Raw genomic sequence first — 144,179 nt, 5'->3', positions numbered from 1 at the left:
AGTCATGTCCAGTTTGCAGAATTTTGCTGTGTATTTCCCAAGTGACCTTCTGTAGGAAGTGCAGTAGTTGTGAGGTTACTGGAGGATGAGTGGGTATACCAGTATGTCTTACTTCCTTCTTTTTAAATGTTTACAGTAATTTTAGTCCTGGAAATTATGTCTTCAATTTTGATGTTGTCAACCAGCACATGACACAGAAACTCTGCTTTGTATGTCAACCATTACCATCGGATTCCCATCTGGAGACCTACGTACCTGTGGATCTTGGGTACAGCCCAGATCCATCATATCTGATCCAGAGTGATCAAGGAAGTGAAAAGTGGAATTAAGTGAGTTGGATTATTGACCAGTGGGATTAAGTGAGTGGGATTAACTGAACTGAGCAGGGAGGTATGAGGTATCTATGAGGATGCATTACGTTTTACAACTCCAGTAAATTCAATTACATTTTAAGTCAAATAAGTAAGTTGATCATACTGCAGTATGTCCCCTGAAACAAAAATGTTCTTCCTCCAAAAGTGAAACAACTGCTCACCAAAACCGCAGCTGATCACTGTTGTAGGAACAACACCTGACAAAAGCCATGATGGTTTTTCACTCATTTCTTTTTAGTTTGGTTCCTGTAAACTGTTTTGGTGTTTTGGAGGAAATTATCCATTTTTCTCACCCAACATATTTGTGTCTCTTTCACAGCAGTTCCCATCAGCTTACTCATTACTTACGTCATTAAATCCCAAAACTCAACATCACAATCATGTTAAAACACACAAGCGCTTCTATCTAACAGAGGCTTCAATGACTAAAATAAATGATTTTATGAGATTATGCATTAAAGATCTAATATGTGCATAAGCACAAACCTGTTCTGCCCTTATTACAGTACATCAGAACACATCTTAACCAGTTCCTAAGCCTTCCAGCAACAACGATCCTTTCACCTAGTTTTAGTAAACACTTCATTGTGTCCTCTGTAGCAATCAGCCTTTATTTTATGTAAACGTCTGTAGCGTTGGAAACTTCCTCAGACTGTTTTAGGTTTTCCTATGTAACTGGGCGGTGGAGTGAGGGCACGGTGGTGTGGTGGGCCGTGTGCACTCACACCCATCTACACTTTCCACTGCCAGCTCAAGAGGAAGTCAGGAAACTATACACTTCCTGTGACAGGAACCACACGGTCAGCCCACATATCTGTCGTCACATTACATTCAAACAAGCACCCCCAGACACACACACACACACACACACACACTTATTCAGAGCCATTCTCCGTTGTAAAATTTACACTCATGTAAGTGTATGTCTCCTTGTCTCTTCAGAAGTGCACTGTTTTCACCCTACGTACATGCAAACACACACCTGTATGCAGATGCACACACACCCTCTGATCACACACCCTCTGATCACACACACAGACTCCACAGCGATTCTCGTGCTTACATATGCCTTGCCATCTCCATCACACATGACACAAGGATAAATATTTGGACCTATGTTCAACTGTTCAATGTTTCAGTAATTTTTGCACAACTTGATGTTGCCTATCAAGAATCGTAACATCAAAATTCACAACAGGTGTTTGATCCATGAATCGATCAATACATTTCCTGGTTCAGTTAGAATTGGTACTTAAACAGTCCAAATCATCATGTTCACATTTTGACACCGTGAGACCAAGACGACACCTAACAATTGATCAACAGCACCTCGCAATTGTGAGGCTTCAAACAGGATGTACACAGACACAAGTGGCCACTGAGCTTAGAACGTCAGCAGGTTGCAACACAGATAGAGTCACAGAAAGGCGTACAAGGGGTCGTCTTTTGGTCACATCCCACACTGATGACCGCTGCATTGTGAACAGTGCCCTGTGGAACTAGATGATCAATGCCACAGAACTCCAGGCACATTAAGGGAGAGGCACCCAAGTGTCATGTCAGACCATTCAGAACCATTTACGTCAGAGTGGGCGGCGTGTTAGATGACCTGACCACACCACCAGGCACAGGCACGGGCCAGGGAGCATTTATGCTGGACGAGAGACCAGTTGACCTCAGCTCTGTTCACTGATGAAAGTCAATTCACGCTGAGCAGAAATGATGGCTGCCAACAATGTTGGAGACCTCAAGGGGAGAGTTATGATGTTGGAGACCTCAAGGGGAGAGTTATGATGTTGGAGACGTCAAGGGGAGTGTTATGATGTTGGAGACGTCAAGGGGAGCGTTATGATGTTTGAGACGTCAAGGGGAGTGTTATGATGTTGGAGACGTCAAGGGGAGCGTTATGATGTTGGAGACGTCAAGGGGAGCGTTATGATGTTGGAGATGTCAAGGGGAGTGTTATGATGTTAGAGATGTCAAGGGGAGTGTTATGATGTTAGAGATGTCAAGGGGAGTGTTATGATGTTGGAGACGTTAAGGGGAGCATTATGATGTTGGAGATGTCAAGGGGAGTGTTATGATGTTGGAGATGTCAAGGGGAGAGTTATGATGTTGGAGACGTCAAGGGGAGTGTTATGATGTTGGAGATGTCAATGGGAGTGTTATGATGTTGGAGACGTCAAGGGGAGCGTTATGATGTTGGAGATGTCAAGGGGAGTGTTATGATGTTGGAGAAGTCAAGGGGAGTGTTATGATGTTGGAGACGTCAAGGGGAGTGTTATGATGTTGGAGAAGTCAAGGGGAGTGTTATGATGTTGGAGACGTCAAGGGGAGAGTTATGATGTTGGAGACGTCACGGGGAGTGTTATGATGTTGGAGATGTCAAGGGGAGCGATATGCATCAGCCATTGTTGTCGCCAGATGCCTTTGGTGGTGTTGGTGGTGTTACAGTGTGGGCAGGTGTGTCTAGTCAATACAGAACTGCCCTACACTTTGTGAGTGGTACAGTGACGAGCCCACACTACTTAAATAACATCAGTGATCCAGTCATTGTGCCTCTGCATGAATCACAGACAGGGGTTCCTCAGATGGATTGGCCTGCACTTTCTCCACACCTGAATCCCATAGAAAACCTACAGGATCAGCTGAGTCACTGTGTAGAGGCTTGTAACTCTGAACCCCAGAACCTCAGTGACCTGAGGGCCCTTCAAGAAGAGTGGGACGCCGTGTCTCAGCAGACCATAAGACGACTTGTGAACAGCATGATACGCTGTTGTAAAGATGTAATTGATACTCATGGGCACATAACAAGCTATTGAGACATTGACATTTTTTGTTGAGTTATACCTGCCACTGCTTTTTGTTTCAGTAAATTGTTTGAGATGAGGAAATCACTTAAATGCCCTACTTTCATGACATAAAATTACTGTAGTCTGAACTTTTTGAATTTTCCATAAATGTAACCTTAAAGTCAAATATATATCACGTGTGGGTGGACCTAATACATAATAAAGCATAATACTGCAGTGTGAGTTAGGTAACAGATTAGCACATGAGTGTGAGAACGTCACGAGCCCCCAGAATGATGAAATAAGAGACAGGATGTGCCGAGGAAGAGGAAGCCTGCTGCGTTAGCCCACTCAACACTTCAAAGTGATGGGGGGGTCTGTTGGTCGGGCTGGGGGAGGTGGGGCTCCATTACAGTGCAACATTCACCAGAACTGATCAAAACCCCCCCCCCCCCACCACCACCACTCTCGGTTTCCAGACGGATATGGTGTGTGTTCGCAGCCCACCATCAGTGCATTTAATGCTAGAAAAAGCCAGGACACAGTTTCAGGACACGAGTTCAGGTCTGTCACTTCCTCACGGAGATTCTGCAGCAGACACCCATAGCTGAAGGTCATTCATGTGCTACTCAGAAGTTAATAATAATTCCTTTGTCACCCCTCATCTAACTTTTATAGGTGCTCAATACTAATATCGGTCATGTCAGGCCAATCATACCAACAGGGCACGCTCCGAGCTCAGTAGCAGAGAGTGGGGTCAACAGACAAACATAATGAGGGCAGCTGTGTTTGTTGTAGTGCGTATTTGTTTTGTATGAAAGCCAAAGTTGCCCAACTGGTTTTAGCTGTCAGAGCATTATTGAGTAGAATGTGAATGAATTAGAACCGACTTTATGCATAACCGAACCAATACACGATCATCGTCTGGGCTGCTGGTTTCCAGTGTAAAGTGGTCAGGCAGAGTGTGAAGGATTTTTTTGTAGTAATAGTGCAGTAGTGTGGGCAGTAGTGTGAGAGTGTGAGCAGGGTGTAGGCAGTAGTGTGAGAGCATGACTGAAAGGCGGTGTGGGAGGGAGCCAGGGCCTGCTTAAGAGAAACGACAGGAGAGGAAGAGCAAGCATCTCTCCAGCTGAGGAAGAGAATGAGCACAATACAAGATTCCTTTTTTCATGCCTATGGGGGAAATGGGGGCATTACAACAGTAGCTGCACCACAGAACACACACAGATGAAGACTGAAAACAGGAGGAATAAAGTCCAAGTGACCCCCCCCATCCACTGCACATGTGACACACACACAGACACGCACACACACAAACCCAATCCACTGCACACGTATATGTATATATATAGTATATATAGTATAATTACTGTTACATAAAAATACATACTACATTATTGAACTAGTCTAAAAATAAACAAAAAAATTTTTTATTCCACAACAGTAATTCCCATCATTATATCAGACTTTACCGGCACTAATATGCTGACATTTTAACATTTTCTCTATGACTAAGATTTTAAATACTCATGTCATGGTCAAATGGAAAACATTTCACTTGAGACTGAGTTTCACCAAATGACTTAATATTTCCTTAATATTGTAGTCACGCTGTGCACTCCTGCAATTGTGCAACAAGTGTGTTGCTATAGGCATGAGCCCCAAACCTCCATCACAGGGGTTGTGTATGGTAAACACGCATGTGTGGCTGATGCACCCTGAACACACACCTCATGGGCTCTCCCAAACACGACACCTGCACTGCTACATCACCATCACCAAACACGCCGTCACCGCCCGCGACGTCACTTCATGGCACCATGGTTCCGGTGAGTCTCCACGCTCAGCTGCAGCTCTGGGTGTGGACGTGTCCCGGTTCTCACTCTCCTGCTACACCAGTGAAACACAACACGGCTCCTCACACGCGGTAATGAATGGGTGTCACAGGGACAGAGTGAAGTCTAGTAAAATGAGACACAGGGACAGAGTGAAGTCTAGTGAGATGAGACACAGGGACATTGCGAAGTCTAGTGAGATGAGACACAGAGACACTGCGAAGTCTAGTGAGATGAAACACAGGGACACAGTAAAGTCTAGTGAGATGAGACACAGGGACATTGCGAATTCTAGTGAGATGATATACAAGGACACAGTGAAGTCTAGTGAGATGAGACACAGGGACACAATGAAGTCTAGTAAAATGAGACACAGGAACACAGTGAAGTCCAGTGAGATGAGACACAGGGACACAGTGAAGTCTAGTAAAATGAGACACAGGGACACAGTGAATTCTAGTGTGAAGAGACATAGGGACACAGTAAAGTCTAGTGAGATGAGACACAGGGACACAGTGAAGTCTAGTGAGATGAGATACTGACACACTAAAGTCTAGTGCAGGGGTTCTTAACCTTTTTCACTGTGCGACCCCCCTTTTAGGCTCCGGTAAATTTCGCGACCCCCCCCCCCCCCCCCCCCCCCCCCCCGTTTACGTTCTAAACACTCCACAGCTTTTGATTGCAAACTCGAATGCTTCGTCTGCAAATGGCGTAGCAACTTGGAGGGCCTGAGACTTTCCTTGGCTAGCACTTCGCCACAAACAAGACACCAGGGTTGCCAACTCTCACGCATTGAGCCTGAGACACACGAATTTGACTATTTTCACACGCTCTCACGCCACACATCCGATTTCTCACGGCGAAAAAAAACTAGTTTATTTACCTCTGATCCATATCTATGATTCAATGAGTTACTAGTTCGCTCTGGCACCAATCACCGGTGATCGATCGATCGCGATATAACACTTAATTTGTGTCCATTGTACACCCGCCCGGTAACAATTTACACTCGCCACCCCCTCCAGGTTCAAATCTCACTCCAAGCGATCTTGAAAAGTTGGCAACCCTGAACACACTGCGGTCGTGCATCCCCTCCTTCGCTTGTCTGCGTAAATCCATATTCTAAGTACTTTTCATATTTTCTCACTTTCTTCGTTTTTTTCTGTTCTGAAGTTCCTGGAAGTGGGCGTTTTGCATCCCCACTTTCAGTTCGACGTTCTACAAAACGCTCCATGTTAATCCAGCCTGGACGAGCGGAGCCACAATGAGGCAGTTTGATTCAATAAACTTTACTGAATCAACCTGCCTCATTCTGAGTCTTGATTCAGGTTCGCGCATGCACGTTGTGGCTACGCTTGTCCAGGCTGAGTAAAGAACAACAAAATTTAGCTCCGAACCTGATTCGTCGCACATTTAACTCAGAAAACACCTTATTTTGTGTCACATTCGCGACCCCCCTTGGAAGTACGTCGCGACCCCCAGGGGGGTCGCGACCCCCAGGTTAAGAACCCCTGGTCTAGTGAGATAAGACAAAGGGACATGGTGAAGTCATGAAATGATGGTGTTCTCCAGTACGCAACCCCTCTGCCGCAGGTAGAAATGTCTCACTAAAACCTCCCAAGGACTCGCTGTCTTGACAGAGTTAAGCTCAACAAAGAAACACCTGGGTGAGGATTAGTAGCGAGCTAAACTGAACAACACACAGATTCTCAAATTACTGCAAGTGGAATGTGCCTGCATGCTCCCCGGTGATGCCACAAAATCTGCTGAGTCATGCTGACAGAGACACTTAGGAAGGAACTTACACTGGACATCCAACAGATGCAGCTGTGGACAGACTCATCCAGCATGATTTCATGGATGTAGAGATGGGAACAGATGGAATCCAGGACATAACATCCATCCACTTGTCTGACTTCAGAAAACATATGATTACACGTTTGGCGAAACTCTAATCCAGTTAGCAGAACCTTTCTCCAGCTACATAACCAGGCTTATGGAGCCAAGGTCCACCCTTCTGTGCCCACAGCCCAAAAATGTGGCCCAAAGATTACAACTGATCAGAATGAAATGGAATGGAGACACACCTGCTGTATGTGCTGAAGACTCTCCTGTACCAGAAATTAATTTAGAAGAAGCTTCAAATACTGTGTTGACACCCACAAAAAAGTTTTTAAAAAGCTGAGAAATTATACATAGTGGCAGTGCTGAGTGAGCGATAAACGGAAGCCATGACATATTCTCAAACATGCTCAGTACACCAGTGTTGAAACTAAAGCCAGATTGGCTGAGAACACAGAGGCCTCTACAAGAGGAACTCCTCATCTCGCTGCCAGAACTTGAAGCTGGTGGTATCACTGGGTTAGGGGCCGTCAGTAACGTGGGCATGTACAGGAACCAAAACATCCCTTGACTCATCTCCTAGCACAGCAGCAAGATACAGCAGCTGTGCCACCACTGCGCGGAATTGTCTTTCGAGAGGTGTGAAGTGAGAGGTGAGAAGTGTGAAGATGAAGTACAGAAGAAGTATAGATAGCTCTGCAAAGAGGTCATAGAGGAAAGTCTCACACAATCCAGTCTGAGCAGGATTTCAGAGCTGCTTTATAGCTTGCATTGCAATGTCAGCTAAAGAACAGATCGAATTTCTCTTTAACCCACGTGGGGTTCAGCACTTTGATGGAGATCACGAGAGAGAGATTAGGTGAATCTCACAGCTCTCAGAGCGTCACCGAGGAGGTCCTGGGGATACAAGTATTCAGAGCCACTTGTGTTCTGTGATGTGGCTGACCCTGACCTTGACCATAACCTTAACCTTGACCTTGACCCTATTCTACTTAACCTTCTGTTAACGGGGAGATCCAAACCAGATTGTCCTCCCATAGTGCACATAATGCACCCGTGAAACCTGGAGGCACAGTTGAGAGCAAGCAGATCACAGTCAAGAGTTAACAGATCACAGTCAAGTGTTAGCAGATCACAGTCAAGAGTTAACAGATCACAGTCAAGTGTTAGCAGATCACAGTCAAGAGTTAGCAGATCACAGTCAAGAGTTAACAGATCACAGTCAAGTGTTAGCAGATCACAGTCAAGTGTTAGCAGATCACAGTCAAGAGTTAACAGATCACAGTCAAGTGTTAGCAGATCACAGTCAAGTGTTAGCAGATCACAGTCAAGAGTTAACAGATCACAGTCAAGTGTTAGCAGATCACAGTCAAGTGTTAGCAGATCTCAGTCAAGTGTTAGCAGATCAGATTATTATTATTATTCTAATTATTCTAATTATTATTATTATTATTATTATTATTATTATTATTAATAGTCGTAGTAGTAGTAGTAGTAGGCCTAGTAGTTTTTTTTTATATTTTTATATATATATATTTTTTTTAAATAATTTTATATTATTAATGTGCAGTCAAAGCATGACGTTTTCCATTTTGTGTATTTCATGGTATTTTAATACTTTCATTACACGATGCTTAAACGTATGTTAAGGGATGTACGTGGGTTCCATATGAAGGCAGAATGTTAAAGTAAATTAAAGTAAATTCATTTTAACAGAAGTTCAGTTTAGAAGATAACATGATTCTCTGGATAACCCACCGTCTTCATCCTCATCTTCAGTAAACTCATTAAAAGGCTGTGGTGACGTGTTCTTTGAGACCGTGACCTCAGATTACAGATTGCTGTAGATTAGCCTCTCCTGTCTGCTTATTTAATCCTCCCGTAATCGCCCATTCACAGCTCACAGTAGCTGTTTGTTTAATTTACTAACCGGAAACGGGTCTCGCCGTGCAGGTCTGTTTTGTCGCGAGAACAAACGCGCTTTGTGGCACTACCGTTTGTACGTGCAGAGAGCATGTTTTGTAAACTCGGAGGTATGATTTCAGCAGTAGTGATGGTCTTGTGCATTTGTTCATCTCATGAACAATCAAGGGTCTCTTTGCATGGTTTGTGTCTACAGGGCGTTGTCGAAGAGATTACGTAAAACGAATATAGTAAAAAAATGTATTTTTTTCTTACGTTTTTAGTTTTTGTTCAAATGCCCAACGCCCTTTTATATCTATTGCTGCCCACATACGTCTGCACCTGCATGGAAAAATACTGTAAATGCAATGAGCCCTCCCGCTCACACACACACACACACACACACACAAAACACAAGCATGATCCATATATGTTTACACGTGTGTGTCATGGCATCAAACACAGTGACTCATTTGTGATTCAGTGGAAGTAGCTTTCATATTCGCTTCTCTGTGCACGGAGGTGTAGTAGAAAAGCCACCGAGACACAATGCGTGTGTGTGTGTGTGTCTGAGAGAGTACATGGGGCAGTTGCTGTGTTTCTGCAACACACGTCACACAATCCAAAAACACGGGGGTAACCCAGCCACCACGTGCCTAAGGGAATAGGAGGGCTTGCGCGTCAAAATCCAAATATGGTATACCGGTCTGAGGTGAATGACCATATATGGAGTTTCCGTGTATGACGTTTGTTATTCGAGTGGAAAAAAGAAAGGAGGCGGAGCTGTGACGTGTGGGCCGCGATACAAAAGCGCTCGCCCTCCCCTCCTCTACAGAGAAGCACATCTGGTAACAATAAGGAAGTTTGAAATTGATGTTTTATTTACAGTTAAATAAAAACGTAAGGTCAAAGATAGTATATGTGAAGACGTAATTTGAAATACAACATTAGAGTGGATTTTTTTCTGTTGTCTTAATTATTTAAAAAGAAAAGAGCAAGAAAAAAAACATTTTAAAAAAAGACCTGCTTTAAAAACGCGTTGACAGTTTTGTTGTCAAACTGTGTGGAGATTTTAAAAAATCTACAAGCCTTTGGTATTCGTTAAAAATAAATACAATTAATACAATTACATCACTTGAAGGTGATGGGGATTGTTGACCTTCTAGAGATCACAGGTAGCGAATTGGTTCAGATTTTTCGGACTCCTCCGCCAGAGTTCTTCGCCTCGAAGGGATGCGTCGTCTTGGACTGCAGACCCTTCCTCGGCTTCTCCAGGGTGCACATTCGTGATTCCCACAACGTGAACTGGAACTCCATGCTACGGCGAAGGTCTAAGAGCTCCGTGGTGAGTTTGGAGTGGCTGCTGGCGGACAAGTCGCTCCTGGGCCGCCTGCGAAACGGGGAATTCTCGCCTGTAGTGGTACTGGATGAGAAGAGTCAATCGGTGGGCGAGTTAAAAAGCGAGAGTCTGGCCAGTCTTCTCATCAGCGCGCTGCAGTCAGAGGTCCAGACGGTCACTACGCAGATTTGTTTCTTACAAGGTAAGATATTTTACAAACTATATTATTAAACTGTTTTGACACGTGATTAAGCATAGGCTATATTTCATTCTAAATAATTCTAAAACGCACTATATTTAATTACATAAATATTTAAGCAAACTAGGCTTAATGGTCTCCTAAATACACAAATTTAAATGTATTGATTTATGTAGTTATAATTAGAATGGAATTTGTTATTTCTGTTATTCTAGCTCATTCTCGAATACCTAAATCTCTGAAATCATTTATCAGTGTAATATTTTTACATTGCGATATCTTATTCAATTAACTTTTCCTTTTAGGTGGATTTGATGGCTTTATAGCGGCCTATCCTGAGCTTTGTGTCAACTCATCGGTCGTGTGTGGTCTCGGCGATCCGGAGCCGGTGATGTCCGGCAGAACGACACCCCTCTATGATCAGGTAAGCTTGTGCAGATGGACTGAAGCGATGTAGCTTTGTGAACTGAACAGAAAGAAAATCAGAGGAGATTATTTTGAATAAAGAAGGAGAGAGAATTTTGACATGCGTATTGGACAATCTTAGATCAACTTCCTAATTAATACGCAGTTTAATTTAATACGCAAAACACTGACGAAAATTTGACTTAAAAAAACGTGTCTTAAAAAAAACTTTCAAATCTAACCAAACGATATCTAACCAAATGCAATCATTAATGTTCCGTAGCAATCTTGGAAAACTAGGCTATTATAAGAAATAGGCTAGTAAAAAAATAAATAAACTGCGAAAAATATCATTGTTAATTAAGGAAACGCCGAATCATAGATATGTAGAAAAAATAATAATAAAAATTCAAATCCTTGACCTTGGTCCGCGTGCGTGTGCAGGGCGGCCCGGTGGAGATCCTTCCGTTCCTGTTTTTGGGCAGCGCGCATCACTCCTCGCGCAGAGAGACGCTCGCGCGCTGCGGCATCACGGCGGTGCTGAACGTGTCCTCGTCCTGCCCCAACCTCTTCGAGGAGGAGCTGCGCTACATGACGCTGAGGGTGGAAGACAGTCTGGCCGCGGACATCCGCGTGCTCTTCCCCGAAGCTATCCAGTTCATTGGTGAGTATCACGACGCCGTTATGTTAGTAACTTTCGTGGAACGGTGATCTTTGTTTTGCTTGTGTTTGCGCAAGAAACGACCAAACGAAGTGTTTTCTTCTCTCCGCCCCGTTTTCAGACTCCGTGAAGGGCAGCGGCGGGCGCGTTCTGGTGCACTGCCAGGCCGGCATCTCTCGATCTGCCACCATCTGCTTGGCGTACCTCATCCATGCCCAGCGTGTGCGGCTGGACGAGGCTTTCGACTTTGTAAAGCGCCGGCGACAGGTCATCTCTCCGAACCTCGCCTTCATGGGTCAGCTGCTCCAGTTCGAGACCGACGTCCTGTGCTCCTACACCGTTGTGGGCCCAGACGACGCAGCGTCCTGTTTCCGTAGCTGCACTCCCAGGATAGACTCCTTTAATAGCCCGTCCCCCAGAAGCCTCACTGGACCTTAGAGGTGGAGGTCTGTCCCTTCATTTCAGCCCCGAATGCCATACCATGCAGACGTCCTAACAGCAATGACCACAATGTCTCCTGGAGCTGTGGCCGTGATTCAATGAGCGAAGCTTGTTTTCGAACTCATCTGAGCTGGATCTAACCTGTAGATCCCGTCCCGATCACAGCATGCCTTTCAAAGACGGGCCTCTTCTGGTTAATGTCCTGAGAGGTCTCCGAATTCACACTGGGACTCAGGCAGAAACACTCTTACACAATGAACGCGACGATGTGTGATGTAACATGGTTCATCTGGTTTACAATGTCAGAGGGCCCTGACAACCACCTACACATGACACTCAGCAGATCTGTGACTGAACGGTGTCACTGTACCATCTTCACAACATAAATGTTCAAAATGTGTTGCTCCAGTAATAAAGAGCAGACGTCTGGCTTCAGGCCCCAAAAGTCTTAAGAATTAAGTGGAATTGAAGCAGCGAGTTGTGAGTCTCGTAACCCTCGCATAGCCACATGTGAAAGGAGGCAGCGGGGCCCTTAGGCTGGCGAGACCCTGTGTCCTTACGCAAGAATAGTGGAAAACAAACTGCCTGATATTGTTTAATTTCTATAGTTACTGGTGCTATTTATAAACAGGGGAGAAGCTAAGTGGTCAGAGCTGGGACGTGGATGTGGAGAAGCGTAATATTTCATGTTTCCGGTCATTCCCTTTATCTTCAGGACTCCCCCAAGTATGATCGTGTCTTTGGCAATAAGCTTCGGTCGTAATGGCTGAACGTGCTCCGGTCGGCTTGTTTGGTCGCATTGCTTGGTTGGTTTGCCGTGATGCAGATCTCGAGGTTCACCACACTCAGGGAGGGGTCAAAGGGCAAAGATCAGACCTGTCCAACTGTGATCTCCAGCTACTAACGAGAGCAGGTATACCGCACTAATGTGTGTAAAGCAATATGAAGTGTCCAATCCGTGTTAGTGATGCCACAAGAATTTCAATGGCTACTTATGTTTTACGGTTCTTCCCAATCACTCATTCAGAACATGGAGGAGAAGAAAGGGAGAAGTGATTTTTTTAGTAAATATTTATATTTATCCATTGAGCAGTGCACTTTATTGTAAATATTTTTTCAATATCATGTGACAAAGCAATTGTTAAATTATATTGTTAAAAGTACCTCCAAATGTCTATTAAATAAATGTGACATACTATATGGCATTGTGTGTTTGTTACTCACCATTTGACCAAACTGATTACATTTCACATTATCGTTCTCATTTTCAATTATTGCTTTGCACTTATATGATCATATAGTTCAATGAAATGACTTCTAAATTTTTTTATGAAATAATGTTTTGTCTTTGGAACTCATTTGCCCTAAATGATTGTAGGTTTTGACATTGGCAAAACGAAAAAGAGAAGTTGGTTGACCACTCATAACAAAGAGAATAGCGCCCTCTGTCGACCACAGGAGAATAATAGAAGAAACGGCCACGGAGTGGCAGCATTTGACTGTGAAATGGTGATCAGTCACAGTTCAAAAGTTAATACTAAGCAGGCTAAAATAATTCTTCTTCTCTTCTTTCGGCAATTCCCGTTTAGGGGTCGCCACAGCGGATCAAACTCCTCCATCTGGCCCTGTCCTGAGTGTCCTCCACTGACACACCAGCCACTCTCATATCCTCTACAACTGCATCCATAAACCTCCTCATAGGTCTACATCTCCTCCTCTTACCTGGGATTTCCATCCTCAAGACCCTCCTACCAATATACCTCTCCTCCCTCCTCTGTACATGTCCAAACCATCTCAATCTCGCTTCTCTAACTTTATCTTCAAAACATGCTAACTGTGCTGATCCTCTAATAAACTCATTTCTGATCCTATCCTTCCTCGTCACTCCAAATGAGAATCTCAACATCTTCATCTCAGACACCTCCATCTCCCTCACCTGTCTCTTTGTCAGTGCCACTGTCTCCAGTCCATACAACATAGCAGGTCTCACTATTGTCCTATAGATCTTTCCTTTCATTCTAGCCGACATCCTTCTATCACAGATCACCCCAGACACTTTATGCCATCCACACCACCCTGCCTGCACTCTCTTATTTACCTCTCTTTCACTTCCTCCATTACTCTGTACCCTCGACCTAAGTAGGTAAACAGGCTAAAATAATAATTACCATACGTGTTTCATCCTGAAACCATTGTTACAGATGGCAGAGGCGGTATCTGCAGACAGCATCTGCTGCTTTTCTTAGACAGAGTTACTAAACATTACATTTACATCACATTTACTGCGAGCTGTACAGGACGTCCTTTCTTCACTGGACACCGTCTTTTTTTCTTTTTTTTAAATTAATTAATTAATTAATTAATTATAACAAATGAACAATTAATAAATATGAAAACAAGCAAAGTCCACATAATCATAACTTCATTGTTTAATAATATTAGTCGACACCTAGCACCTGCTCCCCCCAGCCGCCCCCGCGCGCTCTGCAAACCTCGTTACTGTTTCTCTGTGGTGGAAAAAAGACAACATCTTGGGGAAAAAGACATCTCCCCGTAAAGATGTAAAAAAAAAGGGCAGAAGTCCTCTGGTGCCCAAGGAGAAAAGAAGAGGAAGAGGTGGCAAAAAACAGAGGTAATATAATATGGTAAATTAACACTATACTGTATGTTGTACAATAAAAGTTCTCTTCAGAAAAATAGTTACTAGCTAGCAAGTGATAGCGTCAGTTACCCCCTTCACTCAACTCATTAAAGAAATCTGAAAAGACCTCATAACCCCCCATTTTCACTCATTACAGACTCTACAATAAGCAGAAACCTCAGAGGTCAGTAGTGTAATCGCCTTCTATCGTCTCGTTTGTATTTTTTGGTATTTGGCAAAAGCTCCAAGTAAAATGATAACTGAGTCGGGACTTTTCTAGCACCTGCTGAACTGTTATTGAAGGGTGCTTAGTTTTAATATGAGAATGCAAGTTTGATGTGTTTCCATCTTTTGCGACGAATTGTTGTAAGCAGATCTTACACACTGACTCACATAGGTTTACTGGCTCTCATTTTTATTTTAAACAAATCCAACATGCTGTAGTTGTGGTGTTTTTCTTTGAAACCAGCTCGCTTGACTCACAACTAATTAGTGATGTGTCGTTCGCGAACGATCCGGCTCTAAGAGCCGGCTCTTTGAAGTGAACGATTGGAACCGGCTCCACAATGGGAGCCGTTTTAGGATCCTATTTGGGAGCCGCTTTTTCCTTCAGTATTGCGCTTGTGCTCTGCAAGTGCCACAGTGCCACAGTTTTTTTCCAACATCGTTTTTATTTGTCCTTCGGTGCCTCGGTGTCTCTCCCTCTCCTAGCGCGTATTGCTCTGTTTCTGCCAGAGGTAGAGCATACTTGGCGCGTCGCGACCAGCGCGAGGGTCCGTGCGCCGAAAATGACGCAATCGCGGTGGCTCCGCCCCTGCGTGAGGACCCCCGTGCGAAGCGAGGTCGTGCACCTCTTCAGCGCAAAGAAGTTATGTATGCCGGGTTCATACACCTTTACAAGGTGGAATTCAAGCACTTGTACGTCACTTGCCATTTTCAATATTTCCCAGCACCTTAAACTTAAATATTTATACATATACTCGAAATTATTCGAAATAATTCGCTTTTTTATCACATCGATTCAGTCAGACATCTATTTGTTGTGAAACAAAATACAGTTACATTTTCAAGTACTTTAGCCTACTTTAGCACTTTTCAAACCTGGAGCACAATGCAACATTAATTTTCGTCAGGTAAAATCCTGTTTTTCCCTGTTTTTTAGGGGTGTTTCTTTATACTACCACCCATATCGTTTCGGACAACACTGCAAAGAACTTCTCCACTGCCCGCATGTCAAGCGTGTGCTCCACACATCTGACCAATCACACGCAGCTTTCAGTTAATAATGTGGTGGGAAAACACTGAAAAAAAAAGTCTCCACTTTTTTTGTGGAAACGGCAGGCAATTGACCAAGCTGTATCGCGTTCTATTTTGTGATAATTTAATAATTGGTTATAATAAAACTTTTATTTATAAAGCATTGTTATGCAGCATTTTTACTTAACAATGTCAATAATGAAACAAAATGTTATAAAATTAGGTTTAAGCTATTAATTAATTAATAATGTAAAAATATATATGGGGAGCCGTTTGGGAGCCGAAAGAGCCGGCTCTCCACAGTAAGAAGAGCCATTAGAGCCGCATCTCAAAATAGAGCCGAAAATCCCATCACTACAACTAATCATCATTGTGGCTTTTCCCCCTCTATATTAGTGAACGCCACCACTCCATAACCAATCAGTGAGCTCCAACTGATAACCCCGCCCACTGATCTTTTTACCGTTTTTTGCAGCAGCTAAGTCACAAAAAGTGGTCGTTATAGCACAATTTCTGAAACAACTAACCCATGTAGCCTATCTATTGACCAGGTGCGCTAAACCTTAAGCACATTCTCTGCCTTACACTCTAAAACACACTTTTTGCAAAACTTTAAACATAGTTTTTCACAAAAGACACAACATTCAAAACTGAAAACCATGTGTTTCATTTAGAAAACACTGCCACACAACTGCTACACTCACCTACCAAAATTCATACCCAGTTCTCACACGTTACAACACTTCTAGCTAATTTTTAGACATCAAAGCCTAATTCCTTTAAAGAGGCCACAAGTTGCAAATCTTGGTGTGCACATCACTGGAGTTCAATATTGCATAGAAGTGATGATGAAGAGTACGAGAATGAGGAAGAGGATGAGCAACCATAACGGATGAGATCAGTCACTGTGGTTGACCATGTGGTCAAGCATGCGTTGGGTTTTCTGGAGGCAAAGGGTCCAATCTCATCTGTGCTGCTACACTGTAGCATCATCCAGACAATTCAAAAAGAGAATAGATAAGTAGACCTATACTCTATATATACTACATCATGTACTACACTACCCCTTGGTGGGTGGCTATCCACCTCAGAACAGAAAGAGACCATCATCAATATGGTCAGAGCAAACAACTGCATATGTTTCCGACAACTACAACAGCACATCATTACTGACAACATCAACATCAACAACATCTATTCAGTGAGTCTATCCGGACTGGGCCAGTGACAGTGTGAAACAACTGAGCTATGAATTTGCCACTCATCATCATGGCACTCTTGGTCCCTACAACACTGTGCACATCATCACCTTATTCAACACACAGCACAACATACTCATTCTCCATCACCAGGGGGATGAACCAGAACTGTCCAGGTTTGTTGACGTCTGGGACAACATAAGTTTGTGCTCACGTACAAACTGGTTCACTGAACAGCCACGATTTGTTGTGCTTCACCTCTACCAAACTCTCCATTACTGTTGAGTTCTGTTTGGCATGGAGGTGGTCACCAACCCCACCAGTGCAAATACATTCAGCAGGTGATGGAGGAAGCTTGAGGTTATTTTGTCTCTTTTTTCTTTTTTGTTGTTCATGTGTTTACAGTAGGCTATATATAGTATGTGTTGCTGTATTGTTCATGCAAAACCAAAAAAACCTTCCCCTTGTAATGGCATTTTACTCTATGGTGTAAATGTACTGAATATGCAGAAATAACCTCAATATTTGTCAATATTCATGCATATGTGAGACCTCTGACAGACTGTCACAGCAGACTACAAACTAAACACTCAAACACATGGTAGTAGTGTTTTCCATTTGTCACTTCTGTGTGTAGTCACATATATGAAAGGCTAATCATCTGATATTGTGTGTAGCATTTAGATGCAAAAATATGGTTTTGGCAAGAGTTGCAAGAGTTTTGAAGTGTGTGCATTTTTCCAAAAGTGTGAGATGTTTTGCCTGTTGTGTGTAGCATTGGTTGCTGTGTGTTAAGTTTCAAATTGGGTCTTAGCGTCTGCAAAACTGTAATGGATGCACCAAATGTCTTAACTGCCCCATTTTCAAAGTACAGATTTGGCACGTTGTGTCACGTGACATGGTTAATATACTGCCACACTTTTACAATACTGTCATCATACTGCAAAATCCTAGTAGGTGCTATGATTAGTTTAGCTCAGCAAGTTTTTAAATAAATATATATTAAAACACATATATGCTCCTCTGTTCATTTCAGATACACTTTTGAAATAATAACAATCTAAGTGAAATTATCTATCTATCTATCTATCTATCTATCTATCTATCTATCTATCTATCTATCTATCTATCTATCTATCATAATTCAAACTGTCCTTTCTGCTTCCCTCGTGCCCTCGCGCGCGCACACACACTCACTCTCACACACACACTCCTGGCCTTTTGAATTTCACTGTTGTCACAAACATTGCACGATTTTTTTTTGCACACTAGGTGGCGGTATACACCGCACGAATTTAATCGAGGATCAATCGCGTCTCCCTCTCGTTTGCTTTATAATTTCACTACCACCAAAATCCGAAACTCAACAAGCTCTGACGAGTTTTCTAGGCTGTGTAAGTAAAATACTACATCCAACACAGAATTGACAACTACGAGTACGTTTTAAGTTGTCATTCCACTGAGACTTATGACTTTGTGTTATGCTTTTTTTGTGGAAAAACGCCCGTTTGTGCTCATTTAAAACTCCTACACGAATATGACACACAGCTTTTAAACGTCTGCAGGGGACTTCTAAATTGATGGTTATATGTTGTGCTTTGTCAGCTGAAGTGAGCATTAATCCACTTCATCGCTGCAACTGTGCGCGAGGCCGCGCGGAGGAGGAACTGTGCGCGCGGTCCTGATCACAATTTTTAACAATTTCTTTGGATATAAATAACAACGACAAGGTTGGCCACACACACACACACACACACACACACACACACACAAATCAGAGCTGGTTCAGTTAAATATATGTATCAGGTGCTGTTTGTTTATTAAGAAATATAATATATGTGCGTATTGTTTAAAATTGCAGCTTGTTTTCTAGTCTACTTGCAAGGCTCACCCTGAGATGTGCCATAAAGAACTGTATCGTTATGACACGGGCCTGCGGGCGACCCGGGCTGTCCAGACTATAAAGGGTTACTCTGGATGCAGTATAGGTTAATTGTGTTTCGCCCAATTGATCTGATTCTGGCCAAGCGCGCAGTTCCACAGCTGTTCGGCATCAAGCTTTTCAAAAGGCTCGTGAAGGCTTCGCGTGCACAATCCCGATTTTCAGCGCAATCTACAATTAAACGAACCGAGCGACTGTTGTTTTGATAAACTGAACATGCACGTTTTTAAGGCACATTCAAAATGTCATATACTCCTGAGAATGGGACAAACCTCTACGTGTATAGACTAAAGACTATGAATATATAGACTATGAATATAAAAGGCTCATCCAGAACAAATTAAATAATAATGAATAAATAATAAATTATTATTAATCATAATCAAGTACCAGCTTTCTCAAACCTGTTGCATTTAGAAATGTTATACTATCTGATATACAGTGTTAACGTGTTGCATTTTGAGATTTTTAAAATCTAAACCCCCAATCTCAACTATGTGGGGCCTTTTCTATGACCTTATTGATTAACTGGACATAACTGTGATTCCAGCTTATGCAGGACATAAGCTATCGCATCCTTTTATTGTGCTGTGTCGAGGAGAGAGAGAGAGAGAGAGAGAGAGAGAGAGAGAGAGAGAGAGAAGCTAACCTCAGAATGGATGGGAAAGCCTCGCCTCGTGACGCCCGTCCTGACATCATTTCAAATAAAGCAGTGAGGGGAACAGGCTCGCTCGTGTTAAGCCCAAGTGGCTCGCGCGCAATACTAACGCTGGGAGCTGCGGTGGAGATAAGGCGCGAGGCGAGGAGGACGCACTGAACTTGGAACAAGCTGCGCAGTGAGATACGGCACCCAGCAACAAAAGGACACGGACCAGCACGGGGACAGCATTGTGTTGAGTAACGCCTGGACCTACAAAACCTACTCACGCGATTCTCTCATTCATCAATCAAGGCACGTCTCTCCACCCAGGAATATTTCAAGAGAACTTTTTCTGTTTTTCTATATCGAACACAAGAATACTTTCTTTTCTCTTTATCCCACCTAACAGCAATGCACACTCGTCACTTTTTGAAACCGTTATACATCGGCACTGAAGTGGCATAACTTTTTTAAATCTCTTGAAAAGTGGCCGCGAGTGCTGAGCGTGTGGACGAACGGGCAGTGTGCGGCGCGCTCTCTGGAGATCTGTGTTTAAAGCCTCCGTAGAGGGTTGTGCATCTGGATAGAAGAGTTTTCACCCGACCTAAAATATTCGCGTAGCAAGCTCTAAAATGTCGAGTTTTAAATCGTTTTAAAATGAGGGAAACGGTCACTCGATATCAGCCCTGAAAAGCAAAGGGTTTGAAATGGTTCTGAGGAAATCAGCTCACGTCAACAGGTAACGTGTTCTTGGAGTTGGGGGGGAGAGTATAAGTGATTATTTTAACTCAAAGGTCAATGCCGTAATATAGTCCAGTGTTATTCAATTCCCTTTAAATCGTTTTTCAGTGCCACACGTAATGCGGACAATTAGGTCTATTTCCTAAGAGCACATCAACAGCAACACTAGAACTCCCCATATAGAGCAGATCTTGTGCGTAACCTTCACTACAATTTGAAACATTTATTTTTGTTTTCCTAAATAATTTTTTCCCATAAGTAAAAGTCGTTTGAGAAACAAACAAGCCAGCTGTGGTACTATTAGGCGTTATAAATCAAACTGCACTGATCGATATCTTGACACTAGTCCCTAGTATTTTTAGGCGCGTGGGGAAGAGAATGGACGTGCAGGGAGGAGAGCGCACGCGGGCAGGAATGCAAAGTTTTAGGGCCACATGAGCGCGGGGCTCGCAGGAGCCGAGGCCGTTTTTAGCCATGGTCTTTAAGCCTGTGAGGGGGCTTGACTGCGTCCGTTTTTGTGCACAAACTGTACAAAATCCGAGCCCGTTTTAATATTTAAATCTCAGAACGTCAAATTTAAAGGGCTGTTAGCGACCTGATATAAATTTGACCAGATCAAGATCACAGAGTTTAATCGATTCACTTTAATCTAGCAATCATGTGCTCCGTCGGAGCGGATCCGGTCGGCCGTAACGGCAGCAGTGCCGGAGCGACGTGCAATCAGAGCGTGCTGAAACCGCCCCCGTACTCCCCGGAAGCCACTGCGGCCTTCGCCACGGCCATCACGCTGATGATCGTCTTCACCATCGTGGGTAACATCCTGGTCATCATCGCCGTGCTGACCAGCCGCTCTCTGCGGGGGCCGCAGAACCTCTTCCTGGTGTCGCTGGCCGCGGCGGACATCCTGGTGGCCACCCTGATCATCCCGTTCTCCCTGGCCAACGAGCTGATGGGATACTGGTACTTCCGCACGGTGTGGTGCGAGATCTACCTGGCGCTGGACGTCCTGTTCTGCACCTCGTCCATCGTGCACCTGTGCGCCATCAGCCTGGACCGCTACATGTCCATCTCGCGGGCGGTGACGTACGGGGCCCAGAGGACGCCGCGGCGCATCAAGAGCGCCATCCTGGTGGTGTGGCTGATATCGGCGGTCATCTCCTTCCCTCCGCTGCTGTCCATGAACAAGAACAACGTGACGGAGGAGTCGCCCGGCCTGCCCCAGTGCAGGCTGAACGACGAGCCCTGGTACATCCTCTACTCCACCATCGGCTCCTTCTTCGCGCCCTGCCTCATCATGATCCTGGTGTACATGCGTATTTACCAGATCGCCAAGCAGCGCACGCGCTGTCCGCCGGGGGAGCCCCGGAAGGAGGCGGCGGCCTGCAGCCCCACCCCCCAGGACAGAGCCAAGTCTCTCCAGAACGGGCGAGGAGACGGAGGGAGCACCCCGGGCCCGCCGCACAAGAACCTGGCTACCCCCAGGCCCCCGTCGCTCGCTCTGCCCCCGACGGAGTCGCCTCACGCGGCCAAGCAGCGGTCGGCGGTCCCCCCGGCCACCAACAACCTCCTGGCTCCTCCCTCCCCGGTCATGCCTGTGACCCCTACCTCACCCTCTTCTGCACTGGGCCCCTCCCCCTCCCCCTCCATCTCCTCCACCCAGAAGCCAGACCCGACCCCCACTAAACCCAAGGAGGCGAAGAAGGACAAGAGGATAGATAAGAGGCTCGACAACAACAACGGCGAAAGCTCGACCTCCGACTCGGAGACAGACCAGGGAGGGGTGGGGGCGGAGCCCCCGCTGACCCCCAGCGCCGATCCGGACGCGGGCATCCACTCGCCAGCCACCTTGCAGAAGTACAGAAACATGGTGGCCACGGCGAGGGGAACCACCCTGACATCCCGGAGGGCCAAGCAGGAGGGCACACCCAACTCCACACGCCGCAAGGCCATGGTGAACCGCGAGAAAAGGTTCACCTTCGTGCTGGCCGTGGTCATCGGCGTCTTTGTCATTTGCTGGTTTCCGTTCTTTTTCTCCTACAGCCTGCAGGCCATGTGCCCGAAGTCCTGCGCTCTGCCCAAGCCCGTCTTCACATTCTTCTTCTGGATCGGCTACTGCAACAGCTGCCTCAACCCGGTTATCTACACCATCTTCAACAAGGACTTCCGCAGAGCCTTCAAGAGGATTCTCTGTAAGAACACCAAGGGTACATTTTTTTAACAGATCCCATGGTCCAGATAAGCATGCTACAGAGATCAGAGCATCTGGGAAAATAGGTACTGTACATTTTTTTGGGGGGAAAAAAGCACAATAACTTCATTGTAACAGTGTAAAGAAAGGACTGTTTGTAAAGCCTGTGGAATCAAAGACAGCACCCAATAATATCAAGTGACGGTGACGCACCATTTTATGTGGGTGACCGCCTGACACTATGGTTACCTGGACTCTTGCAGGATAACTATGTACTAGGTCTTAATGTCACAGATGTACCAGAGGGGAAAACAAACACAGTCATTTTGGCCCGTTAGAAGAGCAACGTGCTGTTTTACGAAGGTTCTTACTTGGCGAAAAAGAACACGGTGTGGTCGTGTTTTCCCTTTTAGCCTTTCTAAGAAAATCTGCCCTCAGGGATGAACAGGACTGGTATGAACGCAAGTTTCCGTCTTATTTTATCCTCGCTGAATTCTCTCTCACACACAACACGTGACACACGAGACACACTGCTCCGCCGCTCCTCACGGACACCTGTCAAGTTTCATTTTCAGCGAACGAAGAAAAAAAAACGTGATTGAGGAGTGATTTGCCGAAGGGAAGGCGCGCAAATTAAACCCACTGATGTCGGATTCACGGATGGAGCCTAAGAAGCCGACTGTCCTTTGGGTCGGTCCCCTGCTATGTGTAATCTCCTCCTCCCACCTAATGCATGCAAGCCTGCTGAATACAGATCGAAAGCCGCAGAGTGAGGAAAGTCTCTTTCCTCTGTCGTTTCTCAGCGGGGTGTCTGGTAGAAGCTCGGTCTGCTTGCTAATGTCATGAACAGGGATCCAACCGCTTTGAGACACGCAAGAAAAAACAGAGACTCTGTTCCTGTTCGACGTGGACAGATTAGACAGGGTGGAGCGTCTGAAGCTCGCCCTGTTTGTGATTCCGTCCTGAAAGGTGTGACAACGCTGGCGGAGTCCTACTGACTGGTGGTGCGATGTAAGCACCCTTACCGAGATCTGGATCTGGTTCTTCTTCACGTTTTCACTTTGAGGAACTGGAGATCTCTGCCATAATCTCAAGTACTGCACCCTCTAACCCGACTGTGTAGCGGGGTGATACTTGGGGACTAAGGGCTGATGGCACAGACACTTCCTGTTCCTGTCTCTGGCCGCTTATGTGCTGATCACTGTGTGTGTGTGTGTGTGTGTGTGTGTGTGTGTGTGTGTGTGTGTGTGTGTGTGTGTGAGACACTGCACCTACTGTGAACGAGCGCATGTTGTGTGTGATTGTCTCCTGTGTGAATGCGTGCGTGTGCTGTGGATGAGAGGGTGTACGATAGATGGGACAGATGCGATAGGTTGTTTTTTTGCAGCTCTGTTGGTCTGTGCAGTATAAACAATCACCCCTTCACTTCTAATCTCACTGGCACTAAATGGACATACGTGTTTGATTCAAGCACTCTGCCTCGATCCCCCTCCGCCGGCTCCCCCCGACACCTTTCATCCATCTTCTCCTCGTGCCAGCGCTGTTATATATTTGGCTGCTAATCCGCGTCTTCTTACACAACAACATTTTAAAAAAATGGATTCCTGGCCAGAGTGAATTTGTTCATCCCAAAGCAGCTGTTTTGTTAGGTGTGGGATTAAAGTTGAGTGATTAGGCTTTTTGAGATTAAGGGGCTAATGGTTACCAGGGTTACGGTGTCTAAGCATAAAAGAGCTGTGAACAATTTGAAGTTTTGTATTATTTATTTATTAGCCAATCTCTTTTTTTCTCATGCATATTTATTCAAGACAATTTATCATGTATTACCGGTTTTCTTTGTAAGTTAATGTTTTTAGGGAGGGATCAATCTGAAATTCATATGGTTTGAAGTTGTTATGTAAAATTCTATAATTCATGAAATACATTAAATAATATACCCAGTACATACATTATTTTGAAAGACTTAAATAATTGTTTCTTAATTAGAATGTTGTATCAGATTTATTCTGCCAGGATATTACATTTGGTCTGCGTTCTCCAAAGCTCTGCAACATTTTATGATCAAAATAATGTTTTTTCTCTCCTCTCCCTGTCTCTCTCTCCTCTCCCTGTCTCTCTCCCCCTCCCCTGAATTTATTTTCTTTACAATGTAGTCTGGATTGCTTTTTGAGAATAAAGCCTCTATAATACTTGTGCTATTCAAATCACTTGCATTTTGGAGAAGGAAGTATGTGGGTATGTAGCAATATGACGGCATGAGAGAAATTTAAGCATCCTCCACTGCAACATCCATGGAAAATTAGGGTTTTTTCTTTTCTTTAAACTAGTGCATAGGGAAATGTCATAATCACAAACCCAGGGGACGTGCTGCCTTCCGCTATTTTAGATGGAAGAGAGTAGAAAACAGACTGCACAACATGGCATTCCATTCTAGAATCAATTTGTCAGCGGAACTTTGAAAAAGACATCCACCGGCACGTCTTGACATTGTGCCGTCCGTGGGCGAATATGTGGGCCCCTGACATATGCTCGGCACTGCAGTTTTGTAGTAATGGCATCTTTCATTACCATATACACTTCCCTGCTTTGTTTGCATTGTCTGATGCAAAAAAAAACTGTCCCTTTCTGGCAGCTCTGCGGAGGGAGATATCGGCATCTGGCTTCGGATAAACAGTTTAAAATGTTTGTGGATCTTTAGGAACAGGGAGATCTGCATGGAGTGAGTCTGGTCTTGGGCACCCGGCCACATGATCTCCCTAAGCATCAGCGTGGACATTTGTAAGTGGCTTTTCCCCTATCGTGAAGAGTGAGGCTTGATGTTATTAGAAACAGTGCGTTAACTGTGTTAATGTTTTACATTCTGCTTAGCGTTTAGTGGTCCGTGTTATCTCTCCTGCTGCGGGTTTAAATGCATGACTGACCTTTCGTTTTGATTTGGAGAGCACTTGTAAAAAAAAAAAAGTGCCATGAGACACAGGCTGACAATAAACAGGACAAGCATGGCCTTTATGTTCAATCCACTGTTATAAACACAGCACAGAGCCAATCAGCTCAGAACAGGGGTTAGAGGGGAGGGATGGAGAGAGATTGGCTTTGGTAATTGCACAAAGCATTGGTTATAATTATTGATGCACTCTCCTCATAAGTGCGTGAGTGGTCATCTCAACAGCTTCCAGGGTCCAGCAGGTCACATTGCTGCAGCTTTAACCTCTTAACTACTGAGTCATGACCAGCAGAGAAACTGAATTCAGGACATTTATTTATAAATACCAAGTCATTACTCCATGGGAATTTAGCCGTACGGCTCCAAACTGCTTTCCGTTCGATCTTAAAGGTTTCAAGACGTTCCGATGAAGTTTGTCAGATGCAGATCGTGGGGAGTGTAGGAGAGAGAACAAGATTTTGTTTTGAACACTGGAATTAAGCTCTTCTGCACAAAGAGGAATATAATCACAAGATGATTACTTTCAAGCTCTCGTAAAATTAAGATGTGTGGCATAACAGTTTTAGGAACATGTTGGGAAGCTGATCATAAAAACCATAAAAAGTACCTTGTAAAAGCTTGTTTGATAAGTGCTACCAATCTCTGAAAATAATCAAAAGTTTATGTAATCAGGTGCTTCAACATAGGTTGTTCTTGGTTAGCTAAACTAATGTGTTGTTCTGATTGGACAGAATCATGTTAGGTACAATGATGTTTTATATAAGAATCACACACTTTCACCTGCACTTATTACACAGATGGACAGAGTCCCTTCCATGATGACAGCAACTTCACATCCAGGAGTCATTAGCTGTCCCAGGGTGACATGCTGAGTGGAAACCCAGCAGAAACCAAATGGCACTACCTTACCAAATGTACCTAGCACCCGTCCCAAACACATCCTAGAAGCTCCACTTGGGTGTCCAGACACGATTTTCACAAACAGCAACAAAGCATTAAAACACGCATCAGCTTCTAGAATTCTTACAGTCAGCTTCCAAAACTCTGACTCAACACAACTCAGGTCTGACACTCCAGTAACTCTGACTCAACACAACTCAGGTCTGACACTCCAGTAACTCTGACTCAACACAACTCAGGTCTGACACTCCAGTAACTCTGACTCAACACAACTCAGGTCTGACACTCCAGTGGTGATTAGCACTGGTAGTGTATATAAGGCCTGTATTAGGCTTAATGTGCATACAGAATCCAGACTTTTAGACTTGGAGGGCCTGCAGCTCACACAGGATCTTTTTTAATGGACTCGGTATAGCACCGTCCATTACTGGTTAAGCTAATTCAGGAGGTTAGCGGTCTGTACATGTGGTCACTCATGGACACCTGTAACATTTGACCTCTCAAGCTGTCCTGTGCACATGGCACCTGTTGCAACTCTTATGCAGTTGACCTTTTCAGTCATGTCCTTAGGCATTGGAATCAAACCCACAACCCTCCGGTCACAAGACCAGTTCCCTAACCACCAGACCATGACTGCCCATGAATGACGGAAGGAAGGTACAACACCGAAGAATCTAAATGCAGAGTGCTAGATTTATTTCCACAAAGTACAGCAGTAGCGCAGAGAGAGGAAAGACACTTGGAGTCTAGTGCATTGCTGGTATCAGAGACACAGGGCAACATGCTATCGAGGTCAAGGCAGGCAGATGTCAATCCGTGGGGCAGAATTCAGGATCCGTTAGAGGGGCTGGCAGGGTACATAGTCTAGGGAGGAAGCAGAGGTCGAGATACAGGTGGAGAACACAGAATAATGAATGCTCAGTATGCAACATTGTTGGCAATACTTTGTAATGAGGAAGTGCAGGCGTGATGGATATATATAATAAAGGAGTGGCGAAGGGGAGAACCAGTTGAGTGATTAGTGATTAGTATTCTGGTGACGAGGATCTGACATTACGGGACGCTGCCCCTCTATAGGGGGCTAAGGAGCGTGAAGGGCAAAGGTCAGGAGTCTGAGTGGTGACCACTACTGAACTGTTGTGTACTGATGACTGAAAGTGTCATGAACAGGTTTCAGTCATGAGCAGATTTGTTCCATCACATCATTCCTCTCCTTCATCTACTCCCTAGTGTCTTACACTGGCCCTATAGGAACATCTGCACCACCATCACCACCTCCACCACAACCTCCACCAGTCCCACCTCCACCACCCCATCACCCCCACCTCCACCACCACCAGACTCCTCAAGCCTCTCACTGCTGCTGCTTCAAGTTTCTGATTAGCGATGCGGCGCACGTCTTAGCTTCTTCAAAGAGAAAATCAACAAAAAGCACAAAATGCAAACCCGTTTCCCAATATCCTGTCTTTCATTAAACAATAGTAATACGTTCCTGACATCCCACCACTAGGGTTCTTGGCAGTGTGACCCCTTAGCTGGGTCTTTATTTCTCAACAAATCTCCAAATCGAATTCTTTGTTCTCTCTCAGACTTACTCCACACTTCCTGAAGTGGTTTTCTGCCACTTAATTAATAAGTCATTAGAGATGTTTCATGGTCCTGTTCTTGCAAAAGAGTTGATGTTGCTTCCTTTATTAAGAAAGCTGGCCTTCATCCAGCCATACTGGAGACTTACCAATCCATTTTAAGTTAGCCAAATGTGTTTTTAACAGTTCTCACAAATACAAGCTTTCTTAGGTACAGAGTTGTTCTGAACTTTTTCAATGTAATTGCCTAACAGTTTTTACACCGGTTCCACTATTTTACATCACCTAAAAACTTTAGTGCTGCTTTAAATCTAATAAACCATGGTATGCATCTCTACGCCTCTGGTACTAAACTCTCTCCTGATTCAGATCTCATCACACTAACCGACATAATTGGTCTGCCATAATCAGGCCCAGTTGCAGTTACACAGGCTACCCATGCATTTTCAGATGCTTTGGCACTAGTCTCACTATTTTTGAGCATTTTGCTCACCATGTGAGGCGGGTCATTCAGTATACTGAACCCTGAACTCTGGAACACACTACCCCAGTCTCACTGTCATCATTCTTACGGTTCATCTCCCACAACCTAAACTGTTTTCACTCTCCCTCCTCCTGTAAGTGCTTTTATAAATATGTATTTGTATGAATACTATTATTCATCTACTTTAATGTTTTTTGTTATTTTCACAGTGGCCTTTGTAATCAGGGCAGTATGAAGACTCCAAACTAGAGCATGTTCATATTTTGTCATTCTGACACTAATAATTTTTCCCAGTATCCACAGGAAAAGAGAGAAATCTACAGACAGGAAGTGCAGTTCAATCATCATTTCACATTTCCTCTAGGCTCTTGTGACTGTCACTGGAACTGTTCTTAATAATTATAGATGATACATACAAACATGCACTCAGATCTCTCTCACACAAACATGCACACACAACAAAACTCAATAAAAGATTTATCACACACACACACACACACACACACACACACACACACACACACACACACACACACACACACACACACACAGAACCTAGATCAAAAGCCTTTTTGATCATTTCATCTAGGCCTCTCCAGTCCTAATACTTCTTCGTGTCACGTCACATGTTTTTACCACTGTACTTTTGTATTTCTCTTCAAACATTCTCACTCCAGATACTGATTTGCATAGTCCCAGAGGACTCGGTGCACTGGGCCGGTGGGCCCGACCATCAGCCTCGCTTCAGTATTTGTTTGTGTTTTGTGTGAGCTGGATATTACGTGAGCCATGGGGGAGAAGGGGTGGGGTGGGGGAGGAGGGAGGGGAGGGGGGGGCTGGTTTGGGGGAGGGGCAGGGGGTGTGGAGTGGGTGGGGTGGGGAGCAGCTATTGGCAGAAGCACCAGAACAGGAAATATAAAGTGTGTTCGGCCATGGCCTCATCACGTACCACATGTCATCCGTAACAGCCCAGATGAGCTGGGTCCATGCTAATCCACTGAGACAAGTTCTTTTTTGGGATGCATTCAAGCATCCAGCTGGCCACACTGGATCCTGGATCCTACTTTAGGGTGTCAGCTGCACACCACACTGGATCCTGGATCCTACTTTAGGGTGTCAGCTGCACACCACACTGGATCCTGGATCCTACTTTAGGGTGTCAGCTGCACACCACACTGGATCCTGGATCCTACTTTAGGGTGTCAGCTGCACACCACACTGGATCCTGGATCCTACTTTAGGGTGTCAGCTGCACACAGTCTCACTCACACTGCCACAAACTGCCAGCTTGGAAAACATCACATAAAAAAGAGGGAATTGGAGTTGATTTATTTAATCCCACTGTGTATAAACACACACCGAGCCCTCAGATAACCATGTTAGGGTTCTGCTTTAATAATATTAAACTTCCGTTTGTCCATTGCTATAACAACAGCAGTACTGAACAGTCCTATAAGCTTCTGATACCCTTCTGTGCATTGCTAAATGCAGTGCTATAAGTGCTATCAGTGCTATAAGTGCTATCAGTGCTATAAATGCTATAAGTGCTGATCTTTGCTTAAATATCAGTGGGACTTTCATTGCAGTGCAACTACAGTGACACATGAACAGCCAAGTGGTACCACAGAACCAAACCCTGCGATGGACTGTCACATTTAAATATTTGAGCAGCGACCCGCACGCTGATGTGAAGGGACAGGAGCCTTGCGACACAGCCAAACACTCATGAGCTTTCGTGTTTACATTTCCAGCAGTGACTCTGAGAAGCTGGAACAGTAGCGTGGAGGAGCTGAACAGGAGCCAGAGACACGCACGACGTCACCACGCACGACATCACCACACACAACGTCACCACGCACGGCGCTCCCTGCAGGCCACATGCGTCTGCAGCTCACTGCCTGCTCTTCACAGGCGTAGGAGGGTCAGTAATGCACCATAATGCACAGATGGTGTTGTGTATTCGCTCGCAGTGGTGGTGTTCTCCATTTGCAAGGATGTCTGTTTCTGCCAAAGCTGAAAGCCGAAAGCTCTTTCTGCTGAAGCCCCTGAAGTGCTTCTAATGGCATTAGCTTCATGACACATTCCTCTTTATTCCTGCACTCAGTTTCTTTTATATTCTTTAAACACTGAGAGCAACTTTCTTACCCGCACTGAGTCACTGAGACATGGACAGCCTGCTTTAAGTTGTCTTGTTCATTTCTACTAGAAGTATGGACTCAGATAAAGTGATATAGCTCTCCACGACGCACAACACATACAAAAGCACAGTCTCTCCTACAAATTTAGAGTGCACTGCACTCCTAAAACCTATGGCATACACCTTTATGTTTTTTTTTTTGCAAAACATTCTTTTATTTTTGTCCAATTTTGTCATGCACCCTTCCTTCAACACCTCTCCTTCCATTACACTGAAATATCAGTGACGGGCATGGGAAAACCACTCACACACACTCTATCAGGAGTGTGTGCAGTGTGTGTGTGTGTGTGTGTGTGTGTGTGTGTGTGTGTGTTTCTGAGGCACGTGACATCTGCTGTGCTGTCCGCTTAAGACTGCAGTCATTCTGAATTTCCAGGTGTCGCGGTACACAGGAAGAAAGTCCTAACCATTTAACATTACTTACACATTACTTAGTTACATTACTTTCACATTACTTAGTTACATTACTTTCACATTACTTAGTTACATTACTTACACATTACTTAGTTACATTACTTTCACATTACTTAGTTACATTACTTACACATTACTTAGTTACATTACTTTCACATTACTTAGTTACATTACTTTCACATTACTTAGTTACATTACTTACACATTACTTAGTTACATTACTTTCACATTACTTAGTTACATTACTTTCACTGTAACCTTTCCCCTACAAATTGCTTTGAGGCTCCACACCAATGCGCACATCCTCCCCTCCAGACTGCCGTGCTGCTACATTATATGGACAAAAGTATTGGGACACCTTCACATTCCATCTATGGGAGTTTTTATCATCCCAATCTAAATAAAGGCACATTAATGTGAAGTTGGCCCCTCTATTTAGCAGTTTTACAAGCGTCCAGTGTTCTGGGAAGACGTTTTACAAGATTTTGTGTGTATATGGGAATTTTTGCCCATTCATCCAGACGAGCATTTGTGAGGTCAGACACTGTTGTTGGATCAGAGGGTCTGACTCTGTTCGTTCTCTGATCCCAGAGATGTTGGACGGGGTTGAGGTCAGGGTTCTGTGTGGGCCAGTCAAGCTCTTCCACACCAAGCTCACCCATACATGTCTTTACTTTGCTTTGTGCACTAGGGCACAGTCATACTGGAGCAGAAAAGGGCCTTCCCCTAACTGTTCCTGCAAAGTCGGTAGAATACAATTGCCCAAAATATCTTTGTATGCTGAAGCATTAAGATTCCTCTTCACTGGAAATAAGAGGTCTACACCAGCCCATAGCATTGTAACAAACTTTACAGTTGGTACAACACTATGAGGCAGGTGATGTTCACCTGACATTTGCCAAACGCAGACTCATTTATCAGACTGGCAGATAGACTCTCCACTGAATACGCTTCACTGCTCCTGACTCCAGCATGTTTTTCACCAGACACTCGCCGTTGCGCTCGGTGATGTAAAGTATGCCTTCATCTGCTCGGCCATGGAAACCCTTCTTGAAGGTCCTGGGCCACAGGTTTGTGTTAATGTTGATGCCAGAGCAGGTTTGGAACTACAGCAGAGCTAGCTCAGGGTTGGCGACTGTAACGTGCTGTGCCCTCGCTAACCTCCCCTGTAGCTTTATGTGTTCTGAAACTTTGTGGTTGAGCCTCTGTGGTTCCTAATTGCTTTCACTTTTCAATAACAGCACTCAAGAGTTGATCATGGTGTAGCTAGGAGGGAAGAGAATTTACACACAATTATATTTAGTTTTTATAATCAGTTATTGATTTGGACAAGAAAATGTCGATATAATCAAGAAACATTTTTAAATGAATGTTTTGTTGGGTTTGGCAAAATGAGTAGCAGATTAAGAGAAGTCAAAAGCTTTGGCTACATTCAGAAGTCTGGATGTGAGTGTTAGTCGGGTGATCAGGCGTTTCAGAGACAACACAGTGGATCTCAGCGTGAGAGAGTACAGTAAGATATAGAGAGTTTGAAGAGAGTGAATTCGAGGGACAAGGAGTGGAACACAAAGGAAAATGACAGAGAACAGGACAGTCTGTCTGTTCGCTGCTCAGAACAGACAGATATAGATAGAGGCAGAGACACAGAGACAGAGACTCTGAGACACAGAGGCACACAGACACAGAGGCACACAGACACAGAGACCCAGAGACTCTCAGACTCAGGGACTTAGGGACTCCGGGACTCAGAGACACAGAGGCACACAGACACAGAGACCCAGAGACACAGAGACACAGTGGAAAGGTGACTCAAAAGCTGTGAATAAAGTAAATTACTGAAGACAGAGGTGGGAGAAAGAGAAAAGTTGGACAGGAGAGTGGAGAGAGAGAGAGTGAAAGAGAGAGAGAAAGAGAAAGAGAGAGAGAGAGAGAGAGAGAGAAAGAGAGAGAGAGAGAAAGAGAATAAGCACTGCAGATGTAAAACCCCTTAAATTGATTATTCTGTGTGTGTGTGTGTGTGTGTGTGCGTGTGTGGCAAGATGGAGTTGAAACACATTATACACCAGCCAGCAAATGACACAGGACCACTGGGCATCAGGTTATGGGCTTGTGAGATCTCTTATCTGTGGGATTGTCAAGCTCTCTCAACAGTGGGGCATTTGCAAACACTGGCTAATACACGGACTGAACATGTAATCCAGAGAACAGAAGAATAAAGACTCTGATCATCACAATCTGCCAAAGCACTTCTGCATGGACTCTTTCCCACATGCTCATACGCCCCACTATTCTCCTACCATTTCATTTCAGTCGTCCCCCATGTGTTGGCTAAGTCTACACACCCCTAAGAGCTTAAGTTTCAGAAAAAGGTGAAAAGGTCGATGTCATGGGGATTTACCACCACGGATGACAAAGTGCTTTCGCACCGCTACACGCTGTTTGTAATGACAATGATCACGGTGCGTGTGTGGCGGTCTCCAGCGTGACACGGTTAACACGCAGCGGAAGCACGTCGTGAGTCAGACGCAGTCGCGCATGTCAGAGCTGCAGCCAAAGATAGCCTGTAATTACCCGGAGGCCAAATGATAGGTTTGTAAATTACAGCATTTCCTTCAGAGATGTCAGCAGCCAGTGATAACTGGATGTGTAGAAGGGATAGGCACGTGTTACGTTTAAATGACTCCACTTAACCGCTCCTGGCGGAGAAGAGAGGGGTGTGGACAGGAGCACTGCGCTGATTTGTTTCTGATCACTCGTCCGTCAAATTTTGTGCAGGTGCAGACTGACAAAAGCAAATGACTGACGAACTGAGCGGGAGCTAATGATTTCACCCGGCTTGAGTCCACGTGTGTGTTTCACCCGGCGTGTGTCCACGCGTGTTTGGAACTGCATGGGTTATGTGGACAGAGTGTTTGGCCTCTCAGCTGTGAGCTCCACTCACCGGTCTGTTCATCATCAAGGCCACGTTATAATGCAGGCGTAACTGTTGGAGACCGTTGTTTATGTGCACAGTTTGCCGTCACATCAACCGTTTTATCACTGGCCAGTGAACACAGGACACCTGTATGATGGTTTCTAACCCAGCAAGGAAATTGAAACAATTTTTAAAAACAGCAACACTGCTCCAACTATCAGGGCTATTCTGCGTGGAGAACATCCCATAATTGCCCAGAGGGACAATTCAGACAATGAATGCAAATGGGCTGTTGCTTAGGCAACTTTAGCTCCTCCTCTGCACATCCTGTTTCCCAGCTGCCATCTGCAATCAAAGTCAAAGTGCCAGGTAACACAACTCCAACGATATTTTTTATCTAATATAAAGATTACAGATGTGGTATTTGCAAAGAAATATACCTTCATTTGTCCAGCCTGTGAAGGACCAGTGAGATAAGACTAAACTAGCAGCTTTGATAGAGAAGATGTGTGTGGAAAAACACCATTCAATCCAAAACCGATTATAACAGGTAGCTGTGTTTCACTGGGGCCCGCTTTGGTCTCTGTCCTGGGGAACCGGTTTGATCTCTTTCCTTGGGGCCCTTTTTCTGCCTACTTGCCCATGTATGCCTTTTTTTGCAGGACCTTATATTCTTTCTTAAAACAATGACTCAAACTATCTGGAGAGAGGGAGGTCTCTCACAAATTCAATATAAAATGGAAAAACAAGAACAAACAACAATCAGGGTGCCGGCCGGCGGACCGAAGTTTACGTTCTACTCGTGTTCGCTTTGTCACTCATCTTGTTTGTGTTCATCCACGTCTCCCTCAGGGAGTCTGTGTTGGACATCAGTAGACACACCCCTGGGGGTGACGGTGGTGTTATTTAAGCTGCTCAGTCCTGATGTTTTCAGCCGTTGTTGTTGCTGGCCTCACTCTTTGGTCTGTATCACTTCATTAAGCGCTTCAGTCGGAGACGTCTGCATTTGCATCCTTTTTTTCTTTTTGTCTGCATGTTCTTCACCCGTGACAGCCTCATTAATGAGACAGCGATACCAGAGACGAAAACAATAAACCCCCACAACAACGATGACAACATACACAAAGAGACCAACAAATAGAGTTAAAGCAATAGTAACAGCATGTTTGTGTCTTATAATATTAAAATTGGCTGTGTATAATCATAGCAGATTATTATTGACCGTGACTAAAATGTGTTATGGGAAACTGAAAGGAATCGTGTGGAATCATGGGTTATCAGGCTTTCTTTGGGTATTGTTAGAACTATTAATACAAATGTTTGGAGATATTCTCATAATTGCATTGAAGCACAGTCAGAAATACCACAGTGATAAGTGATAACTGAGGTTCAGGATCTCAGACAGCCTGCTCATATCCTTTGACCTAAAGATGTGGATCTCAGACAGTCTGTTCAAGACCTTTGACCTAAAGGTGTGGATCTCAGACAGCCTGCTCAAGACCTTTGACATAAAGGTGTGGATTTCAGACAGCCTGCTCAAGACATTTGACCTAAAGGTGTGGATCTCAGAGAGCCTGCTCATAACCTTTGACCTAAAGATGTGGATCTCAGACAGTCTGTTCAAGACCTTTGACCTAAAGGTGTGGATCTCAGACAGCCTGTTCAAGACCTTTGACCTAAAGGTGTGGATCTCAGACAGCCTGTTCAAGACCTTTGACATAAAGGTGTGGATCTCAGACAGCCTGCTCATAACCTTTGACTTAAATGTGTGGATTTCAGACAGCCTGCTCAAGACCTTTGACCTAAAGGTGTGGATCTCGGAGAGCCTGCTCAAGACCTTTGACTTAAAGGTGTAGATCTCAGACAGCCTGCTCAATAGTAATAGAAGGTCTGAATATGTGAACAATTCTTTATGGTATCTGGGCAGCATTGACATACATTGCTACTGTATATCCCATAGAGTGTAGTATTTATGTTGTCACCTATCTCTGTGTGACCTATGTAAAATCTTGGATTATCTGTGTTTTTGTATTGCAGGTCAGAAAGAATGTATAGGTTTTTGTTGTTTGCTAGTGAGTAGTTGCATTTTGGAATTTGCGAACTGGAAGTGAAATTGTATTGTCTTCGTATAAAGGCAACTTGTTTTGTTTATGTACTTTTTTCCTCAGATTGGTTTTATTTCTTGTAATAAAGGAGAGGTTGGGAGTCAAAGAGGTAAGGCAGTCATGGCCTGGCGGTTAGGGAACTGGTCTTGTGACCGCAGGGTCGTGGGTTCGATTCCCAGACCTAAGGCCATGACTGAGGTGCCCTTGAGCAAGGCAACTGCTCCCCGGGCGCTGGGCTAGGGCTGCCCACCGCTCTGGGCACGTGTGATCCACAGCCCCCTAGTAATCACTAGTGTGTGTGTGTGTGTGTGTTCTAACTGCACAGATGGGTAAAAAGCGGAGGACAAATTTCGATTGCGGTGAAAAATCACAATTGACAAAATATGGCACGTTTACAAAGTTAATAATACTATTTTTTGGCCCTCTTTAGTTTACAGTGTTAAAAGTGGAAATAGGAAGTCAAAGTTATTAATATTGATTTATTTCTTTAGTAGTCCTCTTTAGTTTACAGTGTTAAAATGGGAGATAGGGAGTCAAAGTTATTAATATTGATTTATTTCTTTAGTGGTCCTCTTTAATTTACAGTGTTAAAAAGGGAGATAGGAAGTCAAAGTTATTAATATTGATTTATTTCTTTAATGGCCCTCTTAGTTTACAGTGTTAAAGGGAGAGATAGGGAGTCAAAGTTATTAATATTGATTTATTTCTTTAATGGCCCTCTTAGTTTACAGTGTTAAAGGGAGAGATAGGGAGTCAAAGTTATTAATATTGATTTATTTCTTTAGTGGTCCTCTTTAGTTTACAGTGTTAAAAAGGGAGATAGGGAGTCAAAGTTATTAATATTGATTTTTTCTTTAATGGCCCTCTTAGTTTACAGTGTTAAAGGGAGAGATAGGGAGTCAAAGTTATTAATATTGATTTTTTTATTTAGTGGTCCTCTTTAGTTTACAGTGTTAAAAAGGGAGATAGGGAGTCAAAGTTATTAATATTGATTTTTTTATTTAGTGGTCTTCTTTAGTTTACAGTGTTAAAAAGGGAGATAGGGAGTCAAAGTTATTAATATTGATATTTCTTTAGTAGTCCTCTTTAGTTTACAGTGTTAAAAAGGGAGATAGGAAGTCAAAGTTATTAATATTGATTTATTTCTTTAGTGGTCCTCTTTAGTTTACAGTGTTAAAAAGGGAGATAGGGAGTCAAAGTTATTAATATTGATTTTTTCTTTAATGGCCCTCTTAGTTTACAGTGTTAAAGGGGGAGATAGGGAGTCAAAGTTATTAATATTGATTTTTTTCTCTAATGGCCCTTTAGCTGAAGCCATCTTTGAATAGGTGTTCTAATCTTATTATTACTATGATTTGGTCAAAGGTCATAAAGAAGCCATCTTTGAATAGGTGTTCTAGTCTTGTTATTCATCTCTGCTTCCATGCCTGAAATATTAAAGTATACCTGCCTATTTATTGAAATGAAAAGTGATCCATGTCTTCACTTATCACATATTTTTGGATGGCATTGTACACGTGGAAACAAATTAAATTTTCTGTGACAACAAGCAAGCAAAAACATTTCCAGATAATCTGAAAACTGATCAACATCATTTGATCATGGTCTTCATTCACATGAGTAAAAATGTTCAACAGTCATAATCTTCATACACTGCCTATAGTAAAGATAACACTGAAAACTATTTTGGATAGAAACTTATGTGACATGGTATAGCCCTCTTAATAAGTAATATTTTTTCATTTGCATTGCAGATCAGTCAAAATCTAAGCTTTATTCATGTGAGGTAAACCACCAGACCAAGGACAAGTTCTGGCAGAAACTGGTGAACTTTACCAAGAACTTTACTATTGGCCGTGAGTATGGTGGTTACACCTGAGATTACATACTGAAATACACTGAAATTTAGGATCATGGACAGGAGTCCACATTTCAAAGACTTGTTTTCATTTAAAAGGTTTCTGAGGTGCATAAAAAACGTCTGCTTTCTTTTACATGGACCAAATACCTTTGTAGCTCACCTTAGTGGCTCCAGCCAAAAGCTGATCACACTAGCCAGTTGGCTGAAACAGTCTGGCAATATTACGTCAACAGCAGCAACCACAGAACCTTCAGAGGGAGCTCATGTTGGGAGCTAAATAGCTTCATGCCTACCAGACACACACATACAGCAATGTGGAGTAGCGAGAGAATGTGGCAATGTGGCAGTGTGGAGATGGGGTAGAGGGAGATAGATGAATTGCATAGAAAGTACTTTGGCAGACAATGAAACAAAGTGCTGAATTAAATGCAAACAGGGTGACACAAAAGAGGATGACACACTGATGTGTGCATGTCACAGTATATGCGAGTTTATGATGATGATGGCAAAGTGCTTGTGAGCATACTATATGAAGCTGACATTCATATTCATATAGGTGTCAGCACCAAGCTCACTGCACCAGGAGTGAGCAAATGTCTTTTTCTAACATCTATTAACATCTATTAGTACTGAGTACCTGGTCACTTACACACTTACTTTACACACATTTACATATTAGAGAATTTTAATGAATTCAGTTACATTTGTAGTGTTTTTAAAGAACAGAAATCCAGATTTAGAGCTTTTATGTTCTTCCTGGGGCTCTAGAGCGCCTTAACTGCTAACGAGGCACCGCCTTGATTACATGCCACGCCTCCCAGCTAAAATTTTAAGTTTTAAGCTTTGATTTGGTGGAAGCTTGAACATGTGGACAGATGATTTGCAAAGATTTAAAAAAATAGGCACACCACAGCTGCTATGCTAGCACAAGGATAAGTTTTGATAGAGGGAATGTAGTTCCTCTGGGCAAATGAGTCTGCCAAGTATAAATATATCAGTTAAAACTGAAGAAGCCCACACAATAGAGGAGTGCAACTCTTTTAGCACTTCATGTACTGTACATTATAGTTTTTTTTTGTCTGCCTGTCATCAATGTGTTCAGCATGTCGTTTTAGATAGCCTGAAAACAGTTCAGACTCAGCTGTTGTGTTACAGTCTGGAAAGCTATCCTATAGCACTCTCTTTGTGTGTTTCATCACGTCGGTTGTTTTGCTCCAGTTCCTGTACCAGTCCGTTTCGATCTTTGCGTCTGCTATGCGTTCTTCACAAATGCGATGGCACCGAGTAGAATTCTTGACCTCGTTTATATAACTGAACTTTTGCGCATGCTACTTTTTGCTTGTTGAGTTGGCCAAGATTCGCTTGAGGACCCAGTAGTTCATCTAGACACCTGCATTTTTTTTTCCAAAACAAAAACAGAAATATATCAGAAATGTGCTTGGAGTTTTGTCTCTAACGTCAGTTAAATAAGAGTTTAAATAAAAGTGGGTATGTTGGTGTGCGAATATGCATCAGCTCCCTGATGAAGGCCTACCAAGAACCCATAGTTACTGCCCAGGATGTCACTGGGCAGCGTAACTGGGTCGTGGTGCTGTCAGACACGCGGTAAAAGGCGTCGCCCCACTTCTCTCCGGAGTGACAGACGTGACCGTCATTTTCCGCGCGCAGAGGAGCCGCAGCGCGAGCTGAAACAGCAGTCACTCTCTTCAGCCAAAAAACAGACTTGACCCGCAAGATATTCGCCTGCACATCGCTTAGGTACGTTATTTATTTATCTATTTACACCTTCATACGCATATTGGGAGCTTAATAATTATACTAATTACAAATGCGGCCACATTCCTAAATCAAGTGGCTAGGCTAGCGTGATGGTGTTGAGCACGCGCATGCCGGAAGCTGCTACGCGCTAACGGGCTAACATAACTACATGACGTTAGCGAAACATTAACAATTAACGCTCCTTTTAAACATTTAGGCTACTTATTTGTTTTAGAGTGAGCCATTATTTATACACATTTATAACGTGTTTGTAGAAACTACTTGTATATAGCTACTAGCTTGCTGCTGGCTACCCCGCTAGCAGTTTGGCAGCTAATCAACTAACTTCGTTATCCGACTATCAGACGTACTTGAGCAAAGCGGATCCGACCTTCACAGCACTAGAATACGCCAAGTGTGTCTTCATCAGAGTCACACGGGATATCTATGGCCGAATATTATAAAAATACCACAACACTTCAAAACAATGAATGTAGACACTGATTAGACAGTAGATATAGTTTTTATATTCAGAAACTTAATAGGGGGTCATTACAGTTGCTGGATAAATGACACATCAACATGTGATTGACTCTCTTTTAATCACAGTATTTGTCCATTACACATGCAGGCACGTGTGCTCGGAGGCTGCAGTGAGACGTTACAGCGACCTGATGTCCGTGTGTTCGCATTGAAGGTGAAACTCCAGCTCATTCAGCCTTAGGGGCCCTTTTCGTACACTGCTGTTTACAGCTCCACCAAAACAGCGTAGGCATTGACGACTGTCACGGCTGGCCTAATTGCAGACGTGAAGTGCCAGTTAAGTTATGATAAATTGTACAGTGCTGCAGAGTTTTGAGCAGACGAACAGCAGTAGGTCTGCTGCTTGCGAGACACATGTCCCACATGTTATTTTTGCATTTGTCTGAGTATTAGACAGACACAGACAGAGGTGATACATTCTCAATTCTGTGCAAGTTTAGTCAGTAGGGAGAGCTGAAGTGGAGAGGGACCCTCTTCCTTTTCTTTCCCCCCAGTGTTTCTGTTCTTTGCAGAGGCTTGATTCTGTTAGCTGGTTTTGGCCCAGTATGTGTCCTACCTGAACCAAGTATGCTGCAGATAAGAAGAGAAATGGCCAGTGTCCTCAGAGAGCTACTCTACAGCATACTAACAACATCAACAAAAAAAAAACAAAACAAGAATCTTCTTTCTGAAGAGCAAATGTAAACTTCCCATTGCGGGTTGGTTAAGTTGGCCATCCAAGTTCTTTGGAAGTCTGTTGTTTTTATTTATAAAAGGGAAGCTGAGCTGATTTGGAGCCAATGGCTTCTCTCGCTGCTGGAGGACACTCGTCAGCAGGACTACGTGCGGTGAGTCAGACGTGAGCAGCTGCTACAGTCCCATACGATTGCGCTGAAACGGTGAACCTTAATTAACAAGGAAGAGTGGCGCTAATCAAATAACCACAGTAGTCGCTGCTGTCATGTTCCAGGGGTGAGGTGCATCGGCGAAGCCAGCTTCAACGTCTGTGAAACCTTAGACGCACTGGCAGTTTAAAGTCAAATGTTGCATAACTGACCTCAGTTTTGAAGCTTATTGGCATAGCCCTCTCTGTCTGTCTGTCTGTCACACACAGACACCCACTCATGCAGACCAAATCAATACCATGCACATTGCAGGACCCACACAGAGTCCGAGCTTTCGGCTTGTGGCCTGCAGTGGTAGCCAGGTGCTTGAGCTGGGTCCATGTTGCTCTCTGTGGGTCAGTCTCAGCCAGGGGGCTCAGATGTGTGCAAGCAGAACCAGTGGGAGACGGCCTTCTCTCCTGCTGCTCTCTGGCTTCTCGCCTTTGTCTTTTGATGTCTTTAGTTGTTGTCTTTGTGCTGACTCCGTATGATGGGGGGGGGGGGGGGGGTTGTTTGTGTGTTGGTGAAGGTGGAGTCTGCGATGCTGTCAGTACTGCTTGAGTTTAAACATCAACATGTAAGCATTTATGGACCATACCAGTGATGAATAATGAAATCCAACACCCAAAAAGAACAAGATCAGCATTTGTTGTATACGTTACAGAACAACAGATTGACTGAATCATTTCGTAGAAGTTTTTGATAATTTTTTGTGTGCGTGTGTCCGCTCATATTTCGAACAGCTAGGGTTATTTATTTCAAAGCATGAGATACACTGTTAGAATTTCCTACAAGGAGAACCTCTTTCTGTAGGTCGACGCTTGGGCTCTCTCTCTGACACTTTCTCTTTGCAGTAGATTGCTCTCGCGTATCGCAAACATCATATCTCTATAATCAACACACTTGCCTTTCTGTACTTGAATGTGGCTGATATGTATATGATTTTTTTTTTTGTGTGTATGTTTGTACGTGAATTTTTGTGTGAAATTACTGTAAAGCGACTTTGAGTACTAAGAAAAGCGCTATATAAAACAGATTTATTATTATTATTATATACAGCAGCCCAACTGCTGCTGGTGCCTTTATGTGGTAATCTGCACATCTTAGGTGGCTGTGTCATGTACATCCTTTCTAATCAGGCAACCTGTTTAGGTGCCATTATAAACCTGAATGAGAACCACACACAGGTGCACCACCCTGACGGAGGAACAACCAGGCAGGTAAGGACAGAAGATTGCACCTAAGGGGTCAGTTACCCTAAAGTACAGGAAAATGTTTCATGTTTTTCCCCCTTACACATAACGTAAAGAATTGCACATCTACATCAAGTATATGATTTTGATAAATAAGGTAGATGAATGTTTGCCAATGTATACTGAGTTAATGTTGGCCAATGTTTATTTAATATGCATTATCATATGTAATACAGGTCACACAGCATTGTGGTTTTAGGTTATCTGTCTGTAGTTAGAAATATTTTAAGTTTCAGTGCCATGAAGCTTGAAGGGAAGTGTTGGCCTTCTGTTGCGTCACTGTAAGAAAGGGTAAGTTGTATCTGATCGAGCAGGTCTGGAAACTGTATCTAGAAACCACACTTTATTTTCTGTAAGTCATGTGCATCGACACTCTGCTATCTTCTGACTTTATTGCTTTCTTGTGTTTGAGTTGTTTGACAAGATGGATTGTTTGATTCTTATGCACAAACAAACCCACCAGGAAAGCCTGAAGTCAGATAGACAGGATGATAGCTGTAATTTATTGCTCATTTACTGCATAGTACAGAGATGAGTCTGATGAGTGAAACATGTTTTGCAAAATTTATGAGAGAATCCTATATTTTAGCTATTTGAGACAATTATATTGCACAAATGTGCCTCATTGTCCCTGTGAATAAAGAAATAGTGCAGTCAGTCTTGGCCTGCATAATAAACTGCATATGAGCACAGTAGTGAAATATTGTTGAAATGGGCAGCATTTCACCTTTATTCATACAGGCAACAGCCTGAATTCACCGCCACTACTGCTGGGAGGAGGAAAGAGGGGACAAGTGTCGGGAATGAAATCTTGATGATCACGGTTCTTCACCCAATATTCCTCCGTTTTGTTGGAGTGCAGGGGATTTCGGGGGGTGGGGGGGTTTAATTGTTTTTGAGCACCAGAGCCATTTGCACAGTGCTTTTCAACCCTGCATTTGCATCATAATAAAATAAAGACAGCACTGCGCATCGCGCTAAGTGACAATTTGGGGAGATGAAATCAGGTTAGCCATTTATGAAGCAGTCACCTGCACTGAGAGAATGTTCTTGTCAGACTGTTTTGAGATTAGTTTTCCCAAACCAGTGTGAACTCTGGGAGTTTCTGTGTCTCTGAGATATTTATGGGTGCTGAACAGTGTGGAGGTGATCACACTGGAACTCTTACTGTGGTAATGATCACAGACGTTGTGGGATCTGTGAAAGGATCATCCTGTCTGGCTGCAAACGATGTGGTTTTTAAATTTTTATTTTGTAGTTATAACTTGGATGGACATTTTGATGCCGAATGTGAATGATGGATTATGAAAATTGTGTGTGTGTCATGCTAATGATGAAGAGCAACTCCAACCACAGGCTGTGTGAGAATTTGCCTTGATTTGCCTTGGTGCTGGTCTCCATACTTCTGGAGGTCAGTAATTAGCATTTCCACATATATTTGCGTTGGAGGAGATTGGGCTGTATGGTATATCTATATTACCATTATTATTATCTGTGTAATAATGTGCTGTGAGTAAATTGACAAAGTGCATATGGTCTGTGGGTGTGGTGATGAATTCTGGCTTTCACGTGATCCAACAGATGTTAAGTCATTTTGGTCATTATCCAGACACCTCTTGAACAGTGTGAACTGGACAACCCGGCGTGTCATCAATAAAAATAAAGACGTCAGATAAAAATACAGAATATTCAGTTGTTGAACTGCTTGACTTTTACTGTAACTGTAATGTCGCATCCAACGTGTTGGTTACAATAGAAACAATGGAGTAAGCAATGATTGTTTTAGTAATACTCAGCATAGGAATTGTGATGTATGATTTCTCTGTGAAACATCCTATTTACACACACGTAGCATCTGGGATTTGCATAGTGATGTCATGAGATCACTGGTTCTAAAACCTTTTTCGGTCATGTCCCCATTTGGAGGAGGAAACATCATTCATTTCACCTTTCAGTAATATCTGTTGTGAACATTTTAAAACAAAAGACCGTTCACTTGAGCTTCAAGAAAGCACTTCCTGGCACATTTGTCACTAGATTACTCCATCAGTTGGTATGCTGTTTCAAAAAAGAGGAAAGTGAAATATAATTTCCAGTTTCTTTCGAAGAATGATGGTGATGAATTTCGATACGTGAAAGAATTCGTGTGGCTTATTGATGCGACTGGAGTCTGGTTTCTTTCTGATTGCGTTGGATTTCATACCGTCAGCTGTCAAAGTTTTTTTCAGACATAAAATACAAGCTTTTTCTCCACCACATTCACACACCGGTCTGTCCTCATCTCTCACCACAATCACTGAGAACCCAAGAACAAGATAAGCTTCAACATTTCTTCTTGACTTGGTTTTTGATTGGTTTATGTCACTTGTCTTGACATGGAAGTATTCTGTTTTTGTTTTCAGATAGGTTAAATATATCTCTCCATTTTGTAAACCTGTGGTCTCTGAGTGTGAATGAACATCACTGGTAAGCTTTGATGTTGGAACATTAGTTCTGCACTACATCGACACAACCCTCTGGTCACATGACCTCCCATCATGCCTCTGTTCCCCCTCAGGGGGGTGTGCCAGACATTTTGAGAATTGCTGGATTAAACAGCAGCCAATGAGGTTCATGCACATCCATGGGAGGGTTACCAATACCAGTACGTCTCACAGAAGTAATTCTACCTTTATGGGAATGTGAGCACTGGAGTTTGAGCACTTCTTTAAATGTGAGGTTTCTTTAAGTGGTCACATTTTTATGGTACAAAGATTGCATATGCAAGACCTTTAGCACGTTGACTGCTTCTCAGTGGGAAGTGTTCTGAGATATTAAAAGGCTTACTTGGGGATTTCCATACATGCCAAATAGGTCGTAAAGATGATCTGTGATGGCAGAGGGCAAGGGAAACGCGAAGAGGCCTAATGAACAAACTAGGGGTGGACTGATTATTGGTGCGTGACCTTTGAGACTGGAATTAGATTTTGGTTTTCAATTAGCATTTTGTCTTGTTTCTTAGTTTAAACATATTTATCTATTGGTGAACTGTTTGTAGGGTTATTGTTGTTCCTGTTGTGATGTTAAGCTATTTTTATTTCAAGTTTCATCGTCATGAACAGGAAGTCAGAGACAGTGAGTCCTCGCTATTGGTTGTCGTGTCCTTGATCACTAATTGGTATTGGGATTTGCCCTGAAAAAAGATGAACCCCTAGAAAGAGCATTAGTGACAGTCTGTAGTAATAAAATGAAATGATCATCTGTTCTCTCCTGAATGCAGTCATTTCAGCCCTTATGAGCTCTGTGTATTCTATGCAGATGAGCCATTAGCGCCATTATGGCTCAGGATGGGCATAGCAATCACCTGCTTATTTATAACAGTTTCAGTGACCCGTACAACTGTAGGTTTCCCAGCATGCACTAAACAAATGTGTGATGCTGCTCCAATTAGGAATGTAACAAGTTCAAATATAGGATAAGAAGTCCGTCATATTGTCCAGTTTCGGAAGATAATCACTGCGTAACTCTCGAGACCCGAGTAGTTGATTGAATTATTAGCTCCTCCTCCTTTTGCAGAAGCCCACTTTGATCACCTAGCAACAGCCAGACACTCTGCTTGGTTTCACTCGTGCTAAATTGTAATCTGGTTCTGTGTTTGTACAGCTGGCTTTGGCTTTAAAATGGTAGTTCTTAATCCTGGTAAACCCCATGATCAGATGGGTCTTTCTCTCAATCAAACACGGCTCATCCAGCACTCCTCCACAATATATCGATGGCAAACCATTATTGAATTGTTGGCCTTTGCTTTGTTAAACGGGGGTAAATAAAGGAGGGTTAGTAGTATGTTGTTGGGGAGCCCTGTGTCCTGGGGGGAGATTAGGGCAGAGTCAGGCTGTGCTAGCCAGATGCTGTGGTCCTTTTCCACAGCTCAGATAGCACTGAATCCACAGCAGTGCTTGAAGGGCTTGTATGATTTGCTAGTGTAGATGTTTCTCAGATGGAGAGCTTGTAAATCTCCTCATGGGAAAGGAGTTGAACCCTGAACCCCCCCCCCCCCCCCCCCACCCAGTTGCATCAGGGGCTCTTACCCACCAAAATTCTCCTTGCCCTTTTCACCGCACTAGTGTTAAGGGGCTGTAGATTCATTAGCTAATTTTAAAATGTGACCAAATAAATCAGTAGTGTGTGTTACAACATACGTAAATCTTTTGGGGAAGTTCACCATTTTGCATGTAAGAGGCCATCTGCGTGAACGGTGAAGGCTTTGGGCTTGAGGGACAGCTGGGTGCACTGGGTCTGTGGGCAAAGCTCTGCAGCACACACCGGGTTTCCTTTTCTTACAGTTTACAATAAACACGTTGTGTTCTTGAAGTGGCCTTATTAGATTGTTTTCTAAACCTGCTAACTAATTTAAGACTAGGTGCTGATAAGGACTTGTACTCAATGCTGTGCCAAAACATTAGTTTGTCAGACATTTTAGTATTTCTGAACATACCGTAGTTAAAGTCCTCGGTTATGTACTTTAAACCAGCTAACATCTATTATCGGAGAGGACAAAGTTCTGTTGAACTAGGTAAGCTTGGCAGTATGTTCATGGTAACACGTTAAGGCATTGGTGTTATGGAGTGCATAGGTGTAATGCACATACATAAATGCACACATGCAAATACGATAAACCATCAAAGCCGCATTTCGCTGAATTGTTGGACTGTAAATCATATTTAACTTGTCGCCCCGTGATGAAACATAATGGATATTCGAATAGTGAATTTAGTATTCGATTAATGGCACCTCGAGTGGTTAACCGGGCGCTGTAGATCCCGTGCACGTCCCTGTTACGCACCCCCGCGAAATAATGCCATCAAGGGTTCACCGGTGGGCACTTAGCCAACATACAATACATTAACACACCTCACAGGATGTAGCACTGTGAAATACAATAGGCTTTTGTCCATAACATGAAGCCTAGATCAGACTCATCAACTAATGATGTAGAGTTGAGTAGTAGGGGAACCTCGGCGTGTGCGTTGCCATTGGCTTCCAGAGGCGTATCCAGGGGTTTCAGGGGATCGTCCTGCGCATCAGAATGAACCTTTAGTGCCTCAGTGCCACACAGGCAGCGGACGCCTTTGCAAAAGATCTGGTTTTCACTCTGACCCACGTCTGCGGTTCTGATGAGTGTTGTGTGAGCCTCCTCACGTATCGGCAACGTTTGCACCGCCCGACAAACCCACGGTTAGTCGTGTCGCCGTCATGCTGGCCTGCCTTTGAAACAGATCACATGGAAATGTTAATTATTCACCTTTGTGTCCTGTAATATCTCAGCATAATTAGTGTACTGTTATCCATCAGGAGATTTTGGTGCAGAGGGAATGAGAAAAACGAGACTGGAGTTTTGGTTATTCTAGTCGGGTGGGTAACTGTAGGACCTGTTCAGTATTTGAACACCAAACACTGCTGTGATTTTCTGCAGTGCAACATATGGAATTTGGAAAGAGACGAAAGTGGCTTTAATCCATTTGCGTTTCCAAGTGTTCTTTGTGACACATTCTGTTTCCTTGCCTGGCGTTCCCAGTCACAAAAGACCCACTCGGGGAGTGAAAGAATGGGCTCGTCCACCGGTCTGTTGTGTGCAGTAAGCTCTTGAAGCTGGAGATAAACCTGCATCCTCTTCCTCGCTTCTCTCGGGAATTGGCGGTTAGTCTAGGAAAGAAACCTTTTCCATGGCAGGATTAAACAAACATCTCTGTGCACACGCGGTTGCACTCAGTCTATATGTGTTTGGGGGAGTTTGGGTTTTGTTCAGGTATCTCTCAACCCCCCCCCCATCCCCCCGTCCCAGTCACACACTGAAGCCTCTCTTCATCTCTGCATAGTTTTATCTGCATTGTACATAGATGTAAGGGGGCTTTTGGGTGATTGTAACCTAGCTACCTCTGCTGGGTGGGGTGTGTGTGTGTGTGTGTGTGTGTGTGTGTGTGTGTGTGTGTGTGTGTGTGTGTGTGTGTGTGTGTATATATATATATATATATATATATATATACAAAAAACAAGACAAAAAACTCAGAGAGAAATGTGACTCTTTACTGTGTAGTCGTATGGCTGTTTAAGGTGGATACAGGGTGTGATTATTGACTCTGTTTGGGCGCACACACTACACTCTACAAAGGCTTAAAGTATTGGCTTGGCTTTCACTTTCTCCTCAGAGGCACAGAAGAATAAAGAACTGCATCTTGGTCTCTCTACATCAGCATGATTGTTTTGTCAGCATAGCCCAGGACGCTGTCTGGATCGTTGAGAGCGGACCATAACTCTTCTGGTGCGGTGGGGCCGTAGCAGACGTCCCCGCGTGGCCCCTGCCAGTGAAACGCGCTGCTCCGTGTTGTCTGTGATCGATGATCCGCATGGGGCTATCTGCTTAGAACGGTTCACCGTTCACAATCACGGCGAGGTGGTGAAAGAAGTTTGAGCGGTCCAGTGGTCTTCTGCCCTCCACCCTCTCACCACCCCACCACGCCCGTACGTCTTCTCACTACGACTATACATCATGCGCAACAAATAGCCGCAGTGAACGAGAAATCCTTCCTGTGCATGAAAAAACCAAACACAAAACGTTATTTCTCATTTGACCCATCAGATGAAGGAGTTCATTTGGCCAATCAGATCCAATAGCCTCAGACTGTTCTGGTCTTTATAAGCCTTTGTTGTCGTCATGGCAGTTATCGGTCTCTGATGTGATGGTAGCTTCTTTTGACCTCGTTAATGCAGTTTTATGTTCATTTTCGTTTGTTTTATTAAATTCTTCAGTTGGAGACTTGAACTTGCTTCCCCCTTTATGGTTACATTGTCTTATGTAAATGAATGTAATTTAATTGGTTGGATATTCATATACAGTTTGCTCAATAAAAGTGTATGAAGTTTATTCAGAGAGCATGTTAGCAGTGTACCTGTTAAAGCAGACAGAGATAGGAATATGATGGCTAATCTGCACACTTAAATATTTGTTCCTATATCGCATTTTATCCCATTATATTGGACATGATCACGTTTTCTTCACGTGGTGCAGGCCTAATCAGTACTGACAACTCCCTTCTCCTTCTACTCCTACATGTCTCTGCACACTATGACATGGAAACATCTTAAATATATCTGTTATAAGATCATTCATTCTGTTGGTAGATATTTTAGAAAATTGTAGGAAATCTTAAGTGAAGAACTTTTACTGCATTACTTTGACAAAGTTTGTATTTTTCAAGGAAATAAAGGAAGTAAAACTGCCCTGTACTGCCAATGTGCAAACAGTTACTAAACATGTCTAGCAATAGACTAAATATTCTAAATAATTTAAATATAGACATACATTATTACATTGCCTATGTTTTACATGACATGTTTTTACATATGTAAATGTTTTGCAGTGCATCTGCTGAACAGTAGACTGTTATTATTTCTGGCATTAAGCTCTCAGGCTACTGTATATTAGCATATTCATTATTAGCTACATAGTTGCTGTATGTCTATGAACACATGCATTGTTATCTGTCTGGGGACTCTTATCGATTTTGGCTTGTGCATTATTATCTGTCTGGGTACTATACTAACTTTAGCATCATTTAAAACCGTACAGCACAAGTCTGATACTTGTTTGCTTTCCAATGTCTGATATTGTGCATGTTAAAGTTGGTGAGTGTATATGGCGGCAGGCTTGCTGATCAGACAGTCTGATCTGGTGTAGCAGATGGCAAAAAAAACATGCAACAAAACAAACATTGTGATTTTAGTTTGGTGTTTGAAGGGATTTAGGCTATGCCTGCACATGGTCATGAGGTAACGCTTATAAATGGGTAGACGGGAACACACACACACACACACACACACACACACACACACAAAGTTGTGTTAAGTAGGACAGTCGATTGAACACACACACACACGAGGTGAGAGAGGGAGACCCAGAAAACATAATTACAAGAGACAAGTGTTACGATGTCTCCTAAAATGCATTCTCACAACACACACACACACACACACTGAGCTGCACTGACACAGGTGTCCCTAGAGCTTTTTAGCTTATTTAGTTATTTATTTATTTAACAAGCACTTCTGTTTTTAATGCACTGTTCATTAGCATAATGTTAAGAGGCTCTTTGAATGTTTGTTCATTTCAGGCTTCTTATTGGGTGTTGAAGATATAAAAAAAAAAAAAAACGTTTATTTTTTTTGGCCCCGCCTCTCGACGTTTTCACCACCTGCCTATATTTACACTGGACTTCTGAATGGCTTTTACTTTCTTTCTCTGTTGTGCTCTCACACAAACACATACTTCCTCCTCACATCAGGTCCCCAGTAGCTCTGTAGGCGGTTCGGCAGTAAATGTGATTGCATCAACACAGCGGACGCCTGGGAATAGGACACACACACACACACACACACACACACACACACACACACGGAGGACTGCTGGGACTCTAACTCTGCTGTCATGTGCATATCCTGTCTTCAGCTTGTCTAGTTGGGAGTCCGAGCTAATGCCTCCTCACTTATTGACTTATTTATCTGTTAATCTTTGCAGCAAAGCGCCGTGTCTTAAGCTGTGGGGCCACATCCTGATCTCCCTGCAGTGAGTCCCTAAAGATTGATGCCTGTGTTGGCTGGTTTTCTGGGAGGGAGCGTAAAAGTGTAGTTTAGAGGGCATTACACAGAGGGGATCCTTTTGAGTTGCCGGTTGTAGTTGATTGACCCCGAGGTTTGGGGAGGAGCAGGAGTGAAAGTATTAGGTAGTGTTTCTGCTGAAGCCGCGTTATTACCACACTGCCCTGGGAACCCTTTACATAAGACATTCCTTCTAAGGAAAGGGTTTGTGCTTCTCTGGTTCGTCGTGTGAATTACACTGTTAATTCCAGATTTGCATACCTTGTCTTCAGAGGCCTTGAAGCAGTAGTTGAGGAAGGTGGATTGATATTAAGATTCTGAATGCGTTCAGTGTTTTTTTTTTTTTAAGTGTGTGGGGGGTTGAATAAAGTTAAGCCAGCAGCGGAGCATGACTTGAAGGAAAATGTTCATTAAAATGAACTATTGTGCAGACAGTGCTGGTTTAAACGAACTGAAGACGGTACGGTGGGCCACGGAGTGGCTGGAAATTGGACCTGGTTCAGAGGGCAACAGCACATTCAAACTCGCCTCCCCGTTTCCTGCCCCTCCATAAATGGTGTATGTTGTGTTTTTTTCCCCCGGGGTAGTTGTGTGGTGTCGTGTGAGAGTGCGCCGTGGCCCCCTCCGCCCTCGCCGAGCGCCCCTCCCTCCCCGGTGGGGCCTGGCGCACACAGAGGGGACACGCCCCCCCCCCCCCCCCCCCCCCCCCCCCCGTCTCTCCTGCAGCCTTCTGCTTCTGATGGAAATTGCAGTACGTTACCATTAGTGTTAATGGCGTGTGTTTTGGATGCTGATTGCACGCGATCAATCACTATTGGAGAGCAGCAGGAGACTGTGTTCGTGGAGATTACCAAAGGATGGGTCCATGTCTGGATATGGCCACGTTGTATTTAAAAGTATTGATATTTGCGTGATATTTGGTGTGTGCTGTTTTTTTCTGTATGCATGTTTGTGTGTGTGTGTGTGTGTGTGTGTGTGTGGGGGGGGGGGGGGGGAGTCCAGATTTGTGTGTATACTTGTGGACTCTCCCTCTATAAATATATTTTATTTATAAATATCTCCCCCTTCCCCCACCAACTCCCCTAATAACTTGTCCTGTTTGTGTGTGTGTGTGCGCATGTGTGTGTGCTGAGTTGTTAGACCATTAATTGGACTAACCTCTCCTCATCAGTGTTGGCATTGCGTTCAGCAGTCAAGCTCATCTGGTAAGTCTCAGAGTTACGCCTACTGGCTACTCTTTGGCTGACCTGTGTGTGCGTGTGCGTGTGTCATTTTACCGGATAGTGATGATATGTGAGTTTAGTCCAATAGAAGGCAACACAAATGTTTCGAAGAAGCCTTTTCAAATGTAAAACAAGATGCATTGTGAAACATTGTGATGCATTATTTTGGTGACATTTACCAGCAACAAAATATTTTCTAAATTAAAATACTTAACCCTTCTCCAGCAGTCATAGTGCCAGGTAAAATGGGCCAATCTTTGTCATAAGTTAAACAAATGTGAATGAGTTCTTGTTCATTTTGCAGAACTATGTGGCAGCTTCTTCACAGTTCACAGTACACTGGATGTTGATGTCAAAAGGCTTAGATCAGCGGAAGCTAACGTTAGCGATTTTCTAGTTACATGTAGCGTATCAAAAGCAGGCAGGTGCCACCCCCGATTAGCCACCAGGTTAGCCCAACAAGCAAATCGACGGTGTTGGAAATATAGCTAGCATGCAAGTTGTATAATAGTTCATATTGAGGTAGCATGATGGTTGTATGCTAGTTACAATGCAGCTAGCAAACTGGCTACATGCTAGGTAATTTTGACTTCATTTGTGTAAAGACATGAAATTCAAGTTGCCCATATTGTTACTCGTGAAGTTTTGCGTATGATTCTCCAGCATTTTATTACTTAAAAGGCAAAGATCTTACATGGTCTTTTATTTATTAATAATGTTAATAATCAAATTTTTATTAATTAATTAAAGCAGACACCCGTATTATAAGGGTATCTTCTGATGTTGGGTTCATCAAGGCTAAGTGCGTGAAGAAATATCGGTATTAATCAATAATATCGTGTCCTGTTTCACCTGCTCCTCCCCCACTTTTGACATTCCGATCAAATCCCAGTAGCATAAGTTCCAGCGCGCTACATCCTGTCTGAATATCCTGTGTGAGTCCACGATGTTGCGCTGTATAAGGACCCTCGTGAGTCCCTCTCAAACGGGCGTTAGCATCGCCTCTCTGGCACTGTAATCTCTTTATGTAAATTACTGATTTGTGATCAGTGCTGGCCAGTTGCTACTGCATGTCTGACCACTAGTACCTGTACACTAATCTGACTGACCATCAGTGTTGACTGGAGGAACAAGAGATGCTGGTCCCCCTTTTCTTGTTGCCTTAGCTTGGTGATTTACTGCAGTCATTTAAAATTCCCTGTTATGGCAGTGGGGCTGTTTTATCGTGGTTTTGCTTTATTTTACCTATGAAGGAAGCGACCGGCCACAGGTAGGTACTGATCAATAGGTCTGATCAATATGTTGTAATATTGAGAGGTATAAAAACCAGATCCCAAAGAAGGCTGTTTTAGCAGGCTTGGACACAGTAGGATCATGCACCCCCAGTGGCTTGGGTCATACACACGGCTCTCAACACTTTCCCCTGTAGAGGGCGCACAACTTCACACAACATGAGCAAACCTTAAAGCAAGTGTTTCACCAATAATCTACAGCATACAATAACCAAACAATAACACACTGAGCCATGTATATAGATACATATTATTTCACCTGTGTGTGTGTGTGTGTGTGTGTGCGCGTGTGTGTGCGCGTGCACGCACATGTGGGTGGGCAGTAATGCCCAGTCTCTAGTATTAAAGCACTAAGCCCATTTCTTTACAAAGTATTTGTTTAATGGTGTGTGAGCTGCCCTGTCAGGCCCCAGACATTGTGCTTCCTTGTAAAGTCCACCTTTATGTGCTGCGTTTTTATGCCTGTATGCGTGTGAGAGAGTGAGGGGGTAAGGTTACAATCCAGAGGGATTTTTCACATTTATATTCTTGTGCACATCCATCCATCAGTAGAAAAGTACCGAGTGGTCATGACTTCTGGTCTGCATCTTAGATCACACAGCATGTGACTTCTGGGTTATATGGGCCTTCTGTGGTACCATTTGTCATTATAGTCCCATTACAGGACTTCAAAACCCAAGCCCCCCTTTAATCTTCTCAAAGCAGGCTGTGGCGGAAATGATGCGCTGACTAATCGGGGCACAGAACCAGGTTGATGTTTTATCAAATGGTATAAGAAACAGTAGCAGTTTGAAAGCTAAGAACATTCAGTGTTCATTCAATGAGTAATGGGTTTGTTCTTATGTCTTTGATGCTAATGTCTTGGTTTGCTACAGAAATGGCTGTAGTGGGACTGCGGTGAGTAAATGTGAACTTACCAGTCCAAATGTTTTGATGGGGATCTGGAGTTCCCAAGGGACGTTATTTTGGTGATTTGTACAACTGCTTCTTCAGTCCTGCAAAGGAGTTCCATGTGACCTGCTCGTAAAAGCGTCATGACTGACCTGATGAATTTTGCAGGTCTTTGGGTCATTCGTGTAATTGTGAGGACGTCAGTGACAACTGTGACGTCTGACAGAACTGTTGGTATTCAACATCCTGTGTGTGTGTGTGTGTGTGTGTGTGTGTGTGTGTGTGTGTGTGTGTGTGTGTGTTTGGCGGGGGGGGGGGGGGGGGTCACTCATTTGTGGGAGTGTTAAATCATTGTAGATGAAGGAATTCCATATTAAGGGTTGGGTGTATATGTGGGTCCAATAGGGAGGCAACTTGTTAGTTATTATTCCAATATTGCAATTTACAGTAAAGATATTGCTGAAAGCTGCAATATGCAGAAGAGTCTCATCACTGTGTCTTCTTCCAACACACGTGTGTTATTTGCAAATCACCTCATAATCACAGTGAGTAGCAAGTATAATCGTGATGCAGTATTTATGTGCAGAGCGTGTGTGTGTGTGTGTGTGTGTGTGTGTGTGTGTGTGTGTGTGCGTGCATGCTTTATGGGGTGTAAAAAAGTGAGTGACTGTTTCTTCTGTAGCATTTGAGTGTAAAAATTGATTTGCATATGTGTGGGTGGAATAGGCTTTGTCTGTAATAAATCATCCTGGGAGTGTTGAGACCAGCGACTCCGTTTTTTTGCTAATTGCATGTTTTTGCAGGTTACTCCTGCTTCTAATTGAGCTATTTATTTGTAACATTAAGTAACATTACTCATACTTTTAAGCACCTTTTGGAAATGTACTTATTCTAATTTTTAAGTGCAAAAGAACATCTGTTAATTAGAATAATGTATATATCCACTCAATTCTTTAACAAGTCTTGCAGTCAGTTAATCTGCAGGTTTGTGGTTCTGTTTGCCTGGTCGTGCGTTTGAAAGAAAGACTCAAAAGCTTTCTTTCTCTGTTTTATGTATGGTCCGCAGTCTAATTAAACATGCAGTTTAATTACGCTGATTTATGTGGATGTAAACAGTCTGATCTAATTTGAATTAAACTGCTGATCGCATTGGATTTTACCTGCATTGTTGAAACACACTACTTGTAAAGCTCTACTGAATATTGCAGTGTAATTTTTCATCCTTTAGGAAGATCCATGTAAAGACATGAAAAGATCTACCTTACAACAAACTCTAGGGATTCACATTTGTGGTACCGATTCTTGTCTCCAGAAGCACTTGGAACAAAAATATTTGCTAAATGCGATTAATGTAAAGGCAGCTTTGTTGTTTTTGCCTGTGGGTTTTAAAATGCCTCTGTGCTCTTATCAAATATTAAAATGATCAGACCGCTGCTGGCAGTGGGAATGTGTGATTTACCATGTCACTTTGCTGGATCTCCTGGCCTGTACAGATTTGCATGTAATGGAAGGAGGACCTGAGATTTCAGCTATGGGGACGTGTATGGGTGTAATGTGTGTAGTCTAAAGACAAACGGGCAGGTGTTTGAAATGGAAATGCAGCTAAAATATACTCCAGACCTTGGAGGGGGGGGGGGGTGGTGGAAGGTCAACACACTGCAAGCTTTTTTTTTATACCTCTCTGAAGGGTGATGTAGCATAACGGTGAGAAGCAGACCTTCTCAGAAATGAAGGACATCACACTGTGGAGATAAAGAATTTGAAGCTGATTTAATAACAAGTACCTGCTGCAGAATACAATAGAAACCCATCAGCAAGCTTGTCTAGAACTCTTAACGGTTCACATACCTATATATCATAAATTACCTATATTAACCTCTCCCACAATGGTCAAGAAACTTTCAAGAACCTTTCGGAAGGTTGTCCTATGTAGTGTTGGACTTCCCCAGACTATAGCTCATACACACATGCAAGTGACACATCTGACATCTTGTACAAAACCTGCACAAACCAGCTTCAGTTTGTTTGTGTCATTATTCTTATTTGTACTCTGTGTGTGTTAACATTAGAGCAGAGGACTGTTTTGAAGACCGTGTGCCTGTTGTAGCTGGGCTTATAGTATGATCAGTCATGAACATGCACATTAGTTCCTGTACAGGTACACACATGGGACTGTTGTGAAGTAATTCCAGTTTAACCTTGTGCCCCACGAGCCCGATTATAATGAGGCCTACTCCCCTTTCCAAAAGATGGGTTCTCTTGTCCCAGTGAGATGGCTAGGACTGGACACTCAGGCTGCTAACAGCCTATTCTCAATAGTGCTTTTTTCTCTTTTCCTGTGAAGGTCACACACTGATAGGTTGTGGCTTGTTTGTGGTTTTTCATAATGCATACAGTGGTCAAAAGAAAAAAAATGTATACAAAGATTCTAATAAGTAAGCCCTGTAAATAAGAATCAATTGTTTTCACTATATTGTTAATGTAAATAAGAATCAACTATTTTCACTATCTTGTTAATGTAAATTAGAACCAACTCTTTACACTGTCTGTCTTGTTAATGTAAATAAGTAGCTATTTAATATGAAAGGAATCTGGTGCTGACACCTTACAAAACGCATTAATTAATTTCCATATATAAAGCTGTCAGTGGAGATTTATTTAATCTCATTAGGGGTGTTTAATTAAGCAGACGGAGGTTGACTCACTCAGCACTCAGGAGTGGACTCTGAGACATGAAGTGCTGTTTCAGAAGAAGGAACACCAAAGTTCATATCCAAAACAATTATGTAAACTTGCGGTTTTGAATATTTATAATGTTTTTTTTATGATGTTTTGAAATATAAACATCAAGTCTTGGATTAGTGCCTTTTAAGGGGGGGGGGGAGAACTAGTTTGAGTTGGCATTGACCCTGTTGATTTGGGGGTTGGGGGCTGAGGTAATCGTTTTTAAAAAATAAATAAATTTTAAGGACCTTACAGAAGCGTAGCCTAGTCTCCAGTGTTGTGAATGAACCATGTCCATAAGTTGTTGTTATGTAAGAGAATTGAGAGAGACTACATACGTGGTGTGTTGAGCACGTCCTTAATGTAATGGCTGGTATATTCTCCATTCTCTGCTCTCCCACTACATTGAAATATAAACCTCACTTTGAACTATAAATAATGTGCTTTAAAAATTATTTCATTCAGGGAACATTGTGCTTTGTGCAGTATTAAAACTAATGTAAGTAATGAGGTGTTCTTGGCCTGGTGAGGGATTCCAAACAGGCCCACCTGTAAGAAAGGGCTCCGGGTGTCGGGCGGTGTCTATTTTTCCTTTCCCTTCTTGTATATTTCCTTCGCTGCAGGATTCCCTCTCCTGTCCGATTCTCAGCCGGTGCAGAACGGTTCTGAAAGGCCAGAGGAGACTCCAACGGGAGTGCCTTCACCACCTATGATGCACACCCACACACACCACGCTGAGACAAGGTAAAAGATTTGTTTCATCAGTCTTTCGATTTACACGTAGCTGTCTCATCACCGGTTTAATCGCTTACACAGCTTTAAGGAATCTGAAACACCTTCCTATTCACGTCTTTTGTTTTACTCCTTTGAGGGTTTTCTGCCAGATTCAGTGTCAGATCTTTAACTTCTTCAAAGCACATAGAAATGCCAGAGGCGTACGTGGTGCAGATTCAGGGCCTGCTGTGTGAGGAGTTGCCATTGGTGGTGAAACTACTCTGCTTCCTCTGGTCTCGTGTGTTCATTTGGGCTCTTCGGGTGTTTGCTCTAATTGATGGCAGGGAAAAGAGAGCAAGATTGCTTCTGTTTCTGTAGCAGCCATTTGGACAAATGGTGTGTGTTGTGCAGCCCTAGTAGGGACAAAAACAAGAACCTAGGTGTCCGTCTACCGCTAAAGCCGATTGACAGAATGCCAAGAGTAGGCAAAGTCCCAGAGGCCACCGAGGTCAAGGGTGGCTGCTTTCAATTATGTATATATAAATGTTTTTCCCTAGCCGTCTGCATAAATTCATGTGTGATTTCATTCAGTTGTTGTGTTCACTATAAATGAAAAGTGCTTTAAATTATAGAAGAAAAAATATTGTTTGACTAAACTTCTCAAACAAACAGTACCTAATGTTGGAACAAATTGGTTAAAGAAAGGTTACAGAAGATGAGTAAACCTCAATTCAGTAAAACTACTGGGCAGGTTTTGCTCTGCAAAATTATAAATATTTAAAGACAAGTTTAATTCTGACTGGTATTTTTTATATACGATATAAAAATTGCAAAGCTATTCTAAGACACCATTAGAATACAATGGATGTTGGTATGGGAAACTTCACAGAGCCAAATATCTCCCGCACCATGGCCTCTTCAAAGGAACCTGAAGGGACTCAAAGAAACTCAGAGGTTGACAATGAAGCTAAAAAGAAGAACCCACAAAAAAAAAAAACCCATAAATAATTTGAGCAGAAATATGAATCCATAAATATGTTGACAAGAGTTATGCAACATGGTTATATTAAAAGGGACATTATAATGCGCTCTGCAGTGCGGAGATGGATTTGGGCTGGTTAAACTGGTCCATTATGAGACATCTGCTCTAGCTTTTAAACTCTTCTAGTACTCATGGAATGGCCTGGTTAAAGCCAAAACAGTCTTTCATTTAGTGGAAACAGTGTGATTTCAGCAGGTTGTTAATTCCCAAACCCCAATATTAGTGTTTTTTAGAACTAGTTTTGACTTATTTTGCTTTAGCTACTTTAGTTTTAATGGCCACTTGTGAAATGGATGTGAGGTAGACAGTCATAGACAAGGATTATCACAGATATACGCGATCATAAATGCAGCAAGAGCTTTTAAGTGTATTGTATAAGTCAATAATACACAAGAATAGAAAAACACTCAAAATAATAACCCTGGCCATATTGCATACAGAAACCCAATAATGCTTTCATTGTGCATATTCATGACAGATGAAGTGAGTTTAGGCAGAATGATGGCATGACACTTTTAAAAAATGCAGTTAGGTATATGAAATAAAGTGATTGTCTTTATCGGTGGAAATATTTCACTGAATGTTTGGCTGAATAAAATTAACAACTTTGAAGAACCCGTCTTAAGCAGGTAATTGTTTTATGCAAATGTCTGTAACGGCAGTAGCTGTCATACTGAGCTCGTTAATGGCAGTTTGATGGGTGGGTAAACCCATCCTGGCATATTTATTGGAGTTAGTTTCTCTCATAAGGTGTTGATTTGCTTTTGGAAAATTAACTATTTATCCTCTAAATGAGCTGGGGTCCGTTGAACAGAGAGAAGAGTTAGATTTATCATTGGTACCTCAATTGCTTTTATCTTAAGGAGCAGTTTGAATCTCATCCATTACCTTTTGAAAACATCTTTGTTCAACTTTATTCTTTCTAAAAGAGAGCATCATGTCTGTAAAGATGAGAAAGTCATCATTGAATGTTCATATAACTTGGTTATTGTGGTGTGAAATTGTTCATGCTTGTGTTAAACACATCATTTCAAACCCAGTGGCACCTGAGTGCTGATACATACATCCATGCATCCATAAGTATATTCAAGTGTTTGTGGGGGTGTGAGAGTGTAGCACTTTGTTTGCACAGGTTCTGACTGACCTTTTAAACTACCGTTTCTCTGGAAACTTTGAATATCACACTGCACTTGCATCTCTATACACCCCGTCAGTGGGTGTTCGTATCACATTCTGGCCGTCTTCCAGAGGCCTGGGAGTTTTGAGTGTGCAGCGCAGAATTTTTGCTGTTGCTGGGATTGTGCTCTTCTGGACCGAGAGTGACGTTGTTCCTGGGAACTGTTGGAGCCACTCCTCCAGGTCAGAGGTCACAGCCCAAAGTGCCTCTGTTGCCACTGGGACGACCTCTGTGTTAAACGCACTTCATGTTCTATTTCTTCTTTGGGTCCTTGGAGGTCCTACAGTATTTTCTTGTGCTCCACCACTTTCTGCTGTTCCTCTCATTTGGACTTGGGGGGTGGTATTCAGTTCTTATGCTTTGTATATAACTTGGTTGTGTTTGTCAGTGTGTGTGACCCCTGTCGGCGTCTTGCATCATGCTACTAGGTGATGGATTGTCTCGGGGGCATCTGCTTTAGGAACTCCATCAGCAGCTTATCTTTGGGGATATAGCGGAAGCCGAGGACAGCCACCCCAACCAGTTTCAACCCCAGAACGTCCAGTAAACGTGCGCTCCGACAACCAAGTGTCAACTCTGGCATGGCAGCTACAATGCACATTTTACTCTCCTGTGTGAGAGTCTCCATCACAGAGGCACCATGGACATATGGACGCTTTTAATGGATGTTTTCATGAACGTATTCATCTTTCGCCCTTGTCCCGTCTGTCCAGCTGACCTACACCTTTTGGATGATGGATGATGGGTCTTGGATGGAGTGTTCATCCTCTACTGGTTGGCTGTTTAGAGATTTGTAGGGTATACCTGCTATTGGTCTTATTCTTATTCAGCTGTCTCTTGAAGAAACGCCTTACCCAGCAGAAGAACATGGATGTTGCCATACTTCTGGTTTCTGCTTCATGGTTGCCAATTGATTTGGACGCCCAGGTATTTGTGGCTGTCTACAAATGTTTAATTAATATCTTTTGTTTCTAGTGTTGGTTGGATTTTTATTTTGACCTTGGTCACTCCTGATGTTCTAATCCGGCATGACACATCGGGAGTGACCAAGAAACAAAAGACAAATAGAATCAAGTGAACAAACAGGCTTCTTAACACTCCACTCTCCTCTCTAGACTCCCTCCACTCTCCTCTCTAGACTCCCTCCGCCCTCCTCTCTAGACTCCCTCCGCCCTCCTCTCTAGACCCCCTCCGCCCTCCTCTCTAGACCCCCTCCGCCCTCCTATCTAGACCCCCTCCGCCCTCCTCTCTAGACCCCCTCCGCCCTCCTCTCTAGACCCCCTCCGCCCTCCTCTCTAGACCCCCTCCGCCCTCCTCTCTAGACCCCCTCCGCCCTCCTCTCTAGACCCCCTCCGCCCTCCTCTCTAGACCCCCTCCGCCCTCCTCTCTAGACCCCCTCCGCCCTCCTCTCTAGACCCCCTCCGCCCTCCTCTCTAGACCCCCTCCGCTCTCCTCTCTAGACCCCCTCCGCCCTCCTCTCTAGACCCCCTCCGCCCTCCTCTCTAGACCCCCTCCGCTCTCCTCTCTAGACCCCCTCCGCCCTCCTCTCTAGACCCCCTCCGCCCTCCTCTCTAGACCCCCTCCGCCCTCCTCTCTAGACTCCCTACGCCCTCCTCTCTAGACTCCCTACGCCCTCCTCTCTAGACTCCCTACGCCCTCCTCTCTAGACTCCCTCGACTCTCTTGACACTTCTCTCTCAACACTCCTCCCTTCACTCTCTCGACGCTCCTCTCTAGACTCTCTCAACTCTCCTCCCTCGATGCTCCTTCCTCGACTCTCGATGCTCCTCTCTAGACTCTCCTTGCTGGCTTGTCCTTCTCTCTTCTTCCTTTTTATTTCATGTCTTGTGATCTTGCCATCACAAATCCCAGCAGCATATCTTGAATAGAACACACAGAGCCTACTGATACACACATGCTGCACAGAGACGTACACTGGACACAAACACCCGTGCCTGTTATATAGCCTTATGGTACTTCACTTCCCTCTGGCCTTCACCCTTCTCATCAGCCAATCACAGTTCTCCAACCAGAATTACCTTCCTGTGTTCTTACTGTAGATGCTAGTCTGGTGGATTAGTGGGCCAGAGTCTCTGTACAGCTTGGTGATTTCATCCATGAACAGGAGGCAGCTGATGGTAATTCTGTCTCTGAATGTGAACCCACTCATGCTGATGACCTGGCTGAGAGGGTTCAAGCGTGTGCAGAAGAGCAGTGTGCACCGTGGACACATCAAGGATATTCACACTTTAGTTTCACCTGTGCAGCTGTGTTCGTTGGCTTCTAGTGTTGCCTTCCAGGGTTCCTTTGAATTCTGGGTGAATTTCAATAGTCTAGTGGTGAAGATCACTGACCTGCACACTGTAGAACAGGGGTTCAATCCTGGGTGAGACGAGGGTGCTCACTGTCCAGGCAACACTGCACTTTCTTTCTGGAGTGTTCTACAGGGAATTGATCATGGTGACTGAATGTTTTTACGTCCCTTTGGACACAACTGGTCTGCTCCTTCGTTATTCAGTCTCGACACCACTGGATTCATCCCATCTGTGTACAGCGTCCCTAACCCAAAGTGCAGGTGAGGGATTGCGAGCCCCTCCCTCCCTAAATCGTATTACAGCAATCTCTGTTTTTCCACGTTGTCATGTGCACTGGATGGAAAAGCCTTACTGAGTAATCCACTATGCAAACATGTCAAATTGCTAGCTCTTCTGCCACTTCGAGCACGTTTGTAAGTTTTCCATACGTGTTGGCTATTTAATACATAGAGTAACATGGCAGGTTTGCTTTTAATGAACAAGCGTGTCATAAGAAACATAAGAAACTGAGTTGTTCGCATATAGGACACAAGCTTTATGCATTCCTGTATGCATTCATGAAATGATCCTGTTAATGTTCACTGCGGACCTGTCTTTTTAAATTGTCAGTTAATACAGTGATCTGGTGAAGCCATGATATTTTTAGACTAGATTATCGTACCATGAAAATCTTTAACCGTAACATCCTGCGCGTGTGTGAACGCTAAAACAGTCGGTGCCTTTTTGATCCGATTAAAGGCGGAACAGTGGTGGGGTCTGGCCACTGGACAGGAGCACGATCAAATGGGGAGGAGATGATGTGGACTGGGTGTCAGATCTGTCCACGCTCACCTCTGCTGATGATGAAATGGTTTGGTGGATGATTAATAACGACCCGTCCTCCGCCCGGGTCCTGGTTTTAACCTGGGGCCACGTCTCTTCATGGACTTTGATGTGCAAAGAGCAGATAAGTGAGAGAGTAGAGAGATAAATAAAGAGAGTTGAGCTCAGAGAAAATCTGTTTTAAGCTTATGCTGACCTCTAAATGCTTGTTTGTGTCCATCTGCTTAGATGGTGTTGTGATTTAGATAACTCTGGGTGGGGGTGGTGGTCAGTGTAGGGGGGGGGCGGAGTTTGTTGGGACATTTTGGACACTGTCACAGCAGTTTGGACGCAGATTCAGTTCTGTTAAATGCATGCTTGTGTTCCTGCTGCTATGGTGTCCACATAGTCAAGTGTGTGTGTGTGTGTGTGTGTGTGTGTGTGTGTGTGTGTGTGTGTGATGTATCTGTGCCAGCCTGCACGTACAGGACCAGATTGCTTTAATCAGTTTCTAATTTAAGGCACACACTTGACTAATCATGAAGATATCCTAAAATATTCAGACGAATGTTGATTCCGAACCCTTTTCAATGTACAGGCTTATTTATAGAGATTCCTGAGCACCAACGTGAATATAGACTCTTGTTTGAAGAAAGCACTAGCATATGTGCCATGGTGAAGGGGTGGTGGGTAAGAGACATACTTAAACATACTTAAAGTAATTATTCATTAAAATACATACATTTTTGTGTAATGATAGGTTAGTGTAATATGTTAATATCAAGAATACTATCAATACTTCTGTAAGTTGCTATGGACAAGGGTTTCTGGTGTCGGTGTGTAAATGCATAGTCTTTCTGTCTATTTTCTGTTCCTGGATTTTATTATTTTTCGTGGTTTGAATCATTCAGCATGGCATACTGTGTGTCATTTAGAAATGATTCACTGTGTCACAGCGTTTGGGGAATACACTATATATGTATAACAGCAGTGGGGGGAAAAACTAATGCAATTCTGATTGCTGAAAAGAGCACAACTTATTATTACTTGTTAAACTGACTTTACTATTGAATTCAAGTCTGGCACTGAAACCCTGGCATCAACCCTGGCTTGTTTACTTCAGAGCACCTAACACCTCTGGAATGTTAAAGAGGACCAGAGTCTGGACTACACCCCCCGGCCAGGGCCTACAGGTCCCCTATACGTGAGCAGCCTAGCTCCCCCCCCCCATGACGCAGACGCAGCACTTAAAAGTCGAGAGGGTCCTGCGCTTTCCATTACCCCGGTGCGCAGGAGTTGCGTAAGCGGAAACCTGCCACCGCAGTCCTCCCGAACCGATGTGCGGCAGAGCAGTTGAAGAGACAATCGTCCAAGAATAGAACCGGGTATTGACATCAGTATTAGCCCAAGGTGTTGTGTAATGCCTCCATTTGTGTTGGCTGAAATGTCCGCAAAGCACTTTTATTACAGTTTAATCACAGCACAATATGGAATTTTTAAAACCATTTTCTGCAGTCAGATGACATGGCTGGCATTACACCAGCAGGATCAGCATTGTGCGGTAAAGGTCCTGTGTTCTTGGGTTAACCTAAAAATAGCAGTTACAAAACTGTACGACTTTTCAGTTTAGTTGAAGGTCAACTGGGACCGCATGGTATAAATTTCCCTTACGTTCTCGGCTCCACTTGGCGCTTGATGGAGCCGGTCCCTTTGCAGATGGAAAGATTGGCTTTTAACTGGTGCTGTTCATTCGTGATTAACAGCACACCGGTGGTCAGCCATCTGAATTTCAGAAACGGGTCGTTGTTTTTCTATTGCCTTAGAAGATCAGGCCACGCATTTCAATTGCTTTTTTTATTTCCTATTTTCTTTTTCTCTTTTTTTTTTTTTTTTTTTTACTTCTTTGTTCGGAGGCGTTTCTGAGCTGATAAGGCTAGTTTATACCTGCTTTTGCTAATAAAAATTCATTGAATCTGTTATGCCAGTTGAGAGACTTTTCAAATGAATCATTTGCAGTGAAAGGTTTCATTATCTGTGCATTGCTTAACCAAGCACTTTTTTCCCCTTCTGTAACACTTTTAAAGCTAATGGGTTTTTTTTGTACATCTCTTTTTTTTTGTCTGCACAGATGGAAGGAGCTGTGTTTAGTCCCCAGCTTCTCTGTCCCTCAGGTCCCAGGATAAAGGTGTGTTGTCTGGCTGTGAATGGGGCCTGTTTTGCAGTTTTCCTGTTTTTTGTGTTTTGTTTTTCTTTCTGCATCACTGCGCCACGAGTGTGGTACTAAATGCAGCGCGTGGGCAGCTGCCTCGGATGACGCTCTTCCTCTTATTGTCCTCCTCCTCCTCGGGTCCTCCTCCTTATCTTTCTTGTCTTAACTGTGCAGCGTGTCGCATTGAAATATGTTTGCCGTGTAATTAGCGCGTAGTAAAATAACCAGTTTTAAGAGAACAGCGTCAGTGCTGAACCGGAGCTCGCTGGGTGCTAGGCCCCTCCACTGGCCTGCTGTCTATAGCGTGTAGCAGTCTTCACTAACCGGTGTGCAGTCTACTGTGCAGAGCCTTGGTCTGCAATGCACAGTGCTCACGTCTGCATGGGAATTTCACCGAGTCTGCAGTATCGTATCACAATGGCACGGAAGTGCTGCTGCTTCACAGTGTGCAGACTGCGTACAATGCGTTCCTATTATCAGGTTTTTCCCTTTTTGGTTGTAAGTGGTACACTCGAGAAGCAACAGATGCAAGATGTAGGATGAAAAAGCTTCCTCAGCAGGGCGCTATCTATGCAAAACACATTTTAAAGGGTTTTTAGTAAAGCTCCGTTATGTGAATCGTAGAAGTGCTTCTAATGTATTGGCAAGAAATGTTCTGATTGATCGTGTTGGCGACTAAAAATAATGAAGCGAGACGTCTCTCCGTTTCAAACTGTTTACTGAAAATAAACTTGGCACGTTTACAGCGGGTAGTTGACTCGAATCGTCTGCATCCTTCACAACGTAAAAAATATATATGCCCGCCAGACCCCAGAAAAACCCGCGCCTCTTCTCCCATGCGCAATGTCCCCTGGGCAATGAAGTCCATCTCCCACACATTCCTGAATAAACTGACCTACAGTCTCGTTTTAAGCTCCTTTCATATCTGACACTGACACATGAACTGTTACTCTAAAACCAATCTGTGAATTAACTTACATTAATTTTGCTTTAACTATTACATTTACATCATGTGTTCTAAATAAATTATCTTTCTAACAAATATATTCTCAACATCCTCCCCCCCCATAAACTACTGTTTATACAATTTCCAAAGGATACAAAAGCTGAATGGGCCTCCGCAGAACAGTCCCCGTGCTGGTGCGGACTGCACATGACCTCACAGGCCATCACGACCAGGAAACAGCTCTTCGATTTTCCCCAGCTTCCAGCTCTGCCGGGGGGCGTTATCTTCTCTAATGAGTGCAACATCTCCAACCTTCAGCGTGGAAGGCTGTGGGGTGTCGCAGCGACGAGCTGACTTCAGATCCAGCAGATATTCCTTCTGCCAGCGGTTCCAGAAGTTGATCGTGAGTCGTTGTCTGTAGCGCCACCTCTTGGTCATCTCCTCCTTATTGGCTGTTGGACGGTTGATCTCAGCTGGAAACGACTTGGGAGGCAAGCATGTCAGTCTCTGACCCACCAAGAAGTGGGCAGGGGTCAGTGGCTCTGGCTGGTCCACATCATTGGGCACATAAGTGAGCGGTCTGGAGTTGATTATGGCTTCAGCTTCAGTCAGCATGGTGCACATCTCTTCAAAGTTGAGTTTAGCTCTGCCAAGCACCTTTCTGAGGATGATTTTGACTGATCTAACTAGCCGCTCCCAGAACCCGCCCCACCAGGCTGCTCTTTCAGCGATGAACCGCCAGGCTATGCCCTTCTCTGAGAAGAACTCTCGCAGTCGTGGATCTTTAATTCGTTGCCAGAGCTCCTTCAGATCTTGATCTGCTCTTTTAAACGTCTTGGCATTATCTGAATAGATCACCTTACATATTCCTCTTCTAGATACGAATCGTTTCAAAGCTAGTAAGAAGTGCTCCGTAGACATGTCCGAGACCAACTCTAAGTGGACTGCTCTGGTTACAGCACACGTGAATAGTGCTATGTATGCCTTCGCCATTGAGCTCTGGATCTTCACATACAGTGGCCCGGCGAAGTCCACACCAGTAACTTCGAAAGGTGGTGATTCTGTTATTCTGTCCCTCGGCAATGGTGCAGTAGTCTGTTGTCCAGGCTTCGCTTTGAATTTCCTGCAAAATACACATCCGGACACAACCTTCCTTACCACCTGCCGTGCCTTAAGAATCCAATATTTCTCTCTAGTCTGCACTAAAGTGTCTTGTACACCTGCATGACATATTTGCTCATGTTGATTCTGCACCACCATCTCCGTGTATTTGTGTTTGCTGGGCAAAATCCAGGGGTGTTTTTGTCTGTAAGAGAGATCAGAGTGTTGTAGCCGTCCTCCAACACTAAGCAATGCATCTTCATCCAGAAATGGTTTGAGCTCTCGTATTCTGGAGTCAGTGTTGGGGCATTTCCCTGATACCAGCAGATCCATTTCGGACCTGAAACTCTCTTGCTGGATCACCTTCGTCCAGTATTTTTCAGCTTCATTCAGCTCTTCCGCGGTCAGTTCACCACTCACCCTAGATCTTGAACGCGAGTTGGTGATGAATCTCTTGATCCAGGCTGTCACTCGGAGCACTGTTTTTAGTTTGCTGTACTTCTCTAGACATAAGACAGGACTTGGGAAGTCTGTCTCTTGCTGAACAGCCTGTACCGCAATCTGGTATCTGGATCGGAGTTCAGATTTAACCTCCTCTTCCTGAACATCTTCCTGAGTACTCTCTAAGTGATCAGCTGTCATCAGAACACAAGGTCCATTCCACCACAATGTGCTCTGCTTCAGGTCTTGTACAGTTAGGCCTCTGGTGGGAAGGTCAGCTGGGTTAAGCTTCCCCTTGCAGTGAGACCAGAACTGTGGGTCTGTTAGAGTCTGGATTTCGGTGACTCTATTCGCTACAAACTGTTTCCACTTATGAGCAGAGCCGCGGATCCAGTGCAGAACTATCATTGAATCTGTCCACAGTCTGAGTTGTGTCTTGTCGAGCTGCAGCGCTTTCATGAGTGTGTTCCCCAACCTGGCTGCTATCACAGCACCCATCAGCTCCAGACGTGGCAGGGTCATTCTTTTAAGCGGGGCCACTCTGGACTTGGATGCGACCAGGCTTATGGTCACTTCTCCTTCCCTTGTTTCTCCTTCGACATAAGCGACTGCACTGTAAGCTCTTTCACTTGAATCACAGAATACATGTAGCTTCAGCACTTGATTGCTCTGCTGTGGCCTGTGCGTTTTGTACCACCGTGGGATTGACACCTCGTGCAGTTGAGGGAGCTCTGAACACCACTGTTGCCACTTCTTTGTCAGATCGGGTGGCAGCTCCTCGTCCCACTGGAGCCCTCTCTCCCACATCTCTTGAAACATGCACTTGATCCTAATAGTGAAGGGTGTCAAAAATCCCAATGGGTCAAAGATCCGGGCAGAAGACTGCAGAACACTTCGTTTTGTGTTCTCCCTTTCCTTCAGAATGTTCAGCAGCCCTCTGAGGTCGAACACGAAGTCATCAGTGGCCGGTCTCCACACCAAGCCCAGCACCTTCAGAATGGACCTGGGAGGTTCTGGCTGAGCAGCACAATCCATCGAGCCTTCCTGCCATTTTTCTTTGAGCTCAGGAGAGTTCGTCATCCATTTGCATAGCTCCATGCCTGCTTCAGACATTATGTCCTTGGCCGTTTTTGTTACCGTGTAGGCCTCTGTTACCTCACTTGAACTTGAAATAAAATCATCCACATAGAGTGAGGAGCTGATTATTTCTACCACCTTTGGGTGTTCTAATTCGTACTGTCTCAAATGCTTCCGAATGGTGGCTGCAAGTAGGAATGGGCTTGACGAAGCTCCAAACACCACCCTTGTCATTCTGAGTGTGCGCAGCTTCATGTCCTTCTCCTGTGTGGGTGGCCCTGTGAACCACAGGAATCTTACAGCGTCCCGATCTCTTTCTGTAAGTGAAATCTGCAGAAAAGCTTTCTTGATGTCTGCCATATAAGCCACTTCATGCAGTCTAAACCTGATCAAGACACTCATCAGATCTGGATTCAGATTGGGACCGGTTAAGAGACAGTCGTTCAGAGAGGGACTTCCATCTTCGTGAGACGAAGCATCAAGCACAACTCGGAGTTTTGTTGTCACCTTGTCTTCCCTCAATACAGCATGATGGGGTAAGTAGTACGTCTGGCTGCCTTGCAGTGATGCATGCTCCTTCGGCACGTCCTCAGCCATTCCTTGCTTTAGGTAGTCTTCCACGACTTCGTTGTACCTGCTGTACAGTGTGACATCCTTGCTTAGTTTCCTCCTCAAACTCTCCAATCTCCCTTTGGCTATGCGGTAGTTGTCTTGAAGTGGTGGATGATCTTGTCGCCATGGCAACTCCACTTCGTAACGTCCGTCCTTGAGAATAGAGGTTTCTTCAAACCGCTGCAGTGCCTCCGCATCCTCTGGGCTCCCAGGCTTCTCACTTGTGATGCCCAGGGACTCGAGCTCCCAGAATGCATGCAATTGTTTGTCCATCTGTGCCTCGTCGCTGAGCAGTATGTTCATGCATGTTGACTCCGTCATACTGGACACGGCCATTGGGCCTTGTACTGCCCATCCGAATGTGCTCTCTAGTGCCACTAGGCTCTTGGTCAGTCTTTCAACTCGGCCTGATACTATCTGCCAGTAATAATCAGAGCCAATTAGCACAGAAAGTTCAGGTTTATAATCTCCATCAGAGTCAGCTAATTGAAGGCCTCTTTTTCTCATCTCTTTCTGTATGTGTTCACCTGGAACCTTCATCAGTGCTGTGCATACTCGTGGGGTCACAACAGCTTCTATTTCAATTCTCTGCTGCTTATCCCACACATTCTCCAAGCTGAGCTTCACTATGCTGCGACTAACCGTCGTTGGAGTAGAGGAGCCAAAGGTGTGAAGAGTAAGCGTTCCTTGTTTGGTAACAGGTAGCTGTAACTCCTTCACTACATTCTCATGCACGAAACTCCCCTGACTGCCTCCATCTAACAAGCAGCGGACCATCTTCCTGCTTGTGGGCCCTATGGCCCATGCCTTGGCGGTCTGTAGCAGCACCGTGTTCTCTGCTTTATCTGCTTGAGGAATTACTGAGGTTATGAGTGTGTCTGTGTTGGTCGACACATCAGGTGGAGGTGCCAGATTCTTCTCACAAACGGCTGCATGATGCCTGCCACCACATGTGGCACATGACACGCCCCTCGTCCTGCAGAACTTGGCAATGTGTTTGGACCCTAGACACACAAAGCACCTGCCTAGTCTCTTCAGTTTCTCTTTGCGTGCTGGTACATCGTAGTCTGGACATTTCTCAGATTTGTGTTCAACACGATCACAGAACAAGCAACTGTTTACTTTCTGTTCCGTAACGTGTAGCGCAGCTGCAGATGTCATGTTTGGTTTCTTTACTTTCATGTCACCAGCTGAATGTGACTTACTGTTTAGTTTGTTTGTGAACTGGTTTTCTCTCTGATTAAATGATTTCATCATTTGTACAGTTCTCTCTCGTGTCTGAACCTCTTTCTGAAGGAATTGAAGCACATCGGCCACCTTCCACTCGTCATTGTCACCTCTTTGACGGCTGTATTCAAGAGCCATGTCATCTGGCATCATCTGGAGTAATATTGGGCATAACATTCCACCATAGGTGTCTGATACCACTCCTAATGATTCTAGGCTTCTGGTTTGAACTTCACATTCATCATACAACTGTCTTAAGGCAGTGACATCAGAGGATTTCTTTACAGGAGTGAGATTCAGTAGCTTTGACATGTGAGCATTTACAATTAGATCCTTCCTTCCAAACCTCCTTTGAAGTAAATCAATAGCTGCGTCATAATTACTGTCGGTCAGTGCAAGCCCTGCTACTGACTTTGCAGCTGTTCCAGTAAGATAAGTTTTCAGGTAGGTAAACTTCTCTTTCTGGCAGAGTGCACTGTTGTTATGAATAGCAGTCTCATACTGACTCCAAAATTCCTGCCATGAGCTTACATCTCCATTAAATTTGTCAATTTGTAACTTTGGCAGTCTCATTGTCTGCTTATTTGCACTACTAGCATCACTTTGACGAGTAGGTGGGGGGTTACTCACGTTCTCGATGATCACGCGATGAACACGCGTTTTTACCTCAATGACGCGATCTCTATACTCTTCTGCGAGTTCAATCTCCGCCTCCATGTCTTCCAGTGAAGTGTGTTCCTCCACTATGTTGTCCAGCTCGCGCAAACTGTCCTCCTTTGCTAACAATACTGCTAACATCTCCCGCACACGATTGAGATCCCTCTGTTCATCTTCTTTTCGCAATTCAGCGTCAATCTGGTTCATCAGTCGCGTAGCGGAGCTTCGAATCGTCCGGCGTTTTCTTCGCGCCCTTTCTCCTTGCTCCGCCGCGAGTGGTCTCTCTTCACTCTCTTCGTCAGCCATCTCGTTCTACCTTCCCGGGTTTCGGCACCAAAATGTTCTGATTGATCGTGTTGGCGACTAAAAATAATGAAGCGAGACGTCTCTCCGTTTCAAACTGTTTACTGAAAATAAACTTGGCACGTTTACAGCGGGTAGTTGACTCGAATCGTCTGCATCCTTCACAACGTAAAAAATATATATGCCCGCCAGACCCCAGAAAAACCCGCGCCTCTTCTCCCATGCGCAATGTCCCCTGGGCAATGAAGTCCATCTCCCACACATTCCTGAATAAACTGACCTACAGTCTCGTTTTAAGCTCCTTTCATATCTGACACTGACACATGAACTGTTACTCTAAAACCAATCTGTGAATTAACTTACATTAATTTTGCTTTAACTATTACATTTACATCATGTGTTCTAAATAAATTATCTTTCTAACAAATATATTCTCAACAAGAAATGACTTGCATCAAAATGGAGACATCCTGTTAACGAGTCCGAATGAAGTCAGTTCAGAATGAAGTACTCTGGACTTTAGATTTTGAGACACGGTTGCTTGAGCAGACCTCATGCTGCGAGGTAGTGAAAATATATTTGATCAACAATATTATTTAAACATTATTATTATTCTTAACAGAGATGATTCGTCCTTTGCACTATATTTGCAACTGATTCATGTGGGAATACAAATGCCTTGGCAACAGGAAATATGGTTTACTAGTTTGGTCCTTGTGGAGGCGTTTAGGCAGACCTTGTTCTGTCTAACTACCGAGTGTTTGGTCTTTTACCAAGATGGTTTATTTTTTTTTTAACGCTCTCATGGAAAGTGGTTGTGAGCGTCACTCCTCTGTGAAGCTGACTTTAGCACATGATGGATTGTTTTGTTTTTCTCAACTTTGAGTGGTAAGAGAACACGGGACCTTTTGTGAACACCTTCTGAGCTCTGAACCACTTATGAATGAGCAGTGCAGATTGAGAGAGAGCTCAAAACAAAAACCACTAGAAATGCACCAGAATAAAATAATCAAGAACTAATCACTTGCTTTGCAGTACAGTGTACTCCAATAGCTAATTTTATGCTTCAATACCTTGGATAAATCTATATATTGATGCATCACCATTAGATACTGAAGAAATGTTATTTCTCCAGATTGATTTCTATACGTCAAAATGTCCTTAATTTGTTACCTTGCAGTTTTTATATTCCAGTTTATTATAAAATTCTGTATGTGTGTCTGTGTCTCTGTCTATCTGTCCATTACAGCATGCACACTATAGTATGCATGTTGAATGGCCACTTTACACACATACATGCGCACACAGGTTCAGATCATTAGATCACTCCATTCTAGAATAACATGAAGATTGACAAAAAAACATACATTTGTAAATGTATTCCTCTGCCTGCCGTTTGTAAGAGTGAAACGGTGAACTCTCGTAGAACAGTATTATGGGATAACAGAAGGACACATTCAGTCACAATGAGGGACCTTAAGAGAGCTCAGTTGTGGTGATTTGTGAATGGCACGGCCTTCGTCTCAGTAGTGTGCACTCACTGCCTAAAACTGCCACCTACGTAGGCAAGCTGCGTCCTGATTGGACCACCACGCATGTCTCCCAACCTGCAGTCAGCATTCTAGAACTGGATTGTCTGTACACAGTGAATCAGTGGTGTACTAAACATGTTATTTCTCCCATGTCACCTGAATGGGTTTTCAGCTGGTTAAGTCTTGGGTATAAGACACAAATAAGACTACTGGGGAGGTGCATCATTGCTGCTTTTTGTACAGGAACTATCACTGTTGTCTGGATCCTGTACACCCACACCCTAATGAGTGACACTGAACTTTTTCATGTGTCTTGTTCTTGAGTCGATGTCCCAGTTTGCCAAAGGCAGGCATACCCAAGCATTTACACTTATTGGTTATTCTTAATTAATACATAATAATAATAATAATACTTAATTACTAATTTTTTTTACAGTCTAAAACCTGGTGAGGTAAGTCAACATGGATGCTTTGATAAAACTGTTGTCTTAAACTCTAAGATTTAAGTCAAACAATTTAAGCACAAAATTCCCAGAATGCAAATGTTTAGTGTTTTGTAGAAGTTTGCTAACTCCCTTAATTGCACTTATCTTAAAAAGCTAAATTCTATACACACTAAACGGGCTACTTCTGCATGCTCAGGACACACCAAACGGGCTACTTCTACATGGTTAGTACACACTAAATGGGCTACTTCTACATGGTTAGTACACACCAAACGGGCTACGTCTACATGGTTAGTACACACCAAACGGGCTACTTCTACATGATTAGTACACACTAAATGGGCTACTTCTACATGGTTAGTACACACCAAATGGGCTACTTCTACATGGTTAGGACACACTAAATGGGCTACTTCTACATGGTTAGTACACACCAAACGGGCTACTTCTACATGGTTAGTACACACCAAATGGGCTACTTCTACATGGTTAGGACACACTAAATGGGCTACTTCTACATGGTTAGTACACACCAAACGGGCTACTTCTACATGGTTAGGACACACCAAACGGGCTACTTCTACATGGTTAGGACACACCAAACGGGCTACTTCTACATGGTTAGTACACACCAAACGGGCTGCTTCTACATGGTTAGTACACACCAAACGGGCTACTTCTACATGGTTAGTACACACCAAACGGGCTACTTCTACATGGTTAGTGCACACTGAATGGGCTACTTCTACATGGTTAGGACACACCGAATGGGCTACTTCTACATGGTTAGTACACACCAAACGGGCTACTTCTACATGGTTAGTACACACCAAACGGGCTACTTCTACATGGTTAGTGCACACTGAATGGGCTACGTCTACATGGTTAGTACTTTTTTTTCCACACATGTCATTTTGACTTGGTCATCTTGTAAGTATCTCGCAAGCTGAAAAGGTGTGGGCACCCCTGATGTAGATGTAGCCCATTTAGTGTGTACTAACCATGTAGATGTAGCCCATTTAGTGTGTACTAACCATGTAGACGTAGCCCATTTAGTGCTCTGTAAACAGTAAATGGGCTACATCTACATGGTTAGTTCACACTAAATGAGCTACTTCTACATTCTCTAAGTCAGTGGTTCCCAAACTTTTTCTGCCGTGCCCCCCTTTAGTAGATGAGAATATTTTTGCGCCCCCCCTACACCCCCCCCCCCCCCCCCCCATATTGACTAGGTTGCACCGATTCATGTTTTTCACTTCCGATACCGATTCAGATATCTGAGGCTTCGTATCGGCCGATACTGATCTGATAGAGTAAAACTGCTGAATCGACTTAAAGCATTTCTTTTTAAACACAGACATACTGAATTACAGGTTTATTGAAAACTCTGCACCAGTATAGCACACTTAAACACACATAAAACACGTAAAAACAACACAACTTGCATTTGTTCAGTCAGTGCAATTATGAATATAACATTGAATGTAAAATAAATAATACCAAAGAACCTGAAACTTACAAAAACAATAGGTTCACAACTTTGGTCAAACATGAAAAAAATAAACTACAAGAAACCTTTTAAATAGTTCAAGAATTCTAAATATAATTTAAAATAAATAAGGAGATGAAATAAGAGAAACAGCAATACATATGCGGCTAGTTTGCAAGCGCAGACATCACGCAGAGCACAAAGCATGTAACGGCCAGAAATATGTGTACTGTCTCTTTAAGTTGTCTCGAGTTGAGCGCGCGTATGGAATATTGTTTTTTTAGCTTTCCGCCGTAGACCGAGTCAGACCACTGCTCTTTATTTTATTTCTGTAAGTAACGCATTAAATGAGCTTTGGACAACTCACCAGTTCATGTATGAACAGTGACGTATTGCTGGAGCCCAGGTTTATTTTGGTCAACCAGCAAATAAACGAACTAAGTGGAATACCACCAGCGCGAGTATTAAGGTTGAACTAACTCCGAAAAGCAAGCAATACAAGCATAGAATTAGACTGAGTAGATCTGTTTTTATGGATCGGTCACATTGTCCCCGATACCCGATCTAGAATTTTTTCAGATATTAATATCGGAATAGGTGCATCCCTAATATTGACACATGTGCACGTTTTACTTTCAAGCTCCGCGCCCCCCCTGCAATAGCTCCGCGCCCCACCTAGGGGGCGCGCCCCCCACTTTGGGAACCACTGCTCTAAGTAGTTACAGAAAACACCCAGAACCTAATGAGCAGTACCAGCAACAGGAAACCATTCCTTGCTTTATTTATTACCGCCTTCACATACCATAGCAAAATGTTAGGCAATAAATCCTAATTCATGCATAAAATGCACACCCGGGGCTAGGTCATGTGGACAGACGGCCACCACACAGCTTGATTTGTAGTAGACAACCCCTGCTTAATATGCAAATATGTTAGTAGGAAATAGCAGTTGCAAGGCAGCACGCTTTCAAGCGCTTGTTTGCTAGTAAATCCCAAGTGATCTCAGTCCTGTAGCTGCAGCGGAGTTTCTGTAGCTTGTCGAGCAGCTACAGGTTTCTGTATTTCTGGCAGGTTATGAGGAAAGAACACTGCCCCACCACACGAAGAGTAAAAGCTTGTTTTTCTAATCCCAGCTTGTGCGGTCCTTGACATGAGCTGCTCCCTTCTTCTTTGTTGATTTAAAATGTGGTTATTTCATTTTTCTTTCTCTCCCTCCTCTTGGTTCGCAATTATTCTAAGTTGAAGGCCTGTGTGGAGCATCGAGCCTGTTTCAGCAGGGTTTTACTTGCCCTGTCTTCATCCCGCTAGTCAGACATAATCTGGGCTCTTTGTTTTTTGAACACATTTCTTTTTAAGGTAGTTGTTTGTCTATAGTTGTTTTAAAGAATTGTTAAATGTTGAAGATTTTGGCTTTTGGGGCATCAAGGCCTGGATGGATAGATGATAGTGAGGAGTTTGTTCTTTTCCTCATTCGTCTTATTGTGAGTGTCAGTAGCATATCTGGGTCACAAGTGTCTCTGTTGCCGCAGGGTTTGAAACACTCTTGGAGTTGCAGCATAACTGGGCCTAAAATGGCCTTGTTGTTTCCATCAGAACAAACCTTAATCAGTTTGTTTTAAAAAGCTACTTAAATGTTGTTATAGTAGTAATAGTAATTGAAAAAAAGCATTTCATGCTAACACTGTATCTTTGTTCCAAAATGTTTTGTGTACTTGGCCTAGAAATGTATCCATTACCCAGTAGTGTGGAACTTGTGAAATATGGCTACCTGATTTGGTTTACCCTGTCCCAGAATTGCAAGCAGGGTCAGCGGTCACGGAAAACGTGAGTGTGTCAGTAGTAGGGGTGTGTTTAAAAAATCGATCTTTCGATTCAAATCGATCTTCATTTGAATGATTCGATATCGATTTATGAAACCTGAGATCGATCTTTAGAATTAGCAAATTTTCCCCGCATATGCGTACCGTTTTAATGTCTCGCGTTTTATCTCGCGAGATCATCATTTTTTTCTCGAGCACCGCCACTTGGCTGGGGTGATCAGTTAAGCATGGCTGCAGCAAGAGTAAAAAAAATGTACCTCTGATCCACATCTATGATTCAATGAGTTACTAGTTCGCTCTGGCACCAACCACTGGTGAGTGATCGATCGCGATATAATACTTAATTTGTGTCCATTTTACACACCCCCCCCACCCTCCAGGTTCAAATCTCACTCCAAGCGATCTTGAAAAGTTGGCAACCCTGTAGATGTATGGTTACATTTTGGATTCAGAAACCATGATGGTAGGGAAGAGTTGGATAAAAGCACAGCTGTGTGTAAACTGTGCAACATGGAGGTGAAATATTGTGGGAATACCACAAATCTGAGAAATCATTTAACGTGACATCATCCTGATATTCAAAAAACGCCAGAACCCAAACAAACTCCACTAGAGAAGGCATTTGCGATTAAACTATCTACAAGTTCTCCCCGTGCCAAAAAAAAACCCGAAGTGCTTGCATTCCACCTTTTAAAGGTGTATGAACCCTGCAAACATGACTTTGTTCATTGTGCTGAAGCGTGGCGCGCGCCAAGTTACAAAATTCGAGACGTGCACGACCTTGTGAATCGACAGTGCACGAGCGGACCCACCGCGATTACGTCGTTTTCGGCGTGCGGACCCTCACGCCGGTTGCGACGCGTCAAGTATAAAGCTGTGAAGTTTTCTCAACAGCTGGCAATATTGTTACTGCACAAAGGAGCTGTCTCACTCCTCAACATGTTGATCAATATTGTTACTGCACAAAGGAGCTGTCTCACTCCTCAACATGTTGATCAGCTCCTTTTCTTGCAGAAAAATTTGACAATCTCCAAGATGTCAGAAAGCAGTCATGAATAAATCTTAATTTTTGGACCTTAATGTTTACAATATTCAGAACTATGTTCATAAATGTTTTTGTTACATGTTAAAAAAAAAAACAACTTAATTTGCACTTTAAAAGGCTGTTCAAAACCACTTTCAATGCCTTTTCTGATAAAGGAGCTATGTGGAAGAGTGTGCATTAATTGATATTATAAAAAGAATGTAACTGTTGTTCACAGTATAAACACTAATATCTTAATACATTTTAATAAAGTTTGAGTGTTCCTTGTATCATTACAACATTTCACATTCAAACTACACTTTTTATTGTAACTGAAATGTCCCTACAAGAATCGATATTGAATCGGATCGAATCGAAAATCGAATTGAATCGGGACCTTGTGAATCAAAATCGAATCGAAATGGGAAATCAGTGGTGATACCCACCCCTAGTCAGTAGTGGAGACCATTTCTGAGGGCCTCGTGTTGGCAAGAGGGGAGTGATGAACAAAAGGACCTCACAGCTTCCAATGTAGGTTCATCAAATGTAATGTCAAATGTAAGTTAATCTGCCATGTACACTTATCTATCAGTAGCTTTTATTTATTACAGTTTTACAAAGGTAGACAAAGGACTTTCTGTTGACGTCCAGTGTTTGTTCTGGACACTCTCCACTGATCTGTTAATGGTAGGACAGGACCGCTTTTGGCTGGGTATTCTTGGGTGGCCGACCGCTGTCAACCCAGCCGTGTCGCTGACAGCTGTGAAAGCTCCAGCAACGCGGTTGTGCCCGGCTGTCACCGCAATGTAAGCCCCACCACAGCCTCCGTCACGTCAGTGTCACTGCTGCCCCAACAGTGGGCTGCCATCCAAGTAATTGCAGTGGTCCTGTGGTCCGGAACTGACCGCTACGACGCAGAGATGGAAGGAGGCCAATGAACTGTGAGGAGGAAACGGCCTGTGGCCTTCAGTCTGCAAATGTGCATGAATAAAGACGCGTTGGTAAGATACAGGTATGTAATATGGGAACCGAATAACAGGGCAGGGGGAAACGTGTGTGCCGAGTGCCACTTGTAAAGGACATGAGTGTTTCTTACATGCGAGCAAATACATTTCCTTACATCACCTGAAGAAACGCATTTGGCAAACTGCGTCTTTGATGAATTGTTCTATATTTGTATGTCTGCTGCTTTCAAAGTGCTGAGGGGGTGGTTGGATTTAGGCTAGAAGAGGAACAAGATGCCATCTCTGCCCCACAATACAGCTGAGATTGTAGTCAGCTGCTTCTTTGATGGGTTGTGAATGTGGAACAAGCGGAGCTGTTCATGTGGATGAGAGCGTGTTCTGTTGAGAAGGAAGTGTGTCACGCCTCTCCATCGTGACTTTGGATCCTCTATCTCCTTCTCTCCTGCCTTTGACCTCATTGTTTTCACGTCCAGTTTAACCCCTCGCTGCAGAAAGTCTCCAGTCTTTGGGTTGTAAACAAGTGTGTGATGTGATGTCGGACCCCTAGAGCAAAGCCCGGGCGTTTCTGGCACTCTCATCATGGGGTTTTTCTTCAGTTTCGGTGTGAAGAGTGCGTCACTTTGTGTTTTGCCGTATTTCAAAGCAGTCGACATTCAGTTGCAATGCTACGGTCACAGTATGTAAACGGACAAAAATATTTAGGCACATTTCCGTGAGTGTTGCAAATGCAGCCAAATCTGTGTGGTTTCTTCTCCATGAGCTTTTTATTATACCTAGATTTGATCATGTGAAAGTAATTGCAGCTCTCAGATGTTGAACATGGTGTGAAGAAGAGTTGGGCCACGTTCCTTTTGAGTGATGATGTCTCTGATTTGCCTTGGCTGTTATAAATACAGTGACCTCAGCTGGCTTTGTGAAGTTTCCTGCCTCCCTATTATCACCAGTACATTTCATTGTTATCTGGTTTGAATTCGAGTTTGAGTTCGCCATCATTAACGGTACTGTACGAGGGGTTCTCTTTTCTCAAAAGCTCGCAGTAATGTTCTAAAACAGCAGGGGTGATGTGTCTGCTGAAAACCCTGGGTGAGCTGTTCAGTGCTTCTGACGTACGTAAAAAAAGAGAGTTTAAGGTTGCATCAGCGTGCGCGAGGAGGTTGTGTGCACACGCACACACGAAGGAGATCATGGCAGAGGAGAGGCGGATCTGCACAGCACTGCACCTACTGACCTACATGCTTAGACCTAATGTGTGTGTGTCGTGGCAGTGCAGCAAAAAGATATAATAACTTGGTATTTCTGGCCCAGCATCATTCAATCAGCCCTACCTATGTATTAAAGCTACAAGAAAAGATGTTGAACTTAGCAAACCAGCGGTGCATAAATAATTGGGCGAAAATGGCAGTGCCATAAAGATTTCTGAGTGGAGATTGACCATGTGGCATTTATTGGTTTGTTTCTGTTGAGAGATCTTTTACACAACTTGTGACCAAGAACTAAATGCTATGAAAATGACCTACACGATCATACAACATTGAATGTATGAGAATGTATGCTAATAGTGTGTGGAAAATGTCCTTGTGTTGCTAAGCTATATCTCCGTCCTTGGAGAGTAGACGAATTTTGCCCTGCATAACTCTCAGAAAACTGGCAAATGCACAGAATATGAGATTCACAGCATGCGAGTCTCTTCGTTCCTTCCAGTCATCTCTCAGACAACCAGGGAATCTATTTCCCATTACATAGACAAAATAAATATAATTGGACAAAAATTACAAAAGCTTTCAAAACAAGTACTTTGAGAAAGGATGCTTAGTCAGTCCAGTATTGTAATATATGCGTCTGCTTTTCAGAATTGCCTCTAAGCGAGATTAAATGGCACTAATATTCTGAATTCAGAATGTGTTTTAACTCGGGCCCAAGCCCGAAGGTATGCAGAGGTGGAGAACCTGTCAGATTCGTTTTTATGTTCGGAACATCCCATAGCTGAGGGGCTGGACCCCGCTACCGCCGACGCCGTTCCTACGTCGGCACCTGGGTGTGATGTTGACATTTCGCTGTCTCCCACCTTGAGCAGAGAAGAGCTGGTCTTGGCACAGAAACAGGACAGCTCATTAGCGCAGTACGCGAAAAACGTTGTGAACACGGAAGAGCTCTCTTCACGTTCTGTTGGGTATTTTTACGACGATGGCGTCCTCATGCGGAAATGGACCCCAAAGAGGTCGGATTCCGAGAGTGACTGGAGTACTGTTTTTCAAGTAGTCGTTCCTAAGCCATATCGGGAACACGTCCTGAGTCTAGCACATGACCAGGTCATGTCTGGTCATCTAGGGGTGCGCAAAACATACCAGCGGTTACTACAGTATTTTTTTTGGCCGTTAATGAAGTCGGATGTCACTCGATATTGTCGGTCGTGCCATGTTTGTCAGTTAGCAGGTAAACCAAATCAAACAATTCCCTCAGCTCCGCTAAAACCGATCCCGGCTTATGGTGAACCATTCGAGAAGGTGTTAATCGATTGTGTTGGCCCTCTCCCAAAAACCAAAACAGGATACACATATCTACTTACGATTATGTGTACGGCCACCAGATACCCCGAAGCCATCCCTCTCCGTTCACTTAAAACCCCAGCTATAGTTCGGGCTCTGATCAAGTTTTTCACCACTTTCGGATTACCGAAGGTGGTTCAGTCAGACCAAGGGTCGAATTTTATGTCGGCTGTTTTTCGTAGAGCAATGAAACAATTACACATACAACACAATACATCAAGTGCGTATCATCCCGAGTCACAGGGAGCCATCGAACGTTTCCACCAAACATTGAAGTCCATGCTTCGGATTTATTGTTTATCACATGATAAGGATTGGGATGAAGGTCTCCCTTTCCTTCTTTTTGCTGTGCGCACGACCCCACAGGAGTCCCTAGGGTTTAGTTCTGCTGAATTAATATTTGGGCACGCACTTCGAGGACCCCTGAAGATATTGCAGGAAGAAATGTTGTCCGATACGCCTCCTTCGTCTCCCCCAACGAACGTGTTGGATTACGTTAGTTCGTTTCGTGAGCGGCTACATTCTGTGTGTGCTTTGGCGCAGGAGTCGCTGAGCGCCACACAGACGCGCATGAAGTCAAGACACGACCAAAAGGCCGTCCTGCGTTCCCTCGATGTGGGTGACAAGGTTCTGGTATTGTTGCCAGTGCCGGGTTCTGCCCTGTGTGCAAAGTTCGTGGGGCCGTACGAGGTCCTATCTCGATTGAGTGACACCGATTACGTGATTCGAACTCCTGATCGCAGGAAAAAGACACGAGTGTGTCACGTCAACATGTTGAAACGTTATGTCTCTAGGGCTGATTCACATACCCCGGCTGTTAGTACCCCTGTTCCCGCTCTGTTAATGACGTCTGTCAGTACTCCTTCTACGGCTTACGTTCCTGAGAACGATGGTTTGTCTTTTGGCAGCCTATGTCCTCCCGTAGCTCGGCTGCCGAACTCCGAGGCTCTTGCGGTGCTACCGACCAAACTCGATCATTTGCATGAAACAGCTCGACAGGAATTGTTAGATTTAGTTCGTGAGTATGCAGACATATTTTCCGACGCTCTGTCCCGAACCACCGTCATAGAACATGACATTGACGTGGGAGATCATACCCCAGTCAGATCGGCTGCTTATCGAGTCAATCCAGAAAAACGAGCGTTGATGAAAACAGAAACTGATTATCTTCTAGAAAACGTCCTGGCTGTTCCAAGCTCTAGCCCTTGGTGTTCACCTTGTTTGTTAGTTCCAAAACCAGACGCCACGTTTCGGTTTTGTACTGATTTTAGGAGAGTCAACGCTCTAACCAAGGCAGACTCTTTTCCGATACCAAGAATTGATGACTGTGTTGATCGTGTGGGACACGCTCAGTTCGTCACAAAGCTAGACCTACTAAAGGGGTACTGGCAGGTGCCTCTGACAGACCGCGCATCAGAAATCTCCGCGTTTGCCACGCCTGACACATTCCTGCAGTATACCGTTATGCCCTTTGGGCTAAAGAATGCCCCCGCTACCTTCCAAACACATGCCGGGAAGACCGTAGGGAACTCCTCCCCTAGTAAATCCGAGGGTTCGGGAGCCGAGACCACTTCAGGTAGACACGAACCCCTCGAAATGCCAACAAGGTCGTTCCCTAATATAAAAGATACATTGCTCACGGGTAAGTGGGGACAGATGGCTACCGTAACGGTGCCCGTGACAAGGGCTGAGCGCAGGTATATTTTATGCAGGGGAGCTCTTAAAATAGACAAATCAATGCCTTGCACCAATACTTCAGAGCCACAACTGGTGTCGGCAGAAAGCGGAACAACCGAGGCCAGCATAAATGACTGCGCTGCACCCGTGTCCCTCAGAATGCGTACAGGGCGGTGGCAGTGGTCTAATGGAGATAACGCCACCGACCCCTCTATGATATATGGCTCAAAGGAAGAGGCTTCTGTTCCCACCAACGGAACGTCAGGTGCAGGGGTGACAGCACGTACCAGTCCAACCGGTTTGATCTGCCCTTTTTTTTGTTTCTGGTTCTTTTGTTCAAGTCTAGGGCACTTAGCTATCACATGGCCGGCCTCATGGCAATAATAGCACTCACGGTTTTCACGAGCGGTGGCCGGAGAGTTGCTGGTGGGTCGGGCAGCGGGAGTCTCCCCACGCGGAGTCCGCTTCTGTTCGCGCTGTGACGACGAAAACACAAGTTTGTGGGTGAGCACGAATTCATCTGCCAATACTGCCGCTTCCGTAAGGGACACAACCTTTTGTTCGTTCAAGTATACGACAAGCCTCTCAGGTGCACAGGTCTTAAACTCCTCCAACAATATTAACTCTTTAAATTGCTCCAAAGACGAAATCTTACAGGCAGCACACCATTTGTCGAGAAGAGCAGCTTTCTCCCTCGCAAACTCCACATACGTTTGCGTGGTGGCCTTAGTATGAGCGCGGAAACGTTGCCGATAGGCTTCAGGTACTAGCTCATATGCTCTCAAGACAGCTGCCTTCACAGCATCATAATCCACACTCTGCTCAAGAGTTAGGGCAGAACACACCTCCTGTGCTCTCCCTACTAACTTGCAGTGTAACAATAACGACCACACCTCTTTCGGCCACTGCAACGTCGTCGCTATTCTTTCGAACACAGGAAAATATGTGTCGACTTCGGTTTCCCGAAACAACGGAACCAAAGCAAGGTTCTTACTAATGTCAAATCTGGAGTGTGTGACACTGGTGGGTGACAGGTGGGGAACCAATAAAGATGACGTAGCCCGTAGCGGAGACGCCTGAACAGAGGACGAGGTGTGACGTGGTGTGGGAACAGGGGGAGTGGGTGGCTTCCCCCTTAATTCCAATTCCAGTTCTCGCACCCGAACGTCTCGTTGCATTTCGATTTCTAGCGCGCGAATACGCTGCCGTGACAGCTCCAGGTCCAGCTCTTTCAGTCGCAGCGTGATCATCGGGTCAGTCAGTGGCGGACTGGGACCGGTGGGTCCTATGCCCAGTAGGTCTTTTGACTCAGCATCAGCATTCGCGGCCGCCGTGTGCACTTCCTCGGGCTGAGGCGCGTCAACTACGGTCTCGTTATCTGCCGCTACGTGCATAGCCCTGGGCTGAGATGCAACGTACTCGGGGTCGTCATCCTCAGGAAGGATCTGCATCTGCACGAGTTCGGCGTACAGAGCAGCCTTTACCACTCTCTTGGCCGCACCGTGGGGCACCGAAACACTAAAGAAATCTGCGATTAACAATAAATCGTCCTTACGACACTTCTCAAACTGCTCCAAAGTAGGACACAACGTGAACCGCGTTAAGTCGAACCGCCCAGCCATCACAACGCCAACAGCACGACACACAACCACAACCACAACACCCCCCCCCCACCAAAAAAAAAGGAGAGAACGGAGGACGAGCCCCCAATTCTGTTACGACCCTTGTCTAGGCCCCGGGGCGCAACAGCAATAAGGAGAGACAAACAGGACCAGTGGCGTGACTTGTGGGTATTTATTGAGAGGAGTAGCTTCAGGAGCCGACCAGGCCAAAACAATAACCAAAAAGGAGTCCAGAAGGAAAGAAAGAGTACCTTACCTACCTTTTAAAGAAACACAACCAAAATACATAAACCTACCCTGACTCCCTAAATCAACACAATATGTAACGTGAACAAAGAAAAGGCGTCGGGCTCCCTACTTCCTAGTATACCAGTATTCGCTATTTACACTATGTACAGAATTTACAATCAACATTTACAGATACAGATACACGCATAGAAGAACTCAAACGTAGACACACTATCACAATGTTATCAAAACGGGCGAAAACACATATGAACTACACAGCCAACTCTGACATGTCAAACACCGAACCAAACAGACAGACCAGCCACACCCTGTGTCAAACAGCGGAGGAAAAAGCCCTCCCCTTCCTGATCGGACGTGTCGGTCTTATAGGCGGTCCAGCGAAGCGCCGAAACGAGGCAGCCAATCCCATGACGTCGCGACACCGGGCCGTCGGCGCGGAGGCACATCTGGACCATAGCCTAAAAGGAACAACACAAACACATACTGCACACAAAGGGGCCGTAACATGCCACTACACTTATTGTCTAACTGAAAGTATAATGATGATCTGATGATGATGTCCTAATGAGACTTGGGCTTAATATTCATCTAAAGACTTTGGTCATTGATTTTTAACTATTTTTTTCCACTCAAAACAATTAGAAGTGTGCCTCAAGTGTAATTAACGAAGTAATGAAAGCTGTTCCAACATTGTCTTCAGTAATACAAGCTAAACCTTCTTTCAAACCAAAGTTGGCTCAATATTTATACGATTTATGAAACTCCACTTGGGACAAAGATGATTTGAAAATATAAATTTAAAAATCTGTATATAATTTTTATTTGCACAAGTATGCAATTATACAATGTATTTATTAGATTTAATTACAAGGTGAGTTATTATTATTATTTTAAACACAATGATTAGCTAAATGTGGAAGCTGTCCCATTGAGATTATCGAGAACCTTGGGGGTAGTGTTCTCTCCCCTACACTGTCTCACGTGTTCTCTTTTTGTGGTGGTGTTCCCTCCCCTACACTGTCTCACGTGTTCTCTCTTTATGGTGGTGGTCCCTCCCCTACACTGTCTCACGTGTTCTCTCTTTGTGGTGGTGTTCTATCCCCTACACTGTTTCACGTGTTCTCTCTCTGTGGTGGTGCTCCCTCCCCTACACTCTCACGTGTTCTCTCTTTGTGGTGGTGTTCTTTCCCCCACACTGTCTCACGTGTTCTCTCTTTGTGGTGGTGCTCCCTCCCCTACACTGTCTCACGTGTTCTCTCTGCGGTAGTGTTCTTTCCCCCACACTGTCTCACGTGTTCTCTCTTTGTGGTGGTGTTCTTTCCCCCACACTGTCTCACGTGTTCTCTCTTTGTAGTGATGTTCCCTCCCCTACACTGTCTTACGTGTTCTCTCTTTGTGGTGGTGTTCTATCCCCTACACTGTCTTACGTGTTCTCTCTTTGTGGTGGTGTTCTATCCCCTACACTGCTTCACGTGTTCTCTCTTTGTAGTGATGTTCTATCCCCTACACTGTCTCACGTGTTCTCTCTTTGTAGTGATGTTCTATCCCCTACACTGTCTCACGTGTTCTCTCTTTGTGGTGGTGTTCCCTCCCCCACACTGTCTCACGTGTTCTCTCTTTGTGGTGGTGTTCTCTCCCCTACACTGTCTCACGTGTTCTCTCTGTGGTGGTCTTCTCTCCCCCACACTGTTTCACGTGTTCTCTCTGTGGTGGTGTTCTCTCTTTGTGGTGGTGTTCCCTCCCCTACACTGTCTTACGTGTTCTCTCTTTGTGGTGGTGTTCTATCCCCTACACTGCTTCACGTGTTCTCTCTTTGGGGTGGTGTTCCCTCCCCCACACTGTCTCACGTGTTCTCTCTGTGGTGGTCTTCTCTCCCCTACACTGTTTCACGTGTTCTCTCTGTGGTGGTGTTCTATCCCCTACACTGTCTCACGTGTTCTCTCTTTGTGGCGGTGTTCGTTCCCCCACACTATTTCACGTGTTCTCTCTTTGTAGTGGTGTTCTATCCCCTACACTGTCTCACGTGTTCTCTCTTTGTGGTGGTGTTCTATCCCCTACACTGTCTCACGTGTTCTCTCTTTGTGGTGGTGTTCCCTCCCCCACACTGTCTCACGTGTTCTCTCTGTGGTGGTCTTCTCTCCCCTACACTGTTTCACGTGTTCTCTCTGTGGTGGTGTTCTATCCCCTACACTGTCTCACGTGTTCTCTCTTTGTGGCGGTTTTCGTTCCCCCACACTATTTCACGTGTTCTCTCTTTGTGGTGGTGTTCTATCCCCTACACTGCTTCACGTGTTCTCTCTTTGTAGTGATGTTCTATCCCCTACACTATTTCACGTGTTCTCTCTTTGTAGTGGTGTTCTATCCCCTACACTGTCTCACGTGTTCTCTCTTTGTGGTGGTGTTCCCTCCCCTACACTGTCTCACGTGTTCTCTCTTTGTTGCAGCGTTATATCCCCTACACTACAATGAAGTTGTAGGAACAGCAACACACACAAAAATATTCTGAGATACTGAATTTGGGGGTTTCATTAGTTGTCAGTTATCATCAAATTAAAAGAAACACTTCCAATATATCAGTCTGTGTAATGAATGAGAATAATATGCAAGTTTCACTTTCGTATGGAATTACTGAAAGAAACCCACTTTTTCATGATATTCTAAATTTATGACCAGCACCTGTAAATAGATAAAGGAATTAAGTAGAAGCTGTGAGACATCGTGATGATGCTGTGATGAAGATGTGATGATGTCTGCAGGCTGTACACCCCACTGCTCCATCTCACCACCTTTTGGCATGGAAGATAATGCCACAGTTTGCTCTTTCGCACTGCCATGCTCTTTGTGTGTGTGAGTGAGCGTGTGTGTGTGTGTGGACGCCAGGTTTTTGTTCACAGTCGTGTGTCATTAGCCTCTTCCTAATGATGCACACAATTGCATAACAAAGCATTGTGGGATCTCTTTAGTTTGAGGTTAACAGGTGGGAGAGGTGCACGTTGGGAAGAGTTGGAAGGGTTGCTGGGTAATGATGTTTATATACGCCAACAGCCAAGCAATGTGGGACTTGTTTAATATGCTGAATTGTTTTGATTGAATGGTTTTATTATTTGTTTTATTGTTGATTTTAAACATACTATTATTTTTCTTCATCTAGCCATGCTGTCTAAACTGAGGAGTTTAACTTTGAACAACTCTCATTTAAATTGAATGTGCACTGAATATATTTTTTGTCTTTCAACTTGTTGGTGCTTAAGCGTAAAGGCCTGGGCTTTCTATAAATAAATAAAAAAAACACAACAAAAAAAGAAAGAAAACCCACCTTTCATAACGGACAATAAACATCTCCAGCCCACAATACTGAAAGCAATTTAAATCGACATTGCTTTTAACTAAAGAGCAGCCATTGTTTTTGTGCCCACCACGCGTCCCATTACTGTGGTGCTGTGTCATTGGTGGGGCCCGCGGGCCCTGATGGAGCTCAGCCTTTTGGTGCTTCTGAAGAGCCTCGCCCTCGTTCACAGCACCAGACGAATGGCAGTGGGCAGTGTGTGTCCTGAGAGGAGCTTAGCAAATGGGAGGCTGTCATGAACGCGGTTGCTCTGCGCTGTTGCCGTGTGTGTGTGTGTGTGTGTGCGTGTTACTAATGGTTTCAGGTGCATAGGTGAATTTGGCAAAATATGACATAACTTTAATGGAGCCCGTGCACTGTCGCTTGTTCCCTATTGCACGATGTATGTTCTGCTCTTTGTATGTGTGTGTTGTGGCACTTTGTGTTGAGTGGTGTGTGTGTGTGTGTGTGTGCGCGCGCGCTAGTCACAGTTCTTATCTCAACACCACCCTATATACCATTTTCTAACCAAAATCATTCTACGTAATCAAGGGGCTTAAGCTCAGAGTGTGTGTGATTTCCTTGACGAGCCCTGTTTGTTTTGCCCTGTGCTGTGGGTCTCTCCTACAGGAGCTCGTTAGCCGGGAGGGGTTTTTTTTTGGGAGGTCTGATTCTTGGAGAGGGCTGCAGACTCCAGCTCATCTCCAGTGACGAGCGCCTTCTGTTTATTTCCAGACAATGCTGATCCGCAGCTGCAGTACATCAGCGTCATGGCCGATCCTTTGCTTAATGATGTGTCTGGCCCACTCCTCATTGGGAGCTATTGTGCTGGATATCGCGGGACTGACACGCACGTTAATTTTCCTTTCATTTGTTTGTCAGTGCTTTGTCAGGAAGGGAAGATGTTGTATGGGGTCCCGTAAATAGATTTTTTTTTCTCTCCCCCCCCTCCTCAGCTGGTTGTGTTCAGGACGTGAGCTCGTTTTTTGAGGCTGTCGAGAGTGTGAAAGTCTTGGGGCTTTTTGGCGGTGATGACGCAGGCAGGCTTTGAATTCCCCATTGGCAGAAGTCCTGTGCTCGGCTTGGTTCCTCACATACCTGTGGGCCGTCACGCGGTGCTCAAGTATGCTTTGATGATCACACAGTTATTTACAAAACATCTATAAATTTGTGCCAGTTTATTCTTGTGAAATGTGACTCCTTCAGTTCGTTTGATTAAAACGCACTTCGGGTCTGTTCGGGGCTAGTGCAGGAGGGCATTCGAATAAATATCGATATTAGAGGGTTTGTGGCACTGCATTGGCAGTACCTGACTGGGATTAATTGATCACTCATTTTATCGTCACACCCCTCGCACGCGTGTCGGTGGGCAGGAAGTGTGTTGGGGTGGTAATTGATGCGCGGGATGCGCTCCAAGCATGTGAACGGCGGCGATAATGAAACTCCGTCCCACGGCGCCATCGTGGAGCGCTAAGTATCCCAGCGTTCTGGAGTTCCCTGTGTGGCGGGATCTGCTGGGGGATGAGTCACGAGGAAGAGGAGGAGAGTGGTGAGTGTTTTCGCACCGGTCAGGCTAGTTTCTGCTGTTGGTTCTGTGTTTTTAGAAGTCATGTGGGTGGGGATTTTCCCCCTTCAGTCTCTTGCAGGCTTCTTGAGTTTTGGTAACAGCGTGGCTGCACTGTAACTGTGACTGATGTGTTGGCAATGACTGGTAGACACTTTTTTGTACTCTGTGGATTCACTGTGAAGGCTTGTGAAGGCTTGACCCTTGACCTTTCATGCCTAACACTGTAGGGTTGGGTAAGGGTAGGCAGTAACTAACCGTAAACCTTTCCTTAACTTTCCCCCAGGTTCCATTGTCCAAACAAATCTTCTACTGTTCTACAGATTGTCCGTGAAACATTTATGTGTAGATCTGAAATCACTAAAAATGTTATAGACTCATTTCATAGGATGTTGAATACTGAATTGCTGTGAAAATGTTCCGTTCTCAATGAAATTTCTGGGTTTTATTTACAGCACTGTAATGCACTGAGGCTTAACACGACACGTTGCCTTGTAACACTGCAGTTGGATCAGAACGCACGCCACTATACACCAAGAACTATGTATTAATGACTACAGCAAGCCCCAGAGGGCTACGAGAAACTTTTGGCTGATGTGCAGATGGTTGGGACACGGTACAGCCGAGGTTTCATCAGAGTTAATGTGTGATTGTTCGGAGGCTGTAGGCAGTGCAGCGGAGTGCTCAATACTCCGTATCCCCGGACCAGGCAGCGTGATGAAACAATGGCGCGTTTTGTGTAGGAGCACTAACGGGTCCGGCAGGCCCGTGTAAAAGCCAGCCGTAATTGCACAGGTCGGTGATTCATTCTGTCCTAGGACCCGAACCAAGTTTCAGTAGGTGAGCTGTTCATGCAGATCTCTTTGGGAGCAATTATTTTTTTTTAATTATTAAAATATTCAAGCTCCGGCCATTGTGTAAGCTTTTGCGCTGTTTTGACGTACCAAAATTAATGATACTGCTATTAAATCCACAGATGCAGCTGTATATATTCTGATCTAACTTACTGGGATTGTAAAAGTCAAGGGTTTCTTAAAAGCTTCAATTTGCCACAGTTGGACACCAGTTTGCCTGTGACGAGCATACACAGGTGCTGGTGGTGTGGTGGATCACAGACCTGCTGGTGTTTCTTCTGGTCTGTGGCCCTTCTCTGTTCCACCATTGGGGCCAAGTCTTCTTAATATACCTGAATACAGCTATTCTGAATAGCCCATTTTTCGGAGGATACTAACCAATGTTCAGATAATAAAAATACACTTAAGCTCATATAATATGCATGACATTCCTGTCATCATTCATAATGTTCCTGTTCTCACTCCTGCGTTTCTTGAGGCCGAGGGGTTTGCGGTCCTGTCTGTGTGCACCGAGGAGGCTTTTGACCACCTCAGATGGAGCGTTCAGTCTTTTTATAAACTTGGACATGGAGGACACATTTATTATTATTTTTTTAGAATGATTAAAATTCTGCCCAGATACACCCATTGCAGTAGGTTGCGATGGTAAAACGTTGTGTTCATTGATTAATCTCTCTAGAGTTCTGTACAAGGCTTTTCTCTCTCCACGGTCCTCTTGGCTTTATCTCCAGAGCCACTAGCTCAGACACTTCCCCGGTCTTCATAGGGTCTCATTGTTATACATAGTACAGAGCACTGGCTTTCATTTCATGTGGATGACATTCTGATACTCAAAGGAGAGATTTCGCTTGATATATTTTTTTATATTTTTAGTTTAGCATCTGGGTATAAGATAATGCGCAAAAAATAATCTGCTTCACTTTTGTTAAAGGAAAAAACTGCTGCTGGAAATGGTTCACTGCTTCTCTCCTCCCTGTTGTTTGGCATTTCAAATGCCTCAGTCTTAAATATTTGTTCATATTTAAATTTTGTCAAGCTGTGCACACTGATTAATGTTGGCTTGAGCTGAAGAGATGGGTTTCAGTTCCAAACTCGCTCATACTTCTCTAATTAAAAATGACCATTCTCTTCAGAGCAAGCTTCAATAGTTCTTCCTGTTCCACTTTCACCACCTGTTGGTTTCTGTAGAGTTAAATACAGTGCGTCTGTGTATCTGTACACGTCTAATAAACAGTTGTCTGAGTTTGTGTGAATGCTTGTGTATCTCTCCTGGGTGTTGTCCTCTCTCTCCCCTCTCTGTGTCTGTATGTCCAGTGGTGGGTGGTGCTCTCTCCTGGGTGCTGTTCGTTCTTCCCTCCTGATCCCCCGGGGGGTAAAGACATCCTGGTGAGAGTACGCCATGTGTGATTGGCTGCCGTTTCTCACTAGTGTGTGAGCAGAAAAAGGTTTTGTCTATGTTCAGTTTAAAGCGACCTTGACTATCTACAAAGGATCTATATAAATGTAAAATTAATTCATTCATTCAAATATAACTGCAGAGGTGAGCAGCTCCTGACAGATAACCCTCATCATCTTATCATCTCTCCCTCCGTCATTCCTATCATCTGGACCTGAGTCAGCATCAGACTCCTTTGTACACATGTCAATTGGTGCAACCCCATGGAACAAAGAAAAGTCATCTGTAGCCCTCTGAGATATGAACTTTGTTCCTGTAATTGGCAATTATCATCATGCAGTTGGAGAACAGGTGGTGACGAGCGGTTGGAGAACAGGTGGTGACGAGCGGTTGGAGAACAGGTGGTGACGAGCGGTTGGAGAACGGGTGGTGCCGCGCGGTTGGAGAACGGGTGGTGACGAGCAGTTGGAGGGTCGGGTGGTGACGAGCAGTTGGAGGGTCGGGTGGTACCGCACAGTTGCCCATGTTTTGTCAAGGCCTTTAGGTTGGAGCACCCCAAGTCTCTCGGGTTTTTAATTTTTTATGATTGACTTTTTATTGAGTTTTCAATTAAAACATTGCCCTGGAATACAACACTTGATCAAACTGAAAAAGAAACGAGGGCAATTTACACAGGCCAAAAAAAAAAAACCAGCTTTCAGACACTGCTTTACAAAGAAAAAAGAATCATTCAATAACAGGGAGAGAGGGGGAAGGGGAAAATATATATAGTTATTGATGATTAGTGTACAGGGTGCAACAGGGCAAGTCAAGAGGCTGTGAGCCAGAACACATTTCAACATGAATGTTACCGTGCCAGAACACTGAAGCGCTGGTGAGATGATGGTTGTTCTTAAGGTCACCTCATGCTGACAGGTTTTTCTATAAAAGAGAGAGATCCTTGGTGTTCACTGGCATAAACTGCCATTGAATTGTCTTGCATTTTATAACATTGAATTATATTGTTTCAAATTCTGTGTTTCAGCACTGACTCTTGTTTCTGGCGCTGTGTCAGTGTTAAGGGTATTTTTGGACGCAAACCAATTTGAACTAGCTAAGAACCCTTTTCTGATTGGACAACTAAGCCCATTTGTAAGTCACTATGGATATCCATATAAGATGAATGGCATAAATGTAAATTTAAAGCTATAAAGTTGTAAAAGGTGCTCACTGTCTTATGGAAACCCGACATACTTTGACTCAAAGATTCATATTAGACATTTTATCGTTAGAGCTTTGAACTTAGAACGTACCAAGACGATTCATGTCAGTTTGATGTTATATTTGAATTGCGCAGCATCAGTTGAAGTCCTTTATGGCCTATAAAGGTGCGACACTTAATTCATTATGAACTGTTTATACCAGCAGTGGGAGTGAGAATGGAAATCGGTCTGCAGTGAAGTTTTCAAAAGAGGTTCCACCTCCTCGTCATCTAAAAATATAGACCTAATGCACACGGGCAGTGCTGTGTGACCGTAATGCTTCATGCACGGTGAGGCTGCACTCTGAACATGTGCAAGAAAATATATGAAAAGTCCATTATTCATGTAGTGTCCTTCACCAGACACCAGTAGCCCAATAGATACCCACTGAACCCAGACGCCGCACACAGCCCTGTGTCTATAGGAGCACTTTCCCCAGTTTCGCTCAGATTATGCTCATGAGAATGCAAACCGCCGCTGTTTTCATGGTACGTTCAACCATGAACGCATCAGCAGTGGTGGTATGCTCTGTTAGATTTAGTTAGGAACCAGTAAGGGTAAATGGGGATTTTCAAACTGAATTCCAAAAGGTTTAATTAATTACATGTTGTTATTAAAATCCAGGGCATTGAAGTGTAAACCCAGACATGTTCAGTAATGTTGTTTTCTCAGTGAACTAGGCATCATATGGACAGTGCACATAGACAGACTTTATAAAGAAACACACGGATGAGGATGTGAGTCTGTGTATCAACATCGTTAACCTCATCGTTAACGCCACAGAAGAGGCTTAGATGTCTCAAGTATGACACCTTTGAACTGATTTCACTACCGTTATCTAATGGTGTTCACAGCTGTATTATTCAGTAAACTACCTGGATTAGGACATTGGCACATACTCTGTATTATATGAATGAGTTTGGAATTAGGGACTAAAAAGGGTTGTTGAGCCTCATAGCAGGTCCAGAAGGCCTACAGCAAAACCTGGAAATGTCTGACATCACTTTTTCTACCTGAAAGGGGTTCATGTCAGGACAGTTTTAAATACATTTACATTCGAAAGTCATTATGTAATATAAGGTGTTATTGAGAAGGCAGTTTAAATGAAGCACGTGTTACCCTAGCTCAGGTGTGGGTGTGGAGAGACTCGGCAATTGGCAGTATAAGAGACTAAGAGCCAGAATAACTTTCAGTGTGGAAGTCACAGCTGCAAAACACTCTGAAGTATCATTGAGCTGTTAATTGGTCTTAACACTGCAAAGGGCTTTTTCTTTGCAAAGTGATTTTTTTCTATAAAAGAGAAACAAATGTAGCGCCCCAGGTCTCGTAGCGTGGCTCATCCAGTCATGAAAGGAATTAATACCCTCATTCAGTTTTTCAGGGGTGCTGGCTTTTATGATGACTTGAAAAAACCCTTCAGGAGGCCTGCCCGAAACAACCGATGTGCTTGGGCCTCGTGTTGACATTCGCATGTGTGAATGTGAACGGTTATGCTGTACTCAGTGTCCAACTGGAAGGGGTTTGAGTTCTTATTCCAGTACTTAAAAAGGCCATGTCCAGTAACTGGATAAAAATGAGATAAAACAGATAAAAGTAAATCCACTGCAGTAACATGCACAACAACATTGGAGTTGATCCACAGCCCAACACAGAACTAGCAGAGACATTTCTGCTGCACATTATGAATTCACAAAGTCTGTAAATAATAGATCATCACTGGAAGGGGACTGGGAGTGTGAGTGTACAGCTGAACGTTGACCTGTGACCCCTGCTCTCCCACGCCCCTGCTCCCCCACTACCCGCCTGGTGAGGGGCAAAGGTCAGGTGTGGGAGTCGCTGCCTGCTGACTGCAACACTCTGCTCCCTCTTGCTGACACAGCCTTCTCGCTCCACCCTGGAATTCTGGGTAGAAAAGAGAATTTTAATCAGGCTTCTCGCCTCTTAGTGAAGACACCGTTGTTCATTATGGTAATTGAGATTCTGAGGGTGTGTCTGACTCCGAGGAACAGTGCGGAGTTAGCGTGGAGCTCATAGAAAATTGAGAAGGGCGTCCCATGTGATTGGAGAAGGAAAGAGGAGTTGATGTTTAATTTTCCCAATGCCTGTACCTCCTCTTTTAAAAGCTGTGTGTGTGTGTGTGTGTGTGTGTGTGTGTGTGCTCGTGTAAGTGCTGTGAGTGAACTACAAACACTGGTTCCATTTCTTGTGGTTTTTGAGTGTGTGATTTCACTTCTATTCTACTTTCACTAGAGGATTCCAGCGTAACTGTTTTTCACTGTTGTCTGGAAACAAAGTCGAAGTGTAAAGTTTTAAGAAGTGTTTCGTCAGTCACTGAGTTAGCAGCTATCATTAGTTTGACCCTGAACTGTCATAGATCAGATCTGGAAGGGTTTGCTAAAGTTTGCAGCAGTTCGGTATTTTTGAAGTGTCAAGAAAATGTCTTTCTGATGTTAATGATTTCTGAAGTTCTCCTAGTCTGTTGAAGACCAGTCACACAGTTGGGTGGTGTTTGCAGCCCCGTGTTCTGCTGTGAGGCCCTGCTGAACAGTCCAACCTTCATGATGGCAGCTTCAATCCAGTCCTGCTGCCCCGTGTCCTGCTGGCCTGCTAACACCCGTGTTGCTAAGATATGTCTAATGCCTTGAGCTGACGTTTCACTGACAGTTTACCGTTTGCATCGCCTACATTGACAGCATTTTTAGACGCTAAAGCAATTTTCGTAATAAAAAAAACGAAAATACTTGTGTGCAAAGTAGCTGTATAATGGAGCGTATCAGTCAGACTGTGATGAGTGGGTATTCCACGTCACAAAAGCCACACTGTTGTTAGCCGTTGTGTGCTTGTAGGGTTATACGTCTGCGTTAGTGCTCTTAACTCGGATGAGAACATCTCTTTGTGTCTAGCCATGAAACTGTTCGACCCTGTCACCGAACTACAGAGCTTGCTTTCCTCTCCACTTTACATGTTATTCAAGGCCTGAGCTACATCACTCTATTGCCCTCCATCACAGGGCGTTGTATTGTGTCTGTTTTTATTTATTTACTTTTCATTGCCCAAGTGGGACAAGCCAAACACTCCACACACTTGTGCGCACCCTCATCTGTGCACAAACACGTACACACACACGCGCAGAGACACACAGGAAAACCTCAGTGACACGGAAGCACCACCACACTGTTGCTGACAATAAGACTGCCCACTGATCCATCAGGTGTGATTCAGCCATTCTCGTGGGAGTGACTTAACGCTGTGGGAGAGAGCAGGACGGACAGGGCCGGGGCTCTGGAGCACCAGCAGGCATTCGATTGACCAAGCAGGATGCATTATGGGGGACAGGGAATACAAGCAAGCTGTGGGGCTGAAAAGAACTGTGTTAACACATTTCACGGCAGGCTCCATTTAATCTTATTCATGCAAGAGTTAGTGCCATTATCTGCTGGCCTATTACACACCCCAGGCTTTACTAGCTTAATGCTTTGAGAAGCACATACAGATTCTTCATAGGCTGACATTTTTCATAAAAAAAAATAAAATAAAAAAATTAAAGTGGGTGGAAATCAACCCTGAAGTGATTCATTAAGCAGCGCACATGGGGCAGAAGTGCCTCCTTCCCCGCCTCCCTCGTTGGGCGAACACGAATGAATGAACATGACCCTTATCAATGAATTCCACTCCAGACAACAGGAGCACGTTAATTAATGTGGTTAATGTAATAATCAGGCTGCAATTTCCTGCCCATTTGAAGAGAACCGTTTAGCCAATCAAATTACAGCCACTTCTTAACCAGCGTCGCACTAAATCTACAAGCCTGCTCTTTCAAAATGGTGCGACTCATGTTTGTATAGAAGTCTGTGCGCATCAGTTATATACAGTAATAATAAAACGGGGAGACAATGACTATTTTTCATCCAGTAGCTGGACCATTTGCACCTTAATTTATAAATCATTTTCTCCCCGTTTATAAGCGTCGGGGCCTTGCAGCACAGGATCGTACTCATTTACCATTTGTATGCATCATTTCCGTTTTTCAGACTGAATTCATTTCGGTTTCGGCTGAAGTGCGTATTGGCTGTCTGGTGGTTGTGCACGCAGACGTGCCTGGAGCCCGTCGTCTCATTTCTGTAGAGCTGCTGGCCTGTCTCTTCGCTTCTCGAGTGCCCACATTACCTTCCGTACGTTTCCTCCCTGTGTGGTGGTGTTCATTGGTTTTGCAAATAATGCACATCATAGTGAGCAAGAAATGTAACAAACACCCCCCGCCACCCCCGCCCGAGCCCCCGCCACCCCCGCCCGAACCCCCGCCCGGCCGCAGGGTAGAAGGGCATCCTTGGGATGTCATCTTCTGCAAAGTGCTGGCCTTCAGATTCAGATTACTTTGAGAATGGATGTCCAGCTAGTGTCCCAGTGACAGGGACACTGAGCAGAGAGCAAGACACAATAAACAGCAACAATCCCAGCTCTCCGTGTCCCCGTGTCTCCCCTGTCTTATCCCAGCTCTCCGTGTCCCCGTGTCTCCCCTGTCTTATCCCAGCTCTCCGTGTCCCCGTGTCTCCCCTGTCTTATCCCAGCTCTCCGTGTCCCCGTGTCTCCCCTGTCTTATCCCAGCTCTCTGTGTCCCCGTGTCTCCCCTGTCTTATCCCAGCTCTCCGTGTCCCCGTGTCTCCCCTGTCTTATCCCAGCTCTCCGTGTCCCCGTGTCTCCCCTGTCTTATCCCAGCTCTCTGTGTCCCCGTGTCTCCCCTGTCTTATCCCAGCTCTCCGTGTCCCCGTGTCTCCCCTGTCTTTCCAGTACTGGAATATGTCATAAATTATGCAGTTTACAAATCAGAAAGTCATCACATCACGTAACTCGTACTCATGTACACACTGAAGATTACCTTAAAATGTTCACAGAGAACCAGGTTTCTTATCTCATCACTTTTAATCTCTTACTTTGTACAAGTTACACACAGTCGGTCTTGACATACACAGTGTTGGCGTCCTAAAACAGCTTTATTCTGATCTTTATGCAGCTTCGTGCACCTTTAGACGTGCGGGCACATCCGATCAGTACACAGCGCGGGCTACGGCGCTTTGGCTCGACTGTTCACACAACTAGGAGCTGATTTAGACTGACGTGTCGTCATCTCTTAACCCTGCATCTCCCCACCCCCTCACCCCTGGCTGTCGCCTGGTGAAACCTTTACTCCTCCCTTCTCCAACGGCCCTCTCATCATTCTTTATTTCCCATCTTCCCCCTGGCCCAGTACTTTGTCCGGCGGTGTAGTCCCCTCCGAGCCTCCGCCCCACCCGCTGGGACGGCCATGCCACGCTGGCGCTGAAGTGGCCCCGGGGCTCCGGACAGGGAGGTGGAGCTCAAGGCGAAGGTGATAAAACGGTGATGGAGGTTCTGCAATAAAGCCTGTGCCTGTGTGTGGAAACGGTGAGATTCAATTCTCCTGTTTTTATAAACCTATACATCTCCAGGAAGAGAGATTAGAGGGGGCCCTGTGTGCTGGTGTTTTAGGCAGATTGCAGCGGAGCAAACTGAAATATGAACAGTTTTATGAAATCTAAACATTTTGCTTGAAAAATGGAGCGCCACACATGTATATAGCAGGGGTGTACAGTTCAGCGCTGTGGTGCACAGTTCAGCGCTGTGGTGCACAGTTCAGCGCTGTGGTGCACAGTTCAGCGCTGTGGTGCACAGTTCAGCGCTGTGGTGCACAGTTTAGCGCTGTGGTGCACAGTTTAGCCAGTTAAAAGGCTGTATTTATGACAGGCATTCAGCAAGATATGGCTTTTCATTTGCTGTGTGTGTGTGTGTGTGTGTGTGTGTGTGTGTGTGTGTGTGTGTGTGTGTGTTTTCTCCACAACTCTTAACTGACGGAAAATTTGAAATTCAATCCAGAGCTTTTACATGTAAAATTTTTCGCACTGATCATGCTAAGAGGATTCCTTCCTTGATGAGATGGCGTGTGCGGGTGGCGTTGGGCGGCTGGTGTGTGTCAGGTGGATGAGCAGCAGACAGCTGCCTCCCCACTGAGTGCTCCCACCACACCCTCCTTCATTACATCCTGCCTCAGTCATATTAGTAAACAGTATGCGAAGATTGAATTGAATTTTGAAATGAGCGATGGAAAACGTGAAGTGAAGAATCCCAGAGGGTCTGAAAGTTGGATGGGGGGGGGGGGGGGGGGGGGGGGTGAACGTGATGGAGGGAAGATTGGAAGTGATGCACGGTGAAAGTAGAATATGTAGAGAGGACTGAGAGAGAAGAAGAGGGTGAAAAAGACGGAGAGAGAGGAACAGATAATTAATGGAGGAAATCAGACCCTCGGCAGCAGTGGAAATATTACTGGTATCAATCTGTGTGCGCTCTGGCACTGCGGTCTTCTGCACAAGTTTTATGATATTCATCTAGGGCTTAAAGGGGTACTTCAACATTTTGGCATGTAGAATCTTTTTCTTTTTTCTCAACTAACCTAAAGTCAGTTCCATTCAATGACTCCATTTTTTCCCCCAGCGCTGTGGCTGTACTGGGAGTGTAGGAGCTGCTTAGCATAATGAATGGAGGTCTATGGGAACTGCTAAAGAGAAATGGACCTGCTGCTAACTCCAGACTTGAGTGTTTAGTCATTTATGTGGGGCTATGAAGCTGTTTGTGGCTTTGGATATTTCAAAAATGTAGTTAATACGAGCGCGTCCTGTAGCTGCCCAATGTTCTTACTGGGAATGGAATCCGTATCAGGGCCTGAGTATAAACCTCAGTGTGTGTCAGCAAGTTCAGTTCAGTTTAGAGACTTGGCCAGCAGAAGTCGATTGCTCTTAATGAGGGCGGCGATAGGCTAGCGTCCGGCGACGTCTACCTAACTGGGTATGACCATTTCCACATGTAAACATTGTGATTGACGATAACATCGCAGTGAATGTGTGTTACCGTATGCTTACAAAGGTACTATAATTTATGCACTCTTTTGTCCTTTTTTCAAAGACTCTTACATGAATGCATTAATTACTATTGAAGCATTGTCACACATTTTGGTAAAGCTCTCTTAAGTCTAGTGTGACATTGTTTGATGTCCTGCATTTCAAGTTAAGCTGTCATTAAAGCATTTCGTCCATTTATGAGGAAATACTTAAAAAAGTATGTTCATATGCGAAAAAAACATTTATTTTCATTGTGCGTGAATTGGCACTGGAGATATACATTCTACAAAATAAAAGCAGTAATATAAAGTGTTATCTTAATGTATGTATTGTTTTTAATGTCATAAAAAAAAGATTACACAGGGGAAATGGCTGGTGGTTTTTGTTAGGACTGCCCACCCTTTAAATACACACTTATCAGCTCTGTGGCTCCAGCTGGTCCTCAGGTAGGTAGTAAGTAATAAATATAATTTTCTACAGTGTAGCACTGGAGTTGTAGCAGGCAGGCCACACTGTGCTGTCAGGGGAGTGGCTCATGATGCTGGCTCAACACTGATGTCTGTCAGCGATGACCTGAAATCCTTCCTAATAGCATCTCCCACCACTTCAAATGCTCAGTCCTTAAAGGTAACACCATATAATCCTCTTTCCCTTCTGGGTTTTGGGACGGCGAGGAGTCCTGGCAGTTCTCCCGGTGTGCGGTTTTCATATCGGAGTCCTGCACTCCGCAGTGTGAGCTCCCAGGAACACACTGCCATGGGGCTCTCTCAGTGATGGGTGTTAGTGAGGAGATCCAGCTACTGCTTTCCTAGAGCCCCATCACTACGCTAAAGAGCTCTGACATTTATGTTAACTTGAGCTGATCTGTGAGTGGGGGAGGGGGATCTTTACAAATGCACGAAAGCAAAATGCTATTTGGCCTAACCGAGTATGTTGAGTTATCTCTTTAAAGTGTGATTTTAGCTGATATATTTTCTGCCTCAAGCCCATATTCATCAAGGATCTCCAAACTAGAATCCTGTTCTGAGATCGGTGTCCCCTCTCTGGCTGTGTCATTGCATATATTATGTTGTGAAAAAAATTCTCTTATCAGCACTCCTTAAGTGTTAAGAGTGCATGTGTGTGGTTGGTGTAGGTGTAGGGTACTATATGTGTATGTGGTAGGTGTAGTGTGTATGTGGTAGTTGTGGGTGGAGGTGTATGGGGTAGGTGTATGTGGTAGTTGTGGGTGTAGGTGTGGGTGGAGGTGTATGTGGTAGTTGTGGGTGTAGGTGTGGGTGTAGCTGTATGTGGTAGTTGTGGGTGTATGTGGTAGTTGTGGTTGTAGTTGTGGGTGTATGTGGTTAGGTGTATGTGGTAGTTGTGGGTGGAGGTGTATGTGGTAGTTGTGGGTGGAGGTGTATGTGGTAGTTGTGGGTGGAGGTGTATGTGGTGGTTGTGGGTGGAGGTGTATGTGGTGGTTGTGGGTGGAGGTGTATGTGGTGGTTGTGGGTGGAGGTGTATGTGGTGGTTGTGGGTGGAGGTGTATGTGGTGGTTGTAGGTGTATGTGGTGATTGTAGGTGTATGTGGTGGTTGCCGGTGGAGGTGTATGTGGTGGTTGTGGGTGGAGGTGTGTGTGGTGGTTGTGGGTGGAGGTGTGTGTGGTGGTTGTGGGTGGAGGTGTGTGGTGGTTGTGGGTGGAGGTGTATGTGGTGATTGTAGGTGTATGTGGTGGTTGCCGGTGGAGGTGTATGTGGTGGTTGTGGGTGGAGGTGTGTGTGGTGGTTGTGGGTGGAGGTGTATGTGGTGGTTGTGGGTGGAGGTGTATGTGGTGGTTGTAGGTGTATGTGGTGGTTGCCGGTGGAGGTGTATGTGGTGGTTGTGGGTGGAGGTGTGTGTGGTGGTTGTGGGTGGAGGTGTATGTGGTGGTTGTGGGTGGAGGTGTATGTGGTGATTGTAGGTGTATGTGGTGGTTGTGGGTGGAGGTGTATGTGGTGGTTGTGGGTGGAGGTGTATGTGGTGGTTGTGGGTGGTAGGTGTAAGTTGCTCTGTGTCCTTGCACCACGTAGGCACTTGTATTAGCCTTGATGGAGTACGACAATCGCTTACTCATGCTGAGCTTGCTGACGTGCATCCTGTCCCCTGAAACCCTCTGATTCACACTAAATCCGCTGCTTTCAGTGTCATTTTAACTCCTCAAACATCTCACACACACACACACACACACACACACACACACACACACACACACACACACACACCCTTAGCTGGTGCAGCTGAGTAAAGTCCCCATTATAAAGGAGGGGCAAAGTCCACTCTGAGCTCTCACTCTCTTCCCTCTCAGTGATCCACTGTCTGGTTCGCCAGAGACCTGCGCATGTTTCAGGTGCTGGTTCTCAACAATAATGCAGTCATCAACAATAATGCAGTCATCCCTGTCACATTACAGAAGGTCCCTTCCTGTTGCCTGTGAAGTGAACTACACGGGCAATTTTGCCATAATTTAAAGGAAATCACAAACCATAAGAAATCAATTGAGTTTGAAGGGAACTTTAAAACTGCACAGGAAGAAAAACTTTAGCAGGAAGTAGTTTATGAGTACATAGTGAAATTTAGCCATCGATTATTGCGTGTCTTGTCCTTATCTGCTGGTTAGTGAAGTCTGTGACTGAGTGAAATGGGGAAAGGTTGTTTTATTTATGTAATGGAAGTGCTAATAATTTGTGAGATAATTTGGAGGTAACCTGTTCAGGAAAGTTGCAGCCTGTTAAAGTTTATCTGATGTTTTGTATGTTGAGGGGAGTATTGGCTGTAGACAGCTGTTTGGCCAATGTCAGCCACATATTTGTTGCACGTGCAAAGTATGGAATGGAACGTTTATGTCGATGCGGCTAGCCCAGTTTTACACTGTATGACTGCAGTGGTCCTAATATGTTTGTTCATGTCTCACTGTAACAGGAGCTGCTGCGTTCTCACCTGTGGTAAAAGTTAAACTATACGGTTTCCTCAAGGGAATCCTCAAGAAGGCATTCTGACTGCAAAAAGGCATTCTCTCAGTTCCATAAACACCTTTCTGTTTCGTTCTTATTTCTGCTGTGTGTAATCCCACGTTGCTTCATATTGGTTGTTTTACATGTCGTAGCGGCGGTTACGCTGCGAGATTTTCGCGTAAACAAAGGAAAAGTCTAATTGCCCAGCAGCAAATACCGTGTGAACATCACAATCTCATTGTACCAAACAGAACAATGCAACCCAGGCCATGGGTGAGAAGCACCACCTCGCCAGCTTACCCCAGATAATCTCCTATAGGGGGGATTTCTGTCACCATCTGAAGGGCTGTTTCTCATGACCAGATACATCAGCTGCAGGCTACAAAGCTGATACCTAGTGGAATTATTGTGACGCTCGTAATCGCTTTTATATCATATCCATATCATACCAGAAAATGGTGGATGTTATGAGTTCCTGCTTCTACTTCATTTCCTTTTTTTCTTTCTAAAATGATGAGAGATTGTCTTTTGCAAAAGACCCTTCAAGGAAAAGGGAAAGAAATGACCCCAAAACAACAGTGAGGCAGCTCACCCTGGCGAGTGAGGCGATCCCCACGTGTGAGGTCACCCTCACCTCTCCCGCCGCACCTCTGCCGCCTCTTGCTGTCTCAACATGATGATTTACAACCGTCCACCCACTCGGCCATGTTCTGAGAAGGGACACACCCCAGTATTGGCGGCCTTGAAGCAAACGGCGCTCTAGTCTGTTGAGAGGCTGCTCATGAGACGCCGGGACAAGTTCTTTCCAGCTCCCTGAAGGTGGACTGAAGTTAAGGGGGGAAGCGATGAGCTGACGGGCGAGCGTGTACGTGCTGTTCCGCCCCGTCATTTAGCTGCTGTAAGCGTGACTCCGCGGTTATATGTCACTGAAGGTGCTTTTCCGTTTTGGGGGGGGAAATGGCTGGGTTTTTTATGCCTACTTTCATTCGGTGTAAAGGGTGGTCCTGAAAAATGATGACCCCGTAAATGCCGTTTCATTTCAGGGAGAAAATGGAGGATCTAAGGAGGGTGTTGAAATCTCACTGGCACCTCCAACACCGAGCGTAGGGCAATAAACACTCACCGTGGAGCGGCATGATCTCCCACAATGCAGCAGTCAGCAGACTTGCCCTCAACCTGTCAGGAGTTGGTCCTCCAGTCAAAATTGTACCTCGCTGAACTGTATTAATGTCGTTTTACAGTAAGATTACAGCTTTCCTTCTCATTCAGTGCAAAGATTGAATTTTCTCAATCAAAAGTCTTTCTCTAAAAGTAGTACACACTTCTTTTCAGGAAATTGCAACATGTCAGAAGGGACCCCCCCCACTGATCTGGTCTCCTCAAGCTCTACATGAATTTGATACAAAATATATATGTAATTATATGAAGATTGGGAATGCGACGTGTTGTTTTTAGACTGGAACTGTCCCCCTGCTTGTCGCACTAGTCTGGGCGTGCCTTTGGGAATGAGCACTGTGTTCCTGTCCTTGTGCCAGCGAGCAGGTGAAGGCCCCCCTCCATCAGCTGACGTAGCAGCGCCGTGTCCGGCCTCTGCAGCAGCAGCCGTGCTCTTTGGTACATTGATTTCCAGACGCACCCTGAGCAGCAAAGCAGCCGTTACCGTCTTATCCGGTCTGGCCTTTCTCACGCAGGACGCAGGACTTCGGTAACCTTGCGTTCGTTTTATTCGTTTAACGTTTTAATTATGACCTCAAGTCTTCCTACGTCTGTTTAGTGACGATGCTGTCGGTGTCATTTCCAGTTTCCCAGAGTGAGTGTTCAGTTTTAAACACTGAACCATTCTTTAGTCTCTGCTGTATAACTACTTCAGCTTCAGGCATTTCATTTGTTTTAATAGAAACGTCTCTTTTTTGCAATTCGTAAAAAAATAACCTTTGATCTCGTAGTGGCTGTATGCGTGTGCATAATTGGATAGCAATTCTTTATGGTTGTCATTAGTGTGATAGGTGCAGGGTTGTTATGGCTTTATTTTATGCCGTGATCTCTGGAGAGAGCTGGCACTAATGCAAAAGAAATGAGACCATCAGTCAAGCCCAGAACAGGCCCCCCTGTCGAGAACCTACACCAGGACTTTCGCAAATAAAAACAGAATGAGTATGATGAACAAATAAAAAGCCAATCAACCAAATGGATGTGGGGAGGGCCAGTGTGAGGTTGTGTTGTGTGCTGCTCTACTGGGCCAGTGTGAGGTTGTGTTGTGTGCTGCTCTACTGGGCCAGTGTGAGGTTGTGTTGTGTGCTGCTCTACTGGGCCAGTGTGAGGTTGTGTTGATGTGTGCTGCTCTACTGGGCCAGTGTGAGGTTGTGTTGATGTGTGCTGCTCTACTGGGCCAGTGTGAGGTTGTGTTGTTGTGTGCTGCTCTACTGGGCCAGTGTGAGGTTGTGTTGTGTGCTGCTCTACTGGGCCAGTGTGAGGTTGTGTTGATGTGTGCTGCTCTACTGGGCCAGTGTGAGGTTGTGTTGATGTGTGCTGCTCTACTGGGCCAGTGTGAGGTTGTGTTGTTGTGTGCTGCTCTACTGGGCCAGTGTGAGGTTGTGTTGTGTGCTGCTCTACTGGGCCTGTGTGAGGTTGTGTTGTTGTGTGCTGCTCTACTGGGCCAGTGTGAGATTGTGTTGACCCTAGAGGTGTGTAAGAGAGAGCTGACCGTAACCCTAGAGGTGTGTAAGGGGGAGCTGACCGTAACCCTAGAGGTGTGAGAGAGAGCTGACCCTAACCCTAGAGGTGTGTAAGGGGGAGCTGACCCTAACCCTAGAGAGAGAGCTGACCCTAACCCTAGAGGTGTGTAAGGGAGAGCTGACCCTAACCCTAGAGAGAGAGCTGACCCTAACCCTAGAGGTGTGTAAGGGAGAGCTGACCCTAACCCTAGAGAGAGAGCTGACCCTAATCCTAGAGGTGTGAGAGAGAGCTGGAGTGGAACACAAGAAGCGACACAGGCTGATATTTTCATGTCTGTTTGAATTCAGCCGTGCCAAAGGTGTTTTCAACAGCACACACACACAAACAAACCATTTCTCTCCTCATAGACTCCTATCAGAAGAGGAACAAGGTCTAACAAAATCATTGTGTGTGTGTGTGTGTGTGTGTGTGTGTGTGTGTGTGTGTGGCTAGCTCATACAGCCTCAAGTAACAATGCTAACCCTCCCCATGGTTCAGTTTAACCATTTATAAACATAATGTAGATATTCTGTCGCATGATTATATGCACCTGATCTACTCCAGAGTATTAAATAGGTGTGAAAGATGTTGTTGTTTTTGGAGTTGTTTTCAGGGAAAATGGTGTCAGAATGAGAGGGTCTGAAACTCATTGCATTCTTGCGTGTGTGCTGTAAGGTTTGTCCAGCATGGGCTCCCGTCCCAGACTCCAATGAAGCTTAAACACGAAAATGAATTTGGCGTAGTGGCTTACTGTTAGCATTGTGATTTAGTCTGCCACCTGCCTTAATCCATGTGTGAGAAGCCAGCCCTGTAATAAGTAAACTGTGTAAACTGATATTGTACTTACCTTACTACGTAATGTATACCATACATACAATAAAGGGAAGTCTGCTCTGTGTGTGTGTATGTGTGTGTGTGTGTGTGTGTGGCTGTAAAAGGCTTGAAACCCAGTTCTGAGTGTGATTGGGCCCAGCGTCTCATGACTAATGTGAGATGGGTTCAGGGCTCTATTGTGAGGGTCTTTGATGAGCGTCTCGCTGCCTGGTGCAGTTATTATGTTGGAGACAGAGGCGTCTCGCCCACTCCAGCTGTCCTCTCTCCCCTAGCTCCGCGTCTCCACTCTGGATAGGTGCTTTCTGCCGCGCTCGGCCCTGTTGACGCAGATCTCACTCCTCACTGGTTCCCCTGCGTTTTTCTGCTCCATGTCCATCATGCCGGTTCTTTCACTCTCCCTCTCTCTTTCACTCTATCTCCTGTCTCTCTTCATCTGTATCTCACTTAGTCTCTCCCTCTCCTCCCCTCACAATATTTCTTTCCTACCCTCTTATCTCACGCTCCCTCCATTTCTGTCTCTCCATCTTTGTGGCTCTCTTTCTTCCTTTATCTTTCTACCTCTTTTCTTCCTCCTCCATCTCTCTCCCTAATTGTTTGTCCATCCCTCTCTTTCCCTCACCTGTCCCTCCACTGACCCACCCCTGTCCCTCCCCAGTTCCTCTCTGTCCCTCACCTGTCCCTCCACTGACCCACCCCTGTCCCTCCCCAGTTCCTCTCTGTCCCTCACCTGTCCCTCCACTGACCCACCCCTGTCCCTCCCCAGTTCCTCTCTGTCCCTCACCTGTCCCTCCACTGACCCACCCCTGTCCCTCCCCAGTTCCTCTCTGTCCCTCACCTGTCCCTCCACTGACCCACCCCTGTCCCTCCCCAGTTCCTCACTTGTCCCTCACCTGTCCCTCCACTGACCCTCCCCAGTTCCTCTCTTTCCCTCACCTGTCCCTCCCCAGTCCCTCTCTGTCCCTCCCCAGTCCCACTCTGTCCCTGCCCAGTCCCTCTCTGTCCCTGCCCAGTCCCTCTCTGTCCCTGCCCAGTCCCTCACCTGTCCCTCACCTGTCCAGCACTCATTTTCCAAAGGTTAGCCTCTGAATACCCCCCCCCCCCCCCCCCCCCCCCCCGATGTGTCCTGTTCTGTGTGCCTGTGCACTGAGAGGATGGCTGAAAGGTTAACAACAGCCCATTAGGAAGTAATAGACTCTATGTTGACTCTTTATGTAAGGCACACATGCACCCACACACAGACACACACACCCCAGAATAATAGAGCCCCCTGTCCGGCGTCCAGGCTGCTGTAAGTGTCCGGCAGCGATAAAGCTGACCATGCAGACAGATGTGAGTGTTGTGGGCCACTGGGGCCAGATTAGCATAACACTGTACATGGGCACTGTGGGCTATTCAGACCATGGAGCTTGTGGCCAAAATTAAGAACGTGTGGCCAGAATTTTAGAAGTATGGTGTGTGTTGAATTTTCAATTAACTGACATGCTTCAGACATGCACTTTCCTGTTTGAAAGAGGAAATTTGCAAACTTTACATTAATAGAAACATTGGTATTGTCAACACAGACAGATAGCCATGCTTATCTGGACATTAATAGGCCCTCTGGGGCATTCTATTGCTGAGCATGGAGAAAGGAGATATTCTCTGTATTGTCTTTCCAGAATGAGTTTCTCCCAGTAAAAAATGTGCTTGTGATATGTGTCATGGAAAATTATGACCTGCTGAACAAAACAGCCTTTTCAAAATCTCACAGATGGATTCTTCCAATCCTGAAGCTTTGGATTCATTTATTTTGTTGGATTCATTATTTCATAGTTGGTATTCCATTCTTTTTTTTTGTTACGTTCTCAAACGTACCTAGTTAGTTGTCTATGCATAAAGACAACTTGTATTGTTTTTATTAATATGATTATTAATTATTTGACTTCAGATTTGTTTTTCTTGATGTACTAAAGCTAAAGGTAGGGGTGTGGCTTCACCTATAAATAACTCATAACTCATAATTCCAAGTATAACCTTCACCATTGTTGAAATATACATGCATGAGAGATGTGAGGTGCTTTATTCATCATTTGCTAGCTGTGGCTATATGAATTGTTAAAGAACAAATGCTTCAGATATTTCAGGCGCTACCCTCCTGACGTGAAGGTTGTGTGGTTGGTGGCAGCCCCACAAAACTAAGCTTGGCCTACTGTACATGTTGTACTGAACTTTTATGCAGAGTAAAAAACTATTTGCTCATCCCGTCACAACTACAAGGAACGACTCAGGAGTGTGTGTGTGTGTGTGTGTGTGTGTGTGTGTGTGTGTGTTTGGCACTGACAGATGGGAAGCGAAGGAAGCTGTGAAGCTAATTAAGTATGTTTATTGTGAAATGTTTCTTCACATGGAGGAAGGTCTTCCCAGTCTTAAGTGTGTCTGGCAGCAGGAGCAGGTGGTGCTTCACCAGTCTGTCTGTGAACCAGTAGAAGAGCCAGAAGTGGTGGATGGAAAATGTATAGGTAGGACAGATGTGCTGTGTGTAAGAGAGAGAGAGAGAGAGAGAGAGAGAGAGAGAGAGAGGGGGTGTGTGTGTGTGTGTGTGTGTGTGTGTGTGTGTGTGTGAGAGAGAGAGAGAGAGAGAGCGAGAGAGTGTGAGAGAGAGAGAGAGAGAGAGAGAGAGTGTGAGAGAGAGAGAGAGCGTGGAGAGGGAGTCTGCCACATTAGTCATTCTGCCTGTGGGCTTGTGCATATGCAGGGTTTATATATATTGATGGTTGGGTAGAGATGAATATGGAGAGGGGAGAGCCCACTCTAAATGAACACCTGAGCGCTTTGGCAGTGAAATGCCTACAATCGTTTAGAAATTTAAAATGTTGAAATTATGCAGTAAATCTTTTAGATTCATTAATACACATTTTATGCCTTCTTTCAGTAAAAAATAAGCTACATCTTCAATACTTTTTTGTTTGATGTGTTTGGAAACATTTTTTTTTATGGACAAAATGCATCACCACTGATCTTTCACTGTGGCCCACTGTGCTTATTCAGGAACCCTGAGAAAGTGACATCTCACAGGGGTTTGTACACCAGACCCTGAGAAGGTCTCACAGGGGTCTGTACACCAGACTCTGAGAAGGTCTCACAGGGGGCTCTACACCAGACCCTGAGAAGGTCTCACAGGGGTCTGTACACCAGAACCTGAGAAGGTCTCACAGGGGGCTGTGCCAGGTGAGACACAGGGCTAGTATCCATGCCCACCAACACTTACTGGGTGGGAGGTTCTCCACCCTGAAGCATCGTGCATCTGCACAAATACGCATGTGGACCCATACTGTTTCTGTATGAGTGTGAACACAGCGGACGGCCTGGGGAATGGGACTGAGCTGTATGATATCCCACTCTGTGGAAACAATAATTGATATAATAAATAATGATAATAAATCACCTGTTAACAACTCACTGCATGATTTTGTGTAACACTGGTGCAGGTAAATAGTAAAACAATATATGAAGAACAGTTAACTGTAGTCTAGACACAAAATATAGCCCAGGCTAGCTCTCTCTTACCAGATACCTGTAAAAAAGAACTAGAGATACTGGTACAAAGGGATCCTAAAGATATCCTCTCAGTTCAGTAATGACAGAATTTCCAAGTTTTGTTTTATGAACAGTGTGAAGTTGTTTCAAATCAAGCGTCTGTTCTAAAAATTACATTTAAGACTCTTTAAGCTGTGGAGTGATTAAGCACCTTATTATGTTCAATAAGAATGTCCTTGTCCTTTATACTCTGGCAATCATGCAGACTTGAAATGATTAGCTAGTGTAGTGTTTGGCACGTATATTGTTTGGCTAGTGTAGTGTTTGGCTAGTGTAGTGTTTGGCACGTGTATTGTTTGGCTAGTATAGTGTTTGGCTAGTGTAGTGTTTGGCACGTGTATTGTTTGGCTAGTATAGTGTTTGGCATGTGTAGTGTTTGGCTAGTGTAGTGTTTGGCACGTGTATTGTTTGGCTAGTATAGTGTTTGGCATGTGTAGTGTTTGGCTAGTGTAGTGTTTGCTTGTCTGGACACAAGTACAACAAAGTTGAATACAAAGGAAAAGTGATGCCAGTTTATGCAGGAGTTAGTGTGATGCAGAGGAGGTCGGTATGCCATCATTCATGATTCAACTGTATTTCATGAGAATTCTTGCTTTCCACCTCATTATCTATTGATGAAGTCTTTTACTGTGTGATCTTTGCATATCCTGCTACCGTGTTAAATGTTGAAATCAAATTGCTTTTAAAATCACATTATTAAATGGGCATCTTGTCTCCTTAAGTGTAATCCTAAGTGGCTAAATCCACCCCCCCCTCCCCCCAGTTGGTTTTTGCTGAATATGTCTTTCTTTGTTAATATTTGTTGAATAATTCAGTTCTTTTGCACTGATGTTACAAAGTCCAATATTATTCCCTTTTGCCATTCCCAGTTGCTTAGAAACAGTTTGTGGAGGAGAGCCTCTTGAGATTTAAGTATTATAAATTGTTCTTTACTTCTATGGGTTCAAAGCGACATTATATGTTCCCATTGAGTGTTTTCCAGTAGTTTTTACAGTGGTTCTCTCACTGCGGTAGTGTAGTCTCAGAAACCCGACCTGAGCATCCAGCAGTACAGTTGTCTTGTGCCGTTTCTTTCTGCTTTGGTGGGGCCGGGTTCGCTGAACTAACTGTGATGCAGCACTGCTGGAATTAGCTCCAGCTGGCCTATAAACTTCACTCCACTCTGAGTGTTGAGTGGTTTCTCAGCTTTGGAGTATATTTAGCCGCGAAGGTCAGCCCTCGAATACACCCTCATATCCTACTTAACAGCTGCCTGATACCAGGTTTAATCTCACAGCTATATGAACCTTTAGATGCAGCTGATGGATGTGCGAATGAACACTGAATTTAACAGACACCGTGTAATAGTTATGCTGTTACAGTAAGTCATAGTACCGTAGTGTCAAAGTACCACAGAATCAAATCTGATCTCTCTTCCACTGGAAACATTGCTTATAATTCTCTGACGGCATATTTTTAAGTTTGCAATGTTCTCTCTGATGGATTTTCCAAACTATTTTCTCATTTCTAACATGGAACCCATTTCTCAGCTATGTTGTTCTTATTTTTGAGATCATCTCCAAGATTGTGTCCTTTGGGCTAAAATTGGGCTTATATACAGTTTTTATTCCAGTGTGGCTTCACTTGATGTATTATTTTTGTCAGATTTATTATCATAATGTTAAATGGTAAACATCATGCACTTTTTTATACAAAACACATATTTTAATTGATTTTAATCAAAAATCTAATTTACTACTGAAAATAAGTTGCTTGTTGCTTGATTTTTTCCAGTGCCAGGAACAGGCACAAAAAACTAAAGAGGAATGGAGGCTCAGGGAAGGCGGAGCTTAGACTGAGCGTGATCAGTGTGCAACAGCAGGACTACATTTCCCATAAGCATCATGGTGTTAGCAAAAAAAAAGTGTTCAGTGTGATACTCGGTCAACCGTTCTAAGGTTAGATCATGCAGCTTTCCGTGCTTGGAGCCCACGGGCGTTTTTTTAAGTCATTGCGCTTTTACACTTCCACAGCTTGAGTTTCTTTTGAGGAAAGAGCGTCTATTCCCTGAAGTGTTTAGTATGACGGTGGGTCTGTTCTTCAAGAATTTTCCCTTTGAAACGGCTCAAAATAAACGTGTGTAAAACTGCATTCCAGGAGTGTCTGAACCCTGGCTGAGGACAAATGACACGCCAAGTTCTTATAAACTCAGTCATGTCTCTAGACGCTTAGCGAGACACCAGTCCCTCCTAGACTTCATGTGTTTTATCCACTGAATGATGAGTAATTATGGTGAAGATGATGTCAAAGGACCCATGTATTCTTTGGCAACTGAGATTTTCCCAAACACCACAAAAAACGCCCCTGTTTACAGAAAATATAAACATGACAACATAAAGGCCTTTTAATTCCCAAATCACGATCATGTGTTAGACTTGAGGGAAATATCAGTCCAAACTAATGTGACATGTCACTGTGAGATTTATATTTGAGGTTTGTTGTATAGCAAATAACAGAGGATAAATAAATATGTCTCTTTGATGTGAGAAAGTGGTTCGGTCTCTGTTGCTTCTGAATAAAACAGGCAGTGTGGATGTGTCTTTTCTGGGCTCAATTTCAGTGAGGGTTTGATTTATAAAAGGTTGGGAGTATCAGTAACTTTTAAAATCTAAAGATGAAAAATTAAGTTTTTGCATTAGTCTTTTCAAAGGATGTGTCCACAGGCAGTGGAAGGAGCACCATGTTTACAAGCCTGAAATGCATCATATTCAAATTCTCATACTGATTCCTCTTACTAAACCATTTAGGAGAGCGCAATCATTTCAGCAGTCTGCAGTGTTCCTGATCTGTGAATGAAAACACGCACATTTGAATTTCAGCACTGCGGCCTGCTGTCGACGTATAGACAGTATTTTACACAACTTCAGTCTCTTTACTACAGTCAGTAGGACACACTGCAGAGCACCCCAGAGATGTAGTGACAATCTCTAAACCTTTTGGATAGACTTTATAAAACTGCTTTTATTTAGTCTGTCTCTCTCTCTCTCTCTCTTTTTTTTCTTTCTTTCATCTTGATTTTGACAAAGTGCTTTTGATGCTTTAATTCTAAAGCTTCCAAGTCTCCTTTTCCTCCCTGTCCTGCTTTTCTTTCTCTCTGTTCCCTTCCCCTCTTAGTCTCTCTCCACCCTCCCTCACACACACTTCACTCACTCACTCTTTCCGCACACTCTCTCTCCCCATCTCTCTTCCTCCTCCGCTCTCTCTCCCTCTCTCTTTCTCCTTTTCTCTTTGTCCCTCTCTCTCTATCTCCCTCCCTCCCCCTCTCTGTCCACATCTGTGTCCCTCTGTCTCTCTGTCCCTCCCTCTCTCCCTCATTCTCTCTGTCCGTCCCTCTCTCTCTCTCTCTCTCTTCTCTTCCACTCTCCATCTCTCTCCCTCCCTCATTCTTTCTGTCCCTCCCTCATTCTCTCTCCCTCCCTCACTCTCTCTCTCTCTCTGTCCCTCTCTCTCTCTCTCTCTCTCTCTCTTCTCTTCCACTCTCCATCTCTCTCCCTCCCTCACTTGTTCATTTGGACAACACTTTCACAAGGAAACAAACATCTTGTACAAGTACCAGTATATAATCAAAGTCATCACAAAATTTAGCATTTTTGCAAATTAATGCTCTTTAAAAAATATCACGCATGCATAATTCCCCACTGGAGGTGTCCTGGTTTAATTAGTCATGCATTAGACGTAACATTTATGCACTTGCCCTGGAGTGCTAGATTAAAGCTCATACCTGCTTTTCTCAGGTTAGATTACTATCTACACAGATAGATTTTACTAAAAATCAGGATATAACGTTTTATGGATCTGTTGATATAAAACAGGATAGATGTATGTGTAAGAACATTTTGTGCATCTTTGTCATTGGACACCACTAAATATTTGTTTTCCTACATTTGAGCAAAGCCACTTAGGAACTGACCCTCTGCAGGTGAACTTGATCCTGGTTGGCTAAACCACCATGGAGTGAATGTCTAAAACACTGACCCATGCACTAATCGCTACAGTATGGAAAACTACTACACATCAAGTTGCTGATAAAGTCAACATGGAGAGACCGTGTCTGAGGTTGTGTGAGGAGACCCAGTCTGAGGTTGTGTGAGGAGGCCCAGTGTGAGGAGGCCCAGTGTGAGGAGGCCCAGTGTGAGGAGGCCCAGTGTGAGGAGACCCAGTGTGAGGAGACCCAGTGTGAGGAGACCGTGTCTGAGGTTGTGTGAGGAGACCGTGTCTGAGGTTGTGTGTGGAGACCCAGTCTGAGGTTGTGTGTGGAGACCCAGTCTGGATCAGTTCATTTCTGGGCATTCAGTCTGGATTAGTTACACAGACATTTGACCATTTTTGCATTTAGTTATTTCTTTCCACTGCCAGGATGTCAGGGCTGAGGAGAAGAACTGTCTTGAAAATTGGGTGAAAAAATTTATTTTAAATGGTTGGCATCCATCCCTTAATTTGCCTCAATTATAGAATGATACAAACCATTAAACTGGATAATCCTAATCTGTGACTGTATCGTGTAGGTGGGATTTGGGCCATGACTTTTGAAACACTACAGTTCCTCCTGTTGGTTCTTTGGTTTCAAGATTGAGCTTCCGTGGACACGAATGTGGTAAGAGGGCCTCGGTTTGGGCCTCGGTTTGGGCCTCGGTTTGGGCCTCGGTTTGCCCGCCAAACACAAAATGCCTCGATGATCTTCTCTCTTCCTTCACCGTCGCCATGAGGCTGCAGAGCTTCTGTTTTCTACAGAACATGTTCAGGCCATGAGCAGATAAAGGGGGCTTCTGTTTCCTACCCTGTCAGCTGTGTAGAAACCCTGCAGACCAAACTGTGTTATGTCATGGCGAGGCTGCTTACCTCGCCGCCCGGTCCCGGCTCATTAATCACCTCCCGTCCACACTTCCACCCACTCTGGGGGACGTAAGCATTGCTGCAGGAGGAATATCGGCATGTTGGAGATGACGGTGGCTCGGAAGGCTCATTATTGTATTAGGCCTTTGCTGCATAGGACTCCACTGATAAATATAGCAATTAATATAAGATTAATTGAGATTTTCACAAAGGCACCGATGGAATTTCTCTGCACTCTATAACAATTTTGGGTGCTCAGTCTCAAATAACATTTCTAACAATGTAGCATTTTAAACAATGTGGTAGGTTTTTTTGGTAGTTATTAGGTGTCTGGTATATGTGCTGAATGCCACACCTGAGGAGGTGGTATCGACTCACCCGTGGCCCTGCTGTGTTGTAATGATGTAACTGAACAGGAGAATGCTACCCACCAGCGCTCTGGAGCATGAGCAGAGCGTTTTATCTGCTGAGCAGAAACATTATAGCACAGCCGGCACGGTGTGACAGCCTCTAACCCATCCCTTCCTACCGCCGTGATTATAGATACGTTTCCCAAGCGATGCTGAAAAGGCTTCATGATTTGGGCATAATTACCTGAATTACTTCATCCCGCACCTGTAAGTTTGCTGATGCATTTAAACAAGCGTGTGTGTGTGTGTGTGTGTGTGTGTGTGTGTGTGTGTGTGTGTGTGTGTGTGAGAGTGATTTTTAAACATGGGTGGATGAGCAGATGAAGAGATGAAGGGGCAGGTAGATGAGCAGGTGTGTGGATGTTGGGTGTAGATCACTGAGCGTAAAGGCTGCTGTTAATTCTGCTGATCCAGGACCAGTTCTCATCCTACTGCAGGGTAAGAGGTGCTGATCCAGGACCAGCTCCCATCCTGCTGCAGGATAAGAGGTGCTGATCTAGGACCAGCTCCCATCCTGCTGCAGGATAAGAGGTGCTGATCCAGGACCAGCTCCCATCCTGCAGGATAAGAGGTGCTGATCCAGGACCAGCTCCCATCCTGCAGGGTAAGAGGTGCTGATCCAGGACCAGCTCCCATCCTACTGCAGGGTAAGAGGTGCTGATCCAGGACCAGCTCCCATCCTGCAGGATAAGAGGTGCTGATCCAGGACCAGCTCCCATCCTACTGCAGGGTAAGAGGTGCTGATCCAGGACCAGCTCCCATCCTGCAGGATAAGAGGTGCTGATCCAGGACCAGCTCCCATCCTGCAGGGTAAGAGGTGCTGATCCAGGACCAGTTCTCATCCTACTGCAGGGTAAGTGCTTTTGCAGAAGGTTCAAGACTAATGTAGCTAAGCAAGTCATTAGTGTCTCCCCAAACCTTCCATAAATACATTCCTACAATCTTTTGATAGTGAATACTCAGGGACTTGCGGTGTAAACACATTTTAAATAAAGTTTTGTCGAACAGAATGGCTGGTTGGCAGTTAAAGCACAAGGTCAACGCAGAGGACCGGTTTCATCTGCATGTCATGAGTTTTGCATTCACCAGATCAAATCTGTGTGACAGGAGTGTGAGACATGTTGCAATGTGGGCGTGTGTTTACAGAACATATTTGGGATGAAGTGACGATTGTTGTGTATTTCTAATGCAGGGATCTCACGCAGCAGCTGTGATCTGACTGATTCATTTCATATGGAGCACAGGGAAAACTGAGCATGTGAGATTTTTGCCAAACCATTGCTTTAATAAACAGGTATTGATTGTTGCTTGTTGTGAAGGATGACCAGCTAGTGTTCGGGTGGCAGGGGAGTGCGCCCGCACACACACGCACACACACACACGCACACACACACACGCACACACACGCGCACACACACGCGCACACACACACACACACACACACACACGTGCGCACACACATGTGCACGCACACACACACGTGCACACACACACACACACTGAGCCTGGGCATGAATTTGATTTTTTATTTTATTTTTTATTATTATTTATTTATTTATTGTGGTCATTAAACCTGCCGATATATCAGGTGTGACCTGCATGTTTGTGAACAAACTAATAACAAAGCCATTTGTTTTTCTTTTTACGCCCATGATGATTAATGTTTTAATTAACTAGCATGATGCTAAGATTTATGGACCAGCCTATTGACCAAGTTCACACTTTGAAGATCACACTATGTGATGGTGATTCCCCACACACCCACGCCCCATGCCCCACACACCCCCACGCCCCACACACCCCCACGCCCCACACACCCATGCCCTCTCGATCTGTTTCCTGTTTAAAAGTGCTCGGTGCAAATCTCACATATCCTTCGGCTTTGTGTGGACAGTAAGCTGTGCTATAAGCCTGTTCCTTTCTCTGGTGTTTGTGGCAGTTGTGACGAACACTCCTGCAGTGAGAGCTCGGCTGAATCCATCTGCTGTGGCAGGAACTTCAGAAGGAGCCCAGAGAGTTTCTGGTGTTTGGCTGTTTGCTGCTGTGGCCAAATTGTATGGCTTATTAACCAAGCTGATAATGATTGTGAATGGAGTACAATCGGCACAGATAAAGCAGAGGCGGACGCGTGCTGAACGCTTGCCCTCACACACCATCTGCTCCAGTCAGCGGGCTGATCTAATATGCTGGCCATGAATTCTGAGATGATGGAATGTAATATTTAGCTCAAACCTTTTTGAATTGGGCTTTTCTGTATCCGTAAGAGTGTTTTCTTAAAGCAGCTGAACCTTTGTACCCCATGGAAAAAATTTCACCTCATCTTCCTGGCCACCCACATACCCTCACTCACCCACTTACCCTCGCCTACATACCCTCACTCACCCACTTACCCTCGCCTACATACCCTCACTCACCCACTTACCCTCGCCCACATACCCTCACTCGCCCACATACCCTCACTCGCCCACATACCCTCACTTGCCCACATACCCTCACTTGCCCACATACCCTCACTCGCCCACTTACCCTCACTCGCCCACTTACCCTCGCCCACATACCCTCATTTACCCACTTACCCTCGCCTACATACCCTCACTCACCCACTTACCCTCGCCTACATACCCTCACTCACCCACTTACCCTCGCCCACATACCCTCACTCACCCGCTTACCCTCGCCCACATACCCTCACTCACCCGCTTACCCTCGCCCACATACCCTCACTCACCCGCTTACCCTCGCCCACATACCCTCACTCACCCGCTTACCCTCGCCCACATACCCTCACTCGCCCGCTTACCCTCGCCCACATACCCTCACTCGCCCGCTTACCCTCGCCCACATACCCTCACTCGCCCGCTTACCCTCGCCCACATACCCTCACTCGCCCGCTTACCCTCGCCCACATACCCTCACTCGCCCGCTTACCCTCGCCCACATACCCTCACTCGCCCGCTTACCCTCGCCCACATACCCTCACTCGCCCGCTTACCCTCGCCCACATACCCTCACTCGCCCGCTTACCCTCGCCCACATACCCTCACTCGCCCATTTAACCTCACCCACATACCCTCACTCGCCCATTTAACCTCACCCACATACCCTCACTCGCCCACTTACCCTCGCCCACATACCCTCACTCGCCCGCTTACCCTCGCCCACATACCCTCACTCGCCCGCTTACCCTCGCCTACATACCCTCATTGAAGCGCACACACACACACACACACACACACACACACACACACACACACACACACACACACACACACACACACACACTTATATTGAGCACCACTGTCCTTGGTGTTGTGGGTGCTCCTTCCTGCTGCTGGTCCTTTCAGTTCTGTGTTGCTGCTGCATCATGGGTAATAAAGTCATACAGAAGCAGTGACCGGGCCTGGCGCGTGTGCTGTCTGGCGTGTGTACGGGCGGTGCGGGACCAGTACCAGGATGGGTGAACTGGGAGAGCATGAGAGAGGCCGTCATGAGACCCATCTGGCTCCACACATGGGCGTGTCTGCAGGGCCAGCAGCTGCACAGGCTCCTCCCACCCACCCAGATGCCTGCCGGCTGTCTCATGACTCATAGCACTGTGTGTATGTGTAGACGCTGCAATAGAGATGTGTGTGTGTCTCAGAGAGAGAGAGAGAGAGAGAGAGAGAGAGAGAGAGAATCCTTTCTTGTCCTTCCAGGGGGTGGTCATATCTTTGGTCTTGAAGCTTGCTATCCTCCCAGTACAGGTGCCTGATGTGAGTTCTGCCCCTGGATCTTTGGTCTTTTTGATGTGGCTGAGATAATTCAGACCTACACAGTAGGGGGTGGTTCATGTCTTTGGTAGATCTTCACTGTGGACAGTTGCATTCTAGTTGGCTTCTAGTGGTGTTGTCCTCGAGGGTCGCTCCGAGGTCGCATTGAAGGCCCTATTGTGAGAAGAATGCTAGTTTTAATATAATACTGCTGCCCTACACCACTCTGCTAATACAAAGTGTTGTGAAGGGTACTTCAAAGTGTGCTTGTGCCTGAAAGGGTACTGCATGGAGTGTTCTATCGTTTTGGTGATTGTATGAGACCTATTTAGTTATCAAGACACACACGAGAAACAGGATGCTTCAGACAGAGGTCCTTCATCAGTTTTGCTAACAACGTACAAAGTTCTTTGATGTGGAACCAGGCTATTAGAGAAAGAACCTGTTTAAATCATAATATTCATTCCACGGGGTTCTGAAATTCATAGAGTGTCAATCAGATCTTGACTCCATTGGTCAGAAACATTCTGCTTGTACGGCTGATGAAGGACCTGCCTTGGAAGTGTTTTGTTTTTCCAGAGACCTTGTGTACTTGTCTCTGATGTTCTGAATATATGATCATAGCTGGAAGCCATGTTATATGATTATAACTGGAAAGCTGTGCTGATAACAGTTTTTCTTAGGGTTAGTTATTTTTTAGCTCAAGCAAGATACATATTTCTGATTAGTACAAATGCATAAAACAAGCTAAGAACTGAAGTGTGTAAATATATGTATGATAAATATTGATAAGTACTGATAACTATTGCATTGGACTTAACAGACACTGTTAAAGTATTCAGATCAGGACTGCAGACAACAAGTGATTTGGAGCGTTACTAATATATAATGTGTTAATATTTTATATGATTATAATATATATAATTATATTAATATATAATATTGATGTATGCCATATAGCCTATCCACACATAGCTTATAGTACTTTTCATTGTGTGTGTGTGTGTGTGTGTGTGTGTGTGTGTGTGTGTGTGTGTGTGTGTGTGTGTGTGTGTGTGTGTGTGTGGGCGGGGCATCTGAAACACACGCACCAAAGACAGACAGCCCCTCTGACCTGTGTCCTGTTCTGAACATTTCTTCTGAACGTTTGTAGAGACTCTCTTCAGGAGACTCCCTGTTTGTCAGTGTGCTGCTAGATGCTTTCATTGATGTCCCTCAGCTGCACGTCAGATGTTCAAATGCTGATGAAGAGTCTTCAGCTCAGTAATGTCCAGCTCAATCCATCTCCCCCAGTCTTCCTCAGACTAAGATGCCCCTGATAACCAGTGAATGTCTTGAAGTGGATGTCTTGTAAAAGCAGGTGTTGAATAAAGAACGCAGAGTTCCTTTAGCGTTTTAAATTCCAGTGAGCACATATAAGGATGTGGAGTCTCACGAGGACATCTGCAGCAAATGCCATTTCAGAGGAGGAACGTCCCTCCTGATCTCAGTCCAGCAGAGCTTCGCTCTATACAAAAGCACCAGTGCACATGAGGAGAGTGAGCGTCCCCTGGCAAGGCTAGTTAACGTAAAGAAAGAAATTCAAATTGCTCCTTTATGACTGAATACTGTGTTCGTGATTGGCTCCAACTACCCCATACACCATAATGCCCCGCCCCTCTAACGTGAACTGCACATGCAAATGCCCGCATCATTCACCGAACTGTACGAAAGCGTCTTGTACCCTCAGGCCAGGTTTCACGGCTGCAATAATTGTTCCTGGGTCCTCTTGTGAACTCTTCAACTCCGGACCTGTGCCAGTGGTCCCTGAAGCTGTGTGCAGAGTGGTATAACCGGGTTGGTTCTGGGCACTTCCTGTTTTAATGTGATGTGGACAGGTGTATAATTGGCACTTTAAAGGAGTATTCCAGAACCTCAGAGCAAAATTCAGCAATCAGAGTAGTTTAAAATGGTTTTAGGGCGGTTTTTGCCAAAGGCTTGCTTGCAGAATTTCAGTTGCTGCAGCAATCATGCCTTGTGGATGTCTGCGCAAAGAACCTCTTTGGCTTTATCTGTAAATCCAAAATAACAAAACATCCTAAACCATTTTTTCTTGCTTGTTTGGCTGAGGTGTAATTATTTTAAAGGAAACACCGTCTCCACCTTTTTTGTCTTGTGCACTGTTCTTAACACTGATGTCTCCGGACTTTAGGGTCCTGTGTTCCTTTTGTCCTGGGGGGTTGGGCTACGTCCCTGCAAGTCGTTTGGCTTCCTCTGTAGCTTTGTTAGCAGCGTTTTCCCCAGTGTGCATTGCTGGTGAGCAGGTGATGACTGTCGGCCACGTCGCCGGAGTTCCTGTGGTTTTGCAGAGAAGAACCTCAGTGTAGTGCTGATGAGCTGAACCAGAAACCAGAAAAGCTGTTACGTGTGAGGTGATAATTGTGAGATTAGCCAATAACCTGATTAGAAATGTCACTAGATTTGAGGTTAGATTTACAATCTTCTTTCAGAATCTTCCCTAATTATAATAATAATCTATTCATGTAGCCGGTCACCATGTTAAATAGCACCTACGTAATATTATTCAAATGAGACCGTGTTATAAAGACGTATAGAGTTGTACATTCTTTCTTTGTACTGCCAAACACCACAGCGCCCGTCTCCTTGTCCTTTTAGCTTTTATAGAGGAGGTGATATTTGTAGCTGATGTTATGGGCCTGTTCGAAGAGGCAGCTGTCATCTGCATTTACATTAATGACCCAGAAGGTTTCGTAATGGGTTAGCATTGCCAGGTCTGTGCAAGACGTGGCTGCCCCATTAAAGTTGGATTTAAGCTCTGGGCTCAACCGTAACGTGAAGCTCTGCAGAACAACCTGGAGTAACTTCAGCATCGAGCTCTGACCTCCCGTTCCCCTCATCCACTCGCTACAAGGCGTACCGGGAAGCGAGTGGTAAATGTGTTGATAATACGCATATGTAATTGCTATCATTGTGGCTGTAGGGGGTGATTGTTTGTCATGGGGTAATGATGAAGCACTAATCGTCTTTTCAAAGACGCGGACCTCTGTGGGTATGTCTGCTGTTTCTGCTCCGGGAGCGTCCCCCCGCATGGGCGGTGCGTCTCTGGACCTGCAGGGTGGCGGCTCCAGCCCCAGGCGCTGTTCTAGGCTCAGCCCAACTCTCGGGTGGAGGTGGAGATGGGCTTTGTTTGAACCGCTAGTCCTCCGGTACTGTGGCACAGAGACATGGGTTGATGTTCACTTCTCCATTCGGTGAGCAGTCGGTGAGTGTCTGGATGTCTGAGTCTGTGCTCCCTCCCAGTTCACAGGTCTTTAACTTCAAGGAAACGCCTTCACTAAAAAGAACCGAATCCAGCTGGACTTCTGCCATTTCAGCCTGATAAATATTTGTTTAAATATTCATGTTCATTACCATATATGTTAATTACTAAAATAAAAATCGGCGCACGGTTGGCTCCATGGTGACATTTTGCTTTTGTTTTATTTATTTTTTATTGTTGTAAAATGAGTGTCATTTCAATTCAACTTTAGCAATATGAATTTTCAGTGTTTCTATTGAATGACTATATGAACTGTAAAGTCAGATAGAGGAGTGTTGAGAACCAAAATCAATTTACTGTAGGTGTCTGAACGGAGGTGGGTATAGTATTGATCAGTGAGGTTGGAAACAATGTAGAGAAATAATATATATATTTAAAATATTTCCAAATCTCTCTGCTTATAGCATTGTAGAAGGTGTTGTGCTGTAACGGTGACAGGTGGTGTGTGTGGGTTTTGGGTCTGTAGGTGAGTGTGTGTGTGTGTGTGTGGGGGGGGGGGGGGGGGGAGGTTATAAAAGCTCATCAGGATTCTGGGCTACTTCGCTGACCTCGTAAGAGGTGTGGTTTTAGCAGAGGAGGTGTGGTTTAGGAAAGCAGGTGTGGTTTAGGAAAGCAGGTGTGTTTTAGGAGAGGAGGTGTGGTTTTAGCAGAGGAGGTGTGGTATAGCAGAGGAGGTGTGGTTTAGGAAAGCAGGTGTGTTTTAGGAGAGGAGGTGTGGTTTACAGCTGCACTCCACCAAGATTTGTGGACATGTCCAAGCTATTCAGCCAACTGTGCTGCCGCACTGCCAGCAAGTGATGCATAGCGGCTTCAACTGTGTTGCTAAATACAAGAGACATGGCTGCTTACACATCTAACAGTCCCAAACAGGACACCTGGGGTTTCTCTTTAGTTCTTGTCATTGCTGTCAGTGTGGAGGTTGTTTCTGTACATGGCACTGTACTGCAGGTACAGTGGTCTAATACGTTCTCGGGCCCCTTATGAAGACACATGTCTGTACTCACTGGAGATCAGCTCGTCATCGTCAGTAACTCCCAACATACAGGCATCATTTCACACTGTCTCACACCTAACTATCAACCTTCCAGTCCCTCGCCCACTCACCAGTCCCAATTCCCAGTCTTCCCAGTGACGACTTTGTGACAACAAACACTGTTTTGTGACAACAGTCTTAAAAGCGGTATACAATTAAATTTTACTTACTCAATGCAAACTGAATTTAATTCTAATGCACACATATTTGATCAGCGAGTCCATTTGTTTAGAGATAAGCTGGATCAGACTCTAGCTTCTAGTGTCTCTCCCTCCGTCTCACACACACTCACTCACTCACTCACTCACTCTCCCACCCTCTCTCTCCTTTTCCCTCTCTTCACTCGATTTCCCCCTCCCACTCACTCAATTACACACACACACACACACACACACACACACACACAGACTTGTTATATTCTCCCACACACATACACTACATGTTCTCTCTCTCTTTCTCACATACAGGTTTCATATGTTTGTCTCTCTCTCCCTCTCTCTCCCTGTGTGTGTGTGTGTATATATATATATCTAGATTAATCTCACTGAAATCTTGAAATTAATCTAGATTAATCTGGGTAGCACGCATATGAGCCTATATTAATCTATATTAAAATGGCTCATATGCGTGCTACCCAAGTAATGACTAAAAGTCAGTTTTTGAGATAGGGTTTCTTAATACAGAGGGTGCATTAGACCAGGGGCTCATCTCCTGTTTCCAAAATGCATCAATGACTGCTTGAGGAAGCTGTTCTACTTTGATACTTGAAGAAAAAAACATGCTCAATAAAATGTAGGCTACTTGTGTTCAACAGTTTATTCAGTTAAACATGAATTTGTAAGCCTAACATACTGTACATTAAAAGGGGTTGATAACATGTTTGTTCAGCTAAACATGATATTTGAAATGTAAGCCAACATTTAGTACATTTAAACTCATGGAAATATTTAAATAGTGACGAATCTAGCGCTAGGACCATGCAGAAAACGACCGCTCCGAGCTCCGCGCCGGTAACACTTTACGTTCCTAAAAATGAATTTTCTATGAAGCAAACCTGGCGACTTCGTGGCTACATCCATGTAAACACACGTACGATTTATAATTCACAGGTTTGAAAACTCGTTCTCGCCCCTACTGTGCAATTTGGTTAGGAATACAGCCGAGCTAAACTATCAAGGTGAAAGTCATCATAGTTTACTTACCCATTTTGACCCAGTTCCCAACCTAACTTTAAGAATAGATTAATGGCAATAATTTTTATATCACCCGATAAGATTATCAAATTAACGAACGCCGTTAACGGCCCACCACTAATATATATATATATGTGTGTGTGTGTGTGTGTGTGTGTGTGTGTGTGTGTGTTTCTGCTCAAAAAGATGAATAATGAATAAAATATTCCAGTTGAAAATCAGTGATCAATGTAGATTAAAGTTATTATCCCATGGAGGTCTGGATATGGAATCATACTCAAAATCAAAGTGGAAAGTCAAATGACAGGCTTATCCAACTTCAGTGGAAATTCAAGACAAGTAATAATGAGGCTCTGTAGTGTGTGTGGCCTCCACGTGCCTGTATGACCTCCTTACAACGCCTGGGCATGCTCCTGATGAGACAGCGGATCATGTTCTCCTGAGGAATCTCCTCCCACCCCTGGATTAAAGCGTCAGTCAACTCCTGGACGGTCTGTGGTGCAACGTGGCCTTGGTGGATGGAACGAGACGTGATGTCCCAGATGTGCTCAATTAGATTCAGGTCTGGGGAACCCACAGCTCGCATTGATGTTCCATCCTGGATGAGCAGCACTACCTGAGCAACTTCTGTGGGTTGTAGACACTGCCTCATGCTACCTCTATGGTGAGAGAACTAACATAAAGCTTAAGTGACCAGAACATCAGCCAGGGTTAGAAAAGGTAAGAGAGGATGAGAACAGAGAAAAGGTCTGTGGTCAGCACCTGCAGAACCACTCCTTTATAGGGGGTGTCTTTTTACCTCTCATTTCTACCTGTTGTCTGTTCCATTTGCACAACAGCAGGTGAAATTGATTCACAATCAGTGTTGCTTCCTAACTGAACAGGTTGGTTTCACAGACTTGACTTGGTTGACTTGGAGTTATATTGTGTTGTTTAAGTGTTTCCTCTATTTTTTTGAACAGTGTATATATAATATGACCATCATATCATAATGAACTTTATAATTCATGGGCTATAGATAAGGCCAGAACAGATGAATGTAGGGCACCATGGAGAGGCTATTGTCATGACCCCAGACCTGGACAGCCCTGTCCTTCTACCTCGTCATTAGTGGAGCTTAGACCAGCAGCTACCCACCTAAGACCTTAGATGAGACGCCTGCATGGGCTTGATGGGGTGTCAATGATGTCACTTAATGTTTAACTAGGCTGTTTAATCTGGATTTGGGCTGCAAATGAGCCTATAGGCCATTTTGTCTACTTTGTACGCTGGGGTACGCTAAGGTACTCTGGTGAACGCTGCAGTATGCTCAGGTACTCTGGTGAACGCTGGTGAACACTGGAGTACACTCTGGTACTCTGGTGAACACTGGAGTACACTCTGGTACTCTGGTGAACACTGGAGTACGCTCTGGTACTCTGGTGAACGCTGGGGTATGCTCAGGTACTCTGGTGAACGCTGGAGTACGCTCAGGTATTCTGGTGAACGTGCTAAGGTACTCTGGTGAACGCTGGAGTACGCTAAGGTACTCTGGTGAACGCTGGGGTACGCTCTGGTACTCTGGTGAATGCTGGAGTACGCTAAGGTACTCTGGTGAACGCTGGAGTACGCTAAGGTACTCTGGTGAACGCTGGAGTACGCTAAGGTACTCTGGTGAACGCTGGAGTACGCTAAGGTACTCTGGTGAACGCTGGAGTACGCTAAGGTACTCTGGTGAACGCTGGAGTACGCTCAGGTAGCCTGGTGAACGCTGGAGTACGCTCAGGTAGCCTGGTGAACGCTGGAGTACGCTCAGGTAGCCTGGTGAACGCTGGAGTACGCTCAGGTAGCCTGGTGAACGCTGGAGTACGCTCAGGTAGCCTGGTGAACGCTGGAGTACGCTCAGGTAGCCTGGTGAACGCTGGAGTACGCTCAGGTAGCCTGGTGAACGCTGGAGTACGCTCAGGTAGCCTGGTGAACGCTGGAGTACGCTCAGGTAGCCTGGTGAACGCTGGAGTACGCTCAGGTACTCTGGTGAACGCTGGAGTACGCTCAGGTACTCTGGTGAACGCTGGAGTACGCTCAGGTACCCTGGTGAACGCTGGAGTACGCTCAGGTACCCTGGTGAACGCTGGAGTACGCTCAGGTACCCTGGTGAACGCTGGGGTACGCTAAGGTAGCCTGGTGAACGCTGGGGTACGCTAAGGTAGCCTGGTGAACGCTGGGGTACGCTAAGGTAGCCTGGTGAACGCTGGGGTACGCTAAGGTACCCTGGTGAACGCTGGGGTACGCTAAGGTACCCTGGTGAACGCTGGGGTACGCTCAGGTACCCTGGTGAACGCTGGGGTACGCTCAGGTACCCTGGTGAACGCTGGGGTGCGCTCAGGTAGCCTGGTGAACGCTGGGGTGCGCTCAGGTAGCCTGGTGAACGCTGGGGTACGCTCAGGTAGCCTGGTGAACGCTGGGGTACGCTCAGGTAGCCTGGTGAACGCTGGGGTACGCTCAGGTAGCCTGGTGAACGCTGGGGTACGCTCAGGTAGCCTGGTGAACGCTGGGGTACGCTCAGGTAGCCTGGTGAACGCTGGGGTACTCTGGTGAATGCTGGAGTACGCTCAGGTACTCTGGTGAACCCTGGGGCACTCTGGTGAATGCTGGGGTAATTAATCTCTGTCTTATAAATAAAAATGGGTGATTGTTGTAATAAAATGATTCAATTGAATTCTTGACTTTGGCAGTTTTCTAGAATTCCAGAGGCCTTACTGGCACCTGTAGTCTGACGGATATCGTTGGAAGAACCTGCCCTCAAAAACGTTTCCCTTTACATAAAGACAGTGTCCAGCAAGGGTATATTTACTGCTCTCTTCTTGTGTGAGTGTGTGTAGAATGAAAGGCAGAGGGTACACCTCACAACACAGCCCTTCTCTGCTGTCATTGTTGTTTTTTGTTTTTTGTTGTCAGTCTGGTTTGTGTTTGTCCTAAATGAGACAAAAAGAGTAAAGGACAAAAGGTGAAAATGTGAATAAAGGAGAAAATGGAGGTGAAAGAGCAGGTTTATCCCTGACTGTCAACATCAGTCCTTTGTCACAAGTGCCCACTTTCACTCCTACACAACGTCCTGCTAGATGGAGCTGACAACCAGCCTGGCATGGAGGGTGTGTGTGACCCCCCCCGCGCCTCTCCACCGCGCCTCTCCACCGCGCACCACGCTGTGGTCTCCTCCATCCTTGTCCACGTCCGTCTGCTCCGGCCACGTCCGCGGCGTCTGCTGAAAGGCAGGGGGAGTTTTTTTTTTTTCTTCTTCGTTTGTTTGTTTGTTTATTTGTTTATTTGCTCCACCGTCTCTCACGTGTGGAGAAGCCATTAAAAGAACAAAAGGAAATGCCCTCCTCCCTCTGAGAATATGATCACACTCTCACCCTCGGCTTTATTTACAAACAATAGATTTGTGTCGCCCATTGTATGTCAGAACATACACACACATCTTCCCAGCGTACGTGAAAGGAGAGATCCTTCAGCCGTATTATCCCACTGTCCTTTCCTTGGTTGCCTGGTTACAGAGTGAATTTTAATACATTAACCATTTTTTTTCTATGATAAAACATGACAGAAATGAGATCAGAGGTATAAATGTGCATTTGCAGTAGTGAGCCATTCAGAATATTCATAGGCTGTAAGGTTTAACTGAGCATGTAGGAAAACAAACATCTTGACGTCGGTGTAAACAGATGATCTCTGCGTGCAGGGCTGGGCAGACACTGCAGTCACGGGAGTTTGAAATAACCCCAAATTATTTCTTACTGAACTTATTTTTTGCTAGCATTACTACAAAATATAAGACCTAATTGTGCCTTAAAAAGCAGTGGGGACAGTCTCACTAAATCATCATACCTTAATGTCTTAGTTTGCTCAGAAAATATGAACATTTGGGGAGAAATGGAATTGTTTGCTAATGAATGTAGAGATATTTATTTACCAACATAATTATTATTGATCATAATACGGCTGGGACAAGCTATCATCCTGTTTTTATGACTTATTTCTGTTTTGGGACAGCCTTGAGTTGTGATGTTACACTAGACTTGCCTTGAAGTATTAAAACTTTGAATGTAGCAGATGTCATGAATTCTTATGAAGGTTGACATGAACATATCCAGCCAACCGTGAAACGCAATGCTGATGCTTTTTTTATTGGTTTATCTGTGTTGCTTTTCTCTCAATTTGATCACCGTCAGTGTTTCGGAACGGTTACCAGACTATCTATTGGAGCTGTGTTACGAAGCTGTGTTTCAGAGCTGTGTTTCAGAGCTGTGTTTTGCTTAACATAGTCATGTAAGAGTGGCAGGAAGCTGTCTGTGTGGTTGAGGTGTGAATCATCTACGTGGGGGAGCGTGCCTCTCCTTTGGCCTGTGTTTAGTTGAGAGTCAAAAGTCTTTAATGAATTAATAAACAGATGAATTGTTGAACTCTGAGTATGAGCAGAGACGTGGGTAACTGGTGCTACAGCCTGGCACGCCGCCCAGTCAGCCACACATCAGACTGTTTAAAGGTTTCTAACTTCCCTTTAAACTTCCTAAGATGTATTATTTAGTGAAAAGATCACTATTCCTGTTCAGTGTAGGAAGGCACGCATGATTAATTTATATGCCTCAACCCCTTATTTAACTCTGTTTAATCACATTTGAAGAAGAGAACGGCCAGGTGCAGTGAAGGTGAAGAGGTCAGAAGGTCAGGCAGAGGTGAAGAGGTCAGACAGAGGTGAGGACAGGTGTTGGACACTGCTTGTGATATGAGATTAAACTTCTAACCAGCCCCTGACGCACAGTTTTGTCATATCTGAAACATGAAGAAACAGTAATTAAATAATTATTTAATTCTTTAATTGAATAATTAATAAGAAATATTGTGTGCATTATTTATGTGAATTCACCTGGGCTATGATCTGTGAAGATGAGAAGTTTAATGAAGACATGCTTTGCCACAAATCCTCAGAAATGGGCCGGATCAATTAGATCCACAGAGATGGGCCGGATCAGTTAGATCACATGTAGACCGCTCTTTGTTTAATCAGCCAGAGCCTTTGCTGGTTGACATCATAGTGCGAGGTGATTGGTCCCTGCATGGTGGATGGACAGTGAGACACTCCCACACGGGCTGCGGTGAACTAATCCAAGTCTGTGTCTGGTGTGTGTCAAGTTGCTAAGTTGCATCGACGGAAGCAGTTAAGCTACAGCAGGTGAATACAAATCCCCGGCACTGCCGTGTGTGTGTGTGTGTGTGTGTGTGTGTGTGTGTGTGTGTGTGTGTGTGTGTGTGTGTGTGTGTGTGGGAGGGGCCCTGCAGGCCCTGCCCTCCCTTGCCCTCTATGCTGCCTATTCCCTGCACGTCACACACCTGACTCCTCTCAGCAGCTCATTAACGAGCCCTTAATGGAGCTCTGATGCGTGTGCAGGGAGGAGAGGGAGTGTTTAGGGGGGCACTGACAGGACGAGGCCAGCAGCAGGTTAGGGAGGCCCAGTCAACACCTCCTGTCCTGGTGATCCTTATGTGAAACTTTGACATGAGGAGAGAGCACACACACTGATGTGTTCAACCTGCAGTGTGTGTGTGTGTGTGTGTGTGTGTGTGTGTGTGTGTGTGTGTGTGTGTGTTGCACTCCCAACTTCCATGGTCCTTCAGCTGTCTTGATTCAGCCTAGAATGAAAGTTGGACGTTATTAAAGAGAGAGAGAGAGACGAGGTGAGTCTTGTTGTCAGCCCTCTCCGACTGGCTCCCGTGTTTGATGTCTGGCTGCTGTTTGTTTAATGTAAGATCATGGTGTAAGTGAGGGATGAGAGTGGGAGGGGCAAGCAGTCGACTTGGCAACGGGGAACTCGGGGCGGGGCTATAACTGACCTCACAATGACTCGATTGAAGGATTTTTTTTTTTTTCCCTTGACTTTCAATATGATTCACTTCGATTATTTTGGTACGAATAATCTTTTTAAAATGCAATGAGCAAACATATGACACGAGGAACCATTTACAGATCTTAACTTCTAGATTTTTTTCACATTCTTAGCCTTAAAACGCCTTAAAAAAGCTTTATTCTAATCTCTAGATCCTACCGCTCTTACAAGCTGGTTGGTTCTCAAGCTTCAGATCAGGGCATGATGGTGCAGTGCGGCAGCTCACGCGTCCTGCCCAGTAACTCTGCCCACCACTTCTGTTCTCATGACTGATGGTGGGAATACGTCCCTCTCAAGAAAAGAACGAGGACGATTATCCTTTTTTCGAGACGATCCTACACCAAGTTTTCGCCTTGGTAATTGAAAAGATAAACCACAGTTTCTAGATTTCAGCGAGTGTTGTTTTTTTTCCAGATCTTTCCAGAGAACAGTGTTAATGTCAGAGCAGCCTGCCTCTCTTCCTAAACAGGCATGATTTAATCACCCTGTCAAGGATATTGTTTTAGGTATTATTTGTAGCCTGTGGAAAATTCTAGATTTATGAAAAAGTGACATCTAAGTTTGTTACAAGCAATTGTAAAGGGGAGATAAGGGATCTTATGTAATGCATCCCAATAGTGTTTGCTTTCGTGGTATAGGAAGATCACAGTGCGTTTTTTGCTTTGTCTTTAAAAGTCTTTTTTCTGTATTTATATATAGTTTTCTTTATTATGTAAGTTTCTGCCTGTATCCCTTTCCTGATCTTGGAGATTTATTGATGCTTCTTGTTCTCTGCAGGCTAGACGAGGAAGACTAAACACTGGGCCTCATGAGCAGAGACATGTCCACAGAGTCCCTGACTGTCCCCCCACGCCCTGCTGTAAGCTCACACACACCTCCCCTCTCCCTCACACACACACACACACACACACACACACCCTCTCCTCCACACTGCCCAGGTCAAGGAGGTGCCCATGGAATTTGATCAATTACAGCAAGATATTGAGCATGAAAGCCACAAGATTGTTTAGCCTTCTGGAAATGCACTGCTGGACATAATGATTGAGAGGGGCACGTTCAGGCTTCACTAGAGTGTAATTACAGCTGTAGAAGCAGAGCCTTCACCCTACTGATGTTGTTCTTAACATTAACATCTAATAAACATATAACACATTAACGTAGACTAAACAGAAACATCATTAGATGCTTTTGCCCTGTAATGCCGGCTTCTCATCTGCAGACTTTCTCTTCTGCTCTTAATGATCAAATCTGTTCCTGGTAATAATCACACTGATGCATTATAGCCAAGTTTTCTAAGAATGAAAGTCATCACTTATCAAATTGGTGCTCTCGTGAATTGCAGGACTTTTGTGTGTGTTTGTGTGTTTTGCATCAACCAATCTTAGATCATTTCATTTGCTACTGACAAATCACACGCTGAACTTGACAAACGACGGCCGTTGGTTTACAGCGTACCAGGACGCCGCAGTGAGAGACACCGATCATGATTATTAATTGCACTCTCACTGTTGCTCAGAGTAACCACAGCTAGCAATTTATCACGGTCTGTATTCGTCTAAATCACCTCCGAGACATATTTCTGTGTTTCGGACTCCTGTCGTAATTCTGCTGACCCTGATGGTGCTCGGAGAAGACGAAGTCGCTCGTGCTCGGTTCTCAGGTGGACGGTAGGTGGTGTGCGCTAAGCTAACCCACATCCTGTCCCCACCACATGCTTCTGGACCAGGAAGGAAAAAACATGGTTGGACTTCAGAAACATTGAGATCTTTGTCTAATGGGCAATACTCGTATACAGTTGCAATCAGAAATATTCAACCCCCTCAACTCCAAAGACATTATAGGAGATGTGGATGAAAGACTGACAATAAATGACAAAATAACCTCATTAAACAACAAACAGTATTTATTAATGTATATTTGAGTTATTTTGACAACAGAAGTTGACTTAACTTTGAAGTTCAAATGAAAAATGTAACTCTTTGTACACATGTGCATGTGCACTATTATTCAACCCCCTGCTTCAATACTTTGTGGAGCATCCTTTAGGACATTCCATGATCTTTTTCTCAACCAAGCTTTGGTTGACTTGAGGTGTGTCATTGTCTTGCTGGAAGGTCCAATGATTGCCAAGGTTTAATTTGTCAACAGATGCCATCACAATCCTCTTTAAAATGGCCTGGTATTTCTGAGAATCCATGATGCCAGGTACACAATCAAGAATACCAGTTCCTGCTGCAGAAAAACAGCCCCACATCATCAATGACCCACCTCCATGCTTGACTGTGGGGATGGTATTCTTCTGGTCGTAAGCCTGGCCTTTCGCACGCCAGACATACCATTGGTCCATATGTCCATACAGTTCCAGTTTGGTTTCATCAGTCCATAGAACTGTCTCCCAAAACTCTGTAGCCTTATCCAAATTCCTCCTGGCATATTCTAGTCGACTTTTGATGTTCCTTGTGGTTAAGAGTGGAGTGCGTCTTGGAGTCCGGCCATGAAGTCCTCTTTTATTCAGCGCACGTCTTATAGTTGCTACTGAAGCACTTGTTCCAGCCTTCATCAGGTCATTCTGTAGGTGTCTTGCACTTACATGGGGTTTTTCTTAGTTTTCCTGACTAAGTTGCTAAGGACCCTTGATGAAATTTTGGGCTTTCTTCCACGGCCAGGCAGGTTTGCAGCTGTTCCATAAGTTTTAAACTTCCTTATAATGCTCCCAATGGTGTCTCTTGGGATGTTATATTTTGTGGAAATCTTCTTATACCCAAGGCCCTTTAGGTGCAATGAAATAATCTCCTCTCTCGGCTTTTGTGGAAGCTCCTTTGTCTTTCCCGTGAATGCAACTCACCTTGAATTCCTTCATGGGTGGGGTTTATATATGCATCACAGCTGAAGCAAATGAAGGATCATTATAGAGTTCTCAAAGGCTTAGTTATGTTTCATCTCCACTTCAGTCCATAAAACCTGTCAGAAAGCTTTAAAAACAACAACAATATTATATAGGGGTTGAATAATTGTGACATGGCTATCTTAACAAAATATACTGTTACACACAAATACTATATCATGCATTTTCTGTTCTGATTTTATGTATCACTCAACTCATAAAGAAGTCATCCAAATCAGAATCTTGCTATTTGAAAAAACATATATTGATAAATCCTTAAAATCTTTGGGGGGTTGAATATTTTTGATTGCAACTGTATATACACTATATCGGTTTCTTTAAAAAAAAAAATTAATAAATAAACCAACTTTTTCTTTGTTTTTTCCTTAAGGAAAGGGAATACGTTAATAATGTGGTGTAGAAAAGTAGTAAGGGGAGTACTCTTGTCTATCAGACGAAGTCTTTAAATGGTGTGTTCAAAAACTAATAAGCACAAAGACCAGTTTAGGCTTTGGGGCTGTACAAACAGTCATGTATTAATTGAAGTTGTGATTTTGGCTTCACAGGTTGAGTTTAAAAGACTACCATTGGTCTAGTTAATGAGCAGCGAGTCCACAGCAATGCTCTGGAGAGTTCTGATAATAAACAGCTCTGCTCATCTGTTTACTACATTGACTAATTACCCTACTAACGTGGGTGGGTTTCTGTACAGCGTGTGCAGGGACCAGTCCCAAGTATTCTTTTGTTAAACACACTCGAAGTTTGCAGCGTGTTACAGATGTAATGGTTGATCAGATGGACCCATGGCCTTAAATGCAGTTAGTAGTTTCTCATCGCCTTACTTTAGGGCTGAGGGCGCTCCTTTAGGGCTGAGGGCGCTCCTTAAGGGCTGTTCTGTGCATTAAGCCGTGTTTGTCCCTGCCGTCGATCAGGGTGTGCAGGTGTGGACTGGCTCTGGTGGCAGAAGGCTCTTCAGCGGCATCTTCTGCACAGGCACCAACCCTCTCAGGCATGTGAGAATGGTAGGATGATTGTCGTAGCAGGCCACACTGATGAGTGCAATCAGATTCTAGGCACAGGACAGGCTGTGTGTAATGTCTGCGCATGCACACAGCACAGTTACATAAACAGCATGCTTTGTTTAGGAAAGATCAGCTGGAAATGTGTATTGCTCTGAACCTTCAGCCCTTCAACCTTCAGCTGTGAGTTATTAGACACACTGCTGGCCCTCGATTACGCCTGCATCACCACAGCATCTGCAGTGGTAGAACGAGACCTATCAGCTAATATGTACTGTACTCAGATCAGCAGACAATGATTGAGTTATTAACTAATATGTAATGGATTTTTTTTTTTTTTTTACTGTTTACTTTCTTGCTTGAGTCTGGACTGAACACGTCTGTTCTGGTGACTGCTTCTTTACTGACGGTTAATTGAGTTTGTGTACCAAAACAGTGTTATCCTCTGTGCAGAATAAAAACTTCAGTGAAGAATATTTTAACAAGAATATATTAACACTTATATCAATTTTAATGAAACCATTTTAACACAGTGTAGTTCAGACTGTCTCCTGCAGTATTTTCATTTTGCACCGTCATTATGCGTGACCAGAACTACAGGGGGAGTCTGTGAGAGAATGTGAGATCACTTTATTTCTACTGATGATGTTATTTCAGATTTCACAGACAATGGATATTAACAGAATTAACCTGGGTGTCATGAATTCTTGTCTATTATTCAGTCTTTTTTTAATAATTAAGTACCGTGATTGGATTTCCCACACAGATTATCAGAGGCTGCGATGCCATGAGCAGCAGAGACGTTTCCTGAATGATGAATCAATCTCTCTTGTCTCTGGGCCAGTGTCTTATCTGTCTGCGCTGTAATGTGAAGATCAATAACTGCCTGAATTGATGTCATCCTCAGTTGAAATTCAGCACGAGCGATAATTCAGAGCAGTCTCCGCGTTTGACACCAGCCAGTGGGACGCTGTCCACTCGCACGTCTGCCGTACGTCCAACTCCTCCCAGGGACGTCTGTGTCTGTAGTCTCTCCCAGGGACGTGTGTCTGTAGTCTCTCCCAGCCTCATCACCACCTCAACGTTTTCTTAGCATTTGCCCATAAACTTTGTTCCGTGAAAAAGGTGTGAGCCAGGAGAGGTGAAGGGGTTGATTACAGAGAGGACAGAGGGATGGGGAGAAGGGTGGAGGACGGGCAGAGGGGTGGAGGACGGGGAGAAGGGTGGAGGATGGGCAGAGAGGTGGAGGACGGGCAGAGGGGTGGAGGACGGGCAGTGTGGATGAGGTACTTAAGTAACCACCACAGGCTTCTCACTGGCTGGACTGTCGCATTTGATCTCTGCTTGAAATATTTGGCAAGATGAGAAGAGAGATTTGTTTATTTATTTATTTTGTTCTCTTTCATCCTTGAAAGACATTCCGCTTTTGCCACCCGTTGATCTGTGTGTGTGTGTATGTATCTGTGTGTGTGTGTGTGTGTGTGTGTGTGTGTAGTTATCCTGCGGAGTGAAGATCAGGAAGAAACTGAAGACTGTGACTCCCTTCATTGGTAAATTCAGACCCCTGGTGGGTCAGTGCTGTCACCAATGCACTCCGGAGAGTCTGGTGAGTCTGTGTGTGTGTGCGCGCGCGCGCCTCTTGATTTCAAATGCATTTCAGAATTTCAGATTCAAGCTTTATGTTGCGCTGTAAGATATAACAGTGGTTTTGAACACAAGGACACATTGTCTTTTCTGTGTGATAAAAACGTTCATTAGAAGATGACAGTGGAAGTAATGAAGACTCCAGAGGTTCTTGCCCTACTGGAGCGCCAGGGTTTTACGAGCTGCTGGATGACTAGGCTTGTTTGTAGGAGCACAGCTCCCGGTGGAGACATCAGTGCACTGGAAGGAAGTGGCTGTAATGGAGCTGTAATTAGGTGGTTATTGGGTTGAATCCCTCGGTGTGTGGGGTTTTAATCTCAGCCCCACCAGCACAGCTGCTGAATTCTATTTGAGACGTCAAATGCATCAACTCCTGTTAGAGCATCCGCTTGAACATCTGGACCCTGGCAACTAGTGATCATCTCCCCTAGCAACAAGGTTCACGGTTTTATTTGTGCCACACACACTGCTGTGCAGGGTGCAGTCTGCAGTGAGTTGCTTAGGCACTGTGCGTTTGACCACAAGTTGCTTCTCCTGCCTCTCAGGGTCGAAAGCTACTACATCACACTCCGTGTCTTGGCTTCCGGAACCTTCTCTGCGTGAACGAAACCCACACCAGGTAAGATCAGCCCTCTGCCCGAGCTCCCTGACCCTACAGACCTACAGTGGCCCCCCGTCCCTCACGGTTAGTGTAGTGCAGCACAGTCCAGCCCAGATGTGGAAGGCATTGTGGCATTTTGAGAGGATTTGATTGGATTGCGTGTGCACAGAGAAACAAGTTGTCACCTAGAAGATCTCCTAAGTGGCCAGTAAAATTCAAATTCTAGCTTATCTACCCCCGCCTCCCCTCACCGCCTGATTAAATTCTCCTCCAGTGTTGTTGCATTCTAGCGTCAGCCCGCCATCGAGTAGAAAGCCTCTTGTGTGGTAGCCTGTGTCACTATCGTGTACTTCATTAGAGGAGACACATGGGACCGGCCTCTCTCACGCCAGCCCGGGTACAAGAGGCATTTGGACGAATGATCAATTTCTCAGCCTTTCAATACCACTCCCCATAAATCCTCACACACACACACACTTCAGACATGTGCTGTCATCTCTGTAGAAGTGAGCGATCCAAATGAAGACGCAAGTTCATTCGTTTGAGGAGCAAATTAATATTTTGGTGACACGCTGTGGCACAGACACGATTGGCTTTGTTTCTTAATTGGGTGGGGAGTGTTTTCATTTTGTTTCTGGTCAAATGAAACAATATGAGTTTACACAAGTGTGCGTGCTTAAGCGTGCCCATGCGTAAGCGTGTGCGTGTGTGTGTGCGTGTGTGTGTGTGTGTGTTTCAGGTACCGGGGCTGGCTAGTCAGGCGTGTGTGCTGCGTGCTGTTTGTCTGGGGCCGTAAGGTTCACCTCAGTCCTGCTGGAGACGGACCTGTGAGGGTGTGCAGCAAGGACAGGTACTGCTCACTACACAGCTGCTCCGTGGGTGTTGGACCTCCTCTCTCCAACATGCAGACGCTGTGGAACCAGGAGGGCCCTGTGAGGTGCTCTGGGTCCACCGCAGCTCTGGGCCTGGACTTCATTTCTTCATTTTCCACTGCTGGATTATTTCTTTATTTTTCTCACTGGTATCTAATTGAAAGTGATGTCACTGGCCGGCCTGGCTCCTGGGTGTAGTGAGGGTGGAGAACCACCAGGGGGCAACTGTCCTGACTGAGCAAACACAGCATTCATGGCCTAGACTCCCACGGCCAGTGAACTCGCTCTTAAAGACGGCCATGCGAATGCCGTTGTTTTCTAGGGTGTAGATAAAGCAACAGTGATGGGTACACAGGGTTGTGGAGTCTGTGTAGTGTGCTGGGTGACAATAGAGGCTAGCTCCGCCCTTACCGTGCCTTGGTTAATGTCAGGCAGACGAAAACTGATTGGACGACAGACTCCACGAGGGCCCGGGAGCTGGCTGGCGATTGGTGGTGTGGTGCGGAGTCTAAGAGATGGGACATCTAACACCCGCCCCTGCTCTTTGGAGGTGCCACACACTTCCAGTTCACCTCAGCTCACATTTCCCCCTCTCCTCACCCAGGAGCTTCACTTAATTTGGTGCCTAACATTTAAACGACCTTTTATGGTCTAAAAACAACATTCTCACTTTCAGAGGTTTCTCACTCCGAGGGCATACACAGCCTTGTTTAGGGACACTGCTTATCTGTCTGATGCTGTGCAGGGCATAATGAGGGCTTTGAAGAGTCTGCTGTCCTATGACCGTGTGTGTGTGGATGTGTGTGTGTGTGTCCAGGGTAAGGCAGGTCCTAATACCTGCACTCTGTCCAGGAGAGAGTGGTGTGGAGGAGCTGTGCACTGGAGGAGTCCCCAGTGAGATGTTGGCCTTGGCTGAGACCTCCCTGTCTCCTATACTGCTCCGGTCCGACTGGCCCGTCCCCTCTCTCTCTCTCTCTCTCTCTCTCTCTCTCTCCTTAACTCTCCTCCCTCCCTCTCTCTCTCTCCCTCTCTCTCTCTCTCTCTCTCTCACTCCCCCACTTTCTCTCTCGTTCTCTCCTCCCTCTCTCTTTCCCTAACCCTCTCTCTCTCAATCAGGCTGGTGAGCTGGTTGCTCCTGAAGATCTTTGGCGTGACTTTCTGCAGCTTACAGGTGAACCTTAACCAGATGTCTGGTCTCCACCGGGCCACACAGTTGGTAAGCAGCTACTCAGGCTCCTCCCTCTTCAGACTCCTCCCTCCTCAGACTCCTTCCTTCTTTCCCACCCGTCATCCCTGTTTCTCCATCCTTCCTTTCTTCATGCTCCCCTCGGTCCATTTTATCCCTTACTTCCTGCACTCATCCTGTGTGCCCTGCTTCACCCTCTCCTCGTCTCCAACAGACTCTCTCTCTTCTTATGAGGGGTGGGTGTGTGGTTGGGTGGGTGTATGAGGGGTGGGTGTGTGTATGAGGGGCATGTGTGTGGTTGGGTGGGTGTATGAGGGGCATGTGTGTGGTTGGGTGGGTGTGTGGTTGGGTGGGTGTATGAGGGGTGGGTGTGGGGTTGGGTGGGTGTATGAGGGGCATGTGTGTGGTTGGGTGGGTGTGTGGTTGGGTGGGTGTATGAGGGGTGGGTGTGTGGTTGGGTGGGTGTATGAGGGGTGGGTGTGTGGTTGGGTGGGTGTATGAGGGGCATGTGTGTGGTTGGATGCATGTATGAGGGGCATGTGTGTGGTTGGGTGGGTGTATGTGTGATGTAATTTGGAGCTGATTTTCCAGTGAACAATATAACCAAGTTTAATTTCACTCTGCCGTGTAGTAGTTCACACCGCTCTCATACAGCCTGCGTGGCAGTTCACACCGCTCTCATACAGCCTGCGTGGCAGTTCACACCGCTCTCATACAGCCTGCGTGGCAGTTCACACCGCTCTCAAACAGCTGGTCTGAACTTCCATCCGCCCTCCAGGTTGCACCAAGGCTGTGCCAGTCAAGCTGGTGTTTGGGCTGAAGCTACAGGGGTGTTCTGCCATAAAGAGACGTGTAGCTTTATTCTTTACAGAGTGAGGTTGTCTTCCACCGAGGGCTGTGTAGTCGTTCAAGGCCGTGTGAAGGTCTGTCCGATGTGCTCCGTCTCCGTGACGGGACACCTGCTCCTGTCTGATCTCTATCACACTTCCCTTTATCTCTCCAGTCAGCTGAGTTTTGAATATTCACAGAGGAAACGCTCTTCCTCTCATGTGAGGCGGCGATCTAGCTGCAGATGCTGTTCAAAGGAACAGCTCGGGTTGTTCCCAGTGCCTGCTGCGTGTGTGTGTGTGTGTGTGAGCGTGCGAGAGAGTGTGAGCGTGCGAGAGAGTGTGAGCGTGCGAGAGAGTGTGAGCGTGCGAGAGAGTGTGAGCGTGCGAGAGAGTGTGAGCGTGCGAGAGAGTGTGAGCGTGTGAGAGTGTGTGTGTGTGAGTGTGTGTGTGTGTGAGTGTGTGTGTGTGTGAGAGTGTGTGTGTGTGAGAGTGTGTGTGTGAGAGTGTGTGTGTGTGAGAGTGTGTGTGTGTGAGAGTGTGTGTGTGTGAGAGTGTGTGTGTGTGAGAGTGTGTGTGTGTGAGAGTGTGTGTGTGTGAGAGTGTGTGTGTGTGAGAGTGTGTGTGTGTGAGAGTGTGTGTGTGTGAGAGTGTGTGTGTGTGAGAGTGTGTGTGTGTGAGAGTGTGTGTGTGTGAGTGTGTGTGTGAGTGTGTGTGTGTGTGAGTGTGTGTGTGTGTGTGAGTGTGTGTGTGTGAGTGTGTGTGTGTGTGTGTGCGAGCGTGCGAGAGTGTGTGTGTGTGTGTGTGCGAGCGTGTGTGTGCGAGCGTGTGTGTGCGCGAGTGTGTGTGCGCGAGTGTGTGTGCGCGAGTGTGTGTGCGCGAGTGTGTGTGCGCGAGCGTGTGTGCGCGAGCGTGTGTGCGCGAGCGTGTGTGCGCGAGTGTGTGTGTGTGAGTGTGTGTGTGTGTGGGATCTCCTCCAGCTGTGTGTGTGATAAGTACCATTCATCTACCTGTTTAGTGCCACTCATATGCTCTGAGCAGCAGGTTGTGTGATGATCTGAACATTGTCCACTAAGATCGTTCCTCCTGAACCCCTTTTCCCATGGGGTGATGTGGACCCCACTAAAACCAATCTTTTTAAAAAAGGGAAATATTAGCACTAACAAGCAGCCTCAGCTGTGACGTGATATGTAAGCTAAGTGAAGTCATCACAGTCATTTGAAAGCATTCCAAAGTTTTTTATCAGGGCTTTTATTTTGACATTAGGTCCCCGTTACATTGCTGGAACATTTTGTGACCGTGTGCAGTAATGCTGAGTGAGAGGTGCATCTTTATTATACTGCAAGTGTGGACGCCTGTCAAACAAACATTTGTATCTATCGTTTGCAGTGGTAGTCTGGTACTGGCGTCCTAGCCTTTCTGCTTTTGATAAAGAGCACTCATTCATGTGTGTGTGTGTGTGTGTGTGTGTGTGTGTGTGTGTGTGTTTTGCAGAAAAGCCCACTGGTGTACGTGCATATCCGTCAGAGCATTCTGGATCAGGCCCTCATCGCACTTACTCTGTTTTGTCACAACCTGCGAGTTCCTTACTGCATCTACCCAGCCGGGGTTAGGTCCAGCTGCGTGAGGTAAACCTACCACACACCCACATGTACCCTGCATGTACTGCATGTACCCCGGCTGGGTTAGGTCCAGCTAACCACACACCCACAGTGACTAGACTCTACAGCAGTTTGGTAAACCAATAGATGTTAAGGACCCAGTGGATCTCCCTTCCACTCAGTGTAAACACAGGCTCACTGCACCAGCCACCGATTGTTCTGATTGGCTGAAAGGTTCTTGCTGACCTGCCCACAGGTGGAGACTAGTGGATCTAAGCAGTGTAGCTAGGAAACAAAACACAATTGTAGGTGAGGAGTGAGGATGTGGGCTTTTTCTGTGGGTGAGGTCATAAAGGTAATTACCATCCGCTGATTCTGATTGGCCCTGAGGGCTGCTGGTATTATATTCGCAGTCTCATTGTCATGGTGCCGTGGTGCATATAGTGCTTTGCTGCTGCAAATATTTATTTCAAAGGCCAGTTATGAATACGCTGATTTAGTGATTTTGGCGTTACATCACAGGCCATGCATGATTCATGTGCACAAGTCACAAAACCATTGAGGCAGGAGGTTATAAATAAAAGCTTTGTATGTGGAAGAGGTTGTGTGTATTATATACGTCTACAAAGAATATTCCAGGTGAGTAACTGCAGTGTACTATAGTGAAAGAGGTAGAGGACATTTCAGCCAGAGTCCCTTCATCATGAAGAATCCATCCATCCATCCATCCATCCGATTACACAAGGTTTCCAGGATGGTGCTGAGACCACGCCCCTATTTTAAGGATCCCCCACTAATCTTCAGACAAAAGCATCAAAGAGCGGCTCCTCACGAGCGAGATAACTAGCGATGCTACTGCGGTCTGCAGTGCCTCTAGCTGTGCTGCATGTAAATGTGTTAACGCGGCCACGAAACCGGCACAAAAGGATCGATCATTAGCACCCGTTCATCCTCTCGCATTACTGCACGCTTGATTTTGTATTTCTTGCAAGCTCTGTAGTCAGCTTTACTCAGGAGAAACGAAGCCTTTGCTGATCGGTGTGCCGCACACCTTCAGACCTTCAGAATGACGGGTTTGTGGTTTCCAGTGGCGAGGCATGTAATGCTAATGGACATTAATGACGTGTCTGTTTGCATTACCAGCTGTGGCAGCAGCGAAGTTGGGGAAACACAGAGAAAAAGAACAGGCTTACACACTCCCAACTTGGAATGAATTTTACTGTTTTAAACGCACTTTTTTCTCACATTTGGTGTCACCTCCAAGATCTTAAGAAGCTCTTTGCTTGCACAGCTGTCGAATGGCTTCTGTCTTCATCACTGTAGTTCTCACTACCTCTACGTTTTTACTACAGTGCACTACAGGTCCTCCCTGGATTCTCATATATGTGTATGTATATTCATGTATTATGTGTCTCAGTGAGACTGGACTGTATAACATTGGTGTGTCTGCGGATGGTGTGGTTGTGCTGTAACGTTTGTCCTTCAGAGGCGTTCTTCGGAGGCTGGGGGTCGTCTTCCTTCCCCATCACGTAGGCACGGAGCGGGAGGCTGAAGTGAACCGCGCCTACACGACCCTGATGACCTCCGTAAGTCCCTGAACGCAGAGCCTTGGACACTAACGTCCTCCCATTCCAGGCTGAACACCGCAGCTGGGCAAACTAGAACAGCTGTGTGAGGGATTACTGATGAGGGATTATTTGTTTTTTAAAAAAGACTAAAAACAAACTCACTCTCTCTCTCACACACACACATGGTTATAGTTATTGTTTGTTTTTTCTTTTCTTAAGCAGATAACTGATTCTCTGTTTTGATTGGGCCTCTCTGAGCTCCAGAGCTGGTTAGTGAAAAGCATCGATCTTGGTGTTGTACAGCTAGAGGACCCAGCGATTAGACTTCACTGGATAATGCCCTGCACGGACTTACATCATAGCTTATGAAATGAGAATATGAATAGGCTCGTATACAGTCACCCGCCCCTTATTCCAGCCTGCTTATTCACCGACCTTACAGGGAGCCGTTATGGACCAGACTAGCCCGTGCCGCACTGTAATAGCTTCCATGGTCACGGGGTCTTGATATTACTGATATTACGAGCGCGGAGGTGGACCAGGTGTAGTTGTGGATGGATGAGCGTGTCCACCTGGCCCAGGACGCTCCCACACAGCAGCTGTGCAGCGAGGAGGAGGGGAGGAGCCAACCACCGAACAGGACAATAACGTCTTCCCATTGGGTGGAGCTAACCACCAATCAGGACAGTAACGTCTTCCCATTGGGTGGAGCTAACCACCCATCCGGCCTCTCCAGAACTGACCTGTGAAGAAGACGAGGCGAGTTGTGTATCAACATGGACGCTGCATCTCGACACTTGTGACCCGTCTATATGATGATTTAATTTAGCTGAGTCATGGCAATAGATTAAAGATCAATGCTGCGCGCTATGATAAATATCATTAGCAACGCGGCCTTGTTTAGCACAGTCCAGGTTTGTGGGTCGCCCCCGGGGCCGGCGCGCTGGCCCCATTAATGCCAGCCGGCGTTGGGGTGCTGTTTAGTAATCAGGTGGTGTTGCGTACGGACGGGGAAGAAGCTTCCAGTCATCTGTAATTGTGTTGACGTGTCTTGGCAGCTCTTCCCTGACAAGCAACCTTCCTGGAAACAAACGGTTTCAGAAACAGAACAGAAAACACAGC

The 144,179-nt window shown here is 44.8% G+C and overlaps 4 protein-coding genes and 2 long non-coding RNA genes across 7 annotated transcripts in view; 5 read left to right on the top strand and 1 right to left on the bottom strand.

Moving 5' to 3' along the window:
* The window catches only part of izumo1 (izumo sperm-oocyte fusion 1), a 7,054-nt gene extending 6,309 nt beyond the window's left edge, over positions 1 to 745 (top strand). Inside the window, exon 9 of one of the 2 annotated variants that reach the window (XM_076989041.1) lies at positions 1 to 745. This exon is cut by the window's left edge and continues 872 nt beyond it. The gene's annotated coding sequence lies outside the window, so the exon portion shown is untranslated. The other variant, XM_076989040.1, reaches the window with a different exon arrangement.
* Positions 746 to 9,575: 8,830 nt separating this feature from the next.
* On the top strand, positions 9,576 to 12,988 carry dusp2 (dual specificity phosphatase 2). The gene is made up of 4 exons (XM_076989014.1): positions 9,576 to 10,286; positions 10,589 to 10,707; positions 11,133 to 11,352; positions 11,471 to 12,988. The coding sequence occupies exons 1-4, from the start codon at positions 9,890 to 9,892 to the stop codon at positions 11,785 to 11,787; spliced, it is 1,053 nt and encodes a 350-aa protein (XP_076845129.1). The 5' UTR covers positions 9,576 to 9,889; the 3' UTR covers positions 11,788 to 12,988.
* LOC143490335 (uncharacterized) lies at positions 9,956 to 11,243 on the bottom strand. The gene is made up of 2 exons (XR_013124936.1): positions 11,111 to 11,243; positions 9,956 to 10,749 (listed from the first exon to the last, which is right to left on the bottom strand). It is a non-coding gene; the product is annotated as an uncharacterized LOC143490335 (long non-coding RNA).
* A 6,547-nt stretch (positions 12,989 to 19,535) lies between the features above and the next one.
* On the top strand, positions 19,536 to 24,570 carry adra2b (adrenoceptor alpha 2B). The gene is made up of 2 exons (XM_076989052.1): positions 19,536 to 20,208; positions 20,864 to 24,570. Exon 2 carries the CDS (start codon positions 20,869 to 20,871, stop codon positions 22,426 to 22,428), a length of 1,560 nt encoding a protein of 519 aa, XP_076845167.1. The 5' UTR covers positions 19,536 to 20,208; positions 20,864 to 20,868; the 3' UTR covers positions 22,429 to 24,570.
* A 14,382-nt stretch (positions 24,571 to 38,952) lies between these two features.
* Positions 38,953 to 40,711, top strand: LOC143490394 (uncharacterized). Its single transcript, XR_013124957.1, has 3 exons — positions 38,953 to 39,561; positions 40,193 to 40,258; positions 40,599 to 40,711. It is a non-coding gene; the product is annotated as an uncharacterized LOC143490394 (long non-coding RNA).
* A 38,039-nt stretch (positions 40,712 to 78,750) lies between these two features.
* Positions 78,751 to 143,075, top strand: gpat2 (glycerol-3-phosphate acyltransferase 2, mitochondrial; the record flags this gene model as incomplete). Its single annotated transcript, XM_076988980.1, has 9 exons — positions 78,751 to 78,925; positions 131,633 to 131,714; positions 136,254 to 136,364; positions 136,948 to 137,021; positions 137,743 to 137,853; positions 138,693 to 138,818; positions 138,992 to 139,091; positions 141,383 to 141,516; positions 142,976 to 143,075. Coding segments are annotated over exons 2-9 (807 nt in total), but the record flags the coding sequence as incomplete, so codon positions are not given.
* Positions 143,076 to 144,179: the final 1,104 nt, after the last annotated feature.

This window comes from Brachyhypopomus gauderio, unplaced genomic scaffold (genome assembly GCF_052324685.1).
Source record: "Brachyhypopomus gauderio isolate BG-103 unplaced genomic scaffold, BGAUD_0.2 sc65, whole genome shotgun sequence".
NCBI lineage: Eukaryota > Metazoa > Chordata > Actinopteri > Gymnotiformes > Hypopomidae > Brachyhypopomus > Brachyhypopomus gauderio.
The sequence above is the reverse complement of the archived record's forward strand: the minus strand, read 5'-3'. Positions and strand labels throughout refer to the sequence as shown.

Coding starts and splice junctions, on each gene's coding strand:
- dusp2 (XM_076989014.1), top strand. CDS start 9,890: ATGGGGATTGTTGACCTTCTAGAGATCACAGGTAGCGAATTGGTTCAG. Junction 10,287..10,588: donor GCAGATTTGTTTCTTACAAG/GTAAGATATTTT, acceptor TTTTCCTTTTAG/GTGGATTTGATGGCTTTATA. Junction 10,708..11,132: donor CGACACCCCTCTATGATCAG/GTAAGCTTGTGC, acceptor GTGCGTGTGCAG/GGCGGCCCGGTGGAGATCCT.
- adra2b (XM_076989052.1), top strand. CDS start 20,869: ATGTGCTCCGTCGGAGCGGATCCGGTCGGCCGTAACGGCAGCAGTGCC.